This window comes from Alosa alosa, chromosome 15 (assembly GCF_017589495.1).
Source record: "Alosa alosa isolate M-15738 ecotype Scorff River chromosome 15, AALO_Geno_1.1, whole genome shotgun sequence".
In the NCBI taxonomy this organism is placed as follows: domain Eukaryota; kingdom Metazoa; phylum Chordata; class Actinopteri; order Clupeiformes; family Clupeidae; genus Alosa; species Alosa alosa.
This window is the reverse complement of record NC_063203.1, coordinates 5,551,907-5,696,085: the sequence shown is the minus strand read 5'-3', so window position 1 is coordinate 5,696,085 and position 144,179 is coordinate 5,551,907. Positions and strand designations below refer to the sequence as shown.

The 144,179-nt window shown below is 41.3% G+C and overlaps 4 protein-coding genes across 9 annotated transcripts in view; 1 reads left to right on the top strand and 3 right to left on the bottom strand.

Annotated features, from left to right (window-relative positions):
• nlk2 (nemo-like kinase, type 2) overlaps positions 1 to 31,418 on the bottom strand; it is a 57,140-nt gene extending 25,722 nt beyond the window's left edge. Inside the window, exons 1-5 of one of the 2 annotated variants that reach the window (XM_048264281.1) lie at positions 29,743 to 29,829; positions 24,591 to 24,765; positions 8,763 to 8,892; positions 8,410 to 8,465; positions 438 to 544 (exon numbers count right to left, since the gene is read on the bottom strand). In XM_048264281.1, the coding sequence (XP_048120238.1) occupies positions 438 to 544; positions 8,410 to 8,465; positions 8,763 to 8,892; positions 24,591 to 24,763 (466 nt within the window). In that variant the 5' untranslated portion in view covers positions 24,764 to 24,765; positions 29,743 to 29,829. Of the gene's footprint in view, positions 1 to 437; positions 545 to 8,409; positions 8,466 to 8,762; positions 8,893 to 24,590; positions 24,766 to 29,742 lie in introns of both variants that reach the window. The other variant, XM_048264280.1, reaches the window with a different exon arrangement.
• A 6,496-nt stretch (positions 31,419 to 37,914) lies between these two features.
• Positions 37,915 to 48,008, bottom strand: nufip2 (nuclear FMR1 interacting protein 2). The gene is made up of 4 exons (XM_048264647.1): positions 47,637 to 48,008; positions 43,662 to 45,554; positions 42,799 to 42,831; positions 37,915 to 42,545 (listed from the first exon to the last, which is right to left on the bottom strand). Exons 1-4 carry the CDS (start codon positions 47,782 to 47,784, stop codon positions 42,493 to 42,495), a joined length of 2,127 nt encoding a protein of 708 aa, XP_048120604.1. The 5' UTR covers positions 47,785 to 48,008; the 3' UTR covers positions 37,915 to 42,492.
• A 10,655-nt stretch (positions 48,009 to 58,663) lies between these two features.
• Positions 58,664 to 59,901, bottom strand: ttc36 (tetratricopeptide repeat domain 36). Its single transcript, XM_048264883.1, has 3 exons — positions 59,730 to 59,901; positions 59,241 to 59,429; positions 58,664 to 59,040 (listed from the first exon to the last, which is right to left on the bottom strand). The coding sequence occupies exons 1-3, from the start codon at positions 59,833 to 59,835 to the stop codon at positions 58,772 to 58,774; spliced, it is 564 nt and encodes a 187-aa protein (XP_048120840.1). The 5' UTR covers positions 59,836 to 59,901; the 3' UTR covers positions 58,664 to 58,771.
• Positions 59,902 to 63,381: 3,480 nt separating this feature from the next.
• On the top strand, positions 63,382 to 138,702 carry nectin1b (nectin cell adhesion molecule 1b). 5 transcript variants are annotated; one of them, XM_048264290.1, is made up of 11 exons: positions 63,382 to 64,377; positions 94,245 to 94,616; positions 95,388 to 95,687; positions 96,137 to 96,254; positions 98,916 to 99,067; positions 121,194 to 121,341; positions 124,629 to 124,718; positions 129,230 to 129,323; positions 130,178 to 130,279; positions 133,309 to 133,418; positions 136,046 to 136,246. In XM_048264290.1, the coding sequence occupies exons 1-11, from the start codon at positions 64,320 to 64,322 to the stop codon at positions 136,092 to 136,094; spliced, it is 1,593 nt and encodes a 530-aa protein (XP_048120247.1). In that variant the 5' UTR covers positions 63,382 to 64,319; the 3' UTR covers positions 136,095 to 136,246. The 5 variants fall into 5 exon arrangements, with proteins under 5 accessions (XP_048120247.1, XP_048120249.1, XP_048120246.1 ...); XM_048264292.1 differs by having other exon boundaries at positions 133,309 to 133,492; positions 136,046 to 136,175; XM_048264289.1 differs by lacking the exon at positions 133,309 to 133,418 and having other exon boundaries at positions 136,046 to 138,702.
• The last annotated feature ends 5,477 nt before the right edge of the window (positions 138,703 to 144,179 follow it).

Here is a 144,179-nt window from a genome sequence, read left to right as displayed (position 1 = left end):
GTGTTTGCACGTGAAAGAGTGGGAGGTCTCGAGCGTTCAACCCTTGAGTGTTCCACAATGGCAACCACACCATGTCGTCTCTAAAGAGGATGTGTGTGTGTTGAGACAGTAAAGAGCCTCTATGTCAGTTTGTGTGCGTAAATAAGTTCCCAAGAGAGGGACATATGTGCAATAAAAGTTATCTGTGTATGTGTGTGTGTGATATATATATATATATATATATATATATATATATATATATATATATATATATACATACACACACACACACACACATACACACACACACACACACACACACACACACACACAGATAACGTTTATTGCTTATTGCAGATAACTTTTATATATATATAAAAGTATGGTTTGTGTGTGTGTGTGTGTGTGTGCATGTATGCCTGTGTGCATGTGTGTGTGTGTCAACCTGGCTGTCTCACCTCTCAGTATCTGGTAGAGAAAGACTTTGACGTGGTCGGAGCTGAGGGGCTGAGGGGACACGATGATCTTGTGAAGGTCGCTCTGCATCAGCTCTGTCACCACGTAGCTGCACGGGGGGCTCCAGTCAAGGCAAATCAAACAAACACACGCAAGGGCCATCGCAAGCATCACAGGGAAACACAAGGACAGAGAGATACTGGCCACAGAAGAGCGAGAGAAAGAGATGGAAAGAAAATCCCATATTGCATCTACATTTTAAGGAGAATTTTACTATGCTTGGTAATTTCCACTAAATGTATGCAGAGAGTAACTGTCACTGACAAACAACATGAGACCCCCACTAGACAAGTGTGACAAACTCATATAGCCCTGAAACATGATCATTTCTCAGCAAACCTCTTTTGCTGACTTGCTCGCAAGCAATTCAACCTGTCTCTGAGCTAATTATTCACTTCACTGCAGTCAATGATTGAGCAGCCTTATTATTCCATTACCTGATTGATTGGATACGGCTATTGACTGTAAATGATTACAAATGGCTTTACCGCAAAACCTTTGGCCACATAACCCATAGTTACACTCAGGTGGAAGGGCGCGCGTCAAATGTGTGTCAGTAATAGCTGGTGAACAGCACACACTCAGTCACCTATCTAATATAATTAGGCCCCTCCACATGATATGCATGCTTGAGCGCTTCGGTTAGATGAAAAACACCTCTCCCTAGAGTCACTGTTCTCTGGTGACAGAGTAAGCGCTGATAGGAAAAGACCTGAAAAACACATGCACTGTGCTCACGCACATGAGCTTGCGCTCACACACAAACACACCTAGACACGCACAAACACACCAAGACACACACACAGACACACATCCAGACACACACACAAACACACAGACACACATTTGACTAGCCAGCAGAGGAGCACAAAGAGGAGAGTGTGCAGCGTCAATGCTAGCATGTTCCCATGATATGGGTAACTGCAGGTGTATGGGTTACTGTCTATTTGCACAAACAACACCCAAACTGTCTCTCGAGACACCACCATTTCCACTTCCTCTGCGTCTGGCAAAACCTTTCAAAGATTACAGCATTCACTGTGAAATAACCATTAACTATTACCATCTGTGTTATGGTCCAGTCTCACCTTTAGTCTACTAACAACACTTGTCAGCATTGCACATGTTGTATAATTGGACAGCTTTTGTGCTCCGTTTTCCCAATCTTCACTTCAGCAAAACGACTGTCATTTTGTCAGGCAGTCCGCATGTTTCTGCCAGTATCCAGTCGTATTAGCACATTAGAAGGACGGGGACTGTTAGCCAAAAGTAAATTTTTGAAACTTGTCCTTGAAAATCAGACATCCAGTCCTCTGAATAAACAAATCTATTATTGCCATAAAAGGTATTTATAGGGCATTGAACGGCTCAGTCACCTCCTCCATGGCCATTTTATGCAACTATTAATGTGAAGTGCAATGGAACATTTAAGTCAGGAAACCATTTGCCATGAAGATGGGGCATGGTCATCACAATGTGCTACTGGGTTCCAACTGCACAGAAACACCAAACAGAAAATGTAAATTCAACGATGAACAAAAAAGTGAATTTCCTCATTATTGACTTGTGATAAGGATTTAGTTGCTAAATGAGCATGTGCAAATTGCATGTGCAATATCTTGCGTGCAATATCTTAGATCCTTTACACTCCATTCCCCATTCCCGTCACTGGTAATCTACAATAGCAAACTCAGATTTATGCAATAATCTTTGAGAAACAAAATATTACAGTCTACACTTTCAACAACAAAAAAACCAAGCAAGCTTTGGGAGAGAAGTAGCACTTGAGTGTGCCTATTTTTATGCACAAACAGAATAAAATCCAGACGAGTGCATGAGTGGTCAAATGCAACTCCATTGTTCAAGGACAAGCAGTGCATTTAGACAACTCAGGCCAGGGCTCAGTCATAGCCCTTTCCATCCACGGGCATATGACAAGTGGCCAACTAGGAATAGTCACCTCTGACAGCCAATCAACAGAAGGAGGAGACAAGTCCCACTGACTGAAACACTTTTTTTGCCAGAGTACAAATTTGAAAAGCATATGCTGTTAGGTCAGCACCTGCAGGCAAAGCCCCGATCTCCATCCCCTGGAGATCCCCGACTCCCTCACACACTAATCACATGCTCTACTCAGCCATACTGGACAACCGCCATCACATGCTCTAGTCTACCCATACTGGACAACCGCCATCACATGCTCTAATCTACCCATACTGGACAACCACCATCACATGCTCTAGTCTACCCATACTGGACAACCGCCATCACATGCTCTAGTCTACCCATACTGGACAACCGCCATCACATGCTCTAATCTACCCATACTGGACAACCACCATCACATGCTCTAGTCTACCCATACTGGACAACCACCATCACATGCTCTAGTCTACCCATACTGGAATACACTCATCACATGCTCTAGTCTACCCATACTGGAATACACTCATCACATGCTCTAGTCTACCCATACTGGAATACACTCATCACATGCTCTAGTCTACCCATACTTGAAAAGGCCAGCAATGCAGGGAGGAGACGGTGAGGAGAGTGCTGTGAGAATATACCAGCAATAATGGACTGCTTATTATTGCCAAACACTGGAAACCATGCGCAGATGGCTTAGGCACCGGTAGCTTAAGTGCACCCTGTCTTTGGTCTAACTAAATGTGAAAATCTTCTAGGGCGAAAAAAGATTGCATCACACAAGACGGAAAGAAAGATGAACGGGCAAAGCAGGCAAAGCGTCTTGTAAGGGGCTCTTTAGGCTGTGCTCCGCAGGCCTAAAGACAGCCATGTGTGGTCAGCCCAGTGTGGTCAGCGAAGCCGTACAGCTCTCCACATCCATCACTCGGTCATCTCCTCCTCCACATGCACACTGCACAGCTTTCCGAGAGGGGGCCGTGGTTGCGGCTGACTCACTGAGGGTCCGGCTGAATGTCAGAGCGTTTCATCTCTTCCAGACAGTGGCCTAACTCCGAGAGAAAGGGGGGTAAATGAAGCTTACAGCTGAGCCTGATTACAAACGCCCACCTCTTCATGAGGCCTTTCAGCCCGACACCACATGGCACATTCATCTTCCACCTCTGACAGAGCAGTGACGTGCATGCAAAGTCCTCACCCACCTCCACTCAGAGCGCCGGCTTGTTTCAGTTCCTGCCATGTACGCACAGACTGATATGGGCTGGAACAGGAAGCTCACCACTGTGTCTTTTCAGACTAAAGACACTTTTCAGACACTTTCCTGACAACATAAATGTTTTCTTGCGACGGCCTGCATATCTGTTCAAACTTCAAACAAGAATTTCCAACCAAGCGCTCAAAATAACAGCCATCCTTGGAGTTCACACACTGAAAATAAATGTAATAACAGATGCATGGGTTGTCAGCGTTGCGGCTGGCTGAACGGTTTTGGCAGGCAAGGGGTTGAAACAGATGACGTGACAATAAGGAGCTAAATATAGCTAGTGATAACATCAATGTGTTTGCAGTGCTTTTGTGAGGTCATTGCACACACCTTATTGCAGATTTGTTGATGTATTTGAAGGACAAGAGTGCCCTTGGGGTTAATACTGAACTCTACAACAGGGGTATATAAAAGTAACGTTGAAAGGAGGACTCATGAGTGGTCATGGGTCAATGAGGTATAGATTAACCCCCCTAATGCACTGCCAGGGCTGCCTATGTGGGCCCCATATAGGGAGAGCGGTTGTGACACACTCTCAAACAGGGAGGAACAGAGAATGATAAAAACATAATATATTCACAGGACAAAAAGCATTATGATTGCAAGGGTATAATCCTTTTACACATCTAGCTCTCTCTGTTCAAAAGGCCAGGACACTGAGTCTTTCTGTGTGCAATGTTTACAAAATATGTCACTAATCACACAAACAGTTAAGCATTAGATGTGCACTTTAAACCAAACAAATTCCAGTCTTCGATTTACTTCCATACCCACATAGCTAGATGCAGGTCAGTCACCTTGATCAGTCCAACTCAGCAGTACACAGCTGGCCATTAAGCCGCGACATTACAGGCAACGCATACACACACACACACAACCTCGATCTGGAGGTGGGGACGGCTCACATTCCTGCCACACAAAAGCAGCCAGCTGCGCACCGCACCTGGGCCAGGAGGCTACTCCATTCCGGCCGCTATTTGGCTGAGAGAAAAAGATAATGTAGAGGAAAAAATAACACATCAATAGCACTTCCACCGGTGCCCTCTGGGTCCTAGTGCACCGCCAACCGTGCCATCAAATGAAAGTACATATTTTATTGGCTGATCCGCCGAGGAGAAGAAGAGAAAGGGCACCGGCAGCTCAGTGGAATGAGGGGAGGAGAGGAGGAGGAGGAGGGGGCGCTGCTCTTTTCTTCTCTTCCACTCGTCTGGCTCACATGATCGCAGCCAGCGCTCTCCCTCTCTCTCCCTGCTGCTTCAGGCGGGGCTCACAGACTCTGCTTTCATGGGCGCCGTACATGGCCTCCCCCTCCTCACTTCTCCCTCTGTCTGTCTCCATTACTGCCCCCTCTTCCTCTTTCAGACGTCTCTCTGTCTGTCGCATTCTCTCTCTCCATGTCTATCTCATCCATCTCAAACCCCTTCTCCGTTTTATCTCCATCCTGTCCTTTCTGCCTACTCTTCGTTTCACTCTCTTCCTCGATTTCCCTTGATATCTCTCTCCCTCTCTCCCTCCCTCTGCGCCTCTTGTTCTCGGAGCTGACACACTTCCTGTGATACCTTTTAGTTCAGAAGGCGTCATCATCCCCCCACTCGCCGGACTAACCCTTCGCCTGCTGCTACTGTAGCTATGAGATTTCCGTCTCACATCAAAGCCTCCACAGTCTGACAGTTCAATATGGCAGCAGTCCCGCTACGCGCTAATGAAGTGGGATGAAATTAACACACACTGAAACCCTCTATACAGAGTGTTGTTGTCTTGTGTTGATGTAGTCCTTAAAATCAAATGGCTTTGGTGCTAATGCTTTGAAATGAAATAGTGTTTGAATTGCTTTTATGTGCGTCCAAAACAGCAAGCAAAAAAGCAACAACAAAAAAAACAGCATACAGTTGCAAGCCTACATAGCAGTCACGCCAAATAACTAAAAATAAAGAAGTTAAAATAAATCCCCAAGCATGTTCAGACAAAAGGCTTTTTGTTCTGCGTGTTAGAACTAAAATATCACCATCTTTCAGAATGGTGGCTGACCAGGTTTGAAGAAAAAGAAAAGCATCCTCTGGTATTTTTAAGATCTTAAGAAATACTTAACCGAGAAGCTTTAGCTCATCTAAAATGTCCCAGAGGCAATAGGAAATGGGGGGGGGCATGTAATTTGAATGATTAAATGATATGCAGGATAATGAAGCACCAGGACACCTTTCAGCTGCTTCCCGGCTATTCCGGCCAATTTAGGACATATGAGCAAACTGGGAGGGCATTAGCATCCACACAGCATCGGGGCTTTTCTGCTGGTGCTCAGGTAATTAACGGTGCTGCCACACACAGTTTTTGGTGTGGACCAGGGTCCACTTAAAACCTTAGATGGGTTAATTTGAAGTGTAAGCTATTTTCCAAACCGTGCGTGTGTGGTTTGCATTTGATGTGAAGGCTATCCAATCTAAAACCAGGTAGTAAATACCCACTGAGAGGTCCAAATGCTACAACCATAAATAATTCAGCATTAATATGAAAGTATGAACTAGTATGCAATTTTCTAAAACGCTCCCAGTCTTACAAAAGACAGCAGTGTAGCAACTGAGCATGTGTGTACTGTATGCTCTGCAAGCAAAGCTGCAAATTCATCTCGCCCTGCTGCCTGTATCCGCAAACATCCTTATCTGGGCTAACATAATTTATGACCAAGAGAAAATAAGCAAATTAACCAAAAGATAACAAATAGTTCTCTTAGTTAAGACAGTTAAATAATAGTTCAAATAACAAGTAGTGTGTGGCTTTTTTTAACATTGGTAAATAAAAGCTGCATGGAATGTGCTAGACATTGACACACACAGAGCATCATTACACCCACAAAAGGTCATGTGGAAGGAGAGTAGTGGGGCAGGGGCAGGTGGGAGGAATGGAAGTACACCATGGCTGACATAATGAGAGTTGGAAAAAACCTGTTCCTCTGGTCCTGATGTGGGATTTAAGGATGGTAGATAAAGCAAAGCACCTCACCACCCCTATCATGTACTCCAAACAACCACTCTCTGTGTGTGCGTGCGTGCGTGCGTGTGTGTGTGCGTGCATGCGTGCGTTACCATGTCCTGAAACAACGGTCTTTCAACCTCTGACTTGAGGTCATATTACCTCTTACACATACAGTACCAGACAGAAGCCGCCCGTGATCCTGCCTCCACATATTTCTGCTTAACACCACGTCCTTTGGTAAACCTACAACATTTTCAGTGTTCTTTCTAGCAGTTAATTCTATTTCCCACTTAGATCCAGTTTTTCTAAAAACTGACATAACTTTGCGCTCACTAAAACCAAAAACACTGTGACACAAAAGCAACAATCTGGTCTGAGGGCTCACGGACTAATTAGCCAACTAGTGTGCGTCAGCAGTTGAGAATGCAACACACAACAGTGCGGCAGGGATGGACAGAGAGTGCCAGAGCTCTCGCTCATGGAATTCTTTGGGCGGCCACCGCTGGCCATCTCAGGCCTGAATCAGCTAAATGCAAAATCACATCTCCATGCCCAGCCCCCACCCGCACAACTGCCACCGCTCCAAGACTAATGTGCATGGCTGAGTCCGGCCAGCAGCCCACGCCGCGGCCTCTCCATCGCACCACCCCAGCACCACGTGGTCCTTGCCCAGCGAGATTCCCCTTGGTCAGTGAATCAGAAGAGAGAGAGAGAGAGAGAGAGAGAGAGAGAGAGAGAGAGAGAGAGAGAGAGAGAGAAACAGAGAGAAAAGAAAGAAAGAGTACGTGAGGGAGAAGAAAACCTGCATGCTGATCCTCACAGGGGACATGTCATTAGCAACGTCTGAGCTTATAAGGGCTCCATAAGTGAAATGACACACTGTGTCAGCTCTGAAATCTAGTCTTAAATGCTGAGCACACACAATGAAAGAGGAGATAAAGCAGCTATTGTCTCCCAAAGGACAGAAAGTAAACTCTAATTTTGGGGAAAATGTCCTTTGTGAAAGCAGCGCAGAGCTTATCAAGAGACCCTGGTGAACTATGAAAAGCAGGGTCACGTCTCCTCCAGCCAGCATGCTCCGACAGAGGAGCATCTCGCATCCTGGCAGACCAGAGAAGATCCAGCTTGTTGAAGGCATTTTTGAAGCACGCTTTTCAACAGGATTCCGATGCAACCGTGATCCTAATCTCTAGGCCACCTCTCTCTGTTTTTCCACGCTTCAGCACAGTCGGGCCACTGATGGCAGACAGACTCGGCCCATATACCAGCGGCCCCACAGACACTGCTGCCATTCTGCTCCGAGCGCCGCCGCCAAAAAAAAAGCAGGTCAGATCTGAATCAGAGCTGAAACACGTTTGACACACTCAGATCCCATCCTCCCATCCTTTTTTTGGAATGAGCAGACAGATTAAATTCCTGATAGCCATCACTGCATGGATCACTAACAGAATGCAGTTCAAATGAGAGAGAAAAACAAACTGAGCAACTATGGAAAGGTAAATTCATACCAAGCAAAGGTCACACCACCACCAATATTACACCACAAATTAAGCTCATCCATTTTGGAAATCACCTGTCATTTTTTCAAATATCTCAGCTTTGATGTAAAAGGACAGTAGTTTAAAAAGATTAATTAAATAAATATGCCAACTAATTCTGTTTCTAAAATGTTGCTTTTTCCTCCACGTGAAGTGATGGGATAGTGCATGATAATTCTAGCATTGCCTAGTCAGTGGCTAAGCAGTACAGGATACATTTCCTCGAAGTAGTCGATATGAGGAGGCTGTAGAATGTCAAGAGCTGACAGGACCTGCAGAGAGAGAGAAAGCGAGAGAGAGAGAGGGACAGAGAGAGAAGAGAGAAAGAGGACAAGGTCAGCACTGGGAGATTGTGGGTGGTGACATCAGTCTTCACATGACATAAAGCGCCCTGTTTGGTGCAGGCATGGACTGGGGGGAGGGAGGGACAAGAGAAAGCAGGGGGCAAAAAACAATGACTTGCAGCAACAGGGTGGGGATGATTGCTCCATGGGAGGCCAATGAGGTAAATTGGCTCCCAAGGGCAGAAAAACAAAGGCCAGGGAACGTGTGGTGCTCATTCTCCTTACATTGTCATGCTTAAAGAAACAGAGCATCTTCAGTTCGCGGAAGACCCTCTTGCAGGAAACGAGATTCTGGAAGACGTTGGGCATCTTTTTGAGGGCAACCCGTTTGCCATCTCTTGGATCTGTCACTGACCTGAAAGTAGAAGAGAAAAAGAAAAAAAAAAGAGTGTGAGATAGCAAAAGCCCCCATCTAAACAAAAAACAATACAATCAAAACTAAAATTACCGCATTGTGGTGGTATGCCTCAGCGCAGCCCTGAATTTCTGGTTGACATACATTTGTGTGGCGAGGCATAGAATACATAGATTATAGAATTGAAAGGAATCCAACCAGTGTATACCGAATTTGAAGAATGTGCCTCAGGGCATTGTTGAGATATCGTGTTCACAGGAATGGGACTTTCTTGATCTCGGTGACCTTGAACCTTGACCTCTGATGTCTAAAATCGAGCCACTTCAGTCTAATTAATTGAGTCTAATTAAACATTCATACGAAATTTGAAAGACATGCCTTGAGGGGTTCTTGATATGTTGTGTTCACAAGATACATAGATGCATACGTACAGACAAGCCGAAAACTCAATGTCTCGACCATGACCAAGGCTATCACCAGCGCGGAGGCATAAAAACACTAAAGTCATCTCGTAACAATCATGAAAGGTTTATGAGCCAGGGAGGGAGAATGTTTATTCAAGTCTATTCATGCATTACAATCTTGTGTGTCCTGCCAGTTTGAATGTAATGCATTTCAATTCAAAAATTCTATTGAACGATTTTGTTATTGATAAAGACTATATTGCGATACATATTGCTATTGTTTTTTTATCGCCCAGACCTAGCCTGTACATCCACTCCAAACAAGTAAAGGCCTGAGCATAGAAAAAACAAAAACAAAACCTCACCAGCCTTTACTCGGTGTGAGATGGCTAAGGGCTTAAGAGAACCACTTTCCCAATCCCCATTAACGGGGAACAGAAGGCCCTTGAAACCGCACGGTAGTCATCACAGTGTTCCCTGCAAGACGGGCTAATTGGAGCACAAAAGCGCCGGTTCCCCGATGTGCCACATCTCCAGCAGGATGGAACATGTCAGAGCCAGGGCCCCAGACACCCACCATGCACGCCGCAACGCCAACAGCCCAGGATGATCAAGTCCCACTGTTGGGCATGTGCAGTATTACTGGAGTGATTACACGGAGGAGGAGCTGGGATGCCATTTCCACCTCCTCCACTGAAACTCATTTGGGACCAACGCTCACACAAGCACAGAGTCATGAGGAATGGGTATGCCCAGGCTCTTCAGTAACTTGGAATCAGCAGAAACAAGTTCAGCACATAAACACAAACTAAGAGAATTTCCTTAGCTCTCTGTCTAATATTGTATTAAAAATATTAGGTATGATTAAGAATACTAATCTGTCAGCGAGAGCTCTGCATAACAAAAAAGCAGAAATACCATAACATCCACAACTTGTCAATGTCGGCATGAACATACAATCTGATCATCTACTCCCCAAAACAGCATCCATCCACTTTATCCCAATGGACTCAGTTCTGTCATCAGTACAGAGCCTTAATAAGGTCTCTGTGTAAGGCTTAGGAGCCCCCTCCTGGGAAGCCCACTCCGAGGTACACCAGTGGTCTAATTGAAGTGAGAGCGGGGGTGGGGGGCAGCTGAGGGAAGGTATATTATTCATTCCTTCATTCATTTATTTATCGCATGTTTATTTTTGGATCCGAACGCGGGAGGTTGCTCTGAGGTCTCTCCAGTCAGTGGAGTGGATAACACATGCGTACCAGAGGGGTGCAGGGTGCGCCGGAGGACTCTGCATTAAACAGAACATCTCTTCCTCCAAGCACTGGTGCAGAGAAGGCAACCAAACAGAGCCAAGCTTGCTTTTCGAAGTGCGTATAGACAAATAAGTACGATTGGGGAAACATGCCTGAATATGAAGGAAGTGTCTTCAGTAGTCAGTGTGGAGGTGAAAGTGGGCGCTTGCGGTCTTTCTCAGCAGCCAAAAAGTCAGGACAGCAGAGGAAAAGCCAGGCCAAGAACTGGTGCTCTACTTATTTAATCTATCAGTCATCCAGCCATCTCCAGATGGATCATTAACACAGACTGGGCCCTCTCATCTTTACAGTGTGCGCCCAAGAGAGAGTAACGACTAAGACTGTAAAAATAATGAGAGACAGCGAAAAGGTGGCATCAAGATATGTACAAAGAGAAGACACAAGAGAGAACATGAGGGTGGAGTGAAGGTGGGGGAGAGGGCGGGTTGGTCATGTGATCATGAGTGGGTTTAGAAATTAGGCACAAGGGAGAGATATTTATATGAGAGAGTGTGAACGAGAGAGAAAGAGAGACTCTGATGCAGCAAGAGCAAGCATGATAAAGTGAGACAAAAGTCAGAGAGGTGTACAAACTCTCATTTGACGTGGCGCTAATAGGAGTGTAAAGGGAAATGGAGACTAAACACAGAGGTTTGAAAGAACCAGGTATTAGCCCTCGTCATCTCTGCAGCCACATCAGCTTCAAAACCATGTGAGAGACAGACTGCTGGAGGCCCTGACCTCTGGTCACACCAATCACTCTTCAGAGCACACACAGACAAACAGACACACACACACACACACTTCTAAAAGAGAAACCAACTTCCATTCACCATCTCTCTCGCTTGAACCCCACATAGTTATCTCCCATTTCTGACATTTTAATGGACTTATAAGATGAAAAGCGTATTACCAAACCACTTCAAACACAGAGACGAAAAGAAACTCCTGACTTTGTTCCAGATGTCTGTTGTTCTTTTATTGTATACTATTTAGCTCAAGTGCAGAATCTGTTTTGATGTCCATACATCAGTCAGTCTTGTTGTGCTCCCTTTGCTTTGTCATGCCTTGGCTGTGGTGGGACAGCAAGCCCTTTCTCTAAAGCATTAGAGCACCACATACTGCAGTTTTGGAGGTGTTCTGGGTATGTGGGGATAGATGAAATGAAGGTGTAGACCATCTCTGAGTGAAGCAGACTGTACTGTACTCTACTGATTTGGTGTAAAGCTCTCAGGATGGCAGTATGGCTATGATTGTTCACATTAGCCAACCTGACAATACAAGCCTGCAATATTACACCTGGAGAACATGAGAGAGATGACGCGAGGGAGGCAGACTGGGTTTTATTAAAGCACAAAACATTGTAAAAAAAACTGCAATCCCAAACAACATCACTGTATGTATAAGAAGAATAAGAAGAACCCCAATAAATAACACAGTAGCAACACACTCCTCACCCCTGCAAAATCCCACAGGGCACGCACACACACACACACACACAGTCTCAAATTTCTTTTTAATCGATTTTGTACGGATAACCCTGCCAGGGCCAGGGGTCGTGTAGCACCGATGGTCAATGGTGTATCTGTCCACTGATTTAACACAGGTTGGGAGCGCAGCGGACACACTGAGGAAATATGCCCTGTAAAAGAGCGTGCTGGCCTGCCGTCCCCTGTGGACGGCCCTCACCTCAGCAGTCCCACTCTGGCCATGGCTGAGCTGCTCTCTTGATTAAATTGGCTGCCCAGTGATAAGGCAACGAGACTCGGGCTCAGGCTAGTTTCTGTGCCCAAGCCCAGCATGATCTTCCATTCTAGTGGGAGACGCAGTAAAGACCCATCTAAAACATTACTAGTCATTTTGTCTCTCATTAGTATTTCAAGCACTGGGGTATTTGGGCAGAAAAAAAGGAAGGCTGGTTTTAAAAAGGACAAAGCTATGCTTGAAATGTCAATACTTATATTTTTAGCTCTCTTAAATGCTAGCTTGGGGGTCTCGCAAGATCACAGGCAGCAGCATCTGTCGGCCTTTGGCCACTTTTCCTCTGCACCCAGTAAGCACGCAGATATGCATTTTTAAAAAGCTCATTTGGTAACAAAAAAGTGGAGAGCTGGCTGTGGTGTAGGGTGGCATGATTCTCTCTGTATTATTCATGCTGTTTTTTTTTTTTGATCTTCCTAAAGAGCTGATTCTGGGAGGGGTCAGTCAGCGATCGGGCGCAGAGCCAGTGGATCCGCAGAAGACCACGGCCAGACCCCTCGGAGCTGCGGCCGCTCTCTGGGTTGCTATGCTGACGGAGCATGAGCGGCTCGAGCCAAAACCACGTGCTCCTGCGGCCCTCTCCCCTTTACTGCGACACAGCAGCTGTGACGGGCCCAGCACAAGCACTGGCCTTGTGCGCTTCTCAATGAACACAGACACGCCTTTATTATCAACACGGGGTTGGAGAGGAGCCAGGCAGCAGAGCAGGAGATAGTGAGAGATTGGCCTTCAGTGGGGAACATAGCTTCTACACAACAGCAACGCCATCACTTCAGGCAGGGTGACTGGGTGGGTGCAGTACTGGAACTAGTGCTATACAGTCAATATCCAAGTTAAAAAATAAATAAATAAAAAAACACACATTTACTTTCAAGTGTTTTTTGGAGCAAGTTACTATGTCAGAATTGATACTGTAGAGAGCTGTTTTTGTTCACAAAGAGCAATGCTCCGTGTCAAGACTAAACTGCAGGCTTGACATCATGTACTAGAAGCAACTACACTGACTGAGCAGGGTCTTGAGCAGAAAGGGCTTTCTCTGTTTGTGATGATGTACCACATGATGGGCAGGAGAATCATGGATGACTGCAGCCTCACCAACTAGGTGACATACAGATCAATACTTGGCTTAGATCTCTCTCTCTCTCTCGCTCTCTCTGTTGGAAACTCGTCAGTTAAAACAAATGACACACTTTGTGCTATCAGATGACTCATCCAACAATATCCACCCAGGCTCTGTTTAAATATTTGCCATGCTGTTATTGTTATGATGTATCCAGATTCAAAATGCCATCCTAAATATGTCATGCTGATGCAGCCCACTTACATTCTCACGATGCAGGCTGATCTGAACTGTGAACAGTTCCTTGGGAGTAACATAAATTTCACCACTGACTGCACATGGCCTGAAGTCTGCTTCCAGAAAAGGAGGGATTCATTCAACGAAAAGTACAACTAAAAGTGGTCACTTTTGTGAGGAAGAGAATACCTGCAGAACCACTAAAAACTAAAAGGCCTTGTAATGCGACTGAAGTCACTGTTTGTGTGGTGTACCGCAGGCTTGGCTGCTTCTGAGGAGCTCAGGAAGTAAAGGGCTGCCAAAGTGAGGTGAAGGAAAAACGGGCCGACGGCTCATGATCCTCAGACGGACAAATCGTACACGCAAACACATGCATGCGCACACGCACACACACCAAATGCCCAGAAACAAGTGTACAGATTAAGCAATGATCACACCCATGCTTAGCTCGGGTGTCTCCATTAAACATGCACATCCAATCTGTGAACATGTGTTGCTTTCAAATTGATGGAGGAAAGTGAGAATCTTTGGGACTTCTGCCAACGCAATCTTTCTCTCTACTGTGTCCAAAGGGAGAGGGGATGAAAGAAATGAATAAACCAATGAGGCCAGAACTTGAGACAGCTGGATTAATTGTGCAAGGTGATTACATCTTCACATCAGAATTTTTTTGACTTATGCCATCTCAACACCCACTTAAAATTTGAACCCCATTTTGCTACCATATTTAGTCTCTACTTAGCTACTATAACTCTGGGGTAGCATTGGCATTTTATTTCTGCATAAGGCATGAAAGCATGGCAGGGTGGCCTAAAGACAATGCATACAGTAAGTGAATACCTCTCCATTCACCAAGATTTATATAAACGTAAAAGGCCGATAAACAAAGAAATATGCTAACACTGGCATTTCAGATTGGAAGATTCACTCCTGGGAAAATGCATCAGTTGCATTTACATGCATTTAATCTTCATCGGAGTCATTAAACACAGTGTTTAACCCTGACCTCACTAGACATCACTAGAGCCTTGCAAACAATACAAGTGTTGAGTTTAGGCTACTTGTTAGGCTGAAATTAGTAATAAGCAAGCATATTTGGCTTAATTTTATTCCCTGTTAGTATCTGAAGAACATTAAGTTATGTCTCCCTCCAGATCATAACCCTGAAACCTGTAGTACATTAGTCCTTGAGTTAAATGACAAAACGCGCCTTTAAGCCTCTGTTTACCCAAGACTCTGAAACCCTGAACTCGTAGCACTGTCTTCACTGCTACGATGAGTAATAACTCTTAAAATACTGTCTATTTGCTGCTGCCAGAGACAAGCTGGTCAAATATGTATCTGAGAATATGGTGAGAAAGCATTTGCGTCATATAGCCGAATCCATTTTAAAACCTGGAATTCTGCTTGGTGCAGGTGGTGACAAGGCGATAGGTTTAAATTAACAATGCTAGAATTAGCATACAGACTCCTACAACTTGGCTAGGCATCTAGAGGAGCTCACAAGCCTATGAAGGTAAACGCATTGAGGTTCCAATAACAGAATTAATGAGAATTAATAGGCTCAGACAGTTACAAATGCAGGCAGGTCAACTGTTGGCCTGCCACAGAGAGAGCGCGCCTTTACAAAAATGTGTCAAAACTGCTGTTTGTTTGAGTAAAAATACTGTAGATTTTGAGGAATCCCTTGCAAGTCATATGAAGGAATACAGTATTTTGGACATGAAACTGGATTGTACTGCATTGTATAACTGCAGTATAAAGTTTTTTGTCCCATAACTGTAGTTATTTTTTGTAAATGCAGATATTTAGACAACAAGCATGAGACCTGTTCTGATCATTGATTTAAGCCAATGTTGTACAAAGGTGTAATAATGTCATGAAAGTAATTCTTACTGGAAAAAATAAACACTTGATGAAAGTAACAGTAAGTGTAAAATTGAGTTCACTTGCCCTGGTGTCTTAAAACATGGATGCTCATTTCTTTGGGGCTATGCAGCTTAGCAAGGAGAGGTCTATTCCTTTAAAGACTGTCTTATTATGCCTTTCAGTGTATTATCCTAGGGTTAGCATTGCCCATTTTATTCAGTGACCATAATCTCCACAGTGGCTAACCTTGAGGCCTTACGTGACATCTCAACTGAGTCTGAAAAAGCCAGAGGGCTGAGGATATGACAGGAAATTTGTTGGTGGTGGCTGGTGTGTGTGTCAGTGTGTGTGTAGGAGCAATACGACTTTTGGTCAGGATGCCTTTTGATCATTTCAAGGTAATCTGATCATTGAACTGCCTTGATGCTAATCATGGCTGAAGAGTGGAGCATCAGGACGCATCAACACATTTCACTGGAGTAGCATGACATGGTTATGAGTAGCATGACATGGTTATGAGAATCTTTCAGTCATCACAAGCATTTCCATGATTCTCATTCTCATTCCCATCATCATCTTCATTAGGAGACAGATGGGATGGTATTGCTCAAGTCAGGGCATCTGTCTGGTGATTCCTGGCACTCAAAGTGAGGGGGGTGGGGGGTGGGTGGGTGTTAGAATGGATCTGGTGGCTTCCTTTCGACCAATCATTTTCTGGGCTTGCTGCAGATTTTGGTTGATGACCTAGTTATTCTCAAATTAAATAGTGTAACAGGAACGCTGCATGCCCTGAGCACAGACAGGAGATACAAAGGATGGGCAAAAAGCTGAAGAGATTTTAAGAAATTGTTCTGAGGGTAGCAAGCATAGCTCAAATGACTCACTTTCTCATATCTAATCTCGCCAGGGAATCAGATTAAAAAGGATAAATTTAGTGACAGAGACGGTTATTAAAATGCGGTGGATGCCTGCAAGACGACAAAGCTTGCTAGATTATTTTTTAAATTCTTTCTGACCTGTCTACCCGGACCTGTTCTTTTCTTTTGAATTTTGTCATACTATATTGACTAGTAGTGGACCATCAGGAGTCAAGACCTGCCAAGGCTTCTCTAAAAAAAAAAAAAAAAAATGCAGAAACAAAAATACATTTCCAATATGCATCTGAGGGTTGATTCCTGCTCTCATTACATTCAAATAATCAATAAACGATTTAAAGGGTTTATCTAACTTTGCCTCGTTCTGCCATTGCTTTGGTCTTGTTTAGTTGTAAGCCGTTACTTAAGTAAAAATAGGGTATCGTTAGAGGTTATGTAAGGCTACTTTGAAACATTCTAGCTAGTAGCAACAGTAACGTTAGCTAAACCATGCATTTCTTTGGTCCTTTAACTCACAAAATCACTTCATTTCATTTAGGTTCATTAAACACTTTACCATTATAGCTCTACAGTCCACCACTGACTCTAACTATATCAGAAAATGGACAAATCTATTAAAAACCGTAGCTCCACGAGTTGTTTTGGTAGCACTGGCTTTGCAAAATATAGTATCATTTCACACTGGATGACACACACTTCACACCCAGAGCAAAGTGCTAACAACGACAGTCATGGGTCCCACATCCAGAGAGCACACACACACTGGTGGAAATGATCTGAGCAATTTGCCTTTAATATTCAAAGGCATTACAAATGTCACCAGATACCAGGAGATATAGAAAAATGTTCTATATTAGTACAATAACATTGTAAAACGTGCAGAAAAAATGAAAAGTCAAATTAGGAATATGATCTAGCAGGCACACACATGCGAACACTCTGTGAAATGAAATCATGGGACAGATCATCATTTCTTATGTGACTAACCAAGAAAAGCACAATTCCTCAAAGTTAGGCCTCTTGGAAGGTTTCAGTCCCCCTGTACCTTCAGAGGAACCACATATAAAGCACATCCTAACAGATGTCTAGAGGAGAGGGAAGTTGGAAAGAGAGGAGAGAATTATGGGTGCTGCGAAAAAAACTACCAGCACCACCAAAGGCCCCCTCACGTCATTATGATGATTTGCTTATCTTTCAACTTTATCAGCAGTCAGCAGACAGACAGAGACAGAGTGCCAGAAACAGAAGTCTCAAAAATTGTACTAAAAGGTCATAGCTTTGAAAAATATCCCCCAGGTTCAGTGACACACATAATTTAGTAAATTTGCGCTTTTGATCTTTACCAATATTGCGACAAACCTAATAGGGCATACTGTAAATGCGACTCTGAGTACACCAAACAGCTGCTTAAATGACTTGGAAGGCACATGAAGTGAAAACAACTATAGTATTATATCAGCAAACTGTTTTTGTCAAGTTCTAAAATTAGCTTTATTTCATTTCTGCCCAACCATCATTTACAAATTAGGCCCCACTGTGTTTATTTAAGGCTCAGCCCTAGGAGTTCAGAGTTTGTATGCTAAAACATACACTTTGGAAATAAATTGGCCTGCCTCTTTTTAGAAACAATGCTGGGTTAACTTAATGTCGGCAAGCTCTAGCAAACTGTCCCCATTTATAGCAGTAACCATCAAGATGGTTTTACCATCAAGTAAAAGTTGGTGTGCATTGTGTACACCATGTTGATGCTTATCAAATTTGTGTGTTCTCACGACACAGTAATCTTGCTTCGTTTTGGTTAACTTCTTGGCTGCGTCACACCCTTGTTCCGTCATGCCAACTGACCCTTTAACACAGATTGTGTTCCGGCTCTGAATAACTGTACTGCTGGACCAGAGGTGAAACAACAATGCCATTCCATCTTCATACCAGTTATAGAAAACGGTTATAGAGGCGGAATGGCTCAATACTCCTGCCTTGAACATGCTGCATTAAGAGAGGTGACTATGGACAAAAGACAGTGAGCAAAGTAAAACGTCCAGATTGGAGATCTGGAGAGTTGCTTCCAAATACTTCCATTCCCTTTCCATGGGAATGTCCAGAAAAGAAATCTGCTCATAGCTTATATTGCTGATTGGGCATCACTGCTCTTTAGAGTTTCTCTCTCACACATACATACACACCCAGACATATACACACACACAGACACACACACACACACACACACACACACACACACAGCAGCAGCAAAGCCACAACTGGCAGGCACCAAAAAAATCCAAAGCTATAACTATATTGTGAAATGACATCAAAAGAAAAGGGAAAGCCACAGAGCCAAAGTTGACTACATACATAATCCCTCATTACAAATACAGAGCCCGCACAATAAATGGATGAGTGCTAAAAGATAATAGATTTAAATTGTTTAACTGAATCAATTTTTCTGGATTATACATTTAGGCCCAGTAGGATTCACACAAGTCACAACACCAGCGGCATGTTCAAGAGGTAACCAAACAGAGGCCGCATGTCCTGGCACACCATCCCTCCTTAAAGCAGGTATTAGTGTAACCTCACGGCAAGCAAACACACATCTCAAACAAAAGGAATTGTGCAGAATCTGAAGAGTGATATCTTTCATCTCTTATCCTTGTTGATCTGGGCTCAAACCAAACACACTGAAAAAGACCACTGGAGGGTTGAAGAGAGTGAAATGAGTGAAAAAAAGGGTTTGTTATTTTTTTTATGTCATGGGCGCGCTCCTCACTTAAAGCAATTACTGGCACGAGGAAGCCATACGAGATGATGTAGACTAGAGAGGAACAGAGAGAGGAAGGGAGGGGGGAGGGGGGAGGGGGGGGCAGAACGACAGAATGACGTGACTACATTCTGATTGCGTGATGACAGGGAGGAGAGAAAATAAAGAGGTAATCAGGATATCTCTTGGTTCTGCAAACGTAGTATCAAGTCCCTTTCTTCAGACAGGCGTACACACACACACACACACACACACACGCACACACACGCACACACACGCACACACACACACACACACACACACACACACACACGCACACACACACTTGTGTATTTCTTGATTAAGGCTACGCTGATCTTTCGATTGGACAGAAAGCAGAAAAAGGAAGAATAAGAGGAAAAACAGACAATTATTGTTAATTACAAAAATGCAAATTGGTCTTCAGGGGAATGAGAGGAAAACGAGAGAGGGAGTGCGCAAGAGAGAGAGGGAGTGTGCACGAGAGAGAGGGAGTGTGCACGAGAGAGAAGAGCCCATCTTGACTTGAACACAGCCAGGCAAACATGACCATGGCCCAACCCTCCCCGCACGCACACACACACGCGCACGTGCTCCAACTGAGCGCACACACATGCACAACACAGCCATCCTGTCAGAATTGATCAGTCTCTGGGCCGCGCAGGCCTGAAGGGGATGATGGTCAATAATGGATTATCAGTGCAGCTCTTCTGGCCTCAACCTCGGAAACAGGTGACGTAGACCATGAAGGGCGCTCACCATGGCCAAGGTGTGTGGTTATGACAACGGCTTGGCGATACCAATGCCGAAATGATGCAAATCAATAATTTTGTTGGGATTGTCAAAATAAATGCACACATCTAAAGAGTGAAACACCTGTTCTCGATCGACAGGGAAAAAAATCCCCCATCTGCAGTTCATTCTCTTCTCTTTGATGTGTGCCCTTGCCTGCCCTATTAGAATATTTGTCCCCTTCAAACAAGAGCTCTCCTTAAGCACCTTCTACCGTGCTAATGTGTGTATCTGTCTTTGAGAAAGGGTCCAATGGGTCCAATAGGCTCAGGCTGGAAATGGCTGCACGTGTTCAAGTGTGTATGAGTGCACATACGTGTGTATGTGACAGGGAGAGCCGGGAGGCTTGGACTGCGGCATGCTGGGTAGGGAATAAAAGCCTGCTGCACCAGGGGCCACAGCCAAGCATGTGCCATTAGCCTGAGCACATTCAAAACCTTCTCAACAACATCCCCTGCAAGCACACATCAACCACACACACACACACACACAGACACACCAACCAACACACTCACACCACCCCAAGGTAAAGCTCTCACACAAATAGGATCAGCGAGGGCTACCATATGGCAGCCTTAACAACGTTGCTAATTTGTAGGAGAGGGATTTTCTAAGAAGGTATGAGGAAAAGTGTGTGTATGTGTGTGTGTATGTGTGTGTGTGTGTCAAAGAGGGTGTGTGTCCGAAAACATGTATATGCCAGCAAGACATTATCTCAGCATGTTTGCAGAAAACGAAATGGCACGCCCCTCTAAGAGCAACACCAGCACTAACAACAAGGCAGTCAACATGAGTGACAGCTGGTCAGGGGAACAGGGAAACTCCCCCTGACGCCAATGCTAGCTCAGCAAAGAACAAAATAAACTCATCTGATGACTGGCAAAGACACCGAGAATAAGGGGGAGGAAGAGGGATGACATTTCTAAAACCAATGACTGGTGACAAAATAAAGAACAAAGTTTTGGGATAACCTCATTTTCACAATGGACATGAGAGCAGCTTCCCAGAACTCACATGCAAAGAAAAATGTTAGTGCCTATATACTAGGTAGTGGCTATTCCAGATGATCCTGTTTTCTAGGAGTCAGGCGATAAATTTCAAGCCATCCTGACCAGCCAGATTGGCCAAATGCTAATGGGGGCAGACAGGGTTTTCTGTGGCTAATGGAGAATGTGCATGTTATCAGAACTACTACAATGTCCAGCTTGTAGAGTAAGGAACACATGCTATCATCCTGGCCCAGTGGTACAGTAGAGTGCAGATGGCTGCTTGGGAAAAGGTGCTGCGAGCTGATAACGGCCAATGGGTCAGTCAGCGTGTGATGTAACATGACCGCACCCTGCCCTCCCTTTTCTCAGGACTTGCTGTCTGTAAACTATCACAGTTTCGCAGCATGTTAGTTCTGAATACATGTTTTCTCTTAGAGTTTACAAAATACACAATGCATTCCTCATAAGTGACATTACACTGTACATGAATGAGTAACATTGAAAAAATATTGACCACTATGGAAAACAGCCCATTATGATGGTCATCGAGGATAAGTCTGTTTTCATGTACAATTTGTTTTAAAAGTAATCAGTTCTCACCCATATTTAGTTTTGTATGAAACGATGTCAAGTGCATAACGTTATTCAATCTGAAGTCACTTTATACTTTTTTGTTTTATGCTTAACAACACAAGTTACAGACTCCTTTAGACACCATGAAGAAGACATGGATTTAGGGTTACACACAAAATATTAATTTCTATTAAAATCAGGAAGGAGTGTTTAGATATGTATAAGTAAGTAAGTCTTTATTGTTCTCCTGAGAGAGACATTTGCTTTGGGCAACCAGAGAGAATCTGCGACACATGCATAATACGTATATTTTTCGATAGCATTTAATCATTTTGTAAAATCAGATTATTAGGACTCGGGTAGGTATGGTCATTTGTGCACATACAAAAAACAACACACTAGCAACAGCAAAAGGTTTGTCTTTATTTTAAAGCTGCTGATCTGTATGAAGTTGTTGTTATGCGAGTACAAACTACATCAGTAAATCGAGTGCCTTGCAGTCAACCTAAATCATATATCATTTCTCAATGGGGTGCCTGTTCAACAAACCCAATGCCTTAGTTTTGGCACCAAGATTGAGATTTATTGCCATGGAGACATAAACAATAGCCTGAAATGCGTTGCAGATGTGTACCTCGATAACAGTGAAGAACAACAATGTGACTTTAACTGTGCGAGTGAATGGACACTAAGTGGCGGGTCTCCCCCAGGAGCTCTTCAATGGAGAGGCACAATTCACAAAACCACTCACTAATGCTCCCGCTTGCTGTGGGAAATTATACAGCATTGTGTGAGGGAGGCGCAGCTAGCAAGTTCCCATTCTGTTCTGAGAAGGCAGGGAAGGAAAGGAGGAAAACAAAAGCTCTGGTTTAAATGATGATGGTTTTAGCTCGGTATCGAGTCCTGGGCCACTTATTAGGAGCCAAACAATGCTTCAGGCAAATGGACTCTGGCGTCAAGGGACCGCTCCAGCTGGAGATACAGGATCCCATAAGGGCGGATGCTGGAGAGGCTGCTGGGAGAGACCCAATCACACCCTTAGTGAAGGAGGAGGATGAAAATAGCATCATATCATCCTCGTCTATAGCTCTCTCCTCTCGGACTATGAAGAAGGGAGGAGAGAGAGAGGAGTCGGGGGAGATGGGAGGCTGCTGGGTGGAAATGAGAGGAGTGGACAGTTCTGCCTGCTGAAAAAGCAGAAGGGACAGTCCCTCCTCCTTTCATACCCATCCAGATCTGGCTTCCTGTTCAGCGCTGTCCTAATCCATGTCCTTTCCCACCACAGCGCATAAGGCCACACACACACACACACACACACACACACACACACACACACACACACACACACACACACACACACACACACACACGCACATAAACACACGCACATAAACACACGCACATAAACACACGCGCACACACACGCACACACACACACTCCATTTCCTCAGGATGTTCTTCTAATCAGCTCTGGCTTTGAGAATAACTCTTCACTCTCTCTGGCCTTCTCTTCTTCAACGTCTCCTTCATCTCGTCTACTCTGTGCTCGTCACTGCCTTCTTCCCCTGAGAGTGAGAGTGCATTGCACGCGTTCCAGTATGTGTCAGTGTGTGGGTGGGTGATCGATCTTCATGGGCATTCCTGGCAGTGCCCGACATCCATGCACACGTTGGAGGAGTTGTGAGCTAAACACTGATTCACACTGGCCACTTGGGCCTTGAGCTTCATGACCGCTGGTAGGATTTCGTGCATGGAGAACTTGGGATTGTGCGGTGGTTAGTCATCAGCGCAATCAATAGCTCCTCTGCAGTTAGCGTGCTGAGGAATGATCTCGGGAAGCCATGACAATGCTAAGACTCGTGTTAATGGACCATGCCGAATGTTTACAGGGCGGTTGGTCAGGGATTCTGTACCGAGACAATAAAGAGACTAAAGAGTGTGTACACATGTATATCAATCTTTGAGAGTAGGAGAGAAGTCAAGAGTATTTAAACAAAGATGTTATAGACATGGCATAATAGTCTATATATGCTCCTGTATGTCAGTATGCGTGTGAGGGAGAATAAACATTTGACTATTACCAGTCCCCAACACAACTAAGCACTTCAGCAGTTTGCAAAGGGTGTGGCACTAGACAGAAGCAATTCAACCCTGTTCTCTTTCACTTCAAATAGAAGTTCAATGGAAGCCAGACATGAGGAGAGACATTCAAATGCCCTTGCAGACAGTCATACCTGTTTGTGGGTGTGGTAGCCCACATGCAAACCTGAAGTTTGCTCAAGCAACACAGCAATAAGGCTGCTGATAACAACGGCAAAAGCAGAGGGAGGATTTTTTTTTATTCGAAATTGTATTAGCAGCAGGTCACTGTTGCCATCTGCCCCATTAATATAGGGATTATTTTTGTCTAATTATTAGCATAGTGCTACGAGTGAAGAGGGTATTTCACTGTGTAGGGCTCTCAACACTTCAGCACGAAAGGAGGACAATTCAGCCACAGGGGACTGACTTTTGATACTATGTTTCATTTAATGTATGAAAAACATCTAAAGCATCATCAACAATTATGATATCATCATTAAGTCATAACACTTCCTATCAGTAATGATTGCACAAGATACGTCCAACCAAAAGTGAAAAATGTAGAGGGGATTTACAGACACTGGCAGAGATCCAGGACTGCTGTCACACCCAACTGATGATTACGTCTCAGCTATGAACAGACACCTCAACATAATCTGACAGAGCCAGGTGACGAAGGTTAATGGGTACGCTTTCTCCCTCCCAAAAACATCCTCCAACACACACACACGCACAGACTTCAAAGGTAAGCCATCACTCTCCTCTTGGCCTGTACATCTGCCAAACGCAGGTCTCTTAAGAAGAGCTGAAAAAAGCCCAGGCCCCGGCTTGGAGCCTTTTATGCTGCAGGCACTAAAAGCTCCCAGCCGTCAGTGCCATTATAATGGCCCTTTAAAAAGAGACAGAGAGAGAGAGCGAGAGAGAGAGAGAGAGAGAAACAAAGACATCATAATGTACGAGAGGCCAAAACACAGGGGGCTCAGCCTACCAGGAAGGAAACAGGAAGCAGGAGGAATCCAGACAAGGCCCAGGAGGAGTGGCCGAGTCTGCGGCCGCTGCATCAGGTGTGGCTCCTGCAAGGGCAGCAGCAGGCGGTGCCGAATGCCGCAGGGTCAACAACCTCCAGGTGGGTTGCTGCTGTCTCAGCACCAACTGCTTCATTCCTGAATACACGTCTTATGCTGATAAGTCACGGGGTAGGCAGATCGAGGTCGGTCATTGCATTGATAATTAACAGAACAGTGTTTTTTTCCCTCTGTTTCAACAAAGAAATATTTCTCAGAATGTCTTATATCCTTGACATATGCAGTACATTTTTGCCTAAATATTTGATAACCGTGACATCAAAGTAAATATATATAAACTTGTAATGTTGTAAGCAGTGTGTTTATTAAAACTATGATTAACTGTGGTGCTCAAAACTGGTGTTTGTTTTCAGTACTGCTAATATTTAAATCCCTCGCAGCAATAAAAAAAACTGCATGATCTATATTTCCAAACCCCCTGTGGCCTGTTCTATAGCACATGCGTGACCTAGTTGTGGTGACATTAAAAAAAATGGCATCTATGTTTTCAGCTTGCAGTTCAGCTTTCAGCCAATAATAAGGGGCATCGTGCATCATAAAAAGCTGCATGCAAGCAGGCAAAGCTACGGCCAGTGAGCGTGTCCATGAAAGTGAACACATCAAAAGCACGTCTGGATTTCAGATCTTCATTGAACACAGCGAGGAAATAAACCTGATCTCATTCCTGCCAGATGTTCATTATGCCCATTTCATGTTACACTAAGGCTATTTTCACATTAGAGCATTTGGTCTGTGCCCGAATGTGTTTCATCACTTAATTCAGTTCATTTTGGTGGTGCGAGAGCTTGTTTTCCGACCCCAGTAGAGGTCACCACACTCTCAGAGAGGTGGTCTAAATGGGTGAAGTAGTACTCTGCAATCATGACTCATCAGGGAGAGATATGGTGGAGGACGTTTTTAGTGAGAGGACAGTGTTAGAGGACTTTCAGAATGGCCAGTGATTATAAATACTACAGTATGTCAAACGGACATTTACGAAAACCAGATATCAACTGTCTCTCCCTCTAAGTAGCCACTCCCCCACCCCAGGCTCACCATGTTGAGCATGAGGACCAGGTCATGTGATGGGTCACTGAGGGGCTTCCATCAGGTCACTGGGGAAAAGTGCCTGCATGGATGACCATGTAAACAATCAAAAGCCCCAGCGACGGAGACAACACTTCTGTTATGAGTGATGGGATGACCCGGAGGGTTCCTCTTGACAAATAAAAACACATTGTTATCTCCACACGGGAAAGTGAAAACATAACAAAGACAGCTGGGCAAACAGCTATGGCCATCTTAGGTGAGACAAACTCTGTACTGAAGTACAGAAACCCTGTAATTTATGTGACTAAAGATGAATCCAAACAGTTCTGGGTTTGCCAATGGATGACAAACATAACTGAACGTAACTCTGCCAAAAAACGTTGCTGTTACTGCAGATCCTGGATGCCAATTCACACAGCAAAGATGATCACTACTCTCATGGGAATGGCTGACTGATCCCACGGCCATGTCTTCAATATGCTGATGGACTTTTAAAAAAAAAACCCTGACAGGGTGTATAAAAATCAGTGAAGTAATAATAACTGTAGAATTAAAAACCATAATAATGTTTAATCCCGTAAAAGAAAAGATACAAACAAATCTACAGAGGCTTAATAATAAGATAACACAAAACACACACACTTTCTTCCCCTGCGGTTACCAAGCCACCTAAATACAGGATGATTTATCCATCACTGTGTCTATATATACACACACCATCCCCCTGAATGAGGACACAATGAACTTGTGCCTTTACAAGATGCCTAGTAAACAGGTTAGGATCTTTCTTTTATTACTGAAAGACAAACCAAACAATAGCAACTAAATGGTAATGACCAAACATATTTTCAGCCATCCATATTATGGAATTTGTGTATCTGTGTGCGTATGTGTGCACACGTGCATGTGTGCTTGTTTGCCTGCACGTGCCGCTTATGGATCACACCACCCATCTGCTTCAAGATGATCCATTTCATTTGAGAGGTTAGCCAGTCTTTAGGTGTCCATCATAGACTGTCTATGGTGTCCATATACTGTTAAAGATGCTGTCCATCTGGAGCTGTGCACAGTTAAGCATATGACACACTCCGCTTGGGCCTAAGCCAATTTACTCCACGTTTCACCACTGAATGCATCAGGAGGTGCGTCATCACCAGTTGGGCTTAGCCCCAAACTTTGCGGAGGTCTAGGGTTGTCACCCCGGGGTATTTTTTTAAATACTGTTAAGTAGATGCACAATTTTAGCACACACAGAGTAGGGCCTATGCCCTGCTATGACTAAAACACCAATCTGTTGTTTGACTCCTGAACATTACCACACCCATTATCAAGACATTTGCATGATAATATTTAACTGGCAAGGGAAGTGGACATGGCCATTGACACACAATAAAATGAAAAAAACTCTTTTTATGAACAGAAATCACATTTTCTGTGGCCATCATACTGTTAGTAAACTGAGATGTATCCAAACAGCAGTGAGTGGAGGTCTACAGTGAGTGGAGGCAGTGGCCCACAAACTGTGCCGTGGCTCACACTGGTGTGCTTGAGCAAGATGTAAAGGTCTTTGTGGGAAACTGTTGCTTTGGTGTTCCTTCACATAACAGCACATCACTAAGCTCGACTAGCTGGCTAACTGAAGCTGGCTTCACCAAGCTCTGAGTCTAGATGAGGTAGTCACGTCAGTTGTACGCTCGCGTCCTCCTTATCTGCTGACAACCGGAGAGTCCCCCATTGCTAGCCTTGACTCATAGTCTTTCTTTAGTGAATTAGCAAGCCACCACCACAAGCCAACAGCAATAAAAGACCTGTGCAGACTGTCACTATTTGTTTTTCAAAATGTTGTAATCTAGGTAACACAACATATCTATATACCATAAGTATATCTATAACCATAAGTCTTTCTTTAGTGAATTAGCACTCTACCACCAGAACCCAACAATCATAAAAGACCTGTATGCTCTGTCTCTTCCATCCACATGCAAACTGCGTGCTGAGAGAGCGACTATAGAGACAGTTTAGAAAGACCTGTGTTTATTTTGATCAGCTGCATAACAAAGTAATAGGCTTTTTCAGTCTACCTTTAAACTATATTCAGGGCAACACCTAAAACATTAGGGGCTGAAGCCCCGGCAAAATGGCCTGGCGACGCCCATGCGCATCAGCCAGTACACTTACTGTACTGTCGTGCAGTCTGCCAAAAGTCATGTTCCGGTAAAAATGACCCAACTAGATCTTGGGTCCACTCACCCTCCCTCCATTCACCCTGTCCTTTTATTTAAACCTGTTCAGAGCAGCTGCAGCACAATCAACAACCTCATAACGTTATAACTGGAAATTTGAAAGAAAGAAACAGTACCCTACACATTTACTGAGCCTCCTGACATCAGTCAGAGAACCACTCAACACCAGTTAACGTCAACATGACACCCCACCATCACCATCCCTAAGACTTGTTTTCTCTTTTTATCACTTTTAGTTCTTTTCTCACCTCTGTCTCTGTCTTTCCTCACCATGCTCACTATCTTTCACCATTTCTCTTCTCTCCTCTCCTTATCCCCATCTTTCAGCCTTTCTCCACCTCTCTCCCTCCCCCCTGCCCTGAACACCCTGTTCTGGGGTCCTCCTGTGCCATCTCTCTGCCTCAAGTGATGGGCTATAAATACCCAGTCAGGCAGCGGCACAGATTAAAAGCAGACAATGAGCAACAGGAAGCGATTTTGAAGAAAGGTCAGGGTGAGATTACAGTGGCGGCAGTGAGTGCTGCGGCCTGCGCTGTGCTGACGCAGATATGAGGGGGAGAGCCAAGAGAAGGGCAGCCCCAGAGCCTTCACTCCAAGCACGCACGCAAGCACGTACACACATCAAATCATTTTTCTATGGGACACATGCACACAGCTATGAAACCATCAAACAGAATCTAACATTAAGGAATCTTTTGTAATTCCTGTGTTGCACTGTGATGCACTGTTAGCACTAACCTGTGTTTCCATGAGGTTCTCTTTTATAATTTCCTGTTACCTTCTTATCTTTTTATACCATCATAAATATATAAAAAATAATGTCTGCACACAGTGATATAGTTTGCTAGAAGGAAACTCTCACATTGAACAAAATCAACTAGGAACAGCATGGACATTAACATGGAAAGCACTTACATCCACCAAATAAAACTACCTGGTTCTACATAAACAAGTGGAGATGGTGCCAAATAAACCTGGTGGAACTACTCTGTACTCCAACCTCATCAGTCTCAGCAACCACATCATGGAACCCACGACTTCAATTGTTGTAGCCAGGGACTTTCTGTGAGCAGCAATTGACGCCACAGGTCCAACTCAGAGAAGATGCATTGAATGTCAACTTGAATTTAAAAATTACTGAAACAAAGACTACAGAAATTATTATTTATTACTCGTCATGTACCGAATGGCAATATTCTGAGTTCAAGCCAAAGCAATGAACCCAAAAAATGAACCAACACTAGATGTATGAGGACAATGTATTGCAGAAAGTTGTGATTACAAACTCAGCTACTGCTATGAGTTATAGGTGATTAGATCCAGACGCCCACCAAAAACAATAGGCCCTCATTGAGAAGTCACAATGAACAAACGTTACAGTATCAGTAAAGCAAGGGACAGTTGAGATCTCTCCTTCAAGAACAGAGACATTGATTTAATCTGTGAGTCTTTAAAAGAGCTTATCAGGACTCTCCAATGTCCTGCCAGATGAAGCAACTTGCCAAAAAGTTTCCCCCACTGGCTCCTGCTCCAAAGGAGACACCTTCAAAACGCAACAGGGAACAACTAAGCTAAAGACGAAGGCTAAATCCCACTTCAATTTTCCTTCAAGGCGCCATGACGTTTTAAATGCGCACATCCTTAACTTTGTGGACGGTCATATTATTCTCAAGGAAATCAATTATCTGTCAGGCCAACTTGAGATGCATCAAATAAAATAGCCTATTTGTTCCTCAAGCATAGGTCAAGACAAACTGAAAAAGTACGGGTTAGGGGAACTTACCAAACCACTCCGAACGCTCCGTATCCGATGGGTCTGTCGGGTTCTATGTCCAGCTGTTGTTGTAAATGATGCGAATGCTGATGGTGGTGGTGGTGCGCTTTGACAGCCGCGGCCGCAGCAGCTTGAACCTGGGCTGGTGCAGCAGCCGCCGCCGGGCCTGGTGCTTGTCCAGGAGCTGGGGAGGGAAAGTAGGGTTGCTGCTGGCTCGGGTTCAGCATCACCGCCGCCGCAGCAGCGGCCGCGGCTGCCGCAGCCGTAGAGGCGTGCTGTTGAACGGGATGGACGGCAGCGGCCGAGCCAGGATGCTGCAGATGATGTTGTCCAGGGTGGTGGTGGTGGTGGAGGTGAGGGGGTGGAAGGTGCGGTAGTTGGTGGTGATGGTGCGGGTGGTGTGCCGCCACTGCTGAGGCGCCACCGTTGTACGCGGCCATCATTTTTGCGGCATTAGTTGCCGTTGTTCCGCAGAGAGCCATCCACTCAAAACAAAAACAAGAAGAAAAGAACAGAAGCAAAAATGGGTCCCTAGTGAGATCTCACGGTGAACGGACTAAATGTGTGACTTGTCAAGCAGTGGTTTTCAAACTGTCATTTGGCGGTCATGTAACGATACAAAAACAAAAATCAAACCAAAAGTGTCTGACATGAGAATGAAATAAATGTGTCAGTTGTCATAATTACCACACTCTCTCTGAGTCTCCAGGTTTATCATTCCACCAATCTGACCTAGTTCTGAAAATGGACCTTCACTATTGCGTGCAAAATGCTAACGACTAATGCAATTTTAAGCTTCTTAAAGAATTTCTGTACAAGAATCTGCTTGTTTCGCAAAATAAACTGAACAAGCTAAAATGTTGATGCCACAAAAATAAATCCCGCTCCCCCCACAATAAATAAATGTTGCACGGCCTTAAATCTCCCGCATGTTGGAAGTGATGAGCAACTCTCCTCACCCCAAATTCGTCTGATTTCCCCCTTTTTGAAAAGAAAAGGGAAATCGATGTGCATTTACATAGGACACCACACGTTCATCTTTTCAATTTCCTCATGTTTGCCATATTGTCTGATCCAGCACCGACGCTGTTCCCACTGCCAGTGCTGCATTCAGTTTGCAGAAGTTAGCTGGGTCTCAAATCAGGCCACGCTCGCTAGCTTGTCACTTGCTAGCTTACTTGTATTTTGGCTTTACACGCAGGCAAAATGCCTCTCATCGAACAAATCTTTACCTATGTAACACCACCGTGTAACAATTTTTCAAGCACCGTCGCGCGGAAATGTGACCATCGATATGGCGTTTAGGATATTGACGTTCGTGCAGTGTTCACAAAATGTGGGTCGCTGTCTTCCTCTGAATGTCACTACTCCCGCACTCCCTTGATTCTTGAAATCCGATTCATTTTGATAAAAATGAGCTCTCCTCTCCCCTGGAACGAGGAAAACAAAATTCTTCCACGGGCAGTCAACTTATTTTTTCCATCGATAGCGACGTTGTGGATTGCCACTTTGCTGCTTTGTCCCTGTTGGCAGCACGCCCATGTACATCCAGAAAAATAGAAATTAAAATAAAAATAAAAACATCCAGTGTTCCTTTGCAGTGACAAAACAAGCGGCCAGAATCCTCTCCCTCCAGCCGGATGGCGCTGCCAGGACCTGGGGAAGCACACGCGCAACCGAAGGTTCTTGGGTACCCGTCGAATCCCTTACTGATTGAAGGGTTCTCCACCAATCAGAGTGCTGTCTCTGCGTGTTTGATGTTTTTAAGCCAATTACATGAGGCGAGACAGGAACTGAAGGGTTTACCAAAATAAACAGGAATTGATGCGCTTGAAACTGCCGCCATTACGGCTTCTCCCATCTGTCCAACGCAATAGAAAACCAGTAAAGATATTGAGCCCTAATGGCGAGATAGCGTTGCCACTTGCTCAAAAAGATTACGCGAGTAATGTGAACCAATCGTCTTCCGACATGAAGGAACTTCCTCGATCGGAAATGATTGCCGTGAAATGTTGACCAATACTTACATGTTTAATGAAATACAGGGGTTATATTAAGGGCAAATGTACAGACTATTTGTTGTCACGCTATTTGACAGTGTATGTTTGACCGCGCACAGGTTAACGCACACGGCAATATGACTCGCCCTATATAGGCTTATGAAAAGTTATTTACAATGTAGCCTATATAGCCATCAAATATCTACTGCTTTTCTGGATGGTTATATTTTTCACGTAGACAACCTTAGGATACTTCATGTCTTATTACGTTTACATAGAAGTCGTATTTTAATCCAGATATCCAAGAACAAAATAGCCTAGGTTATGGAAATGTTTTAAAGCATTTCAAAGATTTGCCTGTAGCTTTGAAGAGTTCTTTGTAATTGGAAGCCTATTAGATAAGACTATGTAACCTTGGCCTATATTGACACATCAAGAAAGAAACAGAGCGCAGGTTGTTGAGGCGGAAGTCCTATCTTCGTTTCGTGCGTAACTTGAGTGGTGCAGAACTACATCCATCTAGCCAAGAGTTGTGCGATGATAACACTTTTTTTCTTAAGATTTTCCTAACATTTTTTTTTACCTTTGCTCTGTCACTTGGTCACATTTTCCCTACAGGTTGTAATGTAATGCTTGAATAGAGTTGGAGCCTGAAACGTAACTTTTTCTTGACCAGCAGAGTCTAGATTCCCTGTATTTGTGATGGAATGCATTCTTAGTCATATCAATGAAGTCAAGATTAGGGTCTCAAAATGGAACATAGTTATTGAACAAACATTACTTGAACACAGAGAAGTATAGACGATGGTGTTAAGAGCCAGATGATTGTGAAGACCTTGTATGACCTGCTAGTCACTTAAAGCTCATCGACAGAGTCAAGGGAAGGTAGATCTCTTTCTGTTACATTTCAATGTGCAAGGTAGATGGTTACAGAGACTTGTAACCTACATAGCTGCTGTATCTAATTATGTATTGACACTATTTAAGACAGAATGATTAGTCCTTTGCTCTGGCCTGGAGTAAAAAACACTGCCGCCCTCCTTAACTTCTATAGCCTAGATCTTATGGATGACTGAGACATGTCCCAAATTCACTCTTCCTGTCGCCATCTGGGAGGCAAGGCCTATAAATGTTCTCTCAGAAGTCTAAACCCCAACTGTACCTTCTTCATGGTCAATGTAAAATAATGTATAGGTCCCAACACTTTCCTAACCACATAAGTGTGCTAATCACAATGACAGATACTTGGCAAATACCTTAAGTGCTTGGTTTATAAATGAATTCACAGTGTCACCAGTCAGGTGACATACCAGTGATTGGTGATACGTCTTTAATAGGAGCTTTGGTGAGTAATACATTCAGAGAAACATTCAGAGTTGCTGTTTACAAGCATGAAACACAGAACGTAGCTATTCTGTTGAAAGAGCAGTATAACAGTGTCTGGAGTGGAGTGGTGGGTCCATCTGTTCCCTCTACAACCTGACAGGTTTATAAAGGCATACCAGACAGGTTTATAAAGGCAAGAGAGAGTAGGAACTACATATGGAGAACAACACAGAAATCAAGCACACATGTATTTGCCTTGTCGATCAGATCTTTTTGTTTGTGTTTTTTTAAGAGGCTTTGGGACTGGGACGAGATCCACACAAACAGGGTTCATCACAGGATGAAAGTCATTATTACATCATGTGAGCCAGTGGATAATGTTATGGTTGGTAAGGGCCATACATCAATCCCATCTGTGCTATACACAAGATCTGAGGTCTTTTGCTGTGTTGCATGATTTAGAGGTTACATAATCTATGTTGTTCTCGACAAATGCATAATGTATGCATGTGGAAGTATTTGTTCATTGGTTGGTCAGAAAGCTGCCTTGCTGACTGTGTGTGCATTTATTGGATAAGAAAATCTGTACTTGCAACTAAGAGACTTTTGGAAATGAAATGACCCTCTAAAAGTAAATCGTGCATAATAGGGCAACTGGCCTGGGACATCAGGCCGAACATCCTGAGGTTACACAATGGCAATTATTCAAAGAAACCATGCTTATAGCAGGTTTCTTACTGTCAAGAAATTCATAATTAAGTAGAAGACGCCTCTCATTATTTTAGACCATTGATGAAGTAGAGATTGAAATAAACCCTTAAATAGCTCAATTCATGGTCTCTAGTTTGGTGGTTAAGATTCTAGTGACTTTTCCTTTCTCACTGCACATCACTCATGGCAATTTCATCTGAAATCTTTCAGGGCAACTGATGTGAATCCAGCTGTTTGCCATTTCCAATCCTTTTTGCTTTTATAACAGTATGACTAATAAATGTCTACTGTAATAGCTTCACTTGAACCACTCAGCCATCAGCTGCTTTTATGTATTTTCACATATTCAGCATGCTGAGAGGAAATATAGGGGATATTTCAGTTGATTACTCTTGAATTCAGTATGCTGAGTGGATTGCCCCATTTATCATTTTGAGTGAAACATTTCCTAAGCATTTATTTCTCATGGTCATGATGAAGACTGCATATATTTATATCAGGACTCTGTGGTGAGAGTACATCACATTTTCACAAAGAATGGCAAATATGAGAATTGCCTTTCGAAATTGTTGTTGAGACCTACAAAGGAGAGATCCTCATAGGAGTAAAAATCAGACAACAAATTGATACTATGGATTCTTTTACTTTGGGGGTTCTCCCAGCCAGATTTGGGGTGACTGAAGTATGTGTTGACTTGGACCACTACTGAGTGGCCCAGTTCGGCCTAAACAGAGACTGAGTGCTGCTCCAGGCACTACAAAAGTGGGGGCTGGAGGTCTGTGTGTGTGTGTGTGTGCGCATGCGCGTGCATGAGAGTGAGTGTGTGAGTGTGTGTGTGTGTGTGTGTGCGCGCGTGTGTGTGTGTTGGAGGTGGTATTAGGGCAGTGGAATGTTGAGTGGAATAAGTCCAGGCAGAACTGAAGCTATCATAGTTTGTAATTGGAGCAGAAAAAACAGATGGTCAGGAACATTGAAAAGAAAGGAAAAGGGAAATGGAGATGGCACATTACATCTATTCCAAGTGGTATATCAGGAGCGATGAAGGGACATTTGAAATCAAATGTGACAGGTTTTTTATCAGTAGCTACCCTCAAATGTTACACAGACCTGTTCAAATGTTACAAATGTTGCTGTTATAGAATGAATGAATTTGATTATCCCATTTTCTAATTGGACCACCCACTCTGTCAGTGGTGTCTGATGAATTCTTCTGGCCATTCAGAGCACAGCCAGAGGTCTCACCAGACAGGCATGAATAGTAAACTATGAGAGAATACACTGACAAACCTCAGAGTGTGTTTTGGTCCATACTCCTGCATTTCTGTCCAACTGTAATACTGGGGCAACAGGAAATATCCTGAAACATAAACAGACTTCATTTCTCCTGCTTCTTCGATGAATCACAGATGTTGCATAAATATTTCCCAAATGAATACACTTTCACAAGGGTAATTTCTCTGAAACAAATGTTAACACATGTATCTTGTGCAAAATGCACAACAAAGATTTGTTTCTCCTTGTACCCTTGCTTTGTGCTTGCAGATATTGTAGGGCCTTTGGGTATCTAAAACAAGTATTTACAATGCATTCAGAAATGAGGGAATAAACAAACAAGAGCACTCTTAAAACAAATGTGTTAACACATCTCTGTGTCCATATAGGGACAACACAGTTTGTGTTGTTTCCTTTTTTATTTGTTACACAATATGTGTTGAAAATAGCACAATTTACGTTGAAACAACACAACTTGCGCTGTTTTTGTTAACACATCTCTGTGTTCAAATAGGGGCGTGCGGGGCCAGCAATACAATGAGTTTCACTGACCTCTCACTCATAGCTCAGTCTATTTAAAGCACCCAGAATTTGGAAGGCTGTTTTTAGAAACATGTCATGTGCCTCTTTGCCGGCAGGAAATGAAATGCTCGGCTGACCACGGCTATTTTCTTCTCAGTCCCCCCACCACCCAACCCCGTCCCCCGCCTTAATTTAAAGGAAGTCTACTTTTCTCACTTTTGTGCATGCCCCACATACATTAGCTTTGCCAGTCATGTTCTCAGGCCCCCTGCGCATTAAGTGCGTTCTAATGAAACATGGAAGAATTCACTGGTGATAATAACGCTGCGGAGCCCCAGAGTGATCCTGGAAAGGTGTGAGATTTCACATCCGTGCTGCTCCACTTTCCGTCATTTAAAAAGCGATCCAGAAGGGGATGCTCCTGCCTCAGAGTCCAGGGACACCCATCCCATCCCAGTCATCATTAATGCATCTCAGGGCCCTTGGTTCCCTCCACAGAAAGGCGGGGATGCAGCAGCAGGGGCAGCGCAGCCTCCTTTTATGTTGCCTCTGTCATGTTTTATGGATGCTGCCGTATTCTTTTAACTTGGTAAATAAGATAACATGAAGCGGGGACTGTGGATCGGAGAATGCGTTGGAATTGAAATGGCAAAACAAAATAAATAGAGACTGTAAAGTGTGAAATCCAGAGTTCCTAGGAAGTCTGTTAACTCTCGTCACAGAGACGATGTACCAAAACACATATTTCAAGGCAACACAAATTTTGGTGTACAGTCAAAATCAAGTCATTAAATCCGCAGGCCTCTTTTGATGAGGGATGCCTCATGAAATTAGACTTCAAAGGCATCAAATTCAGATTTTCACTATGAAAAGAATATGTTTGCATGATAATGCAACAAAACTGACAGTAACCACAAAGGTAGACTTTAAAGATGAGATAGCACAGTGAAGACCTACAATTTAACAGCATGATATCACAAACATAAATTTGCATTGTTATTATACTGTGTGTATTGATACCTTTTCTTGTTTCAGCAATATTACATATTAAAATATGTGACTGTTTTATACACCTGTAGAGACTTGGTGCTGGTGTTATTAAAAATGGGATATGGAAAAGAACAACTTCAATCCTCCATATCATAAATGGTGAGAACAAAGGAAAGAAAAATATGTTGCATCTACTGCTGCATTAGACTGACAGGTGCAACAACAATCGTCCAAGGATTTTCTAAAGGAATAAAATTAATTGCTGCTCAACATTACAATAGTTTTTCAATAGCATATTTGTTAAGTAATACAATAGCGTCCTCTGCTGATGAAAATCCAACATTACAGACAAATAAATCAATTTCACCTCGGAAAGATAATTTTAGTAGCCTACCTTCTGTTTCATCATAACATATGGAAAGTGCAGTGTGCAATATGGTAAACAGAGACGAGAGCCTCATACATCTCCTGACCTGAGAACCCCTAGTCCAAGTATAGTTGCCGGCCTTTCATCAGGCCTGTCCCTCAGCAAGTCATTTGCCCTGGCCGTCAGCCAGGTCCTGCGGGTGCTAGTGGGGACTTTCCCAGGGGGAGCACACTCATGTGTGAGGATTCTGCTCATTTCAGGTTTGGCAGGAGGTAGCACTGCATGTAAAACACACTCATGGAAAGCTGAGGGTAGAGGCTCTGAGACTAAACTAGCACACATCCCAACAACACACTGAGTTAGAGAGTTAGAGAAATCAGTAGCATCATAGCACCATATCAGATGTCTTCGCTTGTATTTCACTAAATTCCCTCATACGTTCACCATGTGCACTACAGTTAGATAGCCCACATTGGAGGTTACAGCCTGACAAAAATCTGACAAATGTTTTAATTCTTAAAAGTACATTTACATAAATAAGTGAATAAATCAAGTATCATTCAAGAGCTGAATTCTGACATTCCATCTATGTATAATCTAAATAAGTGAATGTTTCAAACTGCTCTGATGGCCTTTTCATAACATAACAAAAGTCCTGGTTTTCTCGTGCAGCAACTGCATCGATCTTCCAGAAAAGAGCAAAAAAGAAGTCAGTGTTGAAATGTACACCTGTCTTCGATCTTAATGTTTCACCAGTGCAGTATCTATAATGAAATTCCAATTGATAGAAATTGAAAATAATAGTTGACAAAAAAAAAGTTCTACAATATAAGGTTATGGGCTGTAACTTAAATTTAGGACAAAACAAAGTGAGAATAAAGGCTTTTTTTCCTCCAAGTTTATTAGCAGTGACACTAAGGTACTTTAAAACAATGCTGATCTCCCTCCCTCCCCCCATCCCATCAAGAATGGTAGGATATGGAAAGAGTGACACGAAGATGACATTTTTAATCAAAACGTTTTAACAGTCAAAACATGGCACAAAATTTAAGAGTGGGGAGATAAAGGAAAAAATGCAAGAAAGTTATTCATACATGTTTGGATGATTATCAAGTGATTCCCATTTCAAATTTCTTTTCAGCACAGGCACCCTGAATATTTTTTTAAATCTTGTTTTTCCTTTTTCGACAATTCTCAAACATTACACTTTGCATATCATTGTGGGCAAGAATGAAGACTCTCGCCCTCACTAACACAGAGACAAACACACACACACACACACACATACACACTCATTTATTCACTCATAGAGCTGAAGACCCCAGCCAAACAGAAACCAAGACCAGGAGTTTAATCCTAGAACAGGATGGAGAAAATGTCTGGGTGAGGCATGTTAGGATTCGGGAGTTCAATGCAGATGAACAAGTATTTTTGTCAGCCACGCTCCCAGTCCAATTCCAGCCATGCCCCCTTCTCTCCCCTGTTCTCTGATGACACAACAGCTCAGCAAACTACACTAGTCCAGATGATGAAAGGAGGAAGTGATGTCACCAGATTAGTGTTCACAATTGATACTAATCAAACAAGTGCTCTTAGTTGTTTTGCTTTTTTGGCCTGGAAGATGGGGAAAGATAGGTTTTCCGATCTATGATGCCCAAGCAACCAACTTTGGGCAAATTTCAAACACACAACTGTGGTACGTACCATGTTGAGAAATCTGGCCTTTAAGTGTCTTTGCTTACTGGCCTATTCGCTTCAAGCATGGCTACACATCACAGCCACATCTCTGAACACCAATTCTTTGATTGTAAACTGCTCTGTGCACAAAGAATGTGTCTGGGCACACAATAGAAAGGCCCCCTCATGGAACCACAAATCTCAAGAGGTCCAGAGTCCCCACTCATTTAGTTCTAAAGTGACGTACATATAAAGGGCATGTGGGACAGGCAGAGGTTTTTTCGCATATAGGTATGCACAAAATTAGAGTCTTTTGTGACAGACAATTTTTTTTTTTTTTTTTTTTTTGAGGTGCAAGTCCATACTGTCAGCTGTTATTACTGTCCTCAGGTCCATTGTTTTTTACAACAACAAAAAGAAAGAACATTAAGGAGACAACAGTCCCATTCTGCATGGTTCTAGGAGAACGTAGTCATATCTGATAGAACCTTGCACAAAGTAAATTAACACTACAACCAATGAGTCGATTCCTGCTTTCACAGAAACTGTTGAGACAGGTTTACATTTTAAACAACCGCTAAGTTTCAAAAGAAGAAAACAAAACAAAAATCGAGAAGAACTCAACAAGTGCCTTCTCTACACAGCATGGAACAGCTCTTTGGACGTTAGTTTTCAGTTTAAAATGAGGAAAAAGCTGAAGTTATAACAAAAATGAAAAAACAAAAGCATTAAATAAAACCAAGAATTGCAATGTCATGCTACTTAAAATAGTGTGTTTTGATGGGGAAAATGTGACATGATAAGATACAGGTTGAAATCCCTTTGTCTGAAAATTAGATAGCCTACAACAGCGCATCAGGAAAAAAAAAAAAGTAACAGCAGTTAACTATTTATGAACTCCCTGGAAACAGAAAAACAGACTAGATCATGTGGTGCATGACTGAAAACTGACAAGGGCCTCCTTCCTGGATGCAAGTCAAACTTGAACAAAGACTGCAAGTTTAGAACAGCTTCACATAAGCTTATAACACTAAAGACATAACTGTTATTCAAATGTGTGAAACCAGTAATAGAAATATGTGGATACAAATTAAAACTCCTAAACTCATATAGTTGAGGTAAGGCTACACCCTTGTCTGAGAGCAGCATGCCCAACACAAAATACACACATGATCCGACCAATCCTGTGTGTCAACAAAGGTCAGGTGGGTCATCAGGGGAGGCTGAGGGACAAGGGTCAATAAGTGGGGAGGTCAACACAGTGTTGGTGAGAGGCCATTATAACCGCATTTAACAGCTAAAATAGTATGGATTAATCAGGCTTCAATTCACCTCTTCATCCCACTTGTTCAGACATTACCAAGACAAACATCATGACACCATTAAAAACAAAAAGTTGAAAAACAGCCCATGTTTCTTCTCTCCCAACATAGCAATGTAAAGCTGGGACCAAAGCACAAAGAGAGAGGACTACACCAAGTTTCACCCCTCAAATTCCAAATAATGCGAGAGCTTGGCCTCAAGCAGTTGCAGTTGAAGACAAGGAAGAAGACACAGTAAAAGAGAGGCGCTGTCAATATTGTTTTCAGTTTGGGCAATAACACTGGTGGTAAATTTAAGTTAAATTACAATAACATCCTAAGCCTACCTGAGTGACTTCTTTTTAATGTTTATATGCTTTAAAGCACAGCCAGCCAGAGGCTACTGTTAAGTTAGTATATTTTACTCTCTAGAACTGTTTCCATCACGTAGTGATATGTCTATTTTAAAACGGCAACAGAAGTTAAAAATGAGATAAAGTGCTAATAATTTCTTATAATCAATTAACTTAATGGGTAAGGGAGGGAGAGAAAGATAGAGAAAAGGTTTTAGTATTCATTCTTTGATATTACTTAACTGAGAAACACTGAATTGATTTTTTTCTCTCTTCTTTTACCAAGAGGGAAGACCTTTGAACATTAACCTATCCTACGAGGACAGCAGAGGAAAGGGGGAGGAGCACACAGTCAACCGAGTATACAAAGGCCAATCAAAAGATGGGTGACAAAAATAAAGTCCTGTCTGTCTACTGTGATAAAACACCCCAGCAGCAGGCTGAACACAGGAACTAAGGCTTCCGAAGAAACTCCTTTCCCCATACATACAGCCAGTCACTCATCAACTCCTCAACTTCAGGCTTTTGAAAGAGTAGCTCCCGATCTAATGCTCTAAGCCTCCCTAAACTCAACAGTAGTTGCTGCTGCTCTTTCTGTGCAAAATTACTTGGAGAAAACAAAAATATTGAAGCAACTGAGTCTACGCAGCAGCTCTATAAGACCAGGAAAGAATCAAATCAATTCTGCAGATAATGAGAGACATACAAAAACATAAAACAGCCTAACATAAAAACGTAGGAAATACACCTTTCTGAGCATCTGGGTAAACAAAATTCTGAACATACGACACAGCATCAAGTTGATTCTGATTTCAGAGAAGCAAACAGTCCATAAAATGTCAACAGAATCCCACATAGACAAGGAAAAAAACGCAAATAAAACAGCATAGGCTTTGTCACCGTTACCACAGCGACATCTTGTGCGGCAGGAACATCTGTCTGGTGGTATCAGAGAGCCATTGATAAGACAACTGAAACAATAGCACTTTGAGATCTTTCCAATGGGAAAATGACGGCGACACACTGTGCTTGCCCACGAAGGAGACCTGGGAGGGGGTGGGGGTCCGATTTGGACTTCGATCTGTCGTGCTTTCTGGATATCCATAAGAATGTTCTCCTTGTCCATGACAAAAAAAGAACAGGCAGGCTAACAAACAAAGAAAGCGAAACAAACAAAAACTTCAGTTAAGTGTTTACCAACAGATGTAGGACCCCCATCTTAGTCAGAAACTAACATTAAGACAATTATTTGCGCCCACAAGGCTTAGAGTAATTTGTTGTCTCCCAAGACATCTAAACTATCCGTTTTCTCAGATTAACCTGAATCTCAAGCAAGACACATATTCCCTCCGACGTCAGTGTTTGCTCTCTCTCCCCCTCCCATTCGAAGTCATGAGGGCAGTCATTTGAGACACTCGCGTCTCCCAGTCTGTACGTCTGCACAAATTCCAGGACGCGTCCGAACAGTTCAGGAGTCTTCTGAACGGTCTGAATTCGCACAGAAAAAAAAAAATAGAGGCATCTAAAGGACTGCAACTCCACTTTCCCTCCGAGGATGCAGTGACAGGAGGAGTCTGAAGCATCCCCCCCAGTTTATGAAACTCAGAGGCTTCAGCAGAGCGCCTTGACAACAACGGTATTTCTTTGTTCAGAAAGTGTTGATGCGCGTGTAGGTGTGTGAGTGTGTGCGTGCGTGTAGGTGTGTGTGTGCGTGTAGGTGTGTATGCTGTTGTCCAGAGCACTTTTTTTTTTTTTTTTTTTTTTTTTGGAAATTAAGGACACACCATCCACAGTCTCATTTGACTGCTTCTTCCACTGAGAACAGACAGCATTTCTGACCACTTCCATCACGCTTTGTTGAGGAGAATAAGGAGGAACAGCCGTGCCACTCAAGTCATCCATTTCACCGATTGTCTCGCAGTTTCTTCAGACTGCCTCCTTATCCCCTCTGTCTCCCCACACAACAATCCCCCACTTTCCCCACACGTCCCACTATTGCTGACTAACCACACATCGGTCTGCGTGGACAACTTTCCCACACAGCTTCTCCATCCCACTCTAAAGATTCAACTCAAAATCAACAATGTTTTTGTTTAGCAAGAGTATCCATGTCCCTTTCACACAGCATGTACTCCACTTTGTTGTTGATGGGTTTTTTTTTTTTTTTTTTCTCATTTCTTTTCTGCTAGCAGCAGCAGTGTCCCAGCTGAAGACGTTTTAGTGTTATCCAGGTTGTCACTTCACTGTTTGGGTCCGTCCTTTGTGTCTCTGTAGAGGACGATTCTTTTTGGATCTGTGGAAGGAGAGAGGATGATTTAGGTCATGTGACCAATATGACTCAGGATTTCTTAGGTTTAAGGTTGAAATTAGAACTCCACCAAAAACACAAGGCTCCCAAAGTAGTGTCTCTGAAACAGAACTGAGTAGTCAGTGAAGATTTACACCTTTTAGAGATTACCTTTAAATTACCAAGAGGAGCAACAGTCATTATTATTTTAAGGAGCAACAAATGTCAAACATACATGTGAAGGCAAAAAACACCTTACCTTGTTTTTGTAAATTCAGAATATATTCCATTTCTGAAAAAGAGCAATAACACAATAAATACCCATGAGAAGACTAAAAAAAGACCACTCAGCTGTAACAGTGTCATTACTTAAGAGGAAACTGAAATAGCTTATAATTTCTGTCCTACAGTTTGAAACATTAGTTTGAAATAGCAATTGCTGAAATAGATTTTAATTGGAACAAAGAGTAGAAGTCCAGGAACAGACAACTTGGGCTGGGAACAGACCTCATATTTTTTCAATAGCGCTCACATTGAACGATACTGAGTACACCAAACCTACAAACGGATCCGGTCTGGTACGATTGGGAATTAGTGATGAGCACAATCATATCGATTGAGCTGTTGACTGTTAAATGTTTGCAACCATGGCGATCATAGAACGGACCTGTCAAGATAACTTTAAACACGTTTGATAAAATCTGGATTGCATCAACAATGAAAAGAATCACAGAGGTTTCAAATCTGTCACCCAAACATATATACGATTCCTGCCACAACTGAACACTGTGACTACCGTTGACTGCCTCGGATTTCCCATTATTGTCATGGACGTTCCAATCCTTTCAAAATCAGGCTTAAAAAATCGAGAGGTCTGTTCCCAGCATTAAGCTGGCTGCTGATTAAGCTGTAACATTTCCATGAACAGTATCCTAAAAGAACACATCAGGAATTAAGCATGACCAAAAGCTGACCTTTGTTCCCTCATTTGTTTAATACACTAACATAGAAACCCATGATCATATCCGAGTGTCACATTACAGTGTTGGGTTTCTCTAATGCCTCATACTTACAACTGTGTTTTACCTTCTTAAAAAAACAAATACTCTGCAGCCCAATTACCTTTAGTGTGATAAATTACAGCAGCTTTTAAATCAAACATCCCCCAGCTAGATCTCCTCTCAAAGCCCTTAGTATGGCCCTGCTCTCTGGCCACGGCCAGCACAGGGGCAGTGTTTGTTGGGGAAGCCTGAAGCAGATCTACCCCGAGGTCCTTAGCAGAGGAAGAGCTGAACACTATTGCACTGAGGTTCCTGGGCTCATCTTTAGGGGCTCCAGAGGGAAGGGAAGGGGTCTGCAGCAAGCCTCCCTCCTGAGCCAGAGGCCCAGGAGAGGAGCGGAGGTTGACCACTCTGCTGGAGGAGAGGGGGCTAGTTCGCTTGTCCAGCTCATAGGCCTTGGGGAAAGGGGGGTGCTCCTGTCTCTGGGACGAAGTGGTGGAGCCCTGTGGAGGCAGAGGACCAGAGGGGAATCCGCCCTGGAAGGTCACCACCGTGGGCCTGCCCCTACCCTCTGTCCGGCTGACAGCGTCTCCACCACCAGTGCTGCTCCCGCTGTCAGGTCCAGCACTGGGCTCGTTGATGAAAGACAGCCCCCACTGATTCTGAAAGATCTCCCCAAGTGACTTCTGGTGAGCTGGCGCAGTGGAGCCAGGGTTAGACGTAGACGTAGCCGCAACGGAGGAGGAGGATGGGGTTGGCGGGTCAGCTTGGCGGCCGCTGGGGAGCGACAGTTGCATATTAGACAGGGGTCCGGGCGCATGCGGGTAAACAAACAGGCTGGGCTTCCGGGGCTCCGGCACCACAGGCGTACCGCCCATGCCGGGGATGGCAGACGAGGACAGGGGGGATGCTACATTCTCACCTCCCTGGATGGGGGAGACCAGCACAGACGCAGTACCAGAAGCAGCTGGGGTGTTAAAGGGAGCACCAGGCAAGGGGCAGCCATTGTTGCCGCCCTCTGCTGAGGGTAGAGGCCCATTGGTAAAGCTGGTCGAGGTGATGGTCTTCACAGCAGACATGGGCACCTGCGAGAGTTTGCCTGGCATCTGCGGGGTGGCAGGCAGAAGGAGTGGGTCCCTTTCAGCTGCTGAACATGCTTGGGCTGTGGCCCTGTTGAGGTTCTCCTTCACTTTGCTTGCATAACTAATCTTAGGCACTATCTTAGCGCTGCTGTTGTCCACGGGAAAGACGGGCGGTGGCTTGAACAGTGTCCACGAGTCGTCTTTAGCCGCAGCAGAAGCGGCAGCTGTGGCCGCCTTGGCTTTGACGGGTCGCTCCTCAAATTTTTTACCAGCCGCCTTGCCTTCCGAGTTCTTCCGCGGAAACTCGCCAGGGGGAAGGGCAGGAGCGGAGGGGGCGACTGGTGCTTCTCGAATCCTACCGTTGCCGTGCACCCCCGAGGATGCGTGTTTGTCGGCGGGCTCGGCAGACAGAGGCGGCTCCAGCTGCTGCTTGCCTGCAGGCACTGAATGCATGGCCTTTGCAGTCTGCGCCACAATCACAATGTCCCCAGCCACAGCTTTCGCACTGCGCTGACCGGTCCGACGCTTCTTAGGTGTAGTGTAGCCGTTCTCGGATCCGCTGCCGTCGTTGTCCGTCAGCGTCCCTGGCTTCCCAGGATAACCATTGGAGAGTGGGCTAGAACTAGCACCAGAGGCCACGATGCCATTGAGTGACACTAGAGCCTCCTTCTTACCCTCCAGTGTCTTAAGGTCAGGTGGGCGATCATTCGGGCAGTCCATGTTGCTTTTAGAGTCACCAGTGCTGCAGCCTTCTCCTCCTCTACGTTCCACTGCCCCGTGGAAAGCAGCCGTCTTTGAGGAAGGTCTGGATTTCAGGGGGTATTCTAAGGGGCGTCTGTCGTCATGGCCACTGTGTGTATGGATGCTGTCTGGATTCAAGGCAGTGGCAATCTCCTCTCCCTCCCTAGTAACTCCGTTTACTTTTCCATAACCTGCCGAAGATAAAAGAGAAAGCAGATTTTGTTAAATGCTACAGAGGGCACCTGTAAATAAACATCCAAGTTACAGACAGCACCTGCGATCAACACCAGATTGTTCTACTGTGTCAAAACAGAGTGAATGCCTGCTTGAGTGTCAGACAAGCAGAATGGGAACACTAGAAGCAAAGAGGGTGTTTCAAGTGGCCAAATGCCAGGTCCACCTGAAGCACTGCCAGATTACGCTCAGGTTAAAACTTGGCTTAACAAAGGAAGAACTTCTCACCACCACTTACAAATACACCCTGAACACATGCTGTAAATGCTCACATGCAGAGCTTAAGACAAGCAAATATGTAATACACTGTCTCACTGTCTTTATTAAATTAAGTTATTTGACAATTCAATCAATTTATTCTTCAAATAAATAAATTACTGTACATTTGAAATAGGGTATAAATTGACTTAGGCCACAACACTCCATCCTTACTGGGACAAACTTGTCTTACTGTTTACAAGTTCTTTAAATAGTTGCAACCCAGATGACCACGTCAGGAGAAATATAATATGGCGCTGTAACTCCTGAACTGATCCATGACATGGTATTTTGACACCTCAGCACTCTAGCGCAGAAAATATTAGTTAAAAATGTATGGCCATGCAATAAGGCACTTTACTGGCGCATGGATGTGCATCTCTTGACAACACTGACGTGTTCATCCAATGATCCAGAGAAATGTTTAACGTTACTGTATACCTGAAATACAATCCCTCTAGGGTTTATCACTGCTTAAGTCAATGATAGTTTGAACTCTTCTAGTGCATTTAAAGGTTGTTAACGTTAGCCATATTGTTTACTATTTTATTCTTGAGAGGTACATTGTACAAACATATGAGAAAACAATTTGGCTGTATTCTTGAATCAAAACACATAACGTTATCGCAAGCTAGCCAAGTAAGGTTAACAGTTTCTTCGGTAGTCTCCATGCTAGCTAGTGTGGACAGTTCGCATAATTATTGGCCAAACCAAGTTGCGTGAAAGCCACACAACGGCCTTAATATTGGATCGATGAAATAACGTGTCACATTAATTTCATATCAGGCCAGAGTTACCATTTTTATAGCAACTAGCCAAAATTCGGTAGGCAAACTGCTAGCTAACTCACGTTAGCTTGGTTGCTCGGTATGCAACTTCTTTTTTTCAAGTTACCGTAAAAACTGATCGAGAAATATACACAAAATAACGACGGGGATAACATCAGCTTTATTAACATTTACGTACTTTTGTTGTGTAATGTGGAACTGTGGTTAATCTTAAATTGCTAAGCTTAAACATTTCCAGCAAACCTCGCCAGTCTAAAATTCTTGACAGGCCTGCTCACATGACTGACAGAGTGACACGAGAGCAACAGGCCCTGAAGACCGACTCGCCAGTTAGCAACCAAGCGATGTAGCCTCTGTAGCCACCTAGCTGGCTAATGTGCAAACAGTTTAAGTTTGACAATCGTTTGATTAGCATATGTAGTTGGCATCGACGTTGGTAGTATCAGTCATATGTCAACTTTAAAACTTAAGTACTTATATGCATATTTCAGAATGGGTTTATGCAATTTTGCACCCAACATGGCGGACAGGAAATAGCAATAGTACAGGCGAACGAGCAAGAACATTCCAAGAGAGCCGGTTCGAGTTGCTGGGAAGCGACCGAGCTAGCTAGTTGAGAAAGCTAGGCATCGGAGTCGTCTGCAAAGTCTATTCAAGTGCAAACGAACAACAAACTATGACAGCATCTTCTGTAATTGTAAATGTTATTAATGAACACAGAAGAATTTTAAGTGATCTACTTGTGTAGGAGCCCTCAGATGAATGGGCAGAAACCGGTACACAAGGTCAATGTCCACCAATGCTAGTAGATAGCAAGGGAGCTAATACTAGCCATTATGCTAACACAAGTATCTCAACATCAGTACCTAAGACACTCCCTAGTAACTTTCACTGAGAGATTCCTCTGGCTAACTAGCATTAGCTAGAAAACATGATCTGGACCCAAGCAAGGTCTTCGCCTGAAGTTTGAGATGGTTCCTTCTGACAACTGACCAGTTTTCTTCGTCGACGTTTCCTCGTCCTGGTGCTGGCAGTGGCACTGATCATTATTCACCAATTTGTTCAATCGATCAGGGTTGCTTTCCGCTTCTCCATGATTAGAATATCTCCCGAGCGTCCCTTCGTTGGGCCGTTCCTCCATTGAACTACAGTGCGAATGTCAGTGAGAGCACTGGGGACTCACCGAATGACTAGACATTTGTATTGCCCAATCAACGCCAGCGTTTTCAGGGATGCCAGTGCGACGGAATCATGCCTTCCTGCCTATACGGAGGCCAGGAGATGCGGCCGTCGGCGGCAACGCAAATGTTTGAAAATAATGTCTTATTTTGTTTTTGCTGCGCCCCCTACTTCTCAGGTTTCTGAATGCATATGACGTTTAGGCCTTGCCCTTTAGTCAGCCAGACAGTCTGGATGATTTTTGTTCTTGACCTTATTCTTGTGTGATTTAGGCTACTATGCGTTTATTACGACTGGTAAAAACTGCACTGACAAATTGTATGGTAGCATACCATTTCTATTCAGCTCAATTCCTTACCCCTGACTGCATGATACAGCAAAAATTAAGATAGATCAGACCATTGCCTGTGTTTCAGAACCCTACAAATTTCCGGGATGAATAAAGTAGGCTACCTACATACCTAGCAAACACATAACCTTTAGGGAACGTTCCCTAAAGGTAAAATATTTTGAACCTTTAAAGAACCTTTAGGGAACGTTCCCTAAAGGTAAACATTTTGAACTTTTAAAGAACGTTTAGGGAACGTTTACCTTCAGCTAACCTTCTATAAACGTTCCCTAAAGGTTCCCTAGAGGTTCTCTTTGAGGATGCATAGGTAAATATGGGATGTCTTAATTATAAGACTCTGAATAAGCTAAATCGATTGTGTAAAGCTAAATCGATTGTGTGGAGGGAAGAGAAAAGCTATTCATGTAATACAGACTAGCTGATGATGTCTGCTTTTCTGTGTGCTTCTAGTGAGCTTGTTGGTCTGAGTGTGTGTGCCCCCGGATGGATAAAATGCAGAGAACAAATTTCTAGTAGGAATCTCCTACAGTCTAACTTAACTTAACAACCATGTTGGTCCAGTTTAGATGGCAGTCCTACACCAACACATACTAACACCCCTGTTAATCCAGTTTAGATGGCAGTCCAACACAAACGCATGCCAACATAATGCTAACCATGTTGGCCTAGTTTAGATGGCACTCCTACACAAACATATGCTAACAACACGATAACATTCTACTATGAAAACAACAATAAAGAGACACTGACACAAGTGTTAGGTTTATAAAATGACTTTATTTGTATTTTCTATTTAGAACTGTCTTAACATGGTTAACAAAACTTCAATTAAATACACACACACACACACATATACATATACACACACACACATACATACATATGCACACACACAAACACAATTAAACTATACAAGACATTCAATGCATTTTACAACCATATTGACACCAGATCTGTGGTGTGTGCGTTCCATTACAACTGTATCTAAACTGACTAATGTTACCTATAAATGGTTTACCTAATTGTTTTAATGCTGCGGCTGATCTTCTAGGTAAACATGGTATGGGATCCCATCCGCGCATCTTCCAGGAGTCCTTGACAGAACTTACCCCACAGGACCTTCCTCCTCATGAAGACCTGTGAAGAAAACAGATCATACACACATTTAACTGGTTACCCCACCCCACACACACTCACTTCCACTCAATTTGTTTCACAGATATGGGCCAAACACCACTTTATTTTTTCTCTTCTATTTCCAAGGCTACTCATTCTTACTGTTGTTGACTTATTGACAAACCTTTCATTTTAATTTCTAATGTTAACTAACACTGTATTCATGTTGAGCTGGCACATGTGCATAATAATAATAATAATAAAAAATAATAGCAAGAACTAATTGCCGGTTAATTGTTATCCATGTGTACTTTACATCCCAATCCTATGTCTTGTTTGCATTTTTGTATATTATGTTGATATGTGCCTACATTATTATTTATTATTATTAATTGTTGTCTCTATTGTAGCCTACAGTATGTAGCCGATCTATATTACTCTTTGTTTATGTGTATACTAATGCTGTCAAAATATCACGATCATTTCAATTTATTAATTACATAAACTAAATGTCTATCTATCTATCTATCTGGATTCCAGGTCAAGCTATTCAATTCCATCCAATAAAACCAAAATAATCAAATCTCGTTTGAAGTCTCACTGATCATTTTGATCATATTCTGTAATACGTTTATTAAAAGCATGCATTTGTATATGACAAGTGTCTGATCCTAACTCTGACTGTTTCAGCAAGAAGAATATCAAATGGCAATAGTTCTAATATCTTGTTAAAGGAGATTTGTAAGTTGATGGTGGGCCTGGGCCTACTGGACCCTGAAGATGGACCATTAGGCCTACACATGCACATTTTGTTTGTATTATTTCAAAGTAGGCCTAGCAGTCAGCGATCGTATGCAATTTCAAGCCCATACAATTTTTGTCACATGTAATCATCTCCTCTCTGTACGTCCAGGCTCCGAAAATTGGATAGGCCTACGTGGGGGCAGCCTGTCCCCCAAACAAAAACAAAACCCTGCATGGCATTTCTCTGGGAATACTGAAGGGAGGGTAAGATACTTCTCTGGTGTGTTTCATTTGGTCCTTGGTTAGAATATAATGTGCATTGTTTTCAGAGATGGGAAGTAACAAAGTACAAATACATGGATTTCTATGGAACGTCACGAAAACATGCGTGCGCAACCAAGAGGCAGAAAGCACTATAGAACAGCATAGAGCAATGCAAAAGAGCAAAAGAATAAAATGAGTTTTTGTGCTGAAAACTGCACCAATTCGAAATCATGATGGTTAGAGAATGTTAAATATGTTCAATATCCCTAACGGAATGCATGTCTTCACCAAAAATGACAAAATACGATGTTATATTAATAATCCAAATGAACGTCAAACTTTGAAATATAGTCTGAAATGAGATGTTATTATCATTGAGACAACAGGGGTATACAAAAAAATCCGATTGTAGCTTACAGCAGCCGACTATTTAGGTTAAGTTTGTGGACGGCCACCAAGCGTCTTCTGCCTCAAGGCTGCGCGCGCATCTAGTTTTGTTGGTAAACGGGAAACCCGTGTATACTTCGTTACTCAAGTAGCCTAGGTTTTTCAGATATTTTTACTTTAGGCCTACTTTACTATTTATTTTTGAGGCGACTTTTTACTTTTCCTCCTTACATTTTAACACGAATATCGGTACTTTCTACTCCTTACATTTACAAAACTGGCTCGTTACTTTAGTTTAGTAATTTCAGTGAAGTTAGGCTACCATTATTATTTTTCGCGTCATCAATAGCAGAAGGGAATACGTTGCACTTGACCATGGAGGTATTATATATAACTGGAGAGAGTGACTAAGTCCCGCCCCCATTCATTTCAATAGCCCATGCTAGGCTAGCTACTTCAGCCAAAAAAGCATGAAATTGACCGCAGCCATCTTTACGAAAACGGCGTTTCATGGGTGTTCGTTTCCGGCACCAGCTAGAATAGAGTGGTGAAGTCCCGCCCCTTCCGTTTGCCTCCATGGGACCTATCTTTCAAAAAAAATTGAACGGCAGTCTATGGCGAAAAAGAAGTGGGTGGGACTGTGATGCTCTATAAACATTGGACAATAACCTCCACCATCATCAAACATGTTCCGAATGCCTCTTCTAAAAATCTGATAGGCCTACGGCATGGCACAGTCCACCTTACTGTGATCACAGAATTGTTTACCCACCTCTTATTTTACCACTACATTCCTGGTCTTGAAATATTCACAGGAATCCATAGGAATTATAAATATTCATGTTGTTTTATCCAATATTAGTTGTAAAGTCCATCTTACACCCATGAAGCCAACAAAGAAAATGCAAAAATAGAGACTTTTGTATAATTATTCCATTTTGTGTAGTCATTACAGAACCTGACATGGCCTACAAATCCAAATAGTCTACAAGAAACCACAGAAATGCATAGTTTTATTGTCAGTATGCATTTTGGGTATCAAAAATCCTATGGGGAGTTTCCATAGGGCATTACAAAACGCATGAGCACACCTTGGCAAATAATGGTCTAAAGTACTCATTTTTCATTCTGTATTGATCTACTTTTGCACACAGCTTCGTAAGACCTGGTGCTCGGGCTCAGTTCTGTCTCTAAAATCATATCAAGTGATCTAGAGGGCTGAAATGTGGTCAGTTCAGGGATGCTTGTTATCAGCAGAAAGAAAAAAAAACAATATTCTAGGCTCTGTAACTCTGTGCCAGTGCTTCTTAAGAAGGATCTTAGCTTTCTAAAGATGTCCAGCATTTGATGGTAGGCCAAAAGAACACACTGCCCTCTGAAGTAGGCAGTGCAATGCTGGGCGGGAAAGCCTAATGGCCCAACAGGTTAAGGGGAAGATTTAAAAAGATTTTAATGGGTACCGTTGCATAAAAAATGGTTGTCATTCACAAGACTACTTTTACTTTTATACTTTAAGTACATTTCCAAGCCTGTACTTTGTTACTTTTACTTGAGTAAAGAAGTTAAATCAGTAGGCTACTTCTACTTTTACCAGAGTATTTTTTAACACAAGTATTTGTACTTCTACTTGAGTACGGGAAGTGAGTACTTTTGCCATCTCTGATTGTTTTGGACAAAAGCGTCTGCTAATCATCTAAACATAAACATAAATAAATGCGACTTCCTGTGCCATCACTGACTATACCTTTAAGCACATTAGTAAAAAATCTGGCTAAAAGAAATGCAAGTCAGTGTGCCTTTCCATCAGCTATGTCCAGAGGTGGACAGAGTACACACTCTACATTACTCTAACCTGTAAAACCCATGAAAAAAAATGAGTTACGGGGCGGAATCTCTTGGAATTTTCGTTTATGTTTTGATCGATTAATTCTAGCGTATTAATAATGGGCTAGCGCGTCCTCCTATTTGGGTTGCCAAATTAGCAAAGGCCAACTGTCAACAGCTGTCAGTTGTAGTCATGAACGCCTACGAGAGGCAGGCAAATTTCCAAAATTAAAACAAGAAACACATTAAGTGGACATCGGAGGAGCTTCCTGAGATGGTGACGTCTTCATCAAACGAAGAATATCAAGTCTGACGCAGAGCTGGCCATATTTCTCCACAACAGCCTAGGCTAAACTTCATCTGCATCGCTAACTTCAGCTAAATATGTTACGTTGGTTAGAGAGGTATTTTTTGTTTTCACTGTTTCCGTAATGTGTAGCTGGGTCATGGTTGGAGAAACGTTAAAGCGGCTGCAGGTCAACTAACGTTAGCTAAGTCTTCATTACATCTGGCAACCCAGAAGAGGCTCGCGTCTGGTAGTCTTGAGAACGTTCACCAGTGTTTTGATTTTGGCCTACAGAACGTTTGGTAACAATCCGACAAATCGCACCTTTAAGTAAAAGTACTGAAGTACTTGTTTTTAAAAGTACTTGAGTATCAAGAGTACAAGAGTACATTTTCTAAATATTGCATTACTACTGCCACAGTGCTAATATTTATGAACAGAAATGTCCTACATGGAGTTATAAAAATGTTAATGTTAATACCATGGAGAATGTAAAAGGAATTGAAAGTAAAATCAAGTCATTTTCATCTTTTTACCATGTTGCCAGGGATGTAGTGCAGCAGATTAGTGAAACCATCGTTCACTTTGTGATACAAGCATCAAACTTGGCACAAATATTCTTTGGGACCCACTTTATCCAAAAAGCACATTAGCCACGCAAAAAATCCAATATGGCCGCCATTTTCCAAGATGGCCACCATTGAAAGCTATTATACTTGGTTTTTGACTTGGATTGGGATTGGATAATCACATTTTGATGATCTTGATATATAAATATAGGTAAAAGGGTCTGGACTTTCCAATTCTACGATAAAATGTCAAAGAATGTGTTAAATTGTGAAGATAGACGCAATTAATGGGAAAAATAGCACATTTTGGTACTAATGTTAGCACAATTAAATTGTTTTTTTTTTAATAAAACATATGTTGGTTTGGTTACTTCAGCAGGGGCACGTGCATGTTCTTTTTTCAGTTTAATATATATAATTTCAATATAATAGTGCAGATTGGCAAGTAGAATGCTCCATTGGCTTGGGATTTCCCAAAGTTCTACGGTAAAATATTTTCATGTAATTACCGCTGCAAACATATAATTACCGCTGTCAATGGCAACGGGTTTTGTGCTTCTGATACATCTTTAATATCACTACGCAAGGACTGGAACTTCATTCAAAAGTGAAAGCAGACGGTTGATCAGCTATGTTCTAAAGAATGTTTGATTTAAGTTCAGCAAATGCCATGATGAACGGTAACAAATAGGCTAGGCTATGTAGGCTAAAGTCATATCGTGGGGAGTTTATTATTTTGTTTTGGCAAGTAGCCGTGTAATAAGCGGGATAATGTATAGAACGCCGGTCATTATTGGGAAAATAAGTCCCGACAGGGCGAACCGGCAAACTTATTTTCTATACATTATCTATACATTATCCCTTACACACACACACACACACATACATACATACACATATATATACATACATACATATACACACACAGATATACATATACATACATATATATATATATATATATATATATATATATATATATATATATATATATTTATATTTATATTTATATTTATAAATATATATATATATTTATATATATACACACACACACATATATTGCTCAAAAAAATAAAGGGAACACTAAAACAATACATCCTGGATATCAATAATGAAATGTTCCAGTCGAAAATCTTTATTAATCACATAGTCGAATGTGTTGAGAAAAAAATAACATAAAAATGATCAGCGTAAAATTAAATCATCCCATGGGGGTCTGGATTTGGAATCCTATTCAAAATAAAAGTGGAAACTCAGAATACAGGCTGATCCAACCTCAGTGGAAATTCCTCAGGACAAGTCAAAATGAGGCTCAGTAGTGTGTGTGGCCTCCTCGTGCCTGTATGACCTCCCTACAACGCCTGGGCATGCTCCTGATGAGACGGTGAATTGTCTCCTGAGGGATCCTCTCCCAGACCTGGATTAAAGCATCAGTCAGCTCCTGGAAAGTCTGTGGTGCAACGTGGCATTGGTGTATGGAACGAGACATGATGTCCCAGATGTGCTCAATAGGATTCAGGTCTGGGGAACGGGCAGGCCATTCCATAGCATCAATACCTTCATCATGCAGGAACTGCAGACACACTTCAGCCACACGAGGCCTGGCATTGTCATGCATCAGAAGGAACCCTCATTGGATCAATAGGATTCAGGTCTGCTCAATAGGATTCAGGTCTGGGGAACGGGCAGGCCATTCCATAGCATCAATACCTTCATCATGCAGGAACTGCAGACACACTTCAGCCACATGAGGCCTGGCATTGTCATGCATCAGAAGGAACCCAGGGCCCACTGCACCAGCATATGGTCTCACAATGGGTCTGAGGATCTCATCCCGGTACCTAACGGCATTCAAGGTACCTCTGGCTTGCACAAGGAGAGCTGTGCGGCCTTCCAAAGAAATGCCTCCCCAAACCATTACTGACCCACAGCCAAACCGGTCGTGCTGGATGATGTTGCAGGCAGCGTAACGTTCTCCATGACGTCTCCAGACTCTGTCACGTCGGTCACATGTGCTCAGGGTGAACCTGCTCTCATCCGTGAAGAGCACAGGGCGCCAATGGCGAATTTGCCAATTTTGATGTTCTCTGGCAAATGCCAATCGCAATGCACGGTGTTGGGCTGTAAGCACAGGCCCCACTAGTGGACATCGGGCCCTAATACCCCCCTCATGGAGTCTGTTCCTGATCGTTTGAGCAGAAACATGCACATCAGTGGCCTGCTGAAGCTCATTTTGCAGGGCTCAAGCAGTGCTCCGCCTGTACCTCCTTGCACAAAGAAGGAGGTAGCGGTCCTGCTGCTGGGTTGTTACCCTCCTACGGCCCCCTCCACGTCTCCTGGTGTACTGGCCTGTCTCCTGGTATCTCCTCCATGCTCTGGACACTGTGCTGGGATCCAGCAAACCTTCTTGCCACAGCTTGCATTGATGTGTCATCTTGGATGAGCAGCACTACCTGAGCGACTTCAGCAGGTGATAGACACCGCCTCATGGTACCTCCAGGGGTGGGACACTGACAAAATGTGAATGTGACCAAAACATCAGCCAGAAGGGATGAGGGCAGGGATGTCTGTGGACACCACCAGCAGAACCACTCCTTTATAGGGGGTGTCTTGGTATTTGCCTCTCATTTCCACCTGTTGCCTGTTCCATTTGCACAACAGCAGGTGAAATGGATTCACAATCAGTGTTGCTTCCTAACTGGACAGGCTGATTTCACAGAGGTGTGATTGACTTGGAGTTACATTGTGTTGTTTTGGTGTTCCCTTTATTTTTTGAGCAGTGTTTCACTGCAAAGTTTGCTTCTCTGAAAGACCTGAGCTCCCAGAATTGAAACTGTGGACTCTTCTGCCTCTTCTCACACCAGTCTTCCCAACTTAAAGAAGTATGGCCTTGATCGATATTCGAGAGAGAGAATAAATGATATTCGAGTGAGAAAGAGGATCAACAATATTCGAGAGTGAGCTTCGATAAACGATTTTCGAGTGCAGTCCAACTATTTCTTGGAAACTAGCCTTGAAATAGATTTCTTTCTTTGCACCATTTATTTTGCCATGTTAAAATACATACAAAATGATGTCTAGATCATGTAAATACGCCCAGCCATTAAAGTTCTACAGCAAAAAACGTTTTTCTTACATTTGATTTGGCGGCCATCTTGAAAAATGGCCGCCATGTTGGATTTTCAGGTGGCTAATGTGCTTTCCTCAAAAAGTAGGTTCTAGTGATTATTCATGCCAATTTTGGTGCTTGTATCACAAAGTGAACGATTGTCCTGGAATATGGACTTAACCTGCCGCAATAATGGGCAGTATTTCTAATACATGTATTTAAAATACATATTTCAAATACAAAATACTATTTTGTAATTGAAACACTTGAAGCGAAAACTAACTAGTTCAGAAAATTGAAATAGTCTGGCGAGGTGGGGACACGGGTTGGCACATTCCCAGCATCCAGTAGGAACCTGCTGCATCTTCATCTTTTCTGTACATAAATGTAAGCACTGTTGCAGTAGTAGTGCAATATTTAGAAAATGTACTCTTGTTTCATCCATGGTTTTGTCTCATCTAAATCTGACCATGGAGGAAAGCTGAAGGTGATTGCTGATAGGCTGTCCCAATCAGTGGCGCCTGCACAATCCAATCACATTTGAGAGGGAAACAACAAATTGAGGGTTTCCAGGATTTTCTTTTTTCCTTTTTTTTTAGAAGAAGTGTATTCACGGTTATGGATATAAATGTAGTGGAGTAAAGAGTGCAATATTTTCCTCTCAAATGTACTTGAGTAAAGTCATGAGTACTCCCCAAAAATGATACTCGAGTAAAGTACAGATCCCTCAAAATTGTACTCAAGGACTGTACTCAAGTAAATGTACTCCGTTACTGTCCGACTCTGGCTATGCCATACAAATTAATGGAGGATGGAGGATATTGGTGGATTTCAAAATTTGACAGCTGTGGATTTCAAAACTTGAGGTTGTCAGAGAAACTTCAAGAAACATGTAGATAGATAGATAGATACTTTATTGATCCCCAGGGGAAATTCAAGAAATGTATGTATTTATGTAATAAAATGCACAATAAATATGATTTCATGATGTGAGCAAACCTGTTTCTATCATTCTTGTTCACATCATACACTATGCGAAATGGTAGTTAATCCACTCTTTTCTCCAATGAATCAATTTATCATTCATACATTTCATGCATTTCCGGTCTGGATATCCTTGAAAAGAATATTGGATGGAAACATGGTCTTCCCAAAAAATTATCCACTAGATGGAGCCACTAGGGCTTTAAGCCTAGAACTTTCTACACAGTAACTAACAATACCCATACACATCATCTGTGACAAAACCATGAGGAAGTCACACTGAGAGTAACATTGGCCTGTGTTAATCTACTGTGAAAGAATATTAAGTAGCTTTTGTGTTTTTGCTTTTAACTGTCTTTTATGGCTTTTTAAACTTCTTTTGTCTTGTTGAAATGAAATGTCAGTTCAACAATACATTGGATGAACCGTGGAGCAGGCAGTGTTGCACTTTTCTTCTCTCCTTCTCTTAAATTGTCTTGTTGAACTTAATTATTTCAATTAGTGTCACTATGGCGACCTAGTTCAGTTCTTGAATCTGAAATGTGAAATATTTGTAAACTGCTGTGGACAATCCTGAAAACAATTTGCAGAACACCATTTCTTACGGAAATATAGCTTGATTTATTGGGCCCAACATTTCCCAACATGTCCTTCATATCAATACAGATCTACTGTTATATTCAGTTAAATGTCTGCTAAACTTTTCAAGATGATGTACTGCATCTGGGCCTTAAATATTGTTATCTGTTAGTTGCTCAAGGCAGCCTCAGCAAGTCAGTCAGAAACCATATATGCAATACACAAATTTGCCTTCTTATTCTACAGCTATACACTCATGCCATTTGAATAGGTGACCTGAAGTAAAGAATGTTTTCTTGGAACAAATTTCATGTCAGCATGCTTAAAACTGACACGATGAATGACACTGAAATTGAAACTTTTTTCTGCCCGGTTAGACACAGGGAAAAGTGGACCTCATGTGCATTTTCAGAAATACTTTACTCTACATTTTCAATTTGAATTACTTCTGAAATGTAGCTATATGATTGTAATAAGACTGAATCTGCAGAACCATTTCCTATCCATACTCTGGGCTGTAACACTCACTTGACAATCAATTGACTTTGTGATTTATAATGACTGGCTTCATATTACAAACATGCTCACCTGGAGACTTTAGATTCAACTATACAATGAATATTCAAAGAATATGAATGAATGCTGGTTTTTATTGATGTTTTATGTATAGTGTTATTGATGCACAGATGCAACAACTTTTAATGTGAACCTTTAGTGGCAGAATGTAAAACTGTATTCTTACTGCATCTCTGGTACATCAGGGTTTCGTAGCTTGTTAATGACCTCAGATAGCATGCGATTACACAGGGCGGCATACGGATTAAGCAGAACAGCCTGCTGCTGTGCAAACTTGCTGCCCAGTGCAGCTGCCTGTGTAAAATCCTGTCTTGCCTCTTCCTTCTGGTTTCCCAGGCGAAATAAGAGACCTCTCTGCACCAGGGCTTGGCATGCAGTGCGCCCCGTTCCTCCACTCAGAGCAATGGCACGCTCAAGGTCCAGAATTGCTCCTGAAGGGATGAAAATACCATCAGGCAATAAATAATTCCTAACGTAATGCTTCAGGAACGAGAATGATTCCAAATGCTTTATAAGTTTAGCATAGCCCACATTATTTATTGTCTCAACACAAATACACAAAAACCCCAGAAGACTTAGTGGAAGAATCCTGATTAGACTACATTTCTATCATGACACTGTTCAGGCTCACCTGCTGTGTCCCCTTGAAGACGGCGTGTTTGGGCACGGTTGTTGTAGGCCGAGGGACGCCCTGGCAGTAGCTGAATAGCCTTGTCAAAGCACTGTAGTGCTGTCCGGTTGTCTCCAGACTCTGCAGCTGACACCCCCTGCAACTCCAACTGCTTAACTTGAATCACCAAGCTCGGGTCAAATAGACTGTCTGTGGCAATAACAAAAATGGGCTGTGATATAGATTTTGTACATACCATAACGAAGTGCAGTTTTGAGGTATTCACTAAGAATAGGGATTATATGGAAACATCCTCAGTCCTCAGCTATACTGAGTGCTTTACCATACAGTTGTCATCTGTAAAATGCGTAAAATATCCAATGATATGGTAATCATGCAACAGTAACAGTAACAGTAACCTTCTGTACTTCAAATACCTTTTAAATGGCAATTGTCAAATCAGAAGCAGAGAAAAAAGCCTGGATATTTAGGATGTTCAAATGTAATTACCATCATCAGCGAGATCCTCTTCTTGATTTAAATGAGGCACATCCCCAAATGGAGTGTTTGGGTTGAATATTGCCTGTAGTACAGCCTTATCATGTGCCGTGGCCATTTTTTGTCAGCGTGATGACTTCAAGAAAGTTTCTAAGCCTGCAGTGGGTATTTTGGTAAATTCTCCTCCAATAGTGTGTATATTCAGCCAATCAGAAAAGGGGGTGTAGGCAGGAGGACTTTGAAATCCTGAGAGCACATCTGTATTTGCTTAAGAGAGAAATGCTATTGTGGGGTGAGGGTATTTCACTTAAGCAGTGGAAATATGCTGCTTGAATGTCTGAATAATTCAGACTTTCACACAGTGCATTCAGAAAGTAAGGCCCCTTCACTTGTGCAAATTTTGCTGCAGCAACCTTATGATGAAATCTTTCTATTTGTTTTCCCTTCATCACTCCACACTCAATATGCCATAATGAATGTTTTCAAAAGTTTTGCAAATGTATTACAAAAAAAAAGAAAAACTGAAATATCACCTTGAGATAAGTATTCATCACAACAATGACAGCACACATCTGTTTTGTGGTGAAAATATTCTGCCTTTTAAAAATCCAACTGTAATCCAAATTACAGTTAAATCCGTGACTTGGAGACACTTCCAGAAACCTCAGCTGAAGGTTCACATTCCAAAAGAACAAATTACCCAAAGCACACAGCCAGGACAACGTGTGGCTTTAAAACAACTTTCTGATTATCCTTCACTGGTCCAGCCTGAGACCTAACTTGAACCCAATCGAATATCTGTAGAAAGAGAGAGTAACTGCCTGTCAACCGACGGACCCCATGCATCCAACCTGACAGAGCTTGAGAGGATCTGATGCTAAATCCAGGTGTACAAAGCCTCTGTCATATCCATCTTTTTACCCACCTCTGTATTCTCTCACTCTTAGCATACAGTATAGCATAGATATATGTGAGTTTATATGTACCAACCCGATATGTTGGTGTGTGCTCTTTCAAATTGCTTTTTCTCAGTAGAATGTTATAGTGACCTTGCATGATCCATTGCTCTCTGACAGCATGAAATGATCAATAGTCTGTCACCCACTAAAACAGAAGCCCGTGGGAATTCATCTGTTTGATCTTATTTACAATTAAGAATATTCTGCATTTCTGTTGTTAGTTTTTGTTGTTTTACATTTTGGTAGATGAGGTTCTGAACAGTTGTAAATTCATCATGGACTTTGTAAATTCATTCATGGACTGTGAATCCATGATAGCCCAACATCAGGTACACCCACTGAGGAAACTCCTATGGGTTTGTGTCAAATTAAACAGCAACATTCTGAGCAGCAGTATTGTGTCATACACCAAAATCAGCCCAAGGACCTAACTGCCTGCATTGTTGTTAAGGATTGTGGGCATTGTTGTAGGAATTGTGAGAATGAGATGTTATAATCTAACAAAAGCAATCAACTGATTTTTTTCCAGATTTACCACATTGCTTTTCTGAAATCTGCAACTGATATCTGTGCATTTTCAGTTCTTAATGTGTGCACACGGTGCTTTGAATGGTTCAGAGTCCTATACACTTCAGCCTAAATCATACCAGTTTTATTATATCTTGAGTTTCTCAGGAGCTTCATATAACCTACAAGGAGGAAGTTCTCACACACAGGAAGATAGGGGAGCAGGACCTGAGTCTGACTGAACCACTGAAGACTCCTCTACCTGTGGACACAAGTGAGTTTAAAAGAAAGAATAGCCAATTATTATCAAGAGTGCCTCTTATTAATACTAGAGAACAAAGTGCATTATGTCTCAATTATGTCCTCACACAGAGGGAGATGACAGAGCAGGACCTCAGTCTGGCTATACCTGTGGAGACTCAAGCAGGAGAAATCAATGACAAGTAACAACAAACCAAACCTAAAGTCATCCAGGATAGAGGGTCCTGATTATAACTAATTAGTCTAACAATTAGTGGCACTACCAGTCTCTTTTCTCCAGTTTAGTGTAGTGTAGTGTAGTGGCTTGGCTCCATGAGTGTGGCGGAGAGGGCTAAGGCAGGGGTTAAGGACACAAGTTACTCTCAGCAGATGAACATGGACACAGGTGTCTAAGATACTGATCATTACACAGAAAATTAGGAGGATGTTGTGTAGCATAAAGAGAAAGTTAGTAGCCTATACTATTACTATTGACCCATTTAGATGATTATTGTGTTTTTTGCTTTACAAAACTTAATTGTATCATTCAGAACTGCAACAATGTTCTTTTCATTGAATTTTGATACATTGATAAAATAATAATAGGGTCCTCTTTGCCTTCCTACAGAGTACAGTGTGTGTGTGTGTTTCTTAAAGTATAAGGACAGGAAATACCTGATGTCAAACTTCATCGCTTGTCATCATAATCTAATTAGTACTTGTGTATTCTACATCACAGCGTTGTTATCTTAGTAAATTTGTTGCAGGCTTCAAACATCCCAGGCTGTCATGTGAATGTGATTTGCACTATTTTCATGAATTTTCCAGTCCATTTCCTGAGTACATTACATTTTGGAGTAGTTTTCTGTTCTTTAAAATGAATTGTCCTTGAGAAGAAGTGATGATGAGAGCTTCTTTCATCTTCTTTTTGGGAAAGATAAAACTGTCCTTTACTTCAGTAGCTCACACCACAAAACATCTGACATTTAACAGGATGCCACTGTGCAGGAAACATTTTGTGGGGGTGGAGGATTTGGTGGAGGGGCATTTGGTTGTGAGGGTTGAGGATTGCTGACTGGTACCTCGAGCCAACAGAGCTTGGGGGGCTGGAGCTGACATGAAGCTGTATTGCGTGAAACAGTATTGAAAGTTTGCGAGTGACAGTGCACATCTGTTTTGTGCTGAAAATATTCTGCTTTTTAAAAGGTGTAATCCAAATTGTCTAGTGTATGCCATCTGAAAGAATGAAGAAGAGTTAAATTAAACAAACTTGTTCACACCTTTCCATTTCATTATATCTAGATTTACATTAATGTGTTACATTTACAGTTCCATGATGCATGTTGCCATACTGAAAGTGAACCCTACTTTCCACAAAGTGGTGTAACAAAGTGGTGAATTTTCATGTTGTTTTATTGAACTTCAGTCTCCAACTACATTCATATTTGTATTGTAGGCCGTTTTCTTATTTCTGGGCCCCACTATGCATGTGTGTGGTTCTGTAAGCAAATAAAATCAGCAAGATGGCCATACAGAGGGCGCTAGACCCCAGTTTACTTTATGGTTGAAGAGCTGAGCTGGATGCCGATACTTTTACGCACAAGCCATATTACTAATAAAACAATAGAGCTTAAGATAAACTATTCACCAATGAAGAGATATAGTGTCACAAAACTGGATGTCTCATACACAGGTTTTTTTGCGGGGAGAGGGGAAATCGACATCGATGTAGGTTTTAAATGTGTGAAACGGACACCTTTATTTGAACAGGTTTTGCCTTTTTCTTTCTTATATTTTAATACGACAATTAGACAAAAACACCACAAGAGACTAATAGATAAAATATGCCACGCTGACACCTTTAGCCTACTAAATATCCTGCAGCTCGAAAGCACTGCATCCATGCAAGATTTTCATGGCGGCGCTCACCTCTTAGGCTGCTCGCTTAACATGGCAGTCCATAGACTTTCAAGCCCCTCCTTATCTAACGTCACTCGATTCGGATTTTTTCCTCAGTGGTGGTTGTCAGCAACATCATAGCAGTCCAGGTTGTGGTGTTATTGTTGCGAACTCTACATCTGTAGTAGGCTTTTGCCGAATGACAGACACCTATCATAGACTATTTTATTTCAATGGTTAGAGGCGCGATTCAGCAGACCAGCGTTTCGTAGCAGCAGTCTCTTTCCGAAACAGTTAACTTGGACACTTGATGCCCTCACAGTGCACAATAGGGGATCAACTGAACTTTGAGGAGCTTTCACCTGGACCCGATCTGAAGGAAACATCAAGCATTGGGGAATATCAAACCGGGATACTGGCGATCGAGGTTGAGGATTAAGAAAAATTAATCCGTTTTCTGGAAGTTGTTCCTGAAACATCGATCGGGAGATCCCCATCCCTCTCGACAGAGACCCTCCGTCCGTGACTCCCCGAAATCGTGAGGGGGATCTACGCTACCCTGCAGAAGGCTGCTGGATGCATCAGAAGGGATTGGTGGTAGATAGAGGAAATGCATTGTCTTTTTTTATATTTGTAGGCCTGAAGTGATATTTTAAAAACGAGTATTACACCTCAACGTATTGTTGCTTCACCAGAAAAAACTGACCCCTCACTGTTGCCTGCATCTGTTTTTAATGAGAAGTGTTTAATAAGCAGCGTGAATACCTGGTGATAGGTTACGCAGTGCAGTTCATTTTGCGCTCTTTAAAACGGACTTGGAACCACGAATGACTTGTTATTCTCCGTTACTTTTAATGAAAAAACGGTGCATATATTTCATTTAACGCTGAGCTTGAATTAGTGCTGAAGTTGCATGCCTAACCGTACAGATCCAACGACATAAGAAGTCAACCCTCTCACTGAACTACGGATAGCCTTGTGGAAACGAATTGGCGCTATGGCGATGTGGGAAAGTTTTTGGATAATAGGCCTAGTCCTGGCCACGAGTGCTCAAGGTAAGGATGTCTGTTAAAACCTGTTTTATCGTATGTAGTCTCTCTCTCTCTCTCTCTCTCTCTCTCTCTCTCTCTCGTGTATGCTGGGGGAGGGGGTCCAGGGAAGAAAGCGGGATTGATGCCACTCATAAGGGTATAAAATAATGCAGCCAGATGGCGATAGAGATGTTAGAGCCATCAGAACCTTCATATAACTTGATACGGTACTTTTAAATTTGATACGGTACTTTTATTCCATGATTAGATATTTGATGACATTTTGAATGCAGTAGATTAAAACACATTAAATACACTTTTTGATATATTGTTACATTAAACAAAATTGTTTAACAAAAATAAGATAGACTACGCTATACTCTCTACCATTGTCTTGGTTTTATTGCTGTAATCTTGAGGAACAGCCAACTGGCTTGGTAAAGGCTAATAAACTTGGCCAACCAAAACAGCAGTCCTGGCTCAAGATCCTCTGATCCTTGTGATATGGTCTTGGCCTGAGACAGCTCTAATTTCTACTAGGGGAACTATTAATTTTGTGCTGTCACACATATGTAGCACATTGTCATTGTCGTGCATAATGGTGTTTTCTTATGTCCCTTTGTTCAAATGTATTTACAAACTACAAGGTTGAAAAAAAGATTTTTCTGTGTCGGCCCCTCACAAAACAAATACAGGAGTGTCATCATATAGGCTAGTTCAATGCTATCAATCATGACTTTTTTTGGAGTCAGGCCCCATCCAGCCGCATTTTCCTTGGTAATCATACGCAGATGCATCCATGTACTTGCTCAAATCATAGAAGCGAGTTACATAATGCTACAGTGGTTACGAATGAGAGCTTGAGTTGGTAGGTATGCTACTCCTGTCTTCAGCTCAATTGTAGAGGGACCTATCAATCAAGGGCCAAGGGACCAGCTTCTCACAAATATGAATTCAGATAATGAAGTTGTCATTGCAGCCATCTTAAATGGCTTTATGATATGGAGCTTGAATTTCATAACACATATTTTTCAGCCACCTGTGAAAGTTTCATCTAGTGTTGGTTAGTTTTGTTGCATAGCCCGACATGACAATGTCTCTTTAGTTCCAATTTCCATTCAGTAACAGGCTAAATGCTAACACAAGCTAACTAGGCAGAGGAGATGAAATGCTTTGAATGGACTGTTCTGCTATGGTAAAGTTTTGAGCACAAAAGGAAAACAAAGAGGAAACATTTATGTTTAAACATCCAGCTGTAAACACAGATGCTTGTGGGTGCATTTGGTAAACTTATTTTCTCTCCACAAGACAGCTTATACACTGATTCTACATGTGACTACATTTTAATTGGATGAAATTGTTTACACAATCAGCTGAAGAAGGACTGGAATGGAAATGTTTACTGATGTGCTCATATGTCACTGTGAATATGGCATTATTATCATTTTGTTTTGTAGATGGCACATTTTCATAATATCTTCAGATTAATAGAAATATATTCATACTTCAGTGCCATCTTCAGTGTTTTTCTATATCTGAGATGGCCATCTATAGGCTCAATGCCATTGTCCTTAAGTGATGGAAACAGAGCCATTAGACATGGGCGTGCCATGTGCATCCATTTGGCTTAGGAGAGAAAAGGAGTGTTGGTAGTTAGTGATTTGTATTTCAGGTTGGTAAGACACTCCTTGTAAAGAGGGCAAGTGATTGTCCAGATCTTGGCCCTGTAGGCTGGAGTGTAAAAGCAGATGAGGGCTGATTCAGCTCCCCTGGTGAGGCAGCTCTGACTCCCTGCAGAGCTGATTGTTGTCATTGCCAAGAGGAAGAAAAGCTATGGCCAGACGGGTTCAGATTTGCAATGGTCATGATGAATTTAGAGGATTAGACGTCTTGCTCATTAGCTCCGGGTAGCTGGCTTTGGTTATCAAGTAAGTTCACCTGTATTGCTCATCGTTACCAATGTTTGGGATTTTTACAACGTGGACAGGATATCAGCTATGATGTGCATGCATTTGCTAATCATGTCTGAAGTCCCTTAAACATATGTCTCTCTATCAGATGCAACATACAGCAGCTATATTGGTTGCCTTACATGAAAGCAACTTGATAATAGACTCATACTGTAACTAAAATGAGTAGGTCATGCCAGAGAGGTCTTCTGGATGGCCATACCTTTAATCAAACATATCAGTCTAAACACAACAGTCCCTGACATTCTGTCTGAGAAGCAATCCTTTTTGAGCAATGGTTGAAATAGACTTGCAATGACACGTTGAAAATGTCTTATCCTCTGTTGTGCCTAGGCTCTTTTCAAGGTTGTTGGGTTGTTGACACCACTAGGTCTTTGCCCTAAAACATTGTGGAAACTTAGTATCTGCTTTGTCTTCTCTTTTATCTTTTATCTTGTCAATTGCCACTTGTTTTCATTTCTCTTGACATGGGAAGGACCATTGTCCATTAAAATAATTCTGTATAATTCACTTTAGAATATTGTTTAATATCAAGCTAATGCATGCTTAATGCTTAAACCAAGAAAGAGTTAGACCCTCTGTGGCAAAATAAATGAAGAGTATCATCATATCTGCCCCCCAGTCTTCATCTTAGCCAGATTAAAACAATTTACCACAGACAGGTGGCCTAGTTGGATTGTAGGGAACAGGATTGAGCCTGTTAGTGCTAAATATTATTTGTGTAATATGTGGAACATTAAAGGATAAACCATTTTCAAATGTTTGTTTAATCTAGGAAACCTTTAGGGCTTATAAAGGGGAATTACAGTATGTCTGGGCCTCACATGCCTTGACAGTGACCTTGAGCATCTGAATGCTTTTTAAAGATCCTTCATTGTTATCAGACACACACACACAAACACACACACTCTCTCACACACACACACACACACACACACACACACACACACACACACAAATTTCTCACTCTGCCCATTTTAAGTGAAATGCTCATTTTTTTCATAATGTCGTTCTCTTTTAAAGGTTGTATCAGCGATGGCGGGGTAACGTCACTTCTGTTGATGTTCAAACAAAACAGAGAGCTAGCTCGCTACTCCCTCCCCCTCCCTCCCGTGCAATTGAAACTCTCCTAAACGCACATCTCGTCGGTTATTAGTTGGAACACTTTATTTTGCCTTTGAGCGGTTGGCAACACTTGTTGGTAGCAATTATTGTGTGTACAGATCTTGGAGCCTAGGCTGCCTACAGAGACGCGTTTTTTTTGACGGCCTGCTTATGGGGCAGGCAGCTTGCGGATCGTTAAGAAAGATTAGATGAATGTGATCATTTATGTTTGGGCCTTTTTTGGCCTGAAAACGCTGATACAACCTTTAATATTCAGAATACATTCATCACTGTGAGCTAACCCTGTTCCCAGCTCCTGATAATTGGGGTTATCATTTTCTTTCACAAGGTGTTCCATCTCATTTCAACAGATTGAGACATTGTCTGTATGAGCAGATTCCATTATCTCCCATATTTACCTTGATATTCCACACTCACGTACTGTAGGCAAATCGTAGTCATCACTCTGAGATACAACAAGATAAGAGGAAGGATGCTCTGCAGTTTGGAATTGATCCTGTTGCCTCCCCACTGGGTTTAGTGCCAAAGTAACTGATGTAGTCTAGTATTGATTAGACAGTCTCCTATTCCCTCGCTACAGCCTTTTCATTTAGAGAAAGACCTGAGTAAGCCAAATGGCCGGCTCAACCTACCCACCTGTATTAGCCAGTCTTCACTCACACATCTCTCTCCTCTGCCCCTCCCATCAGGCCCAGGAGATTAATGGAGAGAAACAAAGAGAAAGGAACAAGGAAGGATAGAAAGACAAGGACGGTAGTGATTGGTTTACCAGACTCCATTGCAGGGGTCTGGTAGGGAAAAGACAAGAAATATACAGAGGTTTTTCTAGCTAGTTTTGGTAGCTAAAACTATAGGCCACAGCCTATAACCCTAACCCTAGCGCCTTCCAGGCATTGCTGCCTTGAAGTCAACAATGGGGGCCAAAAAGACCATATATCAATTTGAAGTCTGGTTACCCCTAAATCATGTCTCAGCTAAGCATTGGTATTACAGGTATGTAAACAGATCATAAACAAGACAATAGATTACTCAGAATTGTAATGTAAAACAGGTATCCATCATGCAAATTGATAATAAACAAGTCAACACAGCACCAGGTATAATAAAGTAAAGCCAGTGTAGTTGTGTAAACAAGCCTGCCATTCCTCATGGGAAGGGCTTACTGCACTCTCACTACAGCTGGATCTCACAGCTTTTTTACATAGGTTATGTTGTCAAGATAAAACTACAGTTTTTCCATATAATTGCAGCTTAATTGGTAGCTCTTTGCTTCAGTGACAAAATACAAAACTTCAGTTTGTCTAGTAGCAATGTATATGTGTAATGCATGGTTAGAAAGGGGTTGGATGGGGGTTACAGCTGGATAAAGGCATAAAGTTGAGGAATTGTAGATGAGTAGGCAGGTTGCAGCAGCTCCCTGCAGTAAAGACAGTCTGGAACAAGAGTGGAGGCTTGCAGCTCTGTGTTGTTCTTGTTCCATCAGCTCCTTCTCTGCATGCAGTGGTTTACAGATACAGATTTTAGTTTGCGTGTCTTATCTCTTAAAAGCTCTGATCTAGTTAAACTTCAACTTCTCTTCACACACTGTCAAAATCTTTTGTGTTCTCACATTATTCAACTCTTGCTCTGTCATTGTCAAACTTTGATCTATGGAACCTTCTCTGCCATAAACTCACATAATCACTATACAATTGTCCTTCATAGACTACAGTATAACATATGTGCACAGTATTATAAATCACTTAAACACTGGGTTGATTGCATGGGGAGGTGTTTGACGGCGTGTGAAGGGAGATCTGCGAGTGTAAGTGCTATATTATGTGTGTGAGGGAATGTAATGGTGTGCAACAGACTGAGGTTTGATAGTCAGTAGGTGATGGAAATTGAGTACAATAGTGAAAAAGTTCATTCATAGTGAATGCATGAGTGGTGTGAGAGAAGTGAAGTGGCCTAAACAACCTCTTAGTGTTAACTTGTTCTGCTCACCTCAACCAAGAGTCTCTTTGTCTGGAGTCCTGACTCTGTGTCCACGATGGCGAACCTTTCCAGCTATAGGGATTAGCACTTGTTGTCTATTGATGTGTGTGCACAGGCATGCTCATGTTTGTCGGCATGTTTCTTTCACATATTTTTTTTTTACTTTTATGATGTGCAGTTAAGTTACCAGAGTTACCTGATCTTGAAGACAAAGAGATCATTGTTTCCATAGCTTTAAACAGTTTTCCATAGATTTGCCTTTTGTAGAGCGATAAATGTGCAGACACCCGGATATCTCAGGAAGAAGGAAAAAAAGGTTGTATTTGTACCTGAGCTGCAACAGCCGTGCAAAGCTCACTGTAAAATTACTTGAAATATTGCACATCCGTGCAAGGGGCGAAGAGATGAGGGCTTTCCACACCATTCTAAAAGCAGTCCAAATGGAGCTGTGTTACAGCCTGATTTACATGTTTGTTCTGTGGGGGTGGTGTGTGTGTGAGTGAGTCACAGGGGGAAGGGAAGGAGAGGCCATGCTGCTTTGAACGGAGGCATGGTCCAGGAGCGACTGGAGTTCACCACAACATTGGATTTCTGGCAGCACCACTGTTTCTGAGCACCTTGGGACCTTGGGAAGGAAATTTGCACAGCTCTAAGTTAATTCAGTTTTTCCAGCTCGCTGGTTAGATTTTGCAGTGGTTTGTAAGGTACCTAGAATTAAAGCTGAAAACTGGCTCATTCTGTGTCAAATAACCAGATTTTTAAAAAGGTTGGTAGGGGTGCCAGTATTTCATATACATGGTGCATCTACAACATTTTTTTAAATCAGACAGAAGCAGTATGCATGTTTTTATGATAAAGGTCAACGTAGAACACAACTCAGGAAATTCTTAGATGGAGGGAAGATAGGTAAATTTGCAAGGCCTGACCCAGTGCTCTACACCTGTACCATTATGCATGCGTTTTAATATTGCAAACTGTTTGTAAAAATAGTACACTGCATCATACTCTGCACTGCTGAAAACATGTTAGGGATATCCAGCATATACCGTAGCATTAATGCACTAATGCACGGCTTCTAAAATCGTCTGAAGTCATCAGTATGCAACGGCGGACTTCCCATGTGTGTAAATTGTGTGATGTCCTCTCTATATGTTTATTAATTAGACTGCAAGGAGAGGAAAGGCAATCATGGCGAGAGAAGCACTCTTGTAGGGAGTAATCTGGATTCTTGACCACTGAGGACATGAGGACGTGTGTTCATGATGGAGAAGGTGGAAAGGGTTAATCCGGCTGTGGGATTTTTGCCCGTGTAATTTCAGGATGTTTTTTAAATCAGATTTCTTTGCACTATGTTGTTGTTATAGAATTACTCTTGCTAAGATTGTAATGTTGCATTTTTTTGCATGAGGAAGCTTTGATCTTGCGTATAGCACCATCCTTCCTGTTTCCACTCCAACACACAACGCTGGCTTTGGAAGAAGGAAGAGAGTGGAGGACATTTGTTTTTGCTGGATGATTAACTGCTCTGAGGCAGGGATGCACTGGAGCGTGTGTGCATGCGCCTGCACCCATCTCTCTCTCTCTCTGTGTGTGTGTGTGACTGTGTGTGCATTGGTCTGCGCAGGCGCATACATAGGCGCATTAGTGGCTCTGCAGCACTGCAGAGGTAGACGCACGTTCCCAGCCCCTCTCCCCCTGATCCTGACCCACTTTCCCCCCCCAGCTCCACTCTGCCTCTTTAATTGCAGATCAGCACACTAACGCCATCTGCTCAACCGGGGCCAGTCGCCATGGAGACGGCGGGAGGCTTTTCAGCTTTATGGCAGCGCTGACCAACAGGGGTTTAGGGGTCAAGGGGGCAGAGCTCAGACCACAGGCAGCGTGAGGGGCACTAGAGCTGTGTGAAGGGGATGCCCTGCTCCGTGGGCTCCGAAGGGCTCCCCTTCCCCCATACCGCTCCTAAGCTGCAGCTCTGTGGTTAGTCACAGTCACACACCTACCCACGCAGAGCACATTCCCTGAACCCCAGAGTGGAAAACCCTGCGACAGATTGTATCAGCAGGTCCTCCCATTAGCAACAGTTTAAATGGTGGTTCCAGCCTGTTGACCCTCATTTGGTGATTGGGTGAATTTGTGTGGAAAATCAAAGTGATAATATGTGAAGGGGTGAGACCAGATTTACCCTGTTGGACTGTCATTCAGCCATGTTTGCTTTGAGGAAGTCTCTCAGAAATGCTTGCGGTATATCTTGAAGTGTGTATGTTATTGTCTCAAGTATTGACATGTGTCCTGACTCATCATGATTATGGAGGGGGCTGGGTCTGGGAATTGGCTTGACACAGCATGGCTCAGCACGCCCACACGCTCCTAGGGAGAAAAGACAACTGTTGACCCTTATGGAGGTGTTGTGGGCCAACCTCAATGAAATGCTGACAAAGGAACTGACAACCCCAGTGAAACGCTGACAAAGGGGTCTGTTGTTGTTGTTAGGCATTGTACGTTATCAGTATGGTGAGTGTAGCACATCCGGATGTGTAATAGATAGGCTATGTTATTGAGTGTGAGCACCTACACAATAAGACTTTTGTACTAGCACTGCTTTAAGTTTCCAACCAATAGCAAAGAATTTACATATCCCTTCAGGTCAATAACTAAAACAAGACTGTAATTAATTTTTGATGAGGTCTTATCATATTTTTCCATCATATTCTTCATCCTATTACATTTGAAAGTATGCTGCTGATAAGGAAATGGTCATGGCATCACTTATGTTTTCCCACTCTACTCTGCCTGTCTGAATTAGCAGGCTGATTCAGCACCTGAGCTGCTTTGTTTGCTGATGAGGACTAGCACGTGGTTGTGATAACTGGACTGCTTTGATATCGGGCTTCTGATACAGAAAATCAAAGTGAAACGACACGCTGGGAATATGGTGAAGGCAGCATCTGTGGGAGATGGGGGGGGGCGTGTTCAGGGCTTCTCCAGCCCACATCTGGACACAGCTGCTCCGCGGAGGTTGCAGAGCTGCACTGTCTCCATGGGCTTGGGGGGGATTAGGCTCCCTGGAGGAGTAATCACACTGTAAGTGAATGGAGGGAAGATTGAGCGATAGGAAGAGGACGAGAGATGTTGATGGCATGGCCTTTTGGGAAATAGATGTGCTAAGACACAATCCCTAGTTACTTACAGGAGGCAGGCCAAATGGTGGAAGGTGGGAGATTAATTGTATGATATATTGATTGGATAAAGATGTCAGAGGAACTTTGACATTCACCATTGCCTTTGGCTCAGGATAGGGATCAGAAGACTCCCATCAAAAGCTGAATATCATGCCAAATGTATTGTTTATCTTGCATTTGCATGTATTAAGCAAACATAACAAACAAACATACCCAACCTTTAATCACTAACAATTAACTAACAATTACAATTACTAACAAGTACACTAACAAATCACTGACAACACTTTTCACCTACAGAATATTGTGAAAGTTACGTTGTATCACATTTATATTCACACAGAATGGCACGAGGCAAGATATAAAGTATGTGGTCTCTGTTGAAGAAAGCAAATAGAAAGAGCTGAGTCTGCCAACCAAAACAGGCAGCAGCCCTCTCACAAATGTTACTGAGAGGCCTCTTTGTGCAGACAGACATTTGTGTGGAGGTTTTGTTTGTTGCATTTGGTTAGACATGTATTTGTGTGTTTGAGCACAGTGGCACATAAGTATTCATTAGACGTTTGGGGCATACCATAATGGAAACATGAAGAACAAAGACAAGGCCTTCACATTAAGCTGCAAGCTGGGGAACATTCTCATATGTTCTAGAAAAATATATTCACTGAATTCTAGAACCCCTTAATGATGCCACAGAATGCTTTAAAGGAGCCAGAACCACGCTTAGTCCCCAGTGGCCATCTACCATTACAATAGCCTGATTCATTCCCGCAACACAGAATGTTGTAATCAGAATGATATAATCAGTGAATTCATGAAATCAGTGGTGCAGTGGTTATTGTGCTACAGATAAGGGAGTCTGTAAAAACACATTTGATTATAAATAGAATGAATTTCTGGCCTTTTGGCCTGGCAGTGCATTAAGCTATTGTGAATGTCTTTCTCTTTCAGGTGGAGATACCTTAACCGAGTTAAGATGTTCCAGTGACTAGGGTGTTGCAATGTTCCAAAGTTACAATGAGAAACAGGACTAAAATTTAGCAAAAACAAAAAAGAACACACTCTTGAAACACTGTTGTTTTCTGTTACTATTTTAACTGTCATCAGTTTAAATGATCTGATTTGAATTTGAACAATGCTTTCTTTTTCCCTTCTGGTTCTCTGCCAGAGCAGCAGCCATTTATTTGCTGCCTGAAAAAATGATGATGAATTTATTAACCGTCTGCAGTGGCCATTTTATTCCTCCACCTGACATTCTCTTTGCAGCACCTCTGCATTCTGCGTGCACTGACTGTATCTCAACCAGGGATAGTGGCCTGAAATGTTATGTGAGCACTGAAGGTTACATATCTCAGAGGCCAAGGAGAGTGCTAATTGGTGGTCAGATTAAATATCAAATAGAAATGTGTTCCATGGACAAGCCTTCTGAATGTTTCTGCAGGACTCCGCCATGTTATCTAACGCCTCCCCACTCCATTCACAGATGTAACACGTCAGAATGGCTAAGCATCGTTCCCTTAAAGTGACACAGTCAAGAACAATATCCAAGTGGCATCACAGTGATTGTATTTGTAGTACCCCAAAGAGGCAGGGCTTCCCCTGTTGCATAAATGCTGTTTAGGTCTTTGGACCACTCAGTCTAGAGCCCAGCGTTCTGGAGCTACGCGCTGCTGTGAGATGCTGTGCTGTTGGCGAGGTGATCCTGCTCAGCAGGCTCTTAGAGCTCGGCCCCTAGAGCGCTGGAGGAGGGATGTGGTCCTCCGCTCGGAAGGAGGTCACGTGTTGACCTCATTGTTCGCACGAGCAACTGCACTCGGCAGAGAATGGCTCCCCTCGAAACCTTCGTTTCTCCCCCCTCTGCATAAGATCGTCAAGCTTATCAGAGCATTTACCTCTAACTGGCGGATTTCGTTAGCGTTTTTTTTTTTTTGGTTCACTTTTATTACTTGCATCTATGGAGCGGAAGTGATGGAAGCAAAAACTGAGGGTCCCTTTTATATCAGGATGAGAGGAGTGATATTAAATATTTTTTTATCCCCAGGAAGAAGCTGTCAGAGTGGATTACTACACTCCGCCACCGCTCACCCCCACCCTGCAGCATCTCGTTTGCGCAGTCTAGCATTTTTGAACATATGAAGGAAGGCGAGCGAGTAGAAAAAGGGAACTGAGCACGTGGAAATCAGCAATAGAAAAAACACATTTCACTCTTGTAAACAGAATTTTACAATGGCTGTGAGAGTCTCTGCACATTGTAGTAAACAGATTTTGTTCAGTCTGCGTGCCTTCTTCCCACACAGCCAGTATCAGTATCCACTCTCACCAACAAGTCCCACATCAATCTGCCCCGTCACCATACAGAAAGCCCTTCCCCTCCATGTGCCACTCTTATTTACTGTAAATGTTCTTCCTCCACCAATAGAAGTGAAGGTCTTGCAACCTCTTCTGTATTGCCTCTGGGACACAAGCTTACATTTATTTTCCATATAAAAGAAGGTTCTGTATAAAAGTTTATTATGTGTCCCACACTAGAGTGGGGCTGTCTGCACCAGGGAGCAAAATGTTCCCTATTTTTCCCTTTTGATGTGATGACATGTGGCATGGTGTGTTTACCAAGGGCAGAGTTACTCGTTTGGTACTTGTTGTCTACCCCCAACCGATTCAAACGCTCGGCAACTCTTTCTATTGGTTGATATTGCAAATGTTATGACATGTTGGTTAAATCACACGGATCATTTGGATACCTGCTATCCACAGAGGACATATAGCAGTATAACCACATGACTATCCTATATGTTTTCATTCTTTATGGTTTGGCCAATGCATTGCTCCACATCAGATGTTGATCTGAAATCCAGATACTCTAATCATTAGACTGCTTTTCTTGCAGCTAGTTCGATGGAACTTAACAGCTTTATTTTGTGTATAGTTTGTGTGTACGGTACAGAGGTTGTTAAACACACAAAGTATTTTACCAGTATATTTTTTCCAGTAGTCATTGTGTTATTTGGTTTTACAGACATAGCTACAATTCTGCTAATCTGGTTAGAACTCAATGGCGCAGGCATAGAAATACATGAATTGGCATTGGCCAGCATGATGTCATTAATCTACGTTCATTCTGAAAACACGGAATATGGCCCAGAGGAAGTGTTTTGCCCATTGCAACTGAATGTAAACACTCTTGCAGGATGTGGTCGCAGATGGCTATAATATTAGGTGAGTTTAAGTGCACAGAATGTGTACAAGAGTGTTGTTTATTTTCATTGCCTTTCCATTGTATTTTATTGCACTCAAGCAAAAAAAAAAAAAACATTTTATTATTTTTATGTTTATAATCCTTGTTGGAGAAAGTTTTGAGAGATCATATTCTTGATTCTCCAGGTCTGTGAAAAAAGACGGGCATTAGTAGTAGTGAGAATTAGTAGCAGTGAGAATTAGTAGTTGAGACAAAAATATGAAGCTTTCAGGTTATTCAAATGTATAACCTTGGCCAGTGTGCACGATCCTTCATCCTGGGACCTGTCACGGAAGTGGCCAAAGTGGTTAATGGGGAGTAGAGCTGTGAGTGCCATTTGCACACCTCCAGCCCACAGTCATAAGTAAAAAAGCAGTGATGCCCCAGTTAGCCCTATAAATACCATTTCCAGTGCACTGACTCAAGCCTGCTCCCATGGGATGGGAAGGACGAGCTACACAAATGTAGATTAGTAAACTCGGAATAGACATAAAGCAAACCCAAGAAAACACATACATACCCTCTCTAAGGGGGATCAAATATATCCTCAGAGACTCTGAATGAACAAGAATAGTTGCCTTAGCACTGCATCAAATAAACAGCAACAGGCAGAAGGCAGAAAGGTATAATCCCTTTGCATCATACTACTACTACTACTACTACTATTACTACTACCACTACTACTACTACTACTACTACTACTATTACTACTACTAACAGTAACAATGATTAATTCAGTGATAAAATTGCAATAGTACTGGGATGCTTTTGCTTTTGCATATTTCCCATGACTATGAATAGCAGCATTACCCAGGGCTCTTCTCTGTGTGACAATCCTGCTAGCAAATGATGGTGTGATGGTATTAGTGCCATCACCTAAAGGCGTGGATGTCATTTTCTATTGCCCCTGTCTATGACATACATACATACATACTAGCCCCCATGCATATCATGAGTATGGGCTTTAAGACGGTGAAAAAGTGAATTAAACCATCAGTATAGTGTAATCTCACACTATGAAATTAAATTTCATGTCAAGGGATTTATATAGACATTGGGTTATAGGAATGGAAGAACACAATCCAGTAAAGCATGTCCACCTTGTTTGTCCATTCTATTTCACAAGCTTAGGCAATCTCTGTGTTTTCCCATCTTCTCATCCTGGGTGTGGTGAGCTGTGTAGGGGAGCTCAGTCCAGCCCTGGAGAAGTATGCACAGTGACAGAGCGGGCCAGATGCTAAGTTCTAGTGACATCTGGGGTTGGGTATCACCACAGTGGTGGATCCTTTCCCTCTGGAGTGGAAGCTGCGGAATAAATAGAGGAAATCGTGATTCTACATGATCATAATTGTGCATATTTGACGTATCTGTTCAGGTCCTATATGCAGATATAATGTTTGTAGTGTTATAACAATTTTTGCATTGAATCTGTGATTCAAATTTGCGTTAGCATTTTATCAGTTGAACCACCATTTTGTTCTTGCCCTGGGAATATACAAAGATGTGTTATTCACCATAGTATCATGTATTCTATAAACCTTCCCTATTTCACCAGCCATATGAATGCAACATTCAAAAAATATTTGCAGACATGATTTGACGATTGTTATTTTAAATTTGACCTTTAACAACAATTCTCATCTTGATTATTTGGATGCAGCCATGGCAGATTTGTATTCGCAGGATTTGTTTTAGTGCCTGTGTTTTATAGGTGTAGGATAGGAGAAGAACGCACAGGATAACAAAGGAGGCCTTGGTCTGTTTAGGATGGGTTAAATAGAAGATAAATGTGCCAATTATTGCCAACTTTTGCCCTGTTTAGTCAGTGTAAGGGTGTCCACTTGCTTTATTTAGTTCATGTTCTCCACCACATTTATTTAGTTATTTACTTTTCAGTACTTTTACAGCATCCAATTAGGGATCAAAGATATAATTGCAAATGCTTACAGCAGTTGCAGCTGTTTGATACATTAGTAGTTGGCCGGTTTGTTTTTTGGTGACTGCCCTTATGTCCTCACTCCTTCACAACACTAATTTGTTCCTAAAACCAGTATTGTGCAGCCACACCCAGGCGCTAGAAGGCCACTAAGGGACTTTAAGATCCTTATTCTTGGAATATGACATGGTTGAAAACAGTATTTGAAAAGATATTTTGTACTGTGTAATAAATGTAGAATTTTATATGTATCTATTATCATTTCCTCCGATTCTGTATTTTTGGCCTTGCCATACTTGTACATGTTCTTTCCTCTCTGATGTTTCAGCGTGCATCATGTGCTGTTGTCACCTGCACTGAGTGTGGTGTACTCAAATTTCACTTCTCTACAGAGAGTAGGAGACCCTGCAGGCATCAGACTTTTATAACAAGACTCATCAGACTACTGCCTCTGACCTGAATGATCACACTTACACTTTTCTGTCTTATTCTGTCATCATTCTTCTTCCAACCTCTCTCCCTATCCTTCTCTCTCTTTCTTTTTTGTTCTCTCTCTCTCTCTCTCTCTCTCGCTCTCGCACACACACACACACGCATGCACGCACACACATACACACACACACACACACACACACACACATAAAATCACCCATACATGCACTCATCCATGAGCACATCCAGAGTTCATTACGGATTCTGTGTGTGAAAGAGGGTGAGGGGTGAGAGAGAGAGAGAGAGAGAGAGAGAGAGAGAGAGAGTGGGGAATAGTACATATGCAGCAGAAAAGAGCAGGCATGTGAAGTGTGAAAAGGAGGTGGCTAGCTGTACTGGGCCAGCAGTAATGGAGGGTTTGTGTGAGTGTGGGTTCAGATGCACAGTGGACACCAGGTCCCTCCTTGAGACTATTCTTACTCGGAGCCCTAATGCAGCCGAGGGTGTATCTTGGCCACTGTAGTCATCGTGTTTACTGGCAGGGAGTGGCAGATAGGTGAAAATAATTGGCTTAGTGATTCCCATCTACCACCTGCTCACAACCGCGCTCTCAATGACAAACAGGCTTGCCAAGGTAGGGCTAAAGGCAACTCAGGCCAAGCACTATCGTACCCATCCCCCCCATCCACCATTTAGATGTTAGGGTTAGCTGCCAAGTGGATCTTGGGCCATTTAATCAACAGGGGGACGCGGTCGTCTCCCTCCTGATTGGATGTAAAGGAGGCTGAGAACCCAGGCCAACGTAATTAGTATAAGAATGTTAGACAGGCATGGTCGACTAAAGGGCTGAAAAGAGGAAGCGTTAGACAATTTAGAGCAGAGAAGGGGGGAATGAAAACAAAGGGTGTGTGCGGCTGTGTGCACTTGATTTGGTGGGAAGAACTTTGGCAGGCAGGGAGGGGTTTGCTTGTTGTGGGAAAGTGTCTGCGTTTGGAGGGTGACACATATTATTGAGGTACTGTAGATGTATGAGAGCATTGAAGGCTCTGTGGTATAAACAATAGTGAATGAACAGTTCATTGGACATGTAACTGTAATTAGCATAAAAAGTACAAAAGCCGCTGTTCATTCTCTCTCAGACTTTTGAAGTATTAAGCTGATTTTGATGGTAATATAAAAAGGGATTACAATGTTGGCAGCCACGGTCAGTTTCTCATCTTTCCTGTAATAGGTCCCACTTACTTTGAAATTGTTCCAGCGTTTGACCATAATGCTGAGATGATCTCTATTAAAGAACATGCCTTTGATTATGCATTGAGAGCTTATATCCCTGTCGTCATGGAGTTTTACAGTGCTCAAATTAGCAACCGCAACATGTATTGAAATGCAGTAGCACATGAAAATATCTTTGAAACAGCCTACAATTATGGTGTTAAACAAGAAGCTCCATTTGCATTGAGAACAAAACTTTTTGCGCAAACATACTTCTATATCTATACTGTATTGTTAGTGTATTAGAACTGCTGCAGCACACCCAAATCTATTTATTTTGAACACTCTTTTCTTTGGCTAGTGCAAGCCTTTCCTATATCTTTCTCACTTTGGGGGTTGGCATACAATAGTGCACCTAGCGGGAGGTAAACCAAATCCTCCTTTGTTGTTGGTCACGTGAGCTGGTGTCGCTGCCACACCTTAACAGCCGTTAAGCCTTTCTCAATTCACTAGTGGCTCTTTAGAAATGGAAATCAATAAGGTACTTGTCTGGAGTTAACCACTCCATACCATATTGCTTCTTACCACATCACATCAATCCGTGGAAAATTGATCATTGACCCCTACTTCCCGTATGGCACTAATCTTTTGTTCTGTTTGGAGGATTTAAAGCAATCATCACCATGTATAATTATCAGATCAACTCTACCACTCCTCTGGCACATACCCCACCACAACTGTGGGCAGGATCCAGTGTACACTCTGAGGGGAAGGACAAGTAGTTTCTTGCATCTTTATCATCAAAGAAACTCTTTGGTCTCCTATTAAAAACATGTCCAAAACATCCTTGAAGCTTGAGATTTTCAACATGATAAATACCTGTTGTGTGCACACTGCCCATAAATCACACAGCTTTTTTCTATCATTCATTGAAATTTACTAATGAAAAGTCTTCATGTTTACTGTGGATTGAAAATTGTGCGGCTGTTTTTAATAATGTCAGTATCTCAGATATTTTTGATGCTTTTAGTAATGTCAGTATCTCAGATATTATAGATGCTTTTCATTGTGTATAGTAACAGGGAAATTGTCTGACCCCTCACAGTCTGACCCCTCAGTAAAACAAATCCATGTAGTGAAAAGAAAGAGCAGATTGCAGACAAGTGTGTTAAAGCACAAAAGACTCAATGACATGCTCTAACTTGCCATGGTGTGATCTGGAGAGGCAGGCTGCATGGGTGACGTGGGTGATGTGGGTGAGTGTATATTACACGTGTCACTGAAGACTCACCTCCCCCTTCTGCCACTATGGTACTTCCTTCCTAACCTGCAGTAGAGGTAGACAATGGAGTAGTCATGAGCCGACGTTTGGAAATGGCCAGTACACCCTAGTTGCATGTAGAAAACAGGCGGATGCGATTGTGCTTTGCCGAAGGAAGACCAATGATATTGTGCCGATGTTTTCCTCCACTGGACCCGTTGATGTGTTTTCTTCACACAACTAGGCATGACAGATCACCTTGTCTCTTCCAAATGTTGTTTTGATTAGGTAGTGGGAGTCAGGTGGAATGAGCTGAAACAGATTGAATTGATGCTCAGAATCCGATACACATAGTGTTAGGGTTTTGTGGCCCATTGCCTTTAGATAATTGGCAGTCTTTATTCTTGCCTGAAGGCCTTAGGATGAATATGAGATGTAGTGAAAGCTATTGCTGTATTTTCCCATTGATTACATTTGTATAATACTCGAAAGCATACCCTTTTTTTGCCAATAGTATACTCATTTCAAATAGAAAATAAAAGTGATTCCAATGAAATTTAGATTTCTGTTGTAATATCTGTAGTTGAGTGGTTTATTGCTGATTTATGAGCTTTTAAATATGAAATGAGTTTCATTCTTCCTGCTCTCTGCCCATTGCCCCGTAAAGGAGTCCTCTCGTATCTTAGCAACCAGGCACACTTTAGCTGACAAAACTAGTCCTCTGACTCACTGGCAGGAAGGGAAACAACACTCATTCTACTGTCACCGTACATTATGTTCACATACTGCTTAAAGAAATCAGTTACACATATCAGGAAGGTCCCGTATTGATGTATCGTGCATATTAAGCCATCTTCCAATCATTATAGTGAAAACATTTTATGCTTTTACCGCAACATAAATGAATGCAAATTAACTGCATTTTCATTTGGCTGTTCCTTGAGGATATTTTTCTGCTGCTTTGCTTCAGTAATGCACTTCTAAGCCATGCACTGATGCTCATATGAAAATTTGATGCACTATGGTTCATTCTCCCCCATCACAACATTTGGCTTAACAAGCGTAGCTTTTCCCCTTCCCCCTCTGACATGAACTGCAGCTGCTCTCTCTCTCTCTCTCTCTCTCTCTCTCTCTCTGTGACACACCACATACTTTCTCTCTCACTCACTCTTTCCTTTTTCTCTCTGTTTCATGCCCTCCTTTACCCTTTCTTTCTCCCTCTGCTCTGAGCCAGTCCGTTCCATTCTGTTCCGTTCCGTTCTTCGCGAGTGTCAGCTTGTGGGTACTCATGTGGGGGTTTATGTCACGCTAGGCATACATACAGAATCTGCTCTTGGCATGCTGAGAAGAGACTACACACACAGCACGCCAGGCATGTCTTTGCAGCTCATGGTCATTATCACACAGTCTTTTTGACAGATTCTGTTCATGTGTGTAGGTGCACACGCACCACATGTGTGTTTCTAATATGATGCACTTGCACAAATTGATTCGTATGTTGTGGACGGAGGTCACACTAAATGGCTGCACACACAAGCCAAAGGACAGGGCAAGGACACAGAGCAGTACAGTAACAGCATGTAGGCCTACCCGGATAGCCTGTGGTCATCGCTTTTGTTCTCTTAAAGTCCAGGTTTTGTCCATTGTTCTTTCAGAAATACAGGCAAGAACACACATTCAGAGACTGTAGCAGTTCAGTGCTGGCGCCTCTTGCACAGGGTGACTGCTCTGAAGGTCAACAAGGGAGCGATGTTAGAGAGTCTGTCAAAAGCCTTTTAACATAGAGAGTCCAGAGCCCACTGGCCTCTATTAATGCAAACGCTGGCCAGCTCTATTGACTTATTAAATGATGGCAGACCTGGGAGAGTAGGTGGAGCAAAAATGTAGTAATAGCAGAAGCTTAATTTCTCCCTGAAACATGCCAATGAATGGCAGAAGTTAAAATGAACACAGCATTAGTTAGAGGACCTGGTAATATTATATGTTGATTGATGATGTGAATGATGAATGGTGACGTGTCATTCATGTGAGCAAATGCATTGAATAATCTTAGGCGTCACTGATATAAAGCATAAAGCCTTAGTTGCCTACATCTCAAGGCAGGGCAACGTCTGGTAGAGCTACTCTTATCTCTACTCTAAATCTAATATTATGCATTTGTTAGTGATGAGTCACTTAAGATATACTTAGATAAAAAACATACATATAAAATAGGTCTGCTGATCTGAAAAACATTTACTCCACAGAAATACTCCACAGTGCCCTCAGAAATAGTTATGACATCTACAACTTATATTAATGTGCATTATAAGTACCATACATCATCATGATCATCACATCATCATAAATATTGACCTGAAAAATAAGACCTCTCAGGAATACTGGGATACTGAAGCACAAAGCACCAGGATCATGTTCCTCTGCTCTACATCCCTGCAGTCTAATCTGTCCACCCCTAATGGATACCGCAGGAGAAAAGGTCAGCATACATCATGCCATCTTCAAAAAGTCACGCAACAAACACAGCAAGCAAACTCTAATATGAATAGGCCTCCATTCTGTGCTATGAAGCATCTCAGCTCCTCCTGTCAGTGGGCACTGGGCAAGTGTACCAGAGATTAGCTGACCGCTCTGTTTTACCACAGTTCAGCGGCCAAGTCGGAGTTGAGTGAGATGGGCTGAATCAGGTAAAGAAAAGCAGTTCTGTCTAGTCTTGCTCGTTTCTGCAAGAGTGTTAGTCAATCCTGTAACCCTGCCCAGAAAGGAGACTGCCCTTCAGTGGATTAATCATCAGGCAAAGAACTGTGTGCCCTGGATCCACCCACAACATGGTGGATAAAGAGCTTGAAATAAAATATTATGTGCAGTTTAGTATCTGTGCGACAAGATTCAGAAACAGAAAGAAAAAAAATACATACCCTTGTCATCTGGCATTTTTTTAAGTAGGTCACTACAAGTTTCAATTCATAACAGCTGAGTGGGTTGTGTGCATTGATGGGAAAAACTCATAAATATTCATATTTTTTTTCTATTTTGGTCAGTGTTACTCCACAAACAAGTACTGCATTTTTTCCCATTGTAAATAACACTGATGGAAAAAGAATAGTAATAGTTGCCACTTCTCATCACATAGTGGGAATAGAACAGCTAGTGCAGAACAAAGTCTTTATTATATTCCAGAGTAAATTCATGAAGTGCATCTTTATGTTGACATACATGGCAACAAACTGATCTACACACTGTAGTTTGTAACAGGGATTTGCTAATGGCCATATCGGTACGCAGCTAGCTGCAGGCCTTACTTCCTGCCTATGCTAAATACAGTGGTTTGCAAAGAAGAACATTGGACATCCTACAACCATCAATTTGTCTAGGGTTTTTAATGGGTAAGCAATGCAATACAGGCAATACATCAATACAACCTCACACATCTCATAGCCCTACAACGTGTGCTTTGTGACTCTGAGACTGTTTTTTACCATTTGATAACCACTTGACTGATGTATGCAGTAAAATAATGAATAAGTATTGTGGTAAAGGACACAATACAAATGATTTCATTCGAATTTCAGAAAAAACGAGGAAGGAAATCTAAATAATCATCCAGGTAGATTTTTTTCAGGACAAGAAATATCGAAATAAGACTTCAACTACAATACAAAGGGCAGACAGGTTTATGATATGGACTGCTTTTTGAACTAAAATTAAATTAATTTTAATCAAAGCCTTAAAAAGTTGATACTTAAAATACCCCTTCTGAGAATGATAGTGATCTGTACACAGTTTTACATTTTTTTACAAACAAACCCACAAAAAATGTACACATTCTCTTTGCTATAAATGTGTAACGTTAACAGTATCTGCAATGGATGAATGAACACTGTATGAACAAATAACAGTTCAAATTTCATTTGAGTTTAAGTTTACAAAGAAAAATGATAGTCAGCAATGCCCTGACAGCATATATGTTATGGAGACAATCCTTCCACAAGGCAACATGATCTGTTACCTGAAATGGTGACCATAAGGGAACAGAACAGGCTTCAAGCTAAATAAGACAAGAGGATATTCACCCTTCTCTGCATTTCCAAGGTCATAGGATGCTGACGCATCCAAGACAAGAGATATTGAAATCAAAACACATTCCTAAAATATCTGAATGATTGGAAACCAGTCTTGAAAATGGACGTACTGACCATGCGATTCTCATGTTTCAAACTCTCATCTTTCATCAGGGATTTTCTATGAACTCAATAGTTTTAGGCTTTAAGAAGTACTTAGTAACAAATACAAGGTGATTACACTCATCCAGGTAGAACAAAGGTGTGGTGGCGGGTAGGGCTCCAGAGAGAAAGACAATAAATGAAGAGCTTCATGCCACATAATGGGATGAGTTTATCTTCAAAGAACTCTTCAGTGAAGTGTGTTTATGCAGCTGTGCTGTCACCAACGTGTCTTTATGGGCGTTTAATGAATCCACCTGTCCTACATCACAGCACGTCCCGGCTGGCTGGCTGGCTGGCTGACCCAGAGTACGGAGGCAGGTGTTTGTGTAAAAGCTGCCCCTCTTTAGTGACCTTTAAGCCTTTAATCAGCTTGGCTAGTGAGCTTGTCAATCCTGTCAAACAAGGAAAGAGAGGTAGCAGAGGGAGAGAAATGGGGAGCTTCTATTTTTCTGTGAGCCTGCTGCTCTGGTGTCTGTCACACACATTGGTGACAGGTTAGCTGCTCTCCCATTTATGGCACTTGCATTGTTTACATTCTCAATTAAGCTCACTGATGATAGAAGAAAGCATGTTTGTGTTTCACAAGCATCTAAGCATCTGAAAATGCACAGCAGTTCACCTGTAAGTTTTTATGCTAAGTAACATGATTTGTTAAAACAACCACAAAGCAATTACTCAGTTTTTTTTCTTGAATGCATTCATTCTAAGAAACACAGATATCCCATGTTGAAGTGAGACGAGACATGGGAATAGTGATGTTTGTGTAACTAATTTATCCAAATAATTAATCCAGACAACTAATCAACAACGGGCGCCTATACCACAGCTCAGCATATCACTGAGAGTAAGAGTGAGAGTTTCAGTGTGCAAGTGTATATGTGTTATACTAGCTAGAACTATTTTATCAGTACTGCTCACTTAATCATTCTGCATTTGTAAAAGGAAAAAAAAACAGAGTTTTTGCTTATGAGGTTTTTAAGCACTTTGCGTGGTCCTATTTTTCATGGTTTTTCACGTGTTAGTCTAGCTTTCTTGACAGTACTGTAGCTCCAGTAAAGAATTCCTTCACAGATTGTTGCACTTCGGAGGGCTCTCAAATCTAGTCTAGCGCATTCTACCCAATATTTTCCAGGCTTGGTCTTTCCCCCTCTCCGCTTTGTGGTTCTGTGGTCTCCTGCTTCAGCCCTTGAGCCAGATGCTTTTCTGTTAATTGAAAGTAGAACTGCATACCAGACCGCTCATCTAATGCTGAGCCATCTGAACAGTGCGCGCTGCTCACCATGAACAAAATAAAAAACAAAATGCTACGAGCTAAGAGAACTCTGAGTAGGCCTACTTGTGGATGTGTGATTAGGACTCCTCATGTTTAGAGAGTGAATGTGCTTATATAGTGCTCCGAGGGAGAGACATTACTGAGGCCCAGCTGGAGAGTGCATGTAGCCAGGGGTGAATGTGCAGCAGGCATGTGTGGTGAGCATTCCGTGGATTATTAGTGGAGCACACAGCTTCGCCCGGATCCCATTCTTAAGGAAACATCCCAGCCCTTTTCAGAGCTTTGCCTAGATATATGGGACTGCTTTCTCCTCTACAATTGGTACCTATGGAGCTCAAAGATCTGGAAGCATATGAGATGGTTCATAATGATGATTCATAGATAGTGGACTGGTGCCTGTAATAGGAATTATTTGATTGTTGAAGATATGCTATGATTTCATTATGTAGGTCAACTAACAGTAACATGTTTTCATTATATTATTTTTATATGAGTATAAGTATAAGTATGATACATCTGACATCTACATTTACATTTTTATATTTATACATTTGGAGGAAACTATTGGGGATTTGTATGTGGTGTATATTTCAAATCAGCCAAATGCTACTGATGTTAAGTGGTGTTGCACAGTAGATGTCCTTGATTTGTACATATCTCCCATTGAAGCTATCTGTTCCAGCGATTTGAGATGCACCTGTGTTGATTCCCAGGCGTAGTGTGCCATTTGCCCTCATCTCTTAAGCGTGCTAGTTCTAGAAAATGCAGTCTTGCTGTTTTCTGAGAACAGGTTGCTTTTACCCATGTCAACTGGTCTGTAGTTTAGTCTATATGTAATAGTTTCAGTTTCAACTGTCAAGTTAATGGATCCAATGCAGGTACAAAACCAAAATGTGCCACCAGTACCAACATGCTAATGCTTTATGCTTCAACTTCCTAATCTCGAGTGGTGTTGTGGGCTCAGTTAGCAATGCCCTTTGTGGAGGGCTTTTCATAGTTTCTTTAAGGTCATTTAAAATGTATAAGCAAGCACTCAACAGGGCCTTTGTCCATATCATCTTTTGAGACCACAATCTTCAACTTGGTGGAATCTCAGAATTTCCACAGCACCTTAAATAAAATATTGATTTACATCTCTTCACTTTTTTCGGTCCTTTGGTCCTCAGAGTTTAGGAATACTCCAGGCACCCAGGCAAAAAGCTTTCTGATGAGATTGTCACCTTTGTCCAGAGATACAATCAACACATTCATAAACCTCATATTGTTATTTTTAGTCAAATGTGTAATGTAGCATGAAGTCATTTTGTACCACTGGATTTCAATGTTTCAATGTTTTACCTCTTGAGTGTAGTTATTTTTTGTGTGTATCATAATATTTTGCATATGAGCTTCTCCGAGCCTATTCTTAACTGATGGAAAAACATAGTGAAGGGAAAAGATTTGTCCTGCATGGGTGTTGACAAATTTGTCATCAGCATTTTTTGACCAGATTTGAGATGCATTTCATGGTGCATGGGCTGAAACAATAGCTCTGAGGGGCAGACCCAACAGCCTGCAGTCATGCTTGACAGATTCCACCCATATATCATTCCACCCATATATCACAATAACACTGCATATATCAAAATAAACGTGGCCTGTGTGGAGGAGGCTTTTCCAAATCACCCCATACAGCCTCACTATATTGTTTTTTTCAGTGTGGGGATTTCTCCAGTTAAGACAGGAGTGTAAAAATGTAGTCTATGTCGTTTTAAGCTATACCTGAAGATAAAACTATAGAGGCAATTAAAGCAACACCATGTTGATATGTTTGTGGATATTCAAGAAACAGTGGCCTCTTAAAAGTGGCCTCTTGCTGGATGTCATTACCTATTTAGACAGTGTCCGTGGTGGTCTGCTGTTTTAGCTTCATATCCTGAGTGCTATAATCTGCTTACCAGAGCTGTGACCCATGGGCTGTCACTTGGCTGCACCTGCCATCACGCCTTTTGTTGAGAAGTACCGTGTTGAGGGCCTCCACAGGGGGATACACACACACACACACACACACACACACACACACACACACACACACACACACACACACACACACACACACACACACACACGCACACATGACAAAAAAAGAAAATAAATGATTGTGCCTTCCTGTATTTGTACCTTCCAAAGTTCACATTATGTTCATGAAAAAGGTGCACAGTAATACAAAGGGTTTGCACTCTAAATGTATGCAAAAGATATTAAGAAAAATATTTACTATGATGGCCAGTGGGTACTAGGTGATGGGCAGTGACATTAAACAGTACATCCATATTCATTAAACGTGGGTGGGATTTCCTAACAGTAGAACTGAAGTAGAATGTGCTAATTAGCTACTTTAAATCCATCCCTTAAGAGACCTCCCAGAGCCTTTTAAATAACATTGATCAAATGTTTAAAAAATGTCCCAGGTGTATAACCTGAGAAATTGTGTTAATTATGTATTTTTTCTTTTTCACCTTCCTGTGCTGCATTATACGGAAATGAGAACATTTTGCATTGAAGCAAACATTTATGTTTTTGATCTGATCTTCATAAAGTGATGGATTAGTGTTTTCTATCAATATAATTGTTGATTTAGATTGGGCACCATCGAGGGCCTGTGTACTCACGCAGCACACAGCAACAGCTTGGGTGAATGAGATCATAAATAATTAACATGCCGAGTGCATGTGCACCCTCCTCCTCCCTCTCCTCCTCTCATGCATATATGGACATCTTTATTTGATGAAGTTTCAGATCATGCTACAGGGCCCACTCACCCCCTTTCACTTGTGAAAGTTTCATATGACAAACCAGGTGCACTGTGGGTTTTTGCGATGCCCCTGTCCTCCATTGGCAGGTGTCCTGTTATCTAGTTTCAGGGCTGATGTCACCCAGTCAGTTCAGTCAGTAGCGCCTTCCCAGTGTTTGTTTTTTCCCCCTAGCATACCGAAACTATGGCGTCCTTGTTTAGAGAGTAGCTGCCCGTGTGTGGGGGTGGAGAAACCAGGTTTCAGTGGAACTGTCTGTTTATATTTAGTCTGTATCGGCTGATATACACTGAGGGGTTTTTTGTTTTGTTTAATTTTTTACATTTTTGTATTTTCAAGGTTATACATTGGACAGTAAAGACACAAACAATGCACATAAAATTGCATTATGCTGGCATTTTCAGCAGCAAGCAGACCAAAACGGAGCTTGCTCCAGCAGTTAAAGGCAGCAAAATGGGATTTCAGGTGGTGATGCATGAGCTTGTGGCTCCAGCACCTCTGCTGTGTGGTCTGCATGGATATAGCTCACTTGGGGTTGGGATCTTTCACAGCAAGTGATTGATGGCAGCATATTGTGCTGTACCCCAGCAGTTTGGGTTTCAGTCAAGAGCACATTTCCTCAATCGGGAGGCGATGTGATCTCCTACTGGTTTATCGATTGCGATGTTTCTCATTGTGAACTGTCTGGAAGACATTTCTTGTATATAACAGAATATCGACATTAGGCCTTATGTTCTAAAAGTAAATGGTCCACATATGAACATGTGCAAGTAATAAGCAATAGTATTATGAGAGTAATAAGAGACAGGCAAAATACTCAGGATGTATTACTCAGAATCCAGTTGTAACCTACTTATAGACACAAGTGGACACAAGTGGATTAGTTCAAAGGAAAGTTAAGGGGGAAAAACAATGTCTGAATTTTGTTTCCTCTTTTTTTGCCTGGCCTCCGTTAGTGTATCACACAATCAATATTTCCTTAAAGCTTATCTTATCAATTTACATGCTAATAAAGTGGCATGAGTTGTAGAGTGGTATCAGTGTAGACACTAACCTTAAGAAGGACAAAAATTCACTGAGTTTGGCTATAAACCATCTGCTGCTGAGAATTTCCAACTGAACGCAAATATTTACTCAAGGAAAGTTAAATGGGATCTCAGCATAAGTTTACACATAAAGAGAAGTTTGCTCAGTGTTATGATGCACAGGACTGCCTATTCTAATTTGTTAGTTAGACACAAATGATCGCCATTTTTCTCTCACCTATTGCACATTTATGAATGTTCACTTAATCAGCCCATATCGATCCATTTTGAGATCCATTTAGGATGGATGCAAGCATCTGGTTGTATTGGCCTCAGTAGACTATTTCCTTGGATATCCTACCAAGCTCATTTGGAAGACCATGCACATTATGAAATCATTTGGAAAACATCTGTACCAAAGGGGTAAATGCACCAAAGTTCACTTCAGTTGAACTAAATTAATCTTGTATAAAAAAAACAGCCTTATCAATTAAACAACTCTAGGATCCATTTCAGTCTATTCGTCCATTTCAGCAGAACTGTCGGGCTCAGAGGACAAGTTGTCTATCCTCTGCATTTGATACTGCATTCTTGTGTTTCATTCCTGCTGCGAGAACTTCCCAAAACAGGACAGCATCCTGTATTTCCTGTGACTGTGGTGTATCATTAATGCCATTACACTAAGCAGTTTCACGGGCTATTGTGTTCTTTTCCAACCATGAACAACATACAGAATATTTACTCTGTAATGGGGCCAAGAGGATCTCTGCTCTGTAAATACACTAAATGGGCATTGCTAGTCTACTCCCACATGGCTAAATGAGGCCTGGCCTTCTCATCAGAGAGGAGCACTTCCTGATGCAGAGGAGGCAATGGGACCAAAAGGGGTGCTTTGTCTGTGTCCCGAATAAGAAAATGGTACAACACAACCTGCATGTTTTCTACGTATGGAAATGGAGTCGATGGCATCACTGTGGGAATCGGGATGTTAAACATCCGTGATCCAGAACATTAAAAAAATTGTTGTTAAAAAAAACATGCAGGGAGCTAAGACTTAAGCCCCAGGAAGGAAAGTGTGTAAAAATAACGTGTAATAGTGCAAAGAGATGGAAACTGCGTTTGTAATGAAGAAGTTATTGTTGTCCCTGCATGCCACTCCACTTAATGAGAGAGCTGCAGCTTCGTTAGAGAACGTTGTCAGTGGCACGCCAACCTCACATTGGACTTATTGTCATGGTTGGCAAAGGATGTTATGACAATTTTCATGACAAGGCAAGCAGTCAATGTCATTTCCAGATTTGAAATGTCAGTTGGGGAGGTTTGGCATGTCTAATGTACCCATGCAAAGATGTGAAAGTTTAAAGCAAATCTCTTGTGCACTTGTGTCTTTGCCATGTATATATCTGACAGCAGTCTCTCTGCCCAAAGTGTTGACGTCACATCAAACATGTTCAATTTGATGATCCCCTGGCAAGTCTTGGAAATGTGCAGCTGTTCCAATTAAAGTTAACCAAAAGCATGTCAGTACCTTGCAATGCATTGATTGTCACAGTTTTTGAATTGGGTACCTTTCTTATAAAACAGAAGATTTTTTAGGGGTCAGGCTAAAGAATGAAGGCCACGCAGGCTATATAGAGTTGGCCTTGTATCTCAGAGTCCTAAGTGCTCTGTGACAAAAAATAAGAGACAGACGTTCTGTGGTATTGTACTGTTTTGTATTAACTCAATTGGAATCACAAGTTGTAATTTAATGCTTAGTCTCTTCACGTGCTACGGGCTCGATAGACAGTGGAACAGCCAGCTGGCTGTGGTGGCAGGAGAAGTGCTGAGTAGATACAGGGAGCCGAGTACCATTCATCAGTCTGTCACAAGGACCACCGCCAACAGACCTGAAATTCCTTAGCACTCCACACTGTGCGTTTGCCAAGGTTTCGATTGTAATACATGTATATTATAATAATATGCCTGGCTCTGGGAAACGAGTATGTACTCAACACGTTGGCATTTCACAATAGGGCCCATTATCTACAACAAGTAGCAGCTTAAGCTTGTAAACGTGTGTGCAGTAATGTAGAGGATATCCCAGGTTTTACTGAGCGTCTCTGTAATCCCTTTACCCATGAATTTGGTCATTTTCCACATTATAGTTTTTAGATTTAAGGGTCTTAAATGACTGTGTAATCACCCCACATCTATCCCCAATCCTATTTTCACCGAAACTACTCATATGGTCGTGTTTAATACTGCTGTGATCTAGGGCTGGGACAACGCGTAGACGTAATCGATGACGTCGACGCAAAAAATACGTCGACGCAAAATATGAGCGTCGATTCGTCAAGCATAACGTGTGCTGCTAAATATTTTTAATTTTACACCTTCAGTGTTTTCCATACGCTGACTAGTCTGTGGCTGCGTACCACAAAATCAAAACCGGCCACCACACATTGATGTTCTATGTTGTAGGCCTACTATTTAAATTAAAGATAAGATAAAATAATTTCATTGAGCTGCACTTTTTACTCACACAGCCTTTCCTCGCCCCGCCCGCTCGCTCTCGTAACAAGCCCGCTGCTCCTCTGCATGTGCATTTAAAGGAGAATTCCGGTGTGATATTGACCTAAAGTGTGTTGAAACATGATACCGAGTGTGAACGTATGTCTCATAGCCCATCTCGGCTTGTCCCCTGCACTTCAAAATCTGACGCTAGTTAGCCGATATCTTAATATATTGCAATGTTAAAGAATTCATGTTTTTTTTCATTCAGATGTGTTAATAAACATGTATAAGTTGCTATGAGTGAATTAATGGGGAGATAATCTCTGAAGACTGAAAAAATAATCGCTAGATTAATCGTTTAAAAAATAATCGTTTATCCCAGCCCTACTGTGATCACATCCTGTCTCTGATCTCATGGTGTCGAATTGTTACATATGGCCATGCACGGCATCATCTGTCATATCATCCATATGCTGATATCATTTTATAATGGAGAGTTTGCGAGTTATAAATGAAACATTTTTGGTTCATCAGGGGAATGCTATATAAAACATTTTGTACTGTCACAGACAGTAATCCCTAGTGTATTTTTGGGAATCATACACTGAAGTACACAGGGACACTGCAGGACAGGGTCTTACTGCAGAGCTAGCAGTGTTGGTCTCTATATAGTCTACAGACTATTAGCTAATCCATCTGTCATTAGGAAATTGTGATAAAATAATTGAGCACTGACTATGGCTAGACAGGACAGAAAAGAATAAACTTATGCTCCATAATAGCTTTCTTCTTTCCTATAGTCTCTACTTTAAAATTGTAAAAACAATGCGTGGTGAATTTGGAAATTCTTGATTTGAAAGTAAGGTAGGACAAATTTCCATCTTGCAATGTGAAGTGGATAAATCAAAAGTAATAGAAACATTGTACGCGTTCCCACTCGCATCCCACATTGTTGGAATGAGTCAGACCAGTAGTTTCTGTCTGACAGACACATACACCTACAGGTACAAACTTGCCCACCATTTTGTGTGAATGATGTGTTTTGTTCGGCCTACGTGAGATTCTTGCACACTCATCTTGCACCAGAGCCACAGCTTTGTAGATCCTACCACAGATTATGTGTTCACATCTGTGGATATGTACACACACACAAACACGAAAACTCAGTGAATCTCCCATCAAATTCAATAATTACTCTGTAGAAATGACTGTTTTTCAGTGTTTATTTTTACTTCGACTTATTATGTACCTCCATAAGTAGGGAGTTTCCATCCCTGTCTTTTCCTGAACGTTGCCACCTTGTAGGAGATGTGTTCAGCGACAGATAAGTGAAGTGTGCAGGCAGGGACATGTCAGAGCCAAGAACATCAGCGCGGCTCGTCCACAGCTCGCCCATGAACGGAGAGAAGAGGCTGAGAGTGGGAGGAAGGACAGAGTGATGAATCGGACTGTGGCCACATGCTTTTTTTTTTTGTTACTGACAAGTCAACAGTGGAGAACACGGATGGAGTGAGCCCACCCAGTGGGGGCGGCTGACTGCTCACATTTTTCTGTTGCTTGTCACATTAAGGAGACCATTTAGTAAGAAATAAGTCGTCTTTGTTTAACAGTTTTGGAGGCTGACAATCTTTCTTAAGTGCAATTAAAACTCAAAATGCGTCAACCTGGTTTGGATTTGATGAGTATGTTTGTTTTCTGTATCTGTTTTCTATTTTTGTAATCTCTTTTTTCTCTGCGTTTTCTCTCTTGCAGAGGTTATGGGTCAGAGTGTACAGATGGACTCCATTAAGTCAGGCTTTGTGGGCTCTACGGTGGAGCTGCGTTGCCAGTTCATGAACAGCAGACCCCCTGTGAAGATCTCCCAGGTCACCTGGCAGAAGTTCCTGAACGGCACCAAGCAGAACGTGGCCATAGCCAACCCTGCATTGGGTGTGTCTGTGCTTCCGCCTTTCAAAGACCGTGTCAGCTTCAAGAACCCAGCCGTCCGCCAACGCACACCCTCTCTGGAAGACACCACCATTGTGTTCAACAACCTGCGGCTGTCTGACGAGGCGGCGTACATCTGCGAGTACACCACTTTTCCTGCTGGCAACAGGGAAAACATGGTCAATCTGACTGTCTTTGGTAAGGACTTTCAGACCACACGATAACCACACATGGACCAGTGAATCTAAAAAACATGTTGTTTGTGTGAAGCTCTTCACGTTAAAAGCCATGTAGTTAATGAAGAATGATTTATGTGTTGAGGTGGTCTATCTTGGACATAGTTGATCGATTTTATTTGTAATGCTGTCTTCGGCTTATTTACTTTCATTTCCAAATGGCCTAAACTACTCAGACCTGGTTTTCCTGCCAGTAATTGAAAACAGTGTCTAGACACACAAAGGCACCATCTTTATTACAGACAAGGTGCATCTGACTGAATCCCCAATTAGTAATTAAGTCATGACTTTTTTAATTAAGCCAGCAAGAGGTACTTGACCTAAGTACTCCTCTCTGGCAGTACCTCATGTCAGATCGAGAGAGAGCTACACCACCCTAAAGAGCTCACGATTGACTGCAAATAAACACACTCACAACTTTTGTTGATTATTCACACAGATATGTACACAAATGCACAATACGTGCAATTCATAACCCTGGCTCTCCATCTCACACATGTTTAGACACATGTCAAAACAGCTCAGAGAAGACAACAAAGCTGACCTCATCTGTGCCCAAACTCGCATACACACACCTTGTCTGACAGCACTATGAAAGCTGCAAGCGATTGCACAAAACACTGGTGGTTTTCATAGGGTATGTCATGGTTGAGTTGTTTATGTCTCTCTGTGAAATTTAGTGAGTGAAGTGAAAATAACGAGACCTCATCTGTTTGGTGGCTTGATTATTCAGCACGACCTTTGACCCGCATGACCCTCACCACACCAACAATCATCGCACGGTCACAGAAGCGAAAGATGACCGTGGCCACCTGTGTGTCGGCCAATGGGAAACCGCCAAGCGTCATCAAGTGGGAGACCAAGCTGAAGGGCGAGTTCAACCTGCAGGAGACGCGCAATCCCAATGGCACCGTCACTGTGCGCAGTAGCTACATTGTGACGCCCAGCCGCGAGACCCACCGGCAGAAACTCACCTGCATCGTCACCTACCGCAACGAGAGAATCACTGACAGCGTCATTCTCAATGTGCAATGTAAGGGCCCCTTGTTTTCTTGCTTATATCAACTCTTTTGTCAGAAGAAAATTACACATTTAGTTTGTATTTCATGTATTTATTGTCATATTAGTTGCTCAGATATAATGTAGGCCTAGGAAATGCAGATATACACAAACGGTGTGTTGTAGTATATCTGTCTGTGCACCATGTAGGCCTTGGCCATCTTAAAGATATATAATTTCTCTTGGTCCTTATTTTAAACAATCAGGTCTACATACATTTTCTGAACACATTATGTTACCGTTCCATCTTAACTCTGTGTAACAAACAGAGCTAACCATCTTGCATTGCCCATCATGGATCTGGTAGTAATTAACACATGTGTTCAGCATTACAGTTTGGTGGGAAAGGGAGAACAGTATTTTACTGAACAGAAGACTCCATTGGCCTTGCCTAACTGTCTGAGTTCTCTTTTCTATCTCCAGATGAGCCTTTTGTCCAGATTGAAGGTTTCGATGGAAACTGGTATTTGAATCGTCAGGATGTCCAGCTCACCTGCAATGCTGACGCCAACCCAGCCGTGACCATCTACCAGTGGAAACTGTAAGGGCCAGTCCTTTAGCACACAGTTAGAATTTTTATATTGCTAAGCTAATGTAAAGTCATGACAATAGCTGTGTTGTCCCAGAGATATTATGGGTGTAGACATAGTCCTGAGAGTAAAGAGAGCTTTTCCAGCTTAAAAGGGATTGTTTTATTGTCCTGTCATTTCACATGGGGGTGTGTGGACCAAGCAGGAAGAGAGCAATAAACCAGGTGTTGCAGTTGAGTTATGCTTTAACCACACCCTACACCTCACCCTACAGTTGTCTAGTCACTTCTTAACCGTTAATCTCACATCCCAGTCCATCTCTCCCATTTCAATATTATGTTACGTAACTTTTTAAGTCACCCACACAATAATGTTTTTTTTTTTTTACTAAGTTCGAGTTCGATCTTAAGATGGACATCTCAGTCATTAAACTGTCTCACTTGCATTTCACACATTCCACTTACACATCTTGCTTTCAGTACTTCTAAACAATTAGTCATGGCCTCAAGGGTGACGGTTTAAAGGAAGAATAAGGAGTGATGTGCCAGAAGTCCCATGAGACACCAGCAGACATATCTCTCCCTGTCTTTGAGGCCCTTTGCTGTCGCATTGCTCCTCCGAGTGTAGAAAGGCCTGTTTTTCCTGTAATGCTTTGTGGACATTGGCAGAGTCCTGGTGGAGCAGCGGCTGGTAATTTGAGTCAGTGTGGATTAGGAGGGTATCGTGGATGGGTGACATCATTGCTTTGCCTGGCAAATGAGCTGCAGAGCCATCTGGGCCTTGCCCAATCTGAAATGGCTGTGTGTGAAACAAAAATGTGATCAGTGTTAGTGTTCACTCACAGAGCCAACAATCATTTGATTCCCCCCCCAACCCCTTTGTTAAGCAGGATTTGTCTGTAATTTTTGTGTGTAATTATACATGTGGTGCATACATGTTGTAGTGTGTGTGTGCCAGTTGTGTTTGTACAAAGGATAGGTTTGCTGTGCAAAGGAGAGTACAAAGGAAAGTATATGCTGAGGCTGAGGAGATAAATGTAGCCTTGCAGTTTGACTTGCCATTGCTGTTTGCTGGGGTGGAGGAATGTGTCAGTGCACTTGAGGGAGGCTGGAGCAATGTGTCTGTGTGTCCTTGATGTGATAATATCAAGGCCCAGTTTATCTCTGAATGAGTCCAAGAGTGCGTAAGAGAGAACTCCTGCCTCCCAACAATATGCTGACATTTGGGTTTTGGAACGGCATGGTCTTCGTGATGGCCACTGAACGTGGAGGAATGTTCCATTTCAACATCAGAGAGGGCGAGCTGAGAGAGAGAGAGAGAGATAGGAGGAGTGGGAGAGAAAATGAGAGGCAGAAGCAGGGGATAGAGAGGAGGGAGGGGACAGATATAGGGAGGAGTACAGCGCGGAGGGCAAGACAGTGATCAGGAGGGACGAGTGCACAGCTCTGACAGATAGGAGAGGACGGCCATTGCAGCAGTGGAAACAAGACGCTAAATGTGTTGTGAAGGCTCCCTAGGGCTTCCACATCGAGGTCAGCACCAGGCTGGCAGAGAGTGTTGTGTGCACACACACACACACACACATACACACACACGCGTGCACACACACTCGCACACCAATACCCACACACACATGTAGCAGTGACTCATGTATTATTCTCACACATCTCGCACAAGGATGCAGAGGCCCTTCCACACATTCCAAAAATACAATCACCACAGACTCTTAAATCTCTAACACATCTCTCCTCATGCAGAAGCAGTCACTGATACACTCAGCAGTCCATTCTGCAAACCACCACTAACAAACCTGAGCCTCTCTGACCATTCAGTTATGGCAAAAGCAGCTATATGATACTAACAAATATTTCCAATGCATAGTTATAATACAATAGGTCTCCATGGTGGGTTGCATGTTTCTTGATGCGATTGGAAGATGCTTCGGTGGTAAATATAGGGTAAATTCAGGGTAAATATTTGGTTTCAAATATGAGGTTCACAGCTGGCATGTCTGGAGCAACCTGGGATCATAAAGGTGGAGTGGTAACTGATTATGCCAAGACAACATGCCAGAGCAGGGTCAAGCACCAGATCTAATCAAGACCACATGTCAGACGACTTCTACTCTTCTCTGAAGTAATGTGTTAACAGCCATTGATTTCTCTGTGTTTTTTCCACACACATGCTCACAAAATTGGTGTAGTTCAGAAATCAACACCAGAAAATTAAAGTATATTTGTGTTATCACTGACCCATTCCTAAGCCATGGCCTATGTTAAATTGATAAATTGTCATAGACAATTCTACTACGTGGTTAGCTATGTTTGTGTGTAATTATACAAAAATCCCCTCCTCCATCTCTCTTTCTCTCACCCCCCCTCTCTCCCTCTCTCCCTCTCCCACTTAACCGAGTCTCTCTTGACCACCCATTTTGTTTTCCCTTAAGTGGAGTGCTGCATCCTCAGGCATCAGCTGTGTGTGCCTGTTTGGACATGCAGCACTAGCGATGGTGTTTTTTCCAGAATGTTGTTTTTTAGTCTAGAAAGGAGGGTAGGGAAGGGGAAGAGACACTGTTTTTCACAAGATAATTTTTAGCCCTTTCATCCTGAGATGTTTTCATCTTGACCTGTCATTTTCTTACCTGGTTTCTTTCTTTTATTTTCTTTTCATAGCTTGAACGGATCATTGCCCAACAATGTTGAGATCAAAAACAACACCCTGTTCTTCAAGGGCCCAGTGACGTATGACCTGGCTGGCACTTATGTCTGCGACGCCACAAACAGCATTGGTACCCGCTCGGGACGGGTAGAAGTCAATGTGACAGGTAGGTGGTTTGGCTTAAGCTCCGGATTGCTCGGCGCTGGGGCGATGGTTCATTAGCTCTGCACGGTGGCATTTGGAAGCTCTGGAAATGTGAGAGGAAAAAAACAAGCCACTCAGCATCCATAGACCTCAACTCAAGTATTTTGAGGTTTAATGAAGTGATCCCTACTCTCTGTTAGTCATTAAAGATCTCCCACACCCAACCTCTTTGAGACATACACTCCTAGCCCCAACCCTGTCTCACTCGCCTGAATCTTTATCACACACACCCTTCCTCATGTTAGTACATGTTCAAGGGGTTTCACTGTTTACCAGCACTCTTACTCATGATGAGTGGCACACAGACACACACACACACACACACACACACACACACACACACACACACACACACACACACACACTTGACTGAGCAAAATAACAGCACATTCTCACATCACAGGGCTTAGCTCTAGCAGCCAACACAGGGCTCCTCACACCTTAACACACAACACACGTAGCACCCTTCCCTCTCTCTCTGCAACTGTGCTACTAATGAGTGGAGCAGAAGAGAGTAAGGATCATTTGAGACGATCAGAGTTGTCCATGTAGTGGCACGTACTCACATTTCTCTGAGCTGCCTTTGCCTGGAGCAGGGTGAATGGTGATAGAAAGTAGAGTACAAAACTGCCTTGCCCTGCCCCTCTGATTTATTTGGCGTTGAAGAATGGATCTCACTTTATTTTATCTGCAAGGATGTAGCCATGGAGCCCCCGCATTTCCTTCATGTGCAAAACAACCGAGAAGATAAATGCCTATGCAGATCATGTGGTGGAGGGGCTGGGATAAGACAGTTTTACTCTGACTGTAACTCAGGAGTGCTCTGCTGCTTGGTTTTGACTGCGTCTAATTTGCATCATGGCTTTGCATGTGGACCTGTGTCATGTTTCTGGGGAGGCCTGTTCTCCTGGTGTGCTGTATCAACATCAGTACTCTGTTTCCCATGATGCATTTACTCATCCGTGTTTTCAAAGCATCATATCTTTCTCTTTGTATGCATATGCTACTGACAGAATGGCTGCTGTCATTTTCTCTAAAACATTGCTTACGCTTTTTTAGAACTTGATTCTTTTTAACTCTGTTTAACAATGTGAACATGCATATTGAGCAAAGTGTTGTATTGTTGTGTAGTAAGTTAGGTACTGAGGTATGGGGTCAGGAAGTCTGTGATCTAGAGGTATACAAAGTGAGAAGAGAGGATATCTTTATTCTCATACACCAACTGGTCAAACACTAAAATGTTTCATTTATACAGGGATGTGTGTGTGTGTGTGTGTGCGCGCGTGCGGCATATGTGTGTGGGTATTTTTATGCATTTTTGAGATCTCTGCTGGAATTATTTGTGCATGCATGCATACTGTGAGATATTTTCCCCACTATATAGAGCGTGAAATCGTTTGCGTTTGTCAGAATCTGCATACTGTAATATAAATGGTCTCCCTTAGACACATCCAGGTGGCACCTCATTCAGATTAGCAGTTTGTAGTGCTGTACAGTGTATTGTAAGTGTTCTTACACAATTGTTACAAATGTATTCTTTGTACTTAGCTATGGTTAGAGTCCTCTACCAGTGTATTTACAGTTGCTATTTGGTAGAAAGATGCATATGATATAGTGTCGTAGACTAGGATGTTTGGGAACATTGGGGGTCATAAACACTTGATATGAGTGTAGCCAGGAAGCAGAATGTATACCAGCACTGAACACAAGCAGGAAGCCCATGTTTTATCATTGTGTTGTCGTTGTCCCCTTGTCTTCTAAAATGGGTGCACAATGGCAGAACATCCTGAGGCAGACTACAATACTGTGACGTGTCGGCCACTTTTGGTCCTAAATCGCTTTAACCAATCAGACTGACTGATATAACAACTTTTTCTCCATGATACAGACATGTTAGCCTCATCAGTGACGTTTAAGTTCAGCTAGATTTTACCATGGCCTCACAAGGAGCATCATAATCTAAATCATCTACATGAAAACAGCACTCAAAAGCATGAGGAGACAGAAAGCAGTTCGGTTTCAGTTCAGCAGTTCACGGCATATGACATACTTCAGCTGTGTGATTCCTATGACCATCTTGATATGAGTTTGTGGCCAGACCATCATTGAGACGCCCTCATCAGGAGAGAAAAAAAAACTCTTGAGATGTTCAGGCCCATTTGCCATTCAAGTTTAGTGTGGGAATCACCACAGATCCTTACTCTCAGATTCCCATCCACCACCAATGAGCCATTTGTCAAGACAGTCCAACAATTATCTCATTATCACCCTTGAGGAAGGAAGAGATTGAGGTTTCCTCAGTCCTACAGTGCCTTGGTGTAGTGCTTTAAGAGACCAATGGGAATATGTTTCCTAAAAAAGTGAGCCTTTCATTAACCGTCTGCAATGTTTATTGTGTTGCCCAAACAGAATGCTCTGCTGAGGGAGATCATGTTCCTCATGCAGGGCTCTGTTGTGAGCACTAGACTTTAGAAGTTAAGGAAGTGTCTGGGTGAGTCAACCCCTGATGGTGCGAAACAGGCTGTCATTTGATCCCTTTTGTGGGGTGCCTTTTGTGACTAGATAGAACGGCAGGGAGTACGGTCTGGATTTGTCATTTGCAAGGCTCCATGTAATCAGTGACGTTACAGCAACAGTCTGGGCTGAATTTAGCTTTCTTCCTGTCCCATTACAGGAAACACACAGTTGGACTATCTTTGTAAGTACAGAAAAGAGATACTGACAGCTGGCATGGTGGCAGGAAGGGGCTTAAGGCAACTACACAAATCAGTGCCTGAGAGTCTCTTGCACTCAAGACAGATCATCACCATCATGGAGCCCTGTTTTAGTGCTTTCACTTTAGTGACTGATAAGAGGAAATATTTCAGTTAAGAAGATATTGCTGAATGATTTCTTTACTTTTTCATGTATTTGCATGTATTATGTATCACATCTCACTAAAAGAAAAGCAAAACTGTGTGGCATTGCCTCCGGTCAGTTTCTTGCTGCTCGAGGGCTATGTAGGATTTCTCAGGACTACACAGATCCCACAGATTGGTCTGAAATGTGAGGTTAAAGAAAGTGTCAGGGGTGTGAACTTTCATATTTGGTGTCACTTGTGCACAGTTAATAGCATATCTCACAACTGAACGTCTTTCTTTTCTGGCCCTTTCTTTTACAATACAAATAATATTGCAATTCTCTTATGGCGTGTCCCATGCCAGTGACTGACTCCAGTACATTTCCTATCCAGACCTCTGACCCCGCCGACTCTCCATTTACCAACCACATGTGAGGGGAGGACAAAGAGAAGGGAAATGAAAAAAGTATAAATACATGTAATTCAACTCCACGACGTTCTAGGGAAATAAAGTGAGAGCCAAAGAGGCATTTAGGGAACCTCTAATGGCGAAGTAAAATTGCTGTAGTTTCACACTGCAGTGTCTTTCATATTCATCCCTCATGTTTGAGTAGAGAGGTGAATTTGCATTTTTACCAGAATAAAGTATCAAGGTTGAAAGGGTCATGGCATGCTGCACAGGTACAGAGAACAGGTCTGCCAGGCCTAGAAAGGATTCTTAATAAGTCTGTTGGGGGGTTAGCATCCATAACAGAGCTGAAGACATATTCATGGCTCTAGAGGCTGTATGTGTCTTCTGTGTGTCATTAAATCCTCCTTGTCAGAAAGATGACGTGCACTGCCAAGGTTATTGAAGAAATAGTACAATGGCTCTCTTTTGGCAGTAGTCTAGTCTGAGCCTGAGGGGGGAGGCAGATTAACGGCTCCCTCCTCTAGTGGCCTGTGAGCCGGGAGGACACGGAGGGGGGAGATGAGTTTGGCAAACCTGACAGACGGGTTATGCATCACAGCGCTGCTCTCAAGTGATTCATGACACAATGAAATATTCACACTGCCCTGCTCATCTCTGACATGCACACACATGTACACATACACTCCGGGAGCTTGTCTGTGTGTATATGCAGTATATCAACTCTAATAGAACGCCGTCACAGTCTTCAGTATGGCGCGTCAAGAGTCCCAGTACAGCGGAGGAAAAGCACCTGGTTAGAAAACAGATTAAGATGACATGGTTCTACTGCCATTAAAGGGATGAGAACGAGGGAGGCAGTAAGGAGATGTTGCTTGATATGACCCTACTCAGGGGAATGACGGTATATGTTATGTATACACAAGCAAAAGTGAATTGGAAGTGCAGAGAGGGGGAGTAGAGAGGAAATCTTTGCCTGTGAGTGGAGAATTAAGAGACATAAACTGTCCCTCCAGTTTTTTCTCTCCGCTGCCGAGTTTTTATTTTCTGTGACAGCATTACATTTCCATGACTTCAGAAGATCAAGCCACTGCAAGCAGAGGAGGGTCCCTCCTATTACTAACTCAGTCTCTCTCTCTCTCCCTCTCTCACTCCCTGTTCTTTTTTTCACACCCTTCACTAGCACGACAGGACAAGGACTGCCATTTACACTCAGTGTTGTGACAGGTCTTCGGTTTGTTCTGTTGATTCTCCTATTCAATATAGGTCTCCATTCTGCTCACTTTTCTATTCAGACTGTTGCATTCCTTTCCAACTTCTGACACGCTCCAAGTCATGCGCGGTGCTCAAGTCTGATTGCATGTAGCGACAGGACTTGTATGAACATGCTTCTCTCACTCAGTTGCCCAAACAGTGTTTGTTTAGTTACGCAATAGCTACATAAAAAAACCTGATCTTAGATGCACAGTGTATTTGCCAGTAAATTCAAGTGATATAGTCTCTGAAGGTTAACATAAGAGGCAAAGTGCCAGACTCCTTGTAGGAGGAACTGGCAAAAATAATTAACTGATTTATTGTTATGACGATTTTATTGTGCAGTGTGTGTTCACTGCCGTCAAATCAAGTAAAGATTCACACAAGTTTGCTTTCTCAGTAAAGAAAATATTCTCTAAATATATTGAATTCCCTCATTATTCCTACATGTAAATGAATAAATATAAACATACAAAAAATGGCTTGGCATAAACACATAAAGAGTGTTGCTTATTTATCTTACACTATGAAGCTGTTAAGACTGTCTATTGAATTATAGCCTTTCAGGGAGCCTCACTACACCTATTCATCTGAGCCGAACTGTGCTGGTCATTTGCACTCAGGGGTAGTGTGCTATCTGTTTATCCCCAGGGGCTGGGTAATAGGCAAGCCTTTTGTTGACCTGGAACGGTATCAGGGCAGCTGTGACAACTCTTTGAGGCTGTTTTATCTGTCACTTGGCAGGTGTTAGTGTCAGCACCCTCTCACTGAAAAGAACCCCCTTTCATACACACACTTACCCTCTTCACACTCCTCCTGATAGTAAAACCTTCCCTGCTCTCTTCCCCTTTCACTGAATTATAATGTCAGTGTGTTAGCAGTGTGATTAAGACTGGATTGAGAATAGCGAAACTGCGGCAAATGCTATTATTAAAAAAAATACAATCAGTGATCGTATCCTGGAGCATGAGAGGCGAGTTGGTGTTTGTTAAAGCATGTTGATTTGGAAAGCAGTGGAAGCATATAGGCCCAGAGTCTCTGACCTTATAGCGATGAATCATCATGAGAGGACATGTTAGAACAGGAGCACAGTGCGTAGGGAGGAGGATGAGGAGTGGATAAGGAGGCTCAGGGTCAACCTCTGGATGTGTCTTTCGCTTTGTTTTCATTGAAAAGGGAAGTGCAGTCCACCCTAAAGCTGACCCTTGCTTTAAGGAGGAATCAAGGTGACAGCTCTTTGGTGGGAGTAAATGAGTCCTAGTTGTATTGCTCAGTTTGGAGGGGTAGTACAGTCGGAAATGTCTCCCACTCAGCAAGAAGTTATGAATCTCATTTGAGGCCAATCACATTCAGCTCCTCCAACTTGCATAAGCCTGCTTGCAGTGCTCTTTTACCCTGATTCCCTTGTTCAGCCAGTGATACAAATCATCAGAATCTTTCACAGGTGCCATCCTACAGTTTAAACTGAAACATCTGAACTGTTGTGCTTCCTTGGCCATGGCTAGTAAATGTTGCACGCACGCACTTACGGACATAGTTAGAGGGGAAGCTGATAAAGGGACCGTGTGCAGAAGGGACTGTGAGAAGGTAGCTGGGGATGTGGATGTGGCTGGCATGAGTTTCCTGTCTCTCTCTCTCTCTCTCTCTCTCCCCCTCTTTCTTTTTCTTCTTCTCTCTCTTCCCCTTATATGGTTTCGCTCCTGGCAATAGGTCAACCCTCCTCTAGCCCTGAGACTCATCCTGAAATACCAATGTCCGCTTAATCTCATTAGGCTCCCCATTAAAATGGGACCATGGCTCTCTTTTGAGCCAATCTGATATGCACATCAATGTTTCTGATATAGCATATGAGGGAGTCACACATAGAGAGACCAAAGGATAAATGGAATTTTCACACTTGCTTGGGTAGTCGTGAATACGCAGCACCAAAGTGTTTCCATTATTCAGCCTGAGCTGCATAATTCAGTTAACATATTGTTCTCTATGACCTGTAGGCAAAGTGGAAACAATTCCCAGTTAGCATTGTGGTGTTCCGTCCCTTTCTCTCTTTTTTGTGGTGTTCTGCCCCTTTCCTATGTAATTCTAAGTCTGTTCCACTTAGCTTCAACTGCTATTGCTATTTGATATTCCACTCATGATTGTTGGAAGGGCTTTTTTCCTGATGCGGATGGTAGTTCTTCACACACATTCTGGCTGTGTTGGTAAGACATTTGGGAGTGCTCTTATGCAGGAGCAAGCTGGAGAATACACATGTGTGGGCAGAAGCTGACTGAGTGCTCAGGTTTATCTGGTGCTAATTACTTTGTCCTCCACATTTAGATGTGTCCCACTATTTAATAGCTATAAAGACCACTCTACACTCAAACTACTCCGAAGAGCTACCCTGTGTGCACTACCCTGTAGAATTTTCAATCTTCGACTTGTTGCAGCTATCTTTAGCAAATTGTGCATTCCTCAAGCGTGGTTTTCAGTGGATTAACACAACTTTAAAAGTATTTTCTGGCTTGATGTGTTCAGTGCTGTGCTTAATGTCTTAAGGTTCTCTCATAAGTTGTAAACATGGGGAAATTATTGCCTGTTGACAGACAATATACATTCAAAATCAGCTCAATAGATGTAGTTTTCTAAGACCACATCAGCTCGATATGCCTTTGAAGCACAGGGAGTTTAGAACTAGTTTGTGTTGATGCTACTGCTACATGTACAGACCCCAGCAGGGATGTTGTGGAATTAAATGTAGTTTGTCCTTTAGAAGCTGAGCTCTAGTAATTGACTATCTGTTCACACCATTTCAAGCTATTCTGTAAACTTTTGTCTGTAGTAACTTTCATATTATTCTGGTTGCTGGTTTGCGTGATGCCTGTTTCATTTTTAGGCTGTGGAAATAAGAAAACTGTTGCCATTTCTGCCTCAAATGACTTCATTCTATCTGTCTCACAATTTCCATTTTATTTTTATTTTCAGTTACTGAAAATGCATGTCACACATTTTGATTATGTTTGCCTGTTGGTTGTCAAGGGGTTCATCACTGTGGGAACGTTTGTCTGTGTGATAGTTGGGGTGTGGGTGGGAGGGTCCCTTCCTGTGTCCCTGGTTCTTACCTTTCCCTGTGTCCCCTACCCTCATCTCCAAAAAAGAGCACCTGCACTTAAAGCACCTCCTTCCACCAGAGCACTGACACACTGTCCCCTTCCATCTGTCTTTTCCTACCCAGACTACCCTAACAACCCACCATCCCGTGAGATGCCACAGGAGCAGCCTAATAAAGGTGTTTACATCGGGGTCGCTGTGGGCGGAGTGGCGTTGCTGGCCGCGGTCAGCACGCTGCTCTTTGTGTTCCTGCGCCGGCGCCAGCGCACCTTTAAGGGTGACTACAGCACCAAGAAACATGTCTTTGGGAACGGCTACAGCAAAGCCAGCGGCCTGCCCGCACACCCCCCAATTCCAAAGAACCTGCAGTACCCCGACGACTCGGATGACGAGAAGAAGCCGGCTCAGATAGGGGGCTCAGGGGGCTATGAGGGCGATCGGGATTTTGAAGGTGAATCGGAGGATTTAAAGAGGCCCTACTTCACTGTGGACGAGGGCGAGAGCCGCGATTTCGATGACCGGACTCTCGCTTACCAGTATGACCCTGAACCTGAGATAGCTGATGATATGGTCTCTCAAACCGACGGCTCGGTCATTTCAAAGAAAGAGTGGTATGTCTAGTGGCGTGCAGACAAAAAAAGGGCAAGAAGGCAGATAACCTCCTGCTCCTCCCTGCATCTGACCACACCCCATTCACCTCCTTCACTTTCATCCCTTTCTCCAGCTCTCCTCCTCCAACCCTTCCTCACCCCTCTCTTTTCACACCTGCGTATCAGTCTCACTTCCCACCACCCAAACCTTTTCAGTTCAACAATAGAAACAGCGCTTGTAACATCTTCTATCGCCATTATATATCATATGTACCACACAGAGGAGAAAGTAGAGGTTGGAGTCTATGGTGTCTTAATCTGTTCAGTGTCATTCTGATGACATTATAAAAGCATTAAGTGGGTAAAAACAAGTTTTTGTAAAGATATGGGAGAAATGCCTAATCCTATTGTGAAAGTCCAACACTGGATGTATGTTTTTTTATTATCTTCATTACTCTTGCTTTTAACTGAATGTTTTTTATATGAATTGGTTTTATATAAGGTGTGTTTAAACTGTGGTGGCAGAACATGACACATTATCACAGCTGGAGTAATGTCTGTGACATTTGGTCTCTGGCTGACAGAAAGAAAAATGATTGTGTCAAATGTGTGAATGTCATGAGCTGATTCTCCCATCCTGTCACTGATGTCAATACACAAAAAACATTTCTTTCCAGGCAGATTTTGTATTATTGTGACTGAGAATGTGAAGTGTATCCTATGGGTGAGTTCTTCCAACGTGCCCTTCTGACTGCGTAAAACTTCAAGCTCAATGGAAATCCCAAATCATTCCTGAATGCCTTCAAAATACAGATCTTTCTTACTGTTCATTTTGTTGAACTAATAAGAAGCCAACGGGAGTCTATATTTTTAGCACCATGGATATGGCAGTTAGGAGATATTGACTGCTCACTGCATGCCAGGCTACATCTTGCTTCACACCAGGAGCCGGATCTGTGCACACCAGGTATACCAGACATGGGGCAAGGGTCACTGTCCGACAGGTATACCAGACATGGGGCAAGGGTCACTGTCCCATTGTGTGTCATCATGCCATTCAGCTGCTATGTGGTGTGTGTGTGCGGGTCAGTTAAACATAATCTCAGCAGTGCTTTAAGATTCAAAAAAGAGAAAAACTCTCAAGAGCCCCATGGCTTATTTAGTCTTATTATGAAATATACAACGTTTTAATGTGTGTTGGTTTTTCTTTTAGTATGATTGATTATTAATGTTAAATTACTACAATTGTGTGGGAAGAGGGAGCAATTCTTACCTTGTAAATGTCAGTGGTTGTCTCTATGTTCATGGTCTTCAATGGTGGTATGTTATAAATTGAAAATATGGACACTTAAAATCACAGTGAAAGCTGACAGACAATGGAGTGAATGGACAATAAGTCCAGGAAAGTGAACCATATGTGGAGAAAATACAAATTTTTGGGGAAACTGTGTAGTTACTTTGTTTTGCACATGGCATCTGTTCTTTGCAGAAGCACAAAATCTCAAAATGCCTCTCCTACAGCTTCAGACCAAGCCAAAGCCACGGGCAGGCACACAAGTGATGTTTCACAATTGACGACACACAAACTTGTGGTTTACAGCAAAGAAGCCTTTGTTTGTTACATCCAGATGCTTTTTGCTGGACTGGATGATCTGCATTTAAAACAAGATTCAGAAATAAGTGGGGAATTCTGAAAGAGAATTTAAAGATAGACAGTACCTGGTAGTGCCAGTGCTGCTATTAAGCCTTATTTTATTTGTATTACATCATTTTTAATCATTTTTTTGCATGTAATTTTGAGCAGGAGTGTTAATATGTAGTCGATGCTATGCTTTTCTGCCTTAGCGATGTCACATGCTGTGGTACATTATGTTGATCTTTGTCTTAACTCCTCACCAGTTATAGAACAATAGGGGTTTGATGTTTCTTAAATATTAAGAAATGCAATACAAAGGGATTTTGGCCATCAACAAACACATTTCTTCACAGCTACAATAATGGCATTAACTGAATTCACCACTCTCATGGATGGTTTAGTGGTCATCTACACAAACACATCCGCTCTGCAGGTCAGTATAGAGAGGTCATGGATTGCCTCAAGCAATGAGGATGATTAATACGCTTTCTTTATAAGATGTTCACACAAGTGTCATCTTTTAAGTTTAATGCATTGAGTAAAGACGTTCCATCAGCCTAACATCTCCCGTATTTTGGGAGTGTTGAATTGTTGTCGTTTTTCATTTCAAATGTATAGGACATTTTCTTTAGATTGTCTTGCTTGTGTGCTTCTCATTCATTGTAATCATTTTTAAGAATAAGACTATCACATTCCTAAGGTAACCTGGGTTTTTATTATTATTTTTTCAAATGGGATTGCCAGAGAAATAACAGTGTTCTGGTTTATCTACTATGTATCCTGTGTAATACATTTGTTCTCTCATTTCATGTTAATTTAAGGTACACATACATACTTAAACAATCCAAGTGATATTATTACCTTTGATTTCCATTGAGTTTATCCAGGATTTATTATGAGCCTTGCTATGTATTATGGATAAAGCACATATTGAAAAATCATACCAAATCATCAGTAAATGTTGTGATGTTTCATATCTCTCATTATGGTACTCAGTTACAGTGCAAATGGAAACATTCAACCTTCTTGGCTACAAAATAACCACATGTTTGGCCTATCATTTTATAATGTAAACACAAGCCATGCAACCATCAGGGAGGCATTAACAGGCGTGCCATGAAAAGGACATCTAACTATGGCCCAATAAACCCTGTTGTATTGTTTTTATCATGTGTGTGTCGCATATTATGAAATGCAGAAACTATAGGGTACCGAAATGCAACCATGTACATATGAATATTTGTGTTTAGAAGTTTGTCATGTTTTACATTTCCGTTTCCACTGTGTGGGTCAACCCCATGTCATTTTGATGTAAATAATGTATTTGACAAATAAATAATGCACATGAGATTAGAGGGACTCGAGACAATACTATAGAGGTGGAGGTTCTCCTGGGGTCTATATGAAGAGTTTGAGTTTTGAGATTTATTAATGTTTTTAAAAATGGAGATATAGCGCTTTGGAACCAAACTCTTCATATACTGTTGGATCAAAGCAAAGCCATGAAGGGCCCGTTGGCCATTGCAATGGGTGTGGGGTTATATGAGGAACATGAGGGGCCTGGTGAGCCCTTAGTGTTCTTGGTAGAGCAGGAAGATAACCTGAATTTAATTCTATGACTTGTGCTATACTCCAGTTTACTTAAAAGTTGGAAATCAGAAAGTCAGCCAGAGCCAAGGCTGCTGTTCCAAATTTCCTCCACAGTTGGATTTGTAATTGGAGTTCCTTGGACTGCAGCATTTGAATATAAATTACATTTCACAAAGAAAGAGCCTCACACAGCCATCTGAATGTATGTTTGCAGATGTTGGGATATCTGTTCCATTGCTCATATTTGTACACCCAATGAAGTAAATTGCATTGGTTCAACCTATTAAATAGCAACCTTTTTAAGTCCCAAATCACTGGCTTTGTATTGTTCAATATTTTCTGCTCAGTCAGATTGTAAATCTAGTTGTCTGGCAAACATACATTTTTAAGCTGTGTGAACAGACAAATGCATACAAAACATGCATTAATAACCGGAAGTAAGAATAGTTTTTCCTGAATTGTGCATGCATGCAATGCTAAAGCAGAAAATGGAAGTCAATAGGCAGTAAAGTGGGTCAATTTGCCCTAAAGAACAATAGGTCAAAATGTCAACATTTGGAAAACCAAATGCATTTGCTATTTATTCAATGAAAAATGTTGAGACATTTGCTCATGTTACCTTTAGGTATTTCTTCCATGCTTGTCTTTGACAATGTGTAAACACTTTGTGTGATTAACCTTTTATTAAAAGTTTTGGAAGACTAACAAAACAGTACAAAAACATTGACCATCATCACATACAGAACTAAAGTCAAAACCAAGGTTGCTGCACACCACATTAAATAACAAAATATCAAATCAATTAGATAGGTATATTAACATAGGTAAATAAAGAACACATATGTATTATTGATCTCTGGAGCTCATTCATTTCTGCCACTACATTTGCCCTGGCTGCTACAGATGTAGCCTGACGAGCCAGACCCACATTAAAATGTAGGGTCTGGGCACTCACCGTTCGCAGTGCTCAGTCCGAGGGGCGGGATAATCGGTTGTCTTTAAAATTTCCTCTGCACGCAATAGGACAGCGCTGAGTCCCATGCGTTTTCCCACCAGCGGAGCTAGTTGCACTGCAAAAAGCTGCTTATCTAATAAAATCTAACCAAGATAATTAGTCTTATATCAAGATAAAAATAACTAGTTTGTTTTGTTTTCAGTATAAAGAGACTTACCTAGCGCTTTCTCGTGAAATCATTTGACTTAATTTAAGAAAAATTTGACTTATTTTAAGACATCTCATCCTGAAAACAAGCAAATTTTTCTGCCAGTGCGTTAAGCAAATTTGTCCTAAAAACAAGCAAATTTGTCTACCAGTGCGTTAAGTAAATTTGTCTTGATAAGACTCCTTAAAATAAGTCAAAGTCTTCTTAAATTAAGTCAAAATCATCTTTCGAGAGAGCACTAGGTAAGTCTTTTCATACTAAAAACAATACCAAATAGATTTTTTGATCTTATTATAAGATTAATAACACTTGGTTAGATTTCATTTTTTGCAGTGTGGCTAGTTCAAACTTTTGCCATCTTAAAACAAGCTTAACTCGTGTCACACTTTCGGCCAACAGCAACATCCATCTTATTTGTTTTCAAGTAGCAGGGAATTCAAGCCAAACCGTTGCAACTCTGCCATCTATCATTATGTTAAGCCCGCCTAACGACTCTATACACGATTTGATTGGCCTGATAGAAGTTTAATTTTTCGAGCTCACAAGCCAATGGAGAGTTGCTAGACTAGCCCTGGAAGCAAATGTAATTTGCTGCCGCTAGGGTGCGTCTAGATTTCTAGGCTAACAGATCTGGGCTTCACCCGGTTAAGTCTGGCATCTCTATTTTAACCCAATATTCTAAGATTGTTGTTGCTGCTGTAAAGTCACAAAAAGGTTTCTCCTCAGTATAATTTAACAAACATTTCACACTACATTTAAACATGCACATCAGCTGACAACCCTTCTCTTATCCATTCCTAGAGGATGAATGACAGGTACAGGTATGTCTTTAGTTAAAAAAAAATCCAAATTTAACTCTCCGGAATCGGGGTCAGATTCAAGCAGATTTAAAAAAGTAAGCAACTTTATTTTTCTAAACTTTTATTTTTCAGCAAGTCAGCTTGATGTATTATGTATATTGTTTTTTCTAAAATCACAAGTAAGTAAAGATATCGACATGAGCTGGAATCTATGAAAAGAAACCAGACTGAACCTCTCTGGGATGCTGTAGACACAAAAGGTTTCAACCACTCCCTACTGTTTAAAAGATTATATCATATATATATATCAAAAGATGACAGTTGAGTGGGTAATAGTCTTTCAACACTGACTATGTAGATGATTCAGAAACCTGAAAAACCAGACATCTCTACAGCAACTGCAGGAAGTTTCTCCATTAACCAGCACTTTTTTGACTCCTAAAATATCCTTTAAGAATGCTCACATAAAATATAACAACAGGTAAATAATTTGCAGTGCTATAATTTGAGTCTCAATATAACACAGCTAGCTCCATTGACATGTAAGAGTCCTCTTGTATTATCCCAACAACCTCACGACACATGTTACTACACATTATGACCTAGGTGCATTACATGAAATATAATGATGTGCATACAGCTATGTATGCATATCACCTATGCGGCAATTTTGAGGTATAGGTTTATGATCAAGTGAATAATAGACACACATGCCTGCCCAATTTTGCATAATCTGGGCAGCAAAAATGTAAGAAAAGATATTATAGCTCACCCAACTATTGTCAAAAGATGCCTATATAAGCAACCTAATGAGCACAACTCAACACAGACTGACACAAACACTAGTTCAGTTCTGGGTCCCCTTATCTTTTCCATGTACACAACCTCCTTAGTAGCCTACACTCCCATGAATTGTCGCACATAATGATACTTCTCTCCCCCAGAAGACTCCATGATATTATTGATAAATGAAATAACGCCACTTGCAGCCGAATCTCTCAAAAACTGGGTGACAGGTAATCTTGGCCAATCCTGCCGCCAGCACAATATTACCAAAATCCTAGACATGTTACGGCCTATGCTCAATCACCAGCATAGTCTGTTGTGTGCGCCTCACCCTGTTGATTCTTGGGGCTCTTAAAAAGTGACAAAAGATCATATCTTTAAAGGTCGTTTTCTCTAAATGAGTTTTCTTCTCATATTCTGTGTCAGAAATCTCCACTTCAGTAGCACTTACATACATCAAATTTCCCAGATTCATTCCTACCTATATTCTGAAAGTTTTTACTGAAGGGTTTGTTAGTATATCATTCAAAGACTGATTACATTGTATCTTTTAAAGTCATGGCGACTACTTACAGTATGCAAATTATAGTGCATATTTGAGTTTCGTGTTAGCATATCATAACATGATCTGAGTTGGAAAAGAATGAAAGTGCCAGGTTGTCACTATAGTTTGGGTATAAGATGAAACAATAAGCTCCAAGAGACCCTACGTTTCAGTTATTTTAGAACAGCTGATGGTGATTTTGATACCACAGATGAAGGAAAAATCAGGAACAGAGTTTTATTTACAATGATGCGCATCAAGGGTGACAGGTTTAAGTAGCCTATATCCTTCCAAGACAACAGGAAATGGCATTTTTCAACCCATTTTACGTGGACCACACTGAAACAGACCCTGATTAGTGCCAACCTGGCAATCTGAGCAGATAGCTACTGACGCAGGGCATGCACCCATGCAGAACAGCTCAACACTGCAAATTCTCCCTTATCTCTACACACATAGACACACACAGATATACCCTACTCGGGGACAGAGGCTACAGGAACAGAATGATAATCTCATGTCGTATGTGGAAAAACACATAACAAAAAACAGCTAACTTAGTTGAATTATTCTATCCAACTATCTGATGTAAGGACATATATTAAGAAACATAAAACTTAGGAATATAAAAAAATCGTACTCTCTGATTCCAATACTCTCCAATCCTCCCTTTTAGGCCTAATGTGAGGGCTTTGTTAGGCACAACGTGAAGCACAGCGGGGGGCTTATTACATTTCTTACACAGTTATACACCTGGCAGAGTGGAGGGTTTATTGCTTTTCTAACATGGTCACATACTATAGCTCACATATATATAATAAATATAATGATTTATTCATAAATATTCATTCTTCCGCCAAGAAATATATTTTCTTCAGTTAGACTGGAATGATCTGTTTTAGGATGTTTGTTTTCACATTCTGGAATCTCTTTGGTCTGATGGAAGAATCAGCCTCCCCATCTAAAACCCCATGACTGGTTCACTGAAAATTATACATAAACCATAGGTTCCCCATTTCCTAGAAGATGACTTGGCTTCACCATTTAAAGGCACTTCCATGCAAAAACCTGCTCAAGAATTGCACTGTTGCTAGTTACCATGCTAATTGGTGTTTTTTGCACTTCTTGAATTTTTGCAGGGTGGTCTGTCCTGGACACAGTACCACACACTGTGGGTGGCCAGTGGGAACAGCAGATGCTTTATCTGTTCTTCACATGACCATATACCTTCAAAATGTACTATTATGTTCCCTTATCTGTTATTTCTGTTATGTTATCTATTTTCCTGAGCTAATTCAACGTATTAAAATACTCGCATTGTGTGAAATCAGTGAGTGATTTCTTTTTCAGCTACCCTGAAGAAATTAAGGTTAACCTCTTTCATCAAGCAGTTCAAGGAACTTCAATCTTCAGAAAATCATCTCTTCTCTCATTAGTTTCTACTTAGTGATGAAAGATACATTTTCATGAGCATGACCACATGTGTTATGATCAGCAGTTGTTCACTTTTAAGAGTGTGTTTTGTGTTTGTCCATGTGGTCTGCTTGTTTGCTGGTATTGTGTTGATTAGTGTGGAGAGGCTGATCATGTGCCTACTTTGAAATTCTTCTGCCTAAATGTATGTGCTTATGGTGATACAAATAAATGCATGTTTACAAGAAGTAACAACACACACACACACACACACACATATATTTCCATTATCCTCATTTTGAAATGTATACACAGTACAGTGCACGACAAAAAGGAAAACGGCAACTGTTATTAATATGTACCATACTGCCAGTCTTGTTAATGATCTGTGATATCATGCCTTCCTTAATCATCCCCCCCCCCATGTTTACTCCTTATTTTTAGTGAATGTTAATGTGGAGGCTTCAGTCTCAATCTAGGTGTCTGTGTAGTCTTAGTATATGTCTGAGTCAAACAGGGATGCAAATTGCTGTGTCTCACTTTCACAGAAGAAATGATTCCACACCACCTTCCAGTCAAACATGGGTCTGGGCTGCCTGTTAAAGCAATCATGACTGTATATGAGTCACAAACCATGTGGCCAAGAAAATGTGAAAGAAATAAGAGAAGGTTTTTTTGAGTTCGGAATTTCTGTTATGTTTGTCACACATGCCAGACAAAATGGAAACATATGGAGTGTGTGAAAGACAGAGAGAGGAAGAGAGAGGAGCCATTTAGTCACTGGAGGAAAGGAAGCAAATATAGGAGAAAGGAGGGTAAGAGAGGAAGAGAGAAATCATTTCTAGGCTTTCCAAGCCAACAAAGCACAGAGCACAGGGGGACAATAATAATGGAAGCAAGCAGAAGGTGAATGTCTCTTCTATTTAACAACAAACTCCTCTGCTTGCTGTTGTTGTGGTAATGTTTTTATTGATGTTCTGGTTTACAAATATAATTTGAAAACTGTTACATCAAGTCTATAGATAAAGTTTATTTATGTGTGCATGTGGGAGAATTTCTTAAAGATCAGACAACATACAGTAGTGAGCAGAGGCTTCATCTTTATTAACGACCGGAGTCACCCGGGAAAAGCATTATCAGAGCTGTCCAAAGTAAACCGAGTTTGAGTTCTCTTTTTATGGGCACACAGATATACACACAACCCACGCAGGTTAAGACATACAACTGGTTTTGGCTAGTGTCTATCACAAATGTATGGCCAAAAGGCAGTCTACATTACTGAGAATAATGCTCAGCTTTCTGTTATTACATGTATGTAACAACCTTGTAACATTAAGTGATCTACTGCTCACATCAGTTACAGATGCAAATCAGAAACTTTTAAACTCAAACGTTTAAAAGTTCTTCTCACTTGCAACCACCTACTTCAGCAAACGGCTTTTTTTTTTTTTTGCCGCAGGGCTCCCCCTACAGTTGTGGAGTGTGACACACCTGTCTTAAATACCACTCTTGGCTTGCACCTTTCCCCCCTGGACAAGGTACACATAGATTTGTTTACAAACTGGCAAGATAATCTCCAAAGAGTCATGCCAACTCACAAGGTAATAGCACAGGATTTCATTATTACACAATCACCTAAAAGGTCTGGAGACAGCAAAGTTGCTAGGCTGGTTCTCCGTAGACGGATAGGGCTGGGAAGACAATTCTCCCTATAACAAGTTAGTTTACCATCAAAATGACTGTTGTATTGAGGTAAAAAACCTGCATAGGATGCAATTGCATAGGAGGCCTGGAAAAATAGAAAGCAGATCTCAACAGGGATTGCCCTCTCCATTTCTGGAAGTAAATCAACTATTAATTTTCTCCATTGAGAAATTGATTACAAGTCATGAGATCGTAATCGTCCACGGTAGACTTACTACTGAGTCACTGTTGATTCTACACTGGACAGTTTTCTCATGTGCACAAAGTACTTGTCATACTCCACTGTCTGTTTAAGATTACATGTACAGTATGACTCCATGTGACTTTGACCTTTAACCCTGCGACCTTCAGCACATAATCAGTTCATCTAGCCTCTATAGTGATTACTTAGGTCAAGTTCGATGAGGATCCTTCAGCCTGCTTGGGATACATCATGCAAACACTGAAGAAGCTAAAAGACAGAGCCATGCATGTACAGATGGATAACCTGAAAACAGTATACCTCCAATGAATAGCAGGCGGAGGCATTATAAACTCTTCTCACACTTATAAATTAATGTACTTTTTGAATTGCTGCTTTGAAGAACAACAAGTTGGCTTCGGATCTGTGCAGCAAGTTGTCCAAAAACTGCTGCCAGTTGCAGCATAGTCCATGCACTTACTTGAACACACATAGCCAGCAGTCCATCAGAGGTGAGCGGTTTGTCACACACCAGTACATATGAAACAAGGGTTATTAAAGCCAATAACCAGTGTCAAAAAAGAACAGGGCCATAAAACCAAGAGATATTGTGTAACAGTAAGCACTGACATTAAAGTAAACAGTAAAGACTAGTCTGAACAGCTTGTCATCTATGTCATCTGCCTGCCACAACTAGCAGGCTAGCTAATGTGTGGTTAACATGAGGTTGCAAGCAGGACAATTTAGGGAGAATCTGTTGTGGAGAGAGGTAGGCATAGACAAGATATGAATAGTTCAAATTTCTGTATGAACTAGTTCCAGGCTTCTTCAGAAACTATCAATTCCTATGCCTCTACATGTTATGGACGGCATTTTCTGGTCACTTGTACTTGGTTGCATCTTTACCCAGTTCCAACATTTCAGCACAGTGTTTGGGCAGTATATTAAAAGCACCTTGAAGGACCTTTATCAAACCTGACATGCTTACTCATACAGTAAGTGTGCAGTGAACTGGGTAGGCCTACTCAGGGGTCAAAGGTCAAGGTCACATGGGGTCCTGCATCCAGTTTTGCTTACATAGAAAGTTTGCACTATATATTCAACACATATTCACACATTTACACATGATGAATGCTGTGTCGAGATAAGGTGGTCAAGGTCATGGGGTCGAAGGTTATGTCCAGGGCATACAAGCTTACAGCAGGCAAGTTTTTTTCCCCCTGGGCGGATATGTAGTCCCACTAGGCTCATAGGGAATAGAAGCTTTTTCACAGAATAACTCACCAACCATTGCCCCCAAATTATGGTATTTGTGTGGTATGCGGTATTAACTCAGCCCATAACCACTAATTTGTGTTGTTGTGCCACCGAGTGAAAGACATAATCAAGGCACTTCAATCACCAATATCGTGTGATGAGATGTTCCAAACCACACACAATTTGAGCAACCAAAAGCAGAGCATGGAAAGGCCAACCCTCACCAAATATTTAAAACGAAATCAATGCTATTCAACGCGATTTGAAAATTTGTGATTTGTGAAGTCAAATTGCAGTAGTGAGGTTTTAGAACACTTTTACCTCACAGTGTTTATGATGTGTTGTCACTAAGACAGTTCAGCAGAGATGTCATTTCAGAGTTTGGTCAAATGAGAGACAGATAAATACTTATTACCTCAGTTTAAAGTGCTTTGAGTAGCCATTTGTGCTAGAAGAAGCAGTATATAAATACATTTACTACTACTACTACATACAAACACATACACATGCACGTACACACGCACACAGACCAACCAAAGGTATAGCATGTAAGAAGAATGGTCCAGAAGTAGGAATGGAGAGAAGTTCAGAAGCGTGATTTATTTAATGCGGAGAATACTTGGGATGATTGGCTAATTTCAGCATGATCTGACCAAATAGTTATGTTTACAGGTTCTGGTTATATGGGCATAATGTTTCTTGTCAAATAGACAAACAAGACTCAATCTTGAGTCATTTGTCAAATAGACAAAATATCTGGCATAAGAGCTAACTGATGTTCTTGCTACAGCAAAATACATCATGCATACAAGATTGATCTTAATGTGGTGTAGTGACCGACCTGATGGAAGTGGTTAGCAAAATCAATTGCCACACACTCTGCATGCTCTACCCAGACAAGGGCGGGTAAATGCATATTGACTTTTCCTGTAATGTGAAAATGTGTCCTGTAAATATCTGATTGGTGAGTTAATTCGATGAGTAAGCAGCACTTGCTCTGGAAAAAAGATTGTGATTAAAGACTGAAGTCTGAAGAGACTTCTTTGTGTCCTCTAACAGACAAAGGACTCCTGTGCATGAAATTAAATTTTTAGAAAAACATTAACAATAAACAATATCTCAAGGGTTTTTGCAGAACCCAAGGAACTGAATCAATTACCACAGTAACAAAGATTGGAGTCACGCAATGTAAAAGTATAAAGGGGGTAATCTTTCATGTAATATTGTTTTTACATGAGAAATGGGGTGCATAGGGTAAACAAATACTCCACAAAATGTAGGTTAAAGTTGGAAACATGAATATGACCTTGTCTACCCAGAATCTTCTGGTCAGCTGTTCCTGAGCAGTTGCTGGGGGCGAATTGACCAACTGGATCAGGTCAGCCTTAACGTACCAGTGATGCTATGATGGCTTTGCAGGGAGAGGCCATTCCATGTGTGTTGTCAGGTGATGGGACACAGAGCTGTCTATATTGAACCCCCTGGTGGCAGAAGTGGGAAATAGGGGCGATAAAGTCTGAACGCTGCTGTTTGGGAGTCAGCCATAAAAACACATCATGCAACATTCAAGATGGTCATTGAGCATCTCAGCCGACACAGGATACTCTCCCTTGCAGGGGGGTTGGATGATCACATACCAGGGTCAAGTGCAGGACAACCTTGATTCTTCATCAGATGTGGGGCATGGAGGGATGCTTTAATCACTTTGGTAATCAATAGATTTTCTGTGGTAACTCTGAGAACAATTTTTACAAATAAAGTTTTTTATTTAATGATAAACACATGTAAAAATGGTAAGAGGGGTTGGTGAACTTTTTTCTAAATATAGAGTGGAACACAGAAAAAGAGCTGCAATTATATTTCATTATGTATTACTCAGTATTGCTTTTGTTATTTGCCTCAAAAATAATAATGTAACATATGTGATTTTGTACACTTGTAATAATTAATCATTTGTGCATTGAATTGTGCTCCACATTCGCTTATTCGGGGCTACTTATGTTCTTACCCGAAACCAGTTGTTTTGGTGTGTTTCCTATTCCAACTTGGTGTACAATTCCTACACTTTCTACTGCCAGGGCAAATACCACAGATGACACCACATATTTGAATTTGCCCTTAGAGAGCTTGGTCCACTTGGAATACTGCCAAGTGAAACTAAACCAATCCAAAGGGCAACTGCAAAACTGATGGTTTGGAACAAACAAACAAACTACAGGTTTAAAAGGCAAACATCTTATTGGAATTATTACAAGAGAATAATAACATTTATCTTCTACTGATATGTGTTTATAGAAACATCATTACCAACAAGATCTGAGTATGTACTTTATACAATATGTAATCTGAGTATGTACTTTATACAATATGTACCCTTGGAGTTTATCTTGTGCTGGGTGTATAATTGTTGCTTAAGAATGAGTAAGGTTGTCTACACACGTCAATATTGATCTTTATATTATGTTATTTTACATAACAACATATTGACAATCACAGAAATTAACACAAACTATTCTCTTACACATATCTGTCTAGGATGGATTTTACACAAACCTTACATAAGACATCAATTCCTCATTTCCTCACTTGGAAAATGGTTTGGTATGACAGGCCTGTCATAAAAACACTTTTTTGTTTTTTGTTTGCAAGTCTGATCATTGCTTCAGATGGCGATAAAAGGATGTCATTATGAGTATGAGTGATGAATATCAACAAGTTGTTTTGTTATGTTATTGTTGAAGTGTAAGTGTGAAAAGGGTTTATTAGGGACCATGGAATCTTTCAAGGTAGATTAATTGTCTAAGATCTTATCTCTTTCCGTTCCCTCTGCAGAAAAGCCTCTGCCACAGTTCATGCCTGGTGGCTTCGTTGGCATACTGGGAGTGGTGGTTGTGGCAGGACTCATCATCGGGGTGATAGTAACTATCTGCATGGTCTATCGACGGGGCCAGAAACCACGGACTGAGACAGATAATGACCTGTGAGTACTGAGCATGGAACTAATGATCTCAGATTTGGTTGAGAAGGGCAGAGGTCAGTTACCCCAAAGGCTCTATTCAACACTGTAGTTGCTCTGGGTGCTTTCTGGGACCTGGGTTAGCCTAGCTAAAGGTGCTAGCTCACTGAGATATCACATAATACATACATTAAATCTATAGAATGATTTGAATGAGGGAGTGTTGGCTGGTGAAATTTTGGACAGTGCAGCTGTACATAAACAAATGCAATACAACAATGCTGGACACACTCAACATTGAGACAATATGAGGCTCATATGAACATAATCTGGTTCAAGAAAAAACTACAGTGACACAAGAACAATATGTCAAAGACCCTTTCAAGGACAATATTCTCGGACAAATCTACAATGCAGTTCTGTGAACAAAAACAACATTCTGTGGTACAGAATGATAATGTGTGTTGACTGGGGGAGTCATCATCTGGACACAATTTGTTAAATTTACAAACTGAATTTCCTTTAATTGGCAAAATCCACAAGTCTTTTGTGACTAAATGATTGACAGGGTTAGTTTGTTAATTGTGGGCAAACATTTCAGTTGGGCACTTAGGACAAGCAAATAAAGCAAAGTAAAGTTACCTGTGCAAAGGTTCCAAAATGTCTGGCACCTCTCTTTACACTAATCTCTATCTGCCAGGACTTCAGTCTGCCTGTGCATACCATCTTCCGAAGCCATGTGTTTCCAATCTGTCCCAGCCATACAAATTACGAAGGTGCATTTCTTCAACAGAAGGCAAGGCAATGTAATCTGCCTAGTGCCTAACCTTCGGTCTTTTCTCTTTCCTTTTTCTGTTGGGTTGTGGAACTGTCAGTCAGCAGCCAATAAATCTGATGTTATCCCAGCTTGGCCATTATCCATGGATGCTGGCTCTCGCTGTAATGTGGATAACATTGGAAAACATGGCCATCTTGGCAGCTCTTTCTACTGTACATAACATGTTCTGTACAAGGAGGTAACATATTCTGTACAAGGAGGACAGGCCTTCTCATACAACTCCTGCCTTCAAACAAATAGACCTTAGATGAGCACCATGCCCTTTCGGTGGCTCATCTGGTCAGAGTCTGTTTATTTTCCATGCACCATTCATCAGCATTTTTGTGGATGAGCTGGACATAGTGGTGTCTTCTTTTCCACTAAATGACTACTTACCGCTTACCCTATGGAAACACATTCCTTAGATCTTAGATGGGTATGCATGCAGCCTTCCTATTCAAAGCACTAGCACCTCGTCCTGACACAGAACTTCTACAAACATGTCTACAAACACTTATTTTATCCTCTATGATCTTTCTTACTTCAACTTGTTCACTGTCTGACACCTTACACATCCCCTACCTGTGGTCTCTTTTTGGCACACCTCCGGTCCCTTACACCCAAAGATTTCCTCTCCTTTGTTGCCTCCACCATGTCCACATAGTCCTCACTATAGCTATAGGCTATACTACCCTTTACAGCATTTGAGAGCAATGTGTCAGTTTCAGAGCTGCTTACTTACAGTAAAAAAGTATGGTAGTACAGAACTGTCTCTCTACTTACTTTTATTGTAAGATCCCAAAACTGTTTTTATGCCATGTCTGTCATGGGATCACATGCTCAAACCATAGAAGAGGTTGTACTACTGAAACAGCTGGGTTGCTCATGACAGAAGCTCTGAGTGCAGCAAGTGTTGCTGCAAAGTTGTCTTGCTGGACCTGTCATGAACCATCGACAGCTAATCAAATCCTCCTATCCATAATCTCTCATTCAGACGTTTCCTGGGTAATTGCTTAAAGCAGTGATTGTCAATCAGCGGGCAACACAGGTACTTCCCATCAATCAATTGAAATATATAGATAGATAGATAGATAGATAGATAGATAGATAGATAGATAGATAAATAGATAGATAGATAGATAGATAGATAGATAGATAGATAGCTTCACTTTTCCAATGGGGTGAGTTCAGTGGGGTACCTCAAGGCATAATGTTAGGTTTCTTTCTCGTCCCAAAGTATAAAACCTCCTTTGGTCCAATTGGCTGTTCACTTCACCTTTCTAATCATAGCTACACAGATGACACCCAATTTTACCTGACCTTTCCATCAGAAGACTCCATGGTAACAGCAGGGATCTCAACTCACCAGATATTTTGGTAACACTTTACAGATCGGTAGTAAGTAAATGGGTAAATCCTAGTAACAATAAAACACTCATAACTCATTACAATCAAGAAATAACTTACACATTTTAAGTTGTATAAGCAATAATTCACAATGTGTGGTAACATGTATTCAATATTTTTTCAGTATTTTACAGCCCTGATACCATGCAATAATAAGTAAATCACTTGTTTATGGGTAATTATTGGAAATGAATACCATATCTAACCATTTGACACATTTGAAACCTCACCATTAGGTCTTACCATTACATTAAATAAAGTAATTCCATGTGAACTACCAGATATTACCATTTTGTTATACTTATTACCACAACAAATGGTGGACTATTGTTTAGAAACACCTTAGACACTTTTAAATGATTTCTTGGTTGTTATGAGCTGTGTTGTGTTGTTACCATGATGTTACTCACAACCATGGAACTGCCATCTTATCATCCATCTGTAAAGTGCTACCGATATTTTAACACAAATCACAGAACTTCTCAGAGTCTGGGCTTGTGACCATCCTGGACAACTTTACCATCCAACACAAGATTGAAACAAATCTCTTTATTTCTATTTTTTAGAAATCCCAAGAACCACCATCTTGTTGCACAAGCATAATTGGTATTTTAGTCATTAATTTACAGTTCAGTATTGCATCATGGCAAAGAGTCTTGCCACTGGAATGTCTGAAATGTTCCACTTTCCATATTGCCACACAATCAACTCATGATCAGTTTTGAATGAATTAGGTCGTCATATCCAACCATCTTACCAAAATTATAGAATGCCTATCATTAATTTTCAGCAACATGTTTATTATACAATTATTAAATCAAGGACAGGATTTGTACATTCCCTCACAGATCGTTACAGATGAGATAATCATCAAGGTACGGGGATCTTTAAAAACACTATTTAAGACAATTTGCCAGTAAATTAGAAGACATTGTGTTTTTCTCCACTCTTAAATCATGGAAAGCGAAAATCGCACGCTCTTTTCCTCTCCATTTCCACTGTCTCTTTCTCAGTTCACTTCTCTCTCTCTCTCTCTCTTGTCTTTTGCGCTGGTAACCGCTCTCTATCTCTCCCCATTTCCTCCCAGCATTGCTGTGGCTGATAGTTGTGTGACACAGGGTCCGGTCACACAGCCACCGGTCACTCAGCCTCCTGAGAAGCCTGAATCCCCTACCAGGAAAGTAAAAGCATCAGACCTGTCTGACCCTCTCCATGTCCTTCCCCTTCCCCTTTGTCAGGTCCCTTGATGGAGCCTTTGCGGCATGATGGCCAAACAAAACATTGTTTGCTCCACTGTGTCAGTACAAGCAGTATTTTAGCACATCGGTTATGATTAAGTATCGAGGATATAGTGATAATCCACATGGAAATTCTCTTCACTTCACTTATCTATGAAAATCAACAAAATAAACAATTTGATCATTTTCTAGCTTTAGTTATGATTTGTTGTGCTAAGATACCAAAATCCAACCTTTTACTTGTAGTTGCAATTACAGGCCATCCCTGAAAGAATCTAAACATCTATATATCTATATTTAGACCTAAAGGCTAGAATGATATATATATATACTGTGTATATATATATATATATATATATATATATATATATATATATATATATAGTATTTTGAAGGCTATCATTCTAGCCTTTAGGTCTAAATACATACATGTATATATAATAGGAATAATGTATTAGTGTAAAGAATCACATAGTGAAGTTGGAAAGTCATGCGTTAACATAAATGAAATACTCTGAGTAATACATTTGAAACAAATTTGGGATGGTTCACATTTAGTAAGTGCATACTTCTATCTCTTTGACTACTATTTGACATACAGCCAAACTCACCAAATAAATAGTGTATGACATCACATCCTATCCAGCACTCCTGTTTTTGTCACATTTCATTAGTTACACATTCAAATAAAGACAAAATATTTAAATATTCAATTCAGGTATAAAATATTTACAATCAAAGTTAGAAGTGCTAAATCTGCTACTATCCTGTGCAGCCTTTCCTTGTACAAATCTGCATGGTCCGTTTCATTTGCATGTAGAGACCGTATGAAGTTTGGTGTTAATCAGCATGAGTCGTTGTTTTTTTATATACAGTATAGACTATCTTGCTTTGATCTTTCATTGTTCTGTATTATGAGAACAGGGTGGTCTGTTTATATGTTGGTATGTCTGATCTTTCGGCAACTACTATTTTATGTACTGTATGCTTGGTGATTTTTTTTCAATGGCTTTAGGCCACCAGAATCAAATCAAGAATACGGCTATGTCAAATACTGAAAACGACTATATTTTCAATTTCTAAAGTTACAGTGAAAGGAGCACTCTGTCTGATGAATATGTATCATAGACAGCTAGGTCATCATTTCTGATATGCATTTCTCAAACCAGCACATTGGGTGAACATGCACTCCATGTTCTTAACTTGTACTTAACAAATGCAATCAGTGATGGGCCACATAATAGCGATCAGGTCCATGTGTAATTATTTAGTCGCTATACTCAGACATAAGCTCTCTGTTGATTATACCCTATCGCTGCTTAGTATGGAGCCCAGGAGAGGTCATGGTTCTCTGTAGACTGTACACAGAGCAATGTTAGGCTGTTTTTCCAGCTATTATGGGCCGTTCACACCAAGGACGAGAACTATAAGGAATGAGTTGTGGTGCAAGTGGCTGCAGTGATCATACATTTGGGTCCAAGTCCCAAGGGACCCTGGTTTGAATCCGCCCTGCCGCATTTTTCTGATCCTACTCCATATCTCTGTCTCCACTCGCCTCCTGCTCCTCTTCACTGTTAAAGTGCAAAAGTCCCCCAAATACTCTAAATTAAATAATGTGTGTGCCATACTGCTCTGGGTCCAGTTCCCCGAAAGCCTCTTAAAGGAGAATTCCGGTGTGATATTGACCTAAAGTGTATTGAAACATGATACCGAGTGTGAACGTATGTCTCATAGCCCATCTCGGCTTGTCCCCTGCACTCCAAAATCTGGCGCTACAGGTAGTTAGCCGATGCTACCAACAGCTTTTTCAATAGTGGTGCTTCGGCATCGGGCTAGCCATGCAAATAAATAACTGTTTTACACCCATTTACGAGGCTCAATGTATCTCCACACTTCATTGGTAGACTTCCGAGGGCCCTGACATTTAAAACGAGATACTGAGAACTTTGAAAAAGCACTGGTAGTTTACTTACAAGACGATTTATACAGACAGTATCTTCACGAAGTTTAGCGTTTGCAGCCATCTTGAATTTAGTCCGCGATAAGTCGAAAGCAACGAGTAAGAATGAACAGCTATGATAAGGGATCAGATTCCAAAAATAATTCAGTGGAAATGCATGGATTCCAGTTGCTGCTACTGGAAGAAACTGGAATCCATGCATTTCCACTGAATCTGAGCCTCGTAAATGGGTGTAAAACAGTTATTTATTTGCATGGCTAGCCCGATGCCGAAGCACCACTATTGAAAAAGCTGTTGGTAGCATCGGCTAACTAGCGCCAGATTTTGGAGTGCAGGGGACAAGCCGAGATGGGCTATGAGACATACGTTCACACTCGGTATCATGTTTCAATACACTTTAGGTCAATATCACACCAGAATTCTCCTTTTAAGCCTCAGACATAAATTGAACGAAAACCATGGCCAAAGATTGAAATGAGATGTCTGTAGCAGTCATTAAAACACTATTTATATTTACTTTATTTTGGAAAGTATACCATCAGGTAAAGGACAGATAAACACACCTGACGGTTCCACCAGCCATCCAGGATATGTACAATTATTCTGTGTTCTGGGCAGGAACATAAGAAATGTAATAAATGAGAAAATGTAGAATGACAAAAAAAATCTGTGTATGTATTTTTAGCCATTTAAGTAGGCTGCAACCGAAAGAGAGAGATACCCTTCCTGTGGGCAATGCCATTTCAAATGGACACAGACAGGTAGACACAGAAAAGATAAAACACAGTGAAGCCCATTTTATTGCACGTGTGTTGCTTTGAGGTTTGGTGGATGCAGTGGATTGATGCTTTCAGGGCTAAATACAGAGGCTTCTTTTCTAGTGTCAACCAGTTCTGACAAGCTGCTCTTTCTTTCTCGCTCGCTCTCTCTCTCTCTCTCTCTCTCGCCCTGTCTAACCTCAGGAGGTTGTGGTGTGTGCAATGTGCAACGTGATTACAAAAATAGATAATTAAATAAATAACTCAGGAGTCCAAAGGATGACGCTAGGAGACCACAGCTTTGTGTTCATAATGCAAATGAATGTTTGACGACAAGCCAGAACCAAATCAAATCATTTGCTGCTGTTTATTATTTCATTTGGTATTTTAAATCAATGTATAATTGAACAACAGTTGCTTATTTGACAAAATTACCTGTCAGTCAAATCTAATGGTTTGATTTTTGGGTTTTGGTGGTTAATTTAATGAGAATAATAGCATTGAATATAGTGTAATTTTATCAGTTGTTCTCCAAAATGTCTCTGTTGTTGTGCATGAGCGATGTATGAGCGCAGCTTTGATATTAGCTCTCTGGTGCATGTTGTGGCTTTACAGCAAAGCACAGTCTTGAGACAAGGTCATATGGAGTGTAAATAATGAGTTTCAAAGATAATGTGCACTCATGCGAGAGATATACACATACAGCGCTGGAGAAGTCAACTGGCCTTGCTGAAAGGTCACATTATTCAATGTGTGAGTGAGTGAGCGTGTGAGTGAGTGAGTGAGTGAGTGAATGTGTGAGTGAGTGGGGACGTGAAAGCGGTTGAGAATATAATGCATGTATGCTGTACAGAATGATGTCCTGATCTTGGAATATAAGAACTGATATATGGCAAGTTAATAGTATACTGAATGGAACTTGTTGCAAGAGCAACATCATAGTGTGCAATGCACATGTGTGAATTTTGATATTTCTATGTAATATTTTGATCTGGTATACTAAGACAGGAATAGCACAACATGATTTATTATTTTTTTGATTTCTTAGAATGGCCCAGCTTTCAGAGCGCTAGAATAGTACCTTTTGCTTTTACGTAGAAGTCCATTATAACTCTTCTCATATCTATGACTCTCAAGTCTGGGCTACCATATACTGGCCAACAACTCATGTGATTCATGCGATTCACTTTTGCACACTCACAGTAGGTATTTATGGGCGTTTTCCTCAAGGCTTCTGTCCAGACACTCTACCAAAAACACCTGTTTGGAGGAGTCCTGCTGAGTCCTGCTGGTTGCCCTTCCAGCAGGTTCTCCCATCACTACAAAGATTGTGTGAAGCCTTGTGAAGTTGACTGCTTGACCGTTCTTGGTTTCCTCTCATAACAAGGTCCCTCCCATGTTACTGTTTGGCCAGGTGGCCAATTTTATGAAGAGTCCTGATGAAAACAACCCAGTAAAGCCCAGTTTAAACCACAACAGCAACAATGACTTGGGGAAATTATATATACTGAAGGAAATTATATATATATATCCCACATTTTTGTTTAGACATAGCAGAATGACATATTAGTCCACCCTTATAGGTGCATAAAATGTTGTGTATGACATTAGAATACCAAACTGTCCAGGGAATTAGTGTCCCCTCTTTGAAAGCAGACATGCGTGTTGAAACAGACAGTACTTCTCAGGCTGTTCACTGTGAACCAATACCTTTTCTACTTTTCCTCAATAGGACAGACCTCCCACCTGCTCACAAGCCAGCCCCACCACCTCCAAAAAAGAAGACCAGTGATCTCAAAGGCTACCTGACATCTGAAGATATTCAGGTATGCCATCTCATTCACACATATTTTGGGGGGAATTGCTTCTGTTTCTGATTTTCAAGATTATTGTTTTCTTGAACATTTTTGTTGTATGAGTTCTTAGGATACATATTTTCCTTGTGTCTTTTCCAGAACAATGTTTCCTAAGTAGTAATATATGCCCCAAAATAATATTGCTTTTTCCCTGCTGGCGTATGTTAAGAGAATTTACATAGTAAGCTGTGGTTTCTTCATGTGTCAGAAAATGCCTAGCCTATATGAAAATATTCTGGACCGTTCCAGCTCAAAACCCAGACACACATATTTTGATATTTGTAGTTCTATATTATTTTTAGTATTGTTCAGTGTTTTCTGTTGTATTATACTTGTATGGATGCTGGCTTTTAAACACTTGTACACTGTTAATGTTCTTCTAAATGCATATTTCTGTATTTACATTCCTGTTTATTTGCATTCACCAGACAGTTGTCAATTCAAGCTTTCTCATACAGCACAATACAGTGTGCACCACTGGATTTAAGACTGAAGTGTGATTAAAGGTTCTTAAACATAAAAAACAACAAGAAATTGACCATTTCACCACTCAATCATTTGACCACTGTTATTGAACTTAATATAAATTATAGTTCTGGCAGTATTAGACAATGACTGCAGCAGTAAGTTTACATGACATTAGAAAAGATCTAATTTAGTGTTAGACTAAAATTGGACATATTAGTCCAACTGAAATCACATTTACAAAATGACATTAATCAAAGTCAGATTAATGCACCCTGATAATACGGTTGGGAATCAAGTTACTGTTACTCCTACGTGTATATGTTCAACCGGACCCTGAGTTGTGGTCTCTCTTGTAGGTGGTTCACTTGGACAAAGATGAGGAAATGCAGAAGCTTCCTCTCCAGCCTCCATACTATGACATGGCACCCTCTGAGTCAACCGCCTTCACTGATAAGGTGGTGAGTATTGTCCCAGACAAATTGCGAGGGATTGCTTTTGTTACTGACCCATGTATGTGGACTGAGTGTGTTACATCTCTTTTACCTGCTGGTCAGACATGTGACATGAGAGAGAGAGACAAAGCTACTAGCTACGATTCATTTTCAATCGGAGTTGGCATTTTGCAGTGACAAGGGACAAGTGATACTGTAATTGCATTGCGAGCTACTGTAGGTTGGGACTTATGCAAATACTGAGCGACGCAACATGGCAATCCCAGTGAAAGTAGTGTGATGTACGAACCTCATCTCAAAATAATAATCGCTAACTGCAGTATTTCTGTGTAAAAATAATATATTTGGGATTTTTTTAATGTTATATTTTGTAATGTTTGGGATTTTTTTCTCTTATATTTTGTAAATGTAGCTAGAAATAGACACCGTAAAATCAAACAACTTTTGTAACCTTGTTTACGAGCTAGAAATAGTGACAAGTTATTAAAGTTGTCTCCCTCCTGTGTTGCCTGTCTGACTGTAGGGATATGGCGCATGCCTTGGTACTGGTTCTTGCTAATTGCAATCATTATGCTGCTGCTTGATTTCTTCTATACATTTTAAATGAACTAATTTGTCATGATGACCACACATTACCATAGGTAGTTCTCAAATACTTTTATTAAGTTTGAAGGTAGTTCATTGTCGTCGCTAAACGGTCTTGCTAATAAACAGCAGTGGCCAGCTAGAGACAAACTGGAACCCTCTTCAGCTCTGAAACAATTTCCTTGATCATGGGCAACGGCAGAACAGTCCGCAGCTGAGCGCCCTTGACATGCATATGGCCGTGGATATCATTGTAGTAAAATGTGTAGTACATTATGGTAGCCTACTCAATACTGGAAATGATAACTGAGTTTCAAAAATTGTTTTGTTTTTCTTGAATTCTTGACCTGACTTATTACTTAGACTGACGTGTATCTTGTATAGTGTATATCTGTTATCTATTGAGATATTTCTAAGACATTCAGTCAGTCAGAACATGCCAATGCCATTATAACGTGGATTATTACAATATGACCCTGAACTGTGCATGCCAAGTTCATGTCCATGTACATAGCACAAATGTCCAGCACTTCTGTACATCATCACAACAGCTATGACTGTGCACTGGTAAACAAAGCCAGCAACTGATAAAAGGTTAGTTTCCCTCTTATTTACTCTAGTTACTCAATGAGTACTCTGTGATTTGGCAATCCTTGATGTCACAAGGAGGTTCATGGAAAAGAAAACAAAAATGTCCTTGTGAGACAGAAACCTCTACAGGACAAAACATTTCAAACTACGAACAACACTCTTCAACTCCAATAAAGTGTGGATGTTAGAAGTTTATGTGATAATAAAGACAAATGTCAACAAAGTCAATCAGCAATGTCAAGTCGAAAGGGACCAAAACCATCTCAACAACTGTGCAAATCAACCATAAAGGCAACGGGAAATAGTCTTTGGTGAGCCTACATTTGATAACGTGTGCAATGCTTAGATGCAACCAGGTCTGCATTCTTATTCAAGCTACGCCTGTTATAACTAAACATTTACGATGCTCCTTTCATTTGCAACAAATGTTCATGTTTAGTTATTTTAGCAGTTGTTAATTTATGAATTGATAATCCTACCTGTCAATTTGCTGTGAATTGTTTGAGTTGCTTGAGACCATTGAAATGACCAAAAGCATGGGAACAGATAACACTACATAGGATTAAACCTTTGAAATATGAAATAGTTTCAGGGATGGGCTTAGCCTTTTTCAACTAAGAGTATATGACAGGACAGTTTAGTCAGGAAGCATCTTCAGATGGAATAAGTTCTCCCTTTTTCTGAATTAATTCTGCTATCTTGAATGCCATGTGAACTGCAAATGCTCACATATTCTCAGACAGCATAAAACTGACTCAGACCTACACCAAAATATATGTGACGTCATCAAGTGACATGTATTCTTTTCATTCCAAATCAATTCTCAATGCTAATTCCAAGGGAGTTATGTTTAGTTATTAGTTACCTATAGTGGCTTAAAGCCGCCAAAAGAAAAACAAAAACGGGAGGGTGATAATCTGCCCAACATGCTTTTAAATTTACTGTATCAACAACCTTTCCTATGTTCTGTAATATCCACATGTGTTCTCCTTTTCAGAATGGTTCATGATTTTCAAAAAAACCTTGACATTTAGACACCAAAATATGTCTCTCATGCTCATCTCTTACAGTCTGTTTGAATTGTTTAGTAATTTCATACAACCACAGTCTTGTTGTCTTCTTTTTGTTTGTTTCAGTTATTTATTTCTTGCTTAACATCTCCTCAATGAAAGTTTCCCTTGTCGTGTCTAATGGTGTTCCACCCTCAGAGGCCCACATTTTACAGTCATACCAATGCTTGCACAATTGGATAAAATGTGAACACAATGGGAAACAATGTATTCACCTAAGCCAAAATGTAATATGTTTTAATATAATTGGTTAGTGTTTTAGCTCTTTTCTTCCTATTAGTTTCCCTTACAAAATGCATGTGACAAAAGTATCTAGAAATCTGGATTATGTCAGGCTGTCCTCCAATTTTGTCTGTTATTTTTCAAATAACTATCCTAAATTGTCTGTTGATTGTAGTTCATGGTTTGTCTTTCATTCATACATTAATCATCACATACATCCATTTTTTATCTGTACAAACGCTTCTGTTTGAACTTTTATTTGTGGTCATCGTCATGCCACCATGTCATGCCTCTCCGTTAGTTTCCTGTCCTCTTTTCTTTGATTGGTCTTGAGTCTGGAGTCTATCAAAACACACATCATCTAAATCTTCATGTTCTATCTCACATACACACATACACACACACACACACCCATACACACAGACTTTCACTCTCTGTTCTCTCTGCTACCATAGGTCTCTCTCTCTCTCTCTCTCTCTCTCTCTCTCTCTCACTCTATCCATCTATCTATCGCGCTCATCCACAGCCACACTCTTCACACACACCTTTCGCCTCTCTTATCTCCAGAACTCTGGCCACAAGGACTGTGATGTCCAGTATGCGGAGCTGGATACTGCAGCTTTGGCCTCCTCTCCCAGCCCACGAAGCTCTGCTCACACTGGCGGGGACCTGGTCGAGTATGCAACCATCCAGCCTAGCTCACACTAGCGCATGCCATTGTAGGCCTTTCCCCTAAGACTCTGGCCTCAAGGTACACATGCAGAAGCACCCCCTTTTACTTCTCCTCCATTTACTGTCTTTTTTAGTTAATCTCCTCACTTTCTCACAGAGCACTCCTTCAATGTGTCCTCAGTGTCTTACCCCTTGCTTTGTTTTTTTTATTCCCCTCTTCTTGGGTTTTCTTTTTCAGCTATACGAAAACAAACCATAAAGATAAACAAAGCTCAACAAATCAAATAACTAAAAATTACCACAGTGTAATTTTTGGGAGAACATTTTCAAAACCATTCAGTGGTAAACAGGATTAGTTGCTGGTTGAAGAGCAACTCACAGAATCTTTTGTGAGAGCAAAGAAAGCAATATTATTTTAGTGGAATCTTAAAGGTCTTTTATTTTACAAAAAAATCACAAATAGCCAAGTAAGCAGAACCAATCTTGGAACTAAGAAACAAACCCAGAATTAAAATAAAAATAACCTGTCTAGTCATGATCACTCAAATGTCAAACACTCAAAAGTAGTAGCTTGCCCCTTCCTTAACCCCCACACATGATTTGAGCATGACTCGGGTGCCTGACATGGAATAGTTTCACTCAGTTCTACTGTCCTGACCTGACTGGATTTGAGCTCATTTTTCACGGATGATTCATTTTCAGTTTGGTAGTTTTTGTGATTTATAATTGCATGATCAGTCTTTGCATGACTTTGTGTATAGACATGTATGGTATTTTTGTAGTATAACTATTAGTGGATGGAACTGAAGGTTCTATACAATAATTACAGATTAAAAAAAAATGTTGGTGACAAATTGAGTTTACAAAATGTGTTCATACATACCGTAAAGTAAAAGTATGTTTTATACAGAGAAAAAAAATGGTGATCCAAAATACAGTTCAGAATAACAATTTACAACAGTTTAAATCAGACTAGTTTGACTAACTGTAGTAAACACAAACACTAAGATATCAATTCTCACACCTTACCTGGTATCTACTCCATAAAATAATGTTGACAGATCACCAAATTTCACATTCACAATAAATACAAGAAATTATAAATGAGCACAACTTCATTGAGTAAGTACTATACTAGTAAGTACTATATTAGTAAAATACTACTACACTTACAACTGTAACAAAGATGCTGTAATATAAAGCTTTAGCAGATAGGTAAAAAACAAATGCATTGGCAATGTAGTATTTTTAAAAGGGTGCGGATTCTGTCTTAAAATAATGGCTCCAAACTCATTTTGATGCTACTCTGACTCGCAGTATGGGAAATGGAGTCTCTGATCATTAGAGAGAGACTATAGAATCTTTGCCCAATTATAGACATTTCCTCATTATAGGTCCAAAGTATAATCATATCATAAAGGTACATGTTAGCTCTTTGTTTTATACTTCATGTCTGCATCTGGCATCTTACCCTAACGCGTAAAATCCTTCTCCTCTGCATTCCATAGTAATGATGTAATTTCGCCTATAAGGAGTGCAGAGTTTATGTCACTATATTTTTCTTTATGAATACAGTACTGCCAACAGAGTGGGAGTCATCCTTCTCATAGATGTAAAGATACTTGGAAACTCTTTGTAAGTTATACTCATTCTCATTCCATCCTTCTTTTCCTATTTTTTAGAGGACATGGGCCAAACATCTTTTGCAAGTTTCTGGTGTGCATTTTTACCGTTTGCACCAGAAACTGTCTCGTGCTCACCACCTTAGAGGCTCCGCAGGAAGCAAATTATTTTAATGGGCATAAGTGCTCAAAGGACACCCATTTATTTTATTTTCTGCTTTATGGTTATCACTTTATTTCTACCTACCATTTCAGGTTATGGCATAGTAAAAAAAACCTCATTACATTAATATAACATTAATATTGTAAAACCTATAAGGACTTCACTGTAATTTCCTGAACATTATTTTCCGAACTACTAAAGAGGTTAGCATGTAATCAACATAGTACAATGCATCGTTCAACATCGTTAACTACTGACATGTGCACAACCCAGGGTCTATTTATGGATGACGAGTTTCATTTAGGAGCAAAATTACGTTAATCGGAGGAGTTTTGAGCTAGACTGTTGTTTGCATTAACAAACTTAGTGGGCCTCTAAAGCCCCACCCCCAAAATAGGCCTAGTGATGCCGTTGCTAATGAGTATACAACTGCAGCGCATTGTCGTATTAATAAACTAAACTCATACTGTATAAAATTATGTTTATTTGTAGCACCAAGCAATTAATCTTTCACATAACAGCTGTCATCTCTTCACACAACATCAAAACTGTAACTGTTAGTCTATCTCAAGACACAGTTATGGCCATAAAAGTAGCTACAGGGCATTCACAAAAACCTCTCCTTGAGACACAGATATAAGACCACTAGCATCACCAACACTGACACATACAGGTAAACACTATGTATCATGTCACATGAACTTCATTAAGAGGTTGTGATATAGCTGAATGCCTTTCAAAACTCACACCTCTGGTGGGAAAGTAAATGCACTCATCTGTTTGATTATTTTAAGAAAGTGGGTGCATTGTTGTCTCTTTTGCGGTGTCTTTGTCTCTCTTTCTACAGAACACTGGGAACCGTTTCGAAGAGCTATCAACCCCGACTGAATATGTGAGCTACCATCATGCCTGCAACCAGGATCACCATATTGAGATACCGGCTTCCTCTTCCTACACTCCTATCACCCTCCTGCCCCAGAACCCCTATCCTCCACAGCCTCCTAACCCACCCATGTACACCTTCTCCCCCAACCCTCCTGCCCCACGCCCCCCATTTACTTTCCCTAAGGAACAGTCTGTTTGATAGGCTGAATGGCGCATCCATGTGCTGCCCTGCTCAGGAGAACATGGCGTGACAGCATCAACAGAGAACAACAGTATACTGTTTTCCATCTACAAAGTACCATAGAATTTATGCCTCTTTTACGCTCATCCTTTCATTTGGACCGCATGAAAGTGTGTGGGCATTCTCTCCTAGAATGATTAAAAGTGTTTGTGCATTGTGGACCTTAATCCTTAAATATTGTGCACTGCATGTTACAAAGACTGTCGTTAGGGACCCTCACCATTCCGTCCCATTCTGGAAACACAACCGCTACTTTACCTGCCAAGACCACTTCTCCTCCCTTGTATTCTAGAACACTCATGAGTCATTGGTGTCATCTCCCTGGTCTATGCACTGTCACTGTATCCCTGCATTTATACTTGTCTTTACTTTGCCTCTGAGTCCCTGTACAGTACACACTGATGTGTCATATAGTTTTTTTTATTCTCCTATAGTGGTAGTGATTCATTTTTATTCATTGTTTCACTTTTGTATGCTCCTTCACATTTATGTTTTGCACATTACATTTGCTTGCATTTCAGTGTATATTATATGTGATTCAGTGTGTACTCGTGAAAGTACATGACATTTGCATTAGTCCCAATTAGTTTTTTTTATTATCAAAATAATGACATGGATACATCCCTACAGACATCAGCCACAGGATAATTACATGGAAAATGACAGTGCCTGTTTTAACCTATGGCTTCCTTCAACACAACTTAGCCATTTATATGCAACAGAGACATTAACATGGATCCAGGATGATTGAGTTGTTAGCTTACAGGTACATAATGAGGGTTTAGACTGTCTTCCATGCCAGCAAATATAACGCAATGTATGTCTGTGTTGTGTGCAAATTGCTTATTCTGTTTCAGGCATTATTGTATTTGTCTTAGCTGCTATTCAAGCCATTAAAAACACAAACAGATGCATAAAAAAGACTTGAAACAAATAATCAAGATGCATAAAACACACAGGAATCATGGTCGTTTCACTGCTCCTCAGAATTATATCTCCACTGTATGTGTACTCTACCGCTCCTCTAATGTTCTTTAAAGAAGTCCAGCCAACGCTGGGAATGTTGTGTTCACTAAATCATAAGAGAGAGAATTAAGGGCTCTATTTCAGTTTTCTACAAAAATCAGTGGGCGAAAGCTTCTCGTAAAGGTGAAGGCGGGAAAACAGCATGCTTTCTGTTTTAAAATCTTCCACTTTGTTACCAAAGAAATAGAGCAGTATATATTCACTCTTGGTTTTTCCACTAAGGTTTACAATCATAAACTTTTGTATGTGGAGGCAAATAAGAAAATCCAAAAATGTACCTGATCATCCTACTTCATCCTACTAAAAAAAACTAGACACACACACACTGAAATGAAAAGTCATTATTGTTAGGGAGCACAATAGTTAGAAGAGGCTTAAAGGTGCCTATGACAGTCTCACATAAAAGTTATTAGAAAATAGGCTGGGGAAAAAAAATAATGCCTCTTCAAATTTGTGTTAGAGTGGTAAAAGTAGAATTTCCCCAAAACATTTCAGTGTTAACATATAGCTGAAACGAACATATACCACAAATTACAAATATGATGTCCTCTCAGACAATCTCTACAGCACACAATAGATCTCACATTATTTGCCATGTCAAATGTATGTTATAAAGAAAAAAAATGTGTTTGTGATCAATGTGAATAACAAAATTAATTGTAGAGATGTTGAAGGTTGTTAAAATGTGAGCTTTACCAGTGGTTATTTGGTTCAGTTAAATTTGTGAGGCTACATATTGTGTGACCCTGTTGTCTTGTATTGTTTTCTTTCCTTGAATGTGCTAGTGTTTTCATTAAGTCCAACATTTGTTTCTGGTTACAGTCACAGAAGTATTAAAAGGATTGATTGAGTTATCTTCAAGTTGCACATACTTAATAGTTGTTGCTTTATCTGATTATCACAAATCAGTCATCACTTACAAATAGGTCCCTTTGCTACTATATATTTCAATACAAGGTTTTTTGTTTGTTTTGTTTGTTTTAAAAGCACACACCATTTTTTTATTCCTTGAATTACTTTAGCTGCCATAGTTTTGTTTACCATTTTAATCCTTTTTATTTTGTACATACAGATTGTTGCATCTCAGCTACATTTTCTAACACATATGAACTATATATCTTTGATTATGTTTGTGAAAGATAAATATCGTTGGAGTTTACAGTATTGTGGGAAATGAGCTCTTAGTCATTGTGTGCATTACCACTGCTAGAGTTCTCAAGTACATGCAAGACATTTCAACTTCTGGTCTTTTTTACATGGGACTATGTCTAGTGTAAATATTAACATTATATTCCAGATGTGTTATAAGAAATTAATGCAGTTTAACATTAAACGTCACACTGTTAATGATATCACTTGGTTGCATTTCTGATTTCTTTCAAATTGAAGAAAAAAAAGAGAACCAAGAGAAGACCTTAATTTTTAGTTTCTTCTTTCCTGGCACTCTTCCCTCCAATTACACCAAAAAAAGCTGGACAGTAACGTGGCTCAACCTATCAGTTTGTAAGGTAGTGATTCTTTATTTTGGCTCCTTGTATATTCAGTGATTCTATATTTTGGCTCCTTCTTTATAACTCTTTCTATTGATTTATTTGTAACATACAGTAAGGCTATTGGAATGACTACATGGTAGTACTCAGCAGTTCAAGTTAACTTCGGTTAGCTCCCATGTAGCAAAAATCGAGTTGCCAGTCTTAACCTACCGAAGATCACCCACTCAAGGTCCGATGACAAAAGTGTGTAGGGAAAATGGTCTGCATTTCAGACTGCTTCGTCACCACGAGAGTTTGACAGGCACAATTATTCATTCAAAAATTGCATGGACCTAGATCTCCATATATGGGCAAAGATTCTTTTTTGTATACAAAAATATATGCACCTATAGGCGAACTTCAGAGGTCTATTCAAATTGTGACACAAACCATAGGTATGATTCCTTCCCCCATCCATGCGTTGTATTACCAATTTGAGTGGGAGAATCCGGTAGAAGTTGCTGGAGCTTATGAATAGTCTTTTGCTACAAGGAAGCAAATCAACAAGAAGCTCCAAAGAGCTATATATACTGACAATGTAATGTTTCACGATTCTCGCGAGATGTCTTCGGGTCACTATTCTTGAAGTTGCATGGCTGGTTTTCTCATTAGCGACTCACTACAGTTATGCTAGGGGAACAATGCAGCCGGTCGTTTTGTGTGCCTGTCTGAAGGCCTGTTCGCCCAGCACTGCTTTGCTTGGGATATTTTGATAGCCTTTGAGGCTGCTTTCTGCTATTGTGTTAATTCTTGATATACAACCTCAACAGAAAAAGTTGGTACGTTGTGTAAAATGCAAATAAAAACAGAATGTGATAATATACAAGTCTTGTAAACCCATATTTAGCAGCAAAAAGGACATAAACAACATATCAAATGTTGAAAATGAAACTTTGGATTTTCATGGAAAATGTATGTCAATTTTGAATTTGATGCCAGCAACATGTTTAAAAAAAAGTTGGAACGGGAGTATGTTTACCACTGTGCTGCTTCACCTCTAATTTAAAAAAAATCTGTAAATGTTTAGGAACTGAGGAGACCAGTTGCTAGAGTTTTGAGAATGAAATGCTGTCCCATTACTGCCTGATATGATTTCAGTTGCTAAACAGTATGTGGTATTCTTCTCATAACCGTTTGCTGTCCCCACTCCGTTCTGTGATTGGTTCCTTTGTTGAGGTGAAAACGAAGTCCATGGAATCCAGGCTGCCACGCAGTTTGAAAATCGCGTGCGTAAGGCAGCATGGGAAAACCCAGGCTAAGTCTTCCCTGGAAAAGACATGGCCGGGATGGCAGTATATGTTGCTCAAAACCTGTATTCATCATTTAGAATTGATTGTGCTTTGCCAAATATGCAAAATGTTCAGGCACTAAGTGGGATAGGTTGGATACTTGGATAGACCATCTCCTCTTTAGCCCAGATGAGTTCGTGATTTCCAAAAAGAATGGCAAATTTTGATTGGTATAACCACTGGACCTTTTTCTAGGTTACCTCAGTCAATTTAGCTTAGACCCAGATAAGATGGTGGTATTTTCTGTATGTCTCAATACAATTTTAGCGATTACAATTTTGGCTGCAGTTTTTGAATTGAGTATAGACAATGCACATAGACAATGGTTATCAGAGGTTTTCCTGAGCCCATAAAATGACCACGACCATCCAATTTATTTTTTCAGCTCTTTCTATTGTTTGCAAAACGTTCTCTGGATTCTCTGAATGTTTTAATAATATTTTGTCCTGTAGATGACAAACTCCCCAAATACTTCCCAATTACATATTAAGAAGCATTAAAATGACATTGTTTCATCATTTGTGCACACAGGTTTACACGGAGTGATGAATACCCCTACACAGGCTTGGAATTTCACCATTTTAGGGGCAAGGCCACTTGGCCTTCAGTTGGGCATATTTGGTAGGGGGCACAAAGGCCACATGTCAGGGCACAAAGGCCAAAGTTAACTATACAGTAGTAGGCTCTAAAAATGATCAAAATTGTATTTAGCCTATTCACAGCAGTAGACCTGCATCACTGTATGAAACATTACAAAAACATGAAACATGACATATTACATAGAACTGTAAATCATCTGATAAACTAATATTTACAGATATCTAGGCTATATTTAACATTTACTTTATATTTGGCCTGTTATGAAATCATGTATTGAACAATTTAAGCACAGCTCAGCTTTAAGAAACTCAAATAGCCTAGATGCATGCTTAGCATTTTGTGATCATTAAGGCTACTTTAACAAACTCTTAGTCAGCTGTATATCCTCTGATTTTAATATTTACCGATATCTAGGCGATATTTGTAACATTTACATTTTGTATTTGGCCTGTTATGAAATCACGTCGAAAAATTTAAACACGTTGTGAAACTTAAAACCCAAATTTGTAGACATGCATGTCGAAATTAGCTGCAAATTCAAAACCGGATTACTCTGGAACGGCTAACTGTACAGGGGACTGCTTTAAACCGTTCGTGTTCGGTAAGGTCTGCTGTTTATTTTGATATATGGTTTGCCATGTTTTGAACGAAGGGTTCGTGAAGTATTCCACCAAGATGAATGGGTAGGGAGATAGGCGCAGAACCAAGAATTTATGATTCAATTTAATCATAGTATTTATTTGTCTCACGAACCGTTCACCAAACGGCTAACATCGTTTACAAGCTGAGAAAAAGCTCTTTCATGTGATGTGATACTTGTGATGTCTGTATGATGAGTAGGCTACTTTGTGAGTACTGTAGTTAAACTGAGAAGAATGGGTGAATCTGGACGCACTTTCTTTCTTGCTGTGCGCTGTCACTTTCTCCACTGCATAAAAGACTACATTAATTTGCGCTGTGAATGCTAAGATTATTTTGTCAGGCCATAGGCTAATAAAATACGCTATTAGTCGGACGCAAACCAGAATATTGAAATAAGGGGGCACCAAGGCCACAGTGGCCTGTAAACCTCTGATTTTCAAAGGGGCATCACGGCCAACGCAAGGGGCAAAGACGGCCATGGTCGTCGTGAAATTCCTACCCTGCCCCTACGTCTTTACTACTAAGAGACCCTGCCTCTCTGGGATGCTCTTCTTCATACCAAATCGTGTTGCCAGTTATCCTAATTAGTTGTGAAACATTCCTCCTTTTTTTTCTTTATCATTACACAAATTTTCCAGCATTTTGTTACCCCTGTCCCAACTTTTTTTGAAACATGTTGCTCGTATCAAATCCAAAATTAACATATATTTTCCATGAAATAGTCAAATTTGTAATTTTCAAACATTTGATATGTTGTCTGTGTCTTTTTTGCAACTAAATGAGTTTAAGAGATTTGCAGATTACATTCTGTTTTTATTCACATTTTACACTTTCTGTTTTGGGGTTGTAATAAATAGTGAATTGTTAAACACCCATACTCCGTGTTCCCCATTCTTATGTTGCGTTCACTATGTGTGCGTAAAACAGGGGTTTGTGCACAATGGTCAGTGCAATGCAATTACACAGTACAATGCACTTACTGTATCTTAATTAGGAGATAAAAAAGTCAGAAAAGGCAACAAAAGAAACACAATAGTGAAAAGACAGTGAGTTTCAGTAAATAGAATGTGAAAAAGAGAAGGTATAGTCTGCAGTTTCTACGGACTGGCGATTGCAAACACAGCACAAACAGTGCCAATCAGTCAGAGCCGGACAGTAACGGAGTACATTTACTTGAGTACAGTACTTGAGTACAATTTTGAGGCATCTGTACTTTACTCGAGTATAATTTTTGGGGAGTACTCATGACTTTACTCAAGTACATTTGAGAGGCAAATATTGTACTCTTTACTCCACTACATTTCTATCCATGTGAGTACCCATTACTACTTCTAAAAAAAAGGAAAAAAGAAAAATCTCAGAAACCCTCAATTTATAGAGTGGTGAAGTCCCGCCCCTTCTACTTCCGGTCCATGGGACCTATCTTTCAAAAAATTATGAACGGGAGTTAATGGAGAGATTAGAGAGATAAGAGATTATTTTTCGGTCCAGTTTGAATTGTGCCACAAATTTCACATATGATGTGTGTGAATTTAAAAGATAATTTTTCACGTCAAGAAAGTACTGTTGTTCGATAGACTTCAAAAGCTATGTTGGTTTTGTGCGAATCCACTCAGTGGACTACATCTCTCGTCTCAAACGATGTACATCACCAACGTAATGAAACGATAAGAGCTGTAATGCTAGTTAACGGTTGCATCTTGCTGCCTGCTATGTCACTTAACAGTATGTAATGTACAGTCTATGGACGAATACAACTTACCTGATGTGTTTAATCCTCTGACTCATGGTATTTTCTTCGGCAAGGAAAGCCCAATTAAGACCTGTTGCTGGTATGCTTGTACAATCTAGTGTGGCTGTGAATGAGCTAACGTCACTAGCGCGACTGATGGGTTTGTAGTCGTTGGAATTACAATCTTTCACAATGTTGCAATTCAATAGCTACGAAACAAACTGCAAATGTCTTTACATGAAAAATTGTCTTTAAAATTGACAAACATCATATGGGTAATTCAAGGCACAAGTGAACCGGGACCAGAAAATAATTTCTTTTTCGCCATAGACTGCCGTACTGCAAATCTTTTTGAAAGATAGGTCCCATGGAGGCAAACGGAAGGGGCGGGACTTCACCACTCTATTGTTTCCCTCTCAAACGTGATTGGATTGTGCAGGTGCCACTGATTGGGACAGCCAATCAGCAATCACCTTCAGCTTTCCGCGAAAGTCAACTCCATGGTCAGATTTAGATAAGAGACGAAACCTTGGACGAAACAATGGATGAAGACGCAGCAGGTCCATCCCGGGAATGTGCCAACCTATGGCCCCACCTCGCCAGACTATTTACATTTTCTGAACAAGTTAATGATAGTTTTCGCTTCAAGTGTTTCAATTAAAAAAAAGTATTTTGTATTTGAAATACGTTTTTTAAATACATGTATTAGAAATACTGCCCATCCCTGGCAACATGGTAAAAATATAAAAATGACTTGATTTTACTTCCAATTCATTTAACATTCTCCAAGGTGTTAACATTATCATTTTTCATAAATCCATGTAGGACGTTTCTGTACATAAATGTAAGCACTGTGGCAGTAGTAATGCAATATTTAGAAAATGTAGGCTACTCTTGTACTCTTGATACTCAAGTACTTTTAAAAACAAGTACTTCAGTACTTTTACTTAAGTAGACATCTGACTGTTGTACTTTTACTTGTACTTGAGTAAAATTTAGCAAAGGGTATCTGTACTTTTACTCAAGTAATGAAG

Coding starts and splice junctions, on each gene's coding strand:
- nufip2 (XM_048264647.1), bottom strand. CDS start 47,784: ATGGAGGAACGGCCCAACGAAGGGACGCTCGGGAGATATTCTAATCAT. Junction 42,832..43,661: donor TGTAATTTATCACACTAAAG/GTAATTGGGCTG, acceptor GCTCTTTTTCAG/AAATGGAATATATTCTGAAT. Junction 42,546..42,798: donor TCTGAATTTACAAAAACAAG/GTAAGGTGTTTT, acceptor CTCCTTCCACAG/ATCCAAAAAGAATCGTCCTC.
- ttc36 (XM_048264883.1), bottom strand. CDS start 59,835: ATGGCCACGGCACATGATAAGGCTGTACTACAGGCAATATTCAACCCA. Junction 59,430..59,729: donor AGAGGATCTCGCTGATGATG/GTAATTACATTT, acceptor TTATTGCCACAG/ACAGTCTATTTGACCCGAGC. Junction 59,041..59,240: donor TCTTCAAGGGGACACAGCAG/GTGAGCCTGAAC, acceptor TCATCCCTTCAG/GAGCAATTCTGGACCTTGAG.
- nectin1b (XM_048264289.1), top strand. CDS start 64,320: ATGGCGATGTGGGAAAGTTTTTGGATAATAGGCCTAGTCCTGGCCACG. Junction 94,617..95,387: donor GGTCAATCTGACTGTCTTTG/GTAAGGACTTTC, acceptor TTGATTATTCAG/CACGACCTTTGACCCGCATG. Junction 95,688..96,136: donor CGTCATTCTCAATGTGCAAT/GTAAGGGCCCCT, acceptor TTCTATCTCCAG/ATGAGCCTTTTGTCCAGATT.